This window comes from Apteryx mantelli, chromosome 3, assembly GCF_036417845.1.
Source record: "Apteryx mantelli isolate bAptMan1 chromosome 3, bAptMan1.hap1, whole genome shotgun sequence".
NCBI lineage: Eukaryota > Metazoa > Chordata > Aves > Apterygiformes > Apterygidae > Apteryx > Apteryx mantelli.
The window spans coordinates 12,816,136-12,960,314 of NC_089980.1; the positions used below are offsets into that span (position 1 = coordinate 12,816,136).

Sequence of the window (144,179 nt, forward strand, 5' to 3'; positions counted from 1 at the left end):
TGTGAGGAGAGGCTGCAGGAGCTGAGCTTGTTCAGCCTGGAGAAGCGCTGGCTTCGGGGGAACCCAATGGCCACCCCCCAGTGCCTGCAGGGAGGTGACCAAGATGATGGAGGCAGGTTCTTCACAGTGGCGCGCTGCTGGAAAACAAAGAGACAACAATCATAAACTGAAATGGGAGCTTCTGACTGGATATAAGGAAAACTTTTTACTGTACGGATGATTAAGCACTTGGACAGATGGCCCAGGGAGATACTGTGGGACCTCAATCCATGAGGTTTTCAAGACCCAACCAGACAAAACCCTGAGCTTCCTGCCCTGCATTCGGAGTGACACTGCTTCGAGCAGGAGGTTGGATTAGAGATTGCCCGCAGGCCTTTCCAGCCCATGACTGAGGGAAGAGCTGCTGCTATACAGCTTTTTTACACTACCCAGTGCTGCTATATCCAGCTGTACTTATTGCAATCTCCGCCTCATCACCACTCAAGTCATTATTCCCTTATGGCTGGGGGACTTCAAATACACAAGAAGGAATAACAGCTTATTTGCTACTTCTACACATATTTCACTGTGTTTTGAAAACGGCTGCAGCTACGACAGCAGCGCTGCCAGCAGAGACCGCGCCGCCGATCTGCAAGAACGCCCGGCTCGGCCGTGCGGTTGTGCCGTTACCCCCGATTCCTGAGGCCGCTAGCCCGCGGCAGGCGCAATTCGCGAGCCCCCGCGCAGGACGGCAGCAGCCGCGCCCCGCCCGGCAACAGGGGCGGCGCGAGGGCGGCCGCGCCCCAATGGCTCCCGCCCAACGGCTCCCGCCCAACGGCCGCGCCGCGCCCGCCCGCCCTCAGAGGCCAGGCCACGCCCCGCCGCTGGCGGTGTCCGTTACTCGGCGCCCGCCCCGCCCCTTCGCCCCGGTTGGGCGGGGGGAGCCCGCGCGCTCGCGGCTTCACTTCCTGGGCCGGGCTCGTTTAACATGGCGGCGGGCCGCGGAGGCGGGCTGCCGTGGTGGCGGCTCCGCGCCAGTGTCGCGGTGGCAGTGCTGCTTCTCGCCTCGGCGGGGGGCAGCGCCGGCGAGCCGCGGAGCCGCGTGCAGGTGCTGGGCGGCTCCAACTGGAGCCTGGTGCTGCAGGGCCAGTGGATGGTGGAGTTGTGAGTAACGGCCCTCTCCTCTCCGCGCCCGTTCCGTCCCGGGCGAGGCTTGGGGCGGGCTTGTCCCGCGTGGGGCGGCGGGGGCCGGGGCAGCTCGCCTCCGTGCGCCCCGGCCTACCTCGTCCGGGCGCCCCCTCATCCTGCGTGCCCCGGTGGGGGAAGAGACGGGGCCGGGCCGGGCCTGCCCGTCCCGTCTCGGCCAGCATCGCCCCCCCCCCCCCCCCCCCGAGGAGAGGGACGAGGTGCCAGAGCAGCCGAGCACCTTCCCCTCCAGCCCGGGGCTCGCCCACGGAGGGGGCGGCAGGAAGTGGCAGTGTAATGTCCACAGAGGGCAACGCAGCGCCAATGCTCTTGTGCCTTCCTTCTTCCACCACCAGTATTGTTGGCTCTGAGCCTGCAGGCACGCACTTGAGCTTATTTTAGTGAATGTGATAGGGGTATTTTTCTTCAGATTTTTGTCTAGAGGTTTGGGAGGGCAGAGAGTATCTGAGTGTCACCAGGTTAAAACATAAAAGGTCTAGTAGACAGCGGCTTTACTGATCACATTTCAGTGGTCCTATTCAATAGTTACTTGCTGGGGAATTATGTTGGGCGACGTACCTTGCCATTCTTACACATTTGGGACTTTCACTAGATTTTGTACAAGTTAGGAAAGCTGAATTTGGTAGATACATTTAGCATGAATAGCTTTCCAAAGTGATAGATGTTACCTACTATCCTGATGTGCCATCAGTTCCAGGTGCCCCACTCTAGAATTTTCTTTGTTTCTTTGTCTTATTGACAGCTAGAGAGGGTTTCCTGTTGACTTCTAGGGATTTGAGTGCTGTTAACTAATTTCACTTGTGGCATGATACTGTTCTTGAAGCACATTTTGTACTTGAAAGCAGCTCACTTCTTTGTATTCAGAAGGAGAAAAGAAACCTGAGATGTTTTTGATAGAGCAGTTAAAAAATAGTAATTTAAACGGGTTATGTTCACATGGTATTTGTGTGCTGTGCAGCTGTGAAATAAGATTTTTTTTTTTTTTGTGGCATGTAGGCTACTTCTTTGGAAGTGTTTTGACGCTTTTAAACAGATTAGATAGTCAAACTAACAAAATTATGATACAATCCCATGTGGTCATGTTATAAGAGAAAGGAGGAAAAATTTCTGAAAGGACGTTTGTCATAGTAAAGTCAGGCTTCTTATTCTTTAGGTGCTGCCCTGAGTTACAGCAGATAGTCAAATTGTATGTATCACTTAACTGATATCCTCCTGACTTCCTAGAAGATGTGTGAGCTAAGTAGCCTGCTTGGAGGCTTAGTAATTGAGTGGGTGTTAAATCTTGATAAAATATTAGATTAAACACAGGATGCAAGCAGGGAGCCTGTGAAAGAGGATATGCACCATCAACATCTGAACTCATGCTCCCTCATAAATGTTTCCATGGCTTCTTTAAGGGTTGTTGTTGTTCTGTTTTAGTATTGCATTTGAGTTATCTTGAGTTGAGCTTCTGATTAGGGGAAGGGGCTATCACTTCACCTACGACTTTACTGCTCTGGATCCTATTGCAGACCTAATGTTGTTAGCAAATAGAGAGGGACAATCCTGTAATAGCTGATTGAAAGACTTGGGGATGGTGTTATTGTGACTAGGTTTTTGGTTTTGACAGTCTTTTATTCTGCTTTTCCACCTAAAAGGTGGGAGAAGAGAGGATCTTGGGGAGGGGGAGAAAATAGTTTATTTTCTCAAATTCTCAGAATTAAAAATTTTGCCTCTTTTGGCATCTTAGTTCTATACAGAAGCCATTGTATGAAGTTACCTATTAATACACAAGTCAGAGAATCTTGCATGAGAAAAAGGTCATTTAGTCATTTGTGGTGGCTCAGTGCTTTCTGCTTCTTCTAAGAGAAAGTATTTAAATACCTAGTGAGGCAGACCTCGGGGGAAGAAAGAAGAGAGGAAGTGACAGATGAAATCTGAAGTGTTTGGGATAGCGAACACTTAAATTGCTTTGGGTGTCTTTGCTCATACTTCACTTGAAACGTTGTCCTCTGGTTTGTAGTGCCAGAGTAGCTGACAATAGCAGTGGTGGGAAAGTTAGCATTAATGCTAGCTGAATGTGGTAGATGGTGCTACGTTGCCTAAACTAGACTTACTTTGTGTACTATATTTGATGTGCAAAAGATACTTGATTCTTCATGCTACTTTCTGTGATGGGTTTCGTGATGTTTTCCTCTCCTCTTTGAGAAAACAGTCCTAAATGAAAAAGAACTTCTGTCTCCGTTGAGAATGCTGACTTAATGCTGCTGATTCTGAATTTATGATCATTTGAAATTCTCAGTCACAACTGAACAATAGCTTGAGATCCAGTATTGATATTTTTTCTTTTTTTTCCCCGTGATTCTTACAGCAGTTCTCACATTGACAATTTTTGTCTTCTACTGATTTTGTCTGGTTTTGAGCTGGTGATCTGGACAGAAATCCTGCACATCAGTTGACTGATTTTATTCTTTCCGTGCTGTGTGGTTGGTCTTTTGACAAGACTGCAGTATCTTTCATCAAAACCTCATTTGCTCAGAGAACCTTCTGGGGTTTGGTTTGTTTGTTTGTTTTTAAGACCTTTTGTTTTCCAAGCAGTATTTCATGTTGTAATAGGATCACTACAAAAATATTTTTATTGGTTGTCTGCTTTAAATTCCTCATTTGAAGCCTTCTGTCCCAGTGGAAGTGACTGCTACTACTTCTGCATAAGCTCAGTTTTTCCAACTGTGAAAACAGTGTATGCCAATTACTGTATGCTACCACTTTGTTATTAGTTGCTTTTGGGTGAACAAAAGAAAAAACTTCAAGTCAGAAATGACTTGTGTGCAGCATTAGTAGTGGAAATAAGACTTTTTTCATACCTCCTAACTCTAATGTACTTGACTGGCTTTTGGTAAATATTCATAGCTGGCAAAATTGCGGACACTGGATGCATTGCTGGATTTCATTGATAAAAATGTTCTGGATAACTTTGTGTCTCTGAAAGACATTACAGCATTTTTTTCCTTATTGTTATTATCACAGCATGCAAATCCTCACTGAACTGCTGATAGTATGAGAATGGAACAAAATGCTTTGAAAGGCTTCTTTATTGACTTATTTCTAATCTGTAGTTGCAAGATAATGCTTCATTGATATGAGGTGTTTCCGTTTGTGTGCATCAGGCATTTATAGAAAACTAATTCTTGATCTGTTTCTTTAAAAGTGCATTTTGCATTTATAAACATGGCTTGTTCCAAGCTTGACAGATCTTATCTTAGTATCTTCTCCTTTTTGAAGGAGATAAACATTTAAGGGTATTCTTTATGCCACTGGCTATAAATGAAACCAAGTACTTCATATGTTCATGTTGACTCTGAAGTACTGCAGGTGCTTGCCCATCAGGAAAATCTTTAGTTTTGTTCCCACCTAGGATGTTAAGCATCTTGGCTCCCTTTATTTTCAGCGGAGACTTAGCACTGTGTGCTTCTGAAGAAGTGTTGTCTTAGTTTTCTATTTTAATTCTATCCAAGGTGACAATCAGGTGGATAGTGAAGTAATAATCATGTTTTCAAGGCTATCTTATAATATAGGCCTGCACTTTTTTTTTACTCATTAGCATTTATAGGTGAAAACATTCCCCTGCTATCTAGTAGGCCAGACTTATCACAATGGTTCAGTGCTTGATAGCTCCCACTAGCACGTTTGTCTTGAGGTTTCAAAGGAGTATGCTAAAAATCTAGCCATATGTTTCGGGGTCTACATGGGATTAGTGCTTTTAAGCACTTTGGCTTTAAACAATTTGTATAAATAAACTTGTGAAGAATTCTTTAAGTTATTTAACCTTTACTGTAACTTAGATTCAGAACTCAGTAAGGTTGGGGAATCTTCTGACTGTAGTTTGTAAGTGTATAGTCCTCATTTCCATCTTGATTTGTTAGTATCCAGGTTTTTCTTTGTCCAATTAATTAAAAAAAAAAAAAGGGGGGGGGAGAGTGAAATTCAAGTTGCTAAAACTCTGGTCTGGTTGCAAAGCTTCTGTAGACCTCCTCACTGAGTTCAGAGGAAGTGGACAAATAAAGTGTGAACTCTTGTTATTTAGTAACTGAACATATGGCTGATTACTGTGCCACACATTGGCTGAGCAGAAAATGACAAAATGTGAAACTGAAATATCCTTTTTAGCAGATGCTTTACTATTGTAGAAGGGACAAAAGTATATAGAATGATGGAACTTAATTTGCTGAAGTCCTGGAACATCTTAAATCATTTTAAAGTGATTGATTGGCTTTCCATCTTAAAAATCAGTATTCAATCTTAAAACTCCTTTGGTAGTGAATGGAAAGGTTTTCTGAATTGCATATGGTAGTTTTATCCTCTTGTTTGTTTTTGAAACTAGGAAGCTGAATAATTACTTCTTCCTTTGTTTTACATCTTGTTCTTGGAAGGTTAAAATGTTTCATTACTGATTTGTAAAAGAAGTAGAAAGTAGTATTCCAAATGTTATCTTAAAGAATGCAATTTAATTGGATTATAGAGCATCACACCACAATGGTATGCAGTTACTTTTCCCTTGACTCAGGCGCTATAGGAAAATGTATGTATATTAAGCTATTGAAGTAAAAATGACAGAATGAGAATTCGTAAAATTACAGGTCAAGCTGGCAGCCCTAGAAAAAGTTTTCTAGAACGTGCCTCACTATCGTCAGCCCAGTCAACCTACAGCAGCGGTTAGTTTTAGTTGTTTGAACTTCTGCGATAGCTTGTGCAAATTGGCTTTGGATTATGCCTTGATTTGGGCTACTGCTGGTTAAAGTATTAATAGTGGTTGTGACTCTAAAATAATTTCTTGGTAGACTTTTGTGAGCTTTTATTAATGCTTTGACATAGTATGGCAATTGATTAATGAAATGTTGGTCCTCAGAAATCGGTTTGTAGAAGGAATATAAGTTATTCAGTCTCTCAAGTATCCTCATGCATACTGCAGGCAAGCCTGTGGTTTTGAGGCACTTGTGTGGAGCTTGGCAGGAGAATCCAGAAGAAAACCGAAAACCTTTGTTCCCTCTTTGATGTTTGAGATAGCTAGGGTTTTAGCAAATTCTTGAATTTATCTGTTGTGGAGCATCCACTGGGAATTTGCCCATCTGTTTTGGAGGGGTTTTGGCTCACTGGAAGAAACTTCCTGTGTCAGCCTTCCAAGTCTGTTCTGTTGTGATATGGGTATTGGTAGATTACAGGGGCTAAATTGTATATCTTTGACTAGCACCTGCTCACTTAAAAAAAGGAGACCAGAACTATATAATTGACTTTCTGAAACTTACCTTTTCTTGAAGTCATAATACTACCAGTCCTGCCTCTAGACCTGTGTTGTAAGAACAAGAATGAATCAGATGATAGTCTGAAGATAACACCCAAAAAATCAGGCACTGCCTTTGTTTTGTTGTGTGTTTGTTGGGGAAAAAAATTATTTCATTTCATAACACATGTAACGACCAGGAACAGTATACCTCCTCCTGTTTCATCAGTCTAGAGCACCCAGGCTGCTGGTCTTTCTGTTAATACAGTGAAGTTCAGTGTGATGGGTACCACTTGGTAGTGTTCGCTGCTTCAGGAGCAGAAAAGAAAATTAAGGCATAATAGCTGCTTAAGGAAGGAAAGTACCATATATTAACACCACTTATCAGCAGCTTTTTTGCATAGATGGCTTGAATATACCGTGTGCTAAAGACTTGTATGTTTCAGCACAAAATGCTAATGTGTGTCTCTTCATGCTATTTGGTGCTTTTTTTGTTTGTTTTGAACTAAAATGATGCCATACTTTACAGAGAGGCTAATGGAAGGAGGCGGATCGCAGAGAAACAGTCAGGAAGCCATTACTTGAAAGAGTAGAGGAGGGGGAGTGCAGAGGATAGTGAGAGGGCAAGGCATCCGGAAGAAGTAAAACAGAGAAGCTAGCCCAAAGAAGGAGGACTTGTGTTGCAGCATCTCAGGACATGGTTTGAATGTGTAAAGGTGTACAGGATTTAATAAGTGGAAGTTCTAAGGAGCAAATAATGTAATATAGTGCAGTTGTCTTTTGCTTCCTGGTATTATTAGCACCTTTTCAAAAGCAGATTGAAATACTGTGTGGGTTTTTTCTTTCTTTTTTTTTTTTGAAACACTTCAAAGGAGCTAAAAGGGCCTGAGAATTACAGTTCTAAATGTTTCTGGGCTAGTATATTGAAGCTTTAAGACCACCGTCACTCAGATTAAATGAAATTTTCCTATGGCAGTTATTAGTCATCTGTGGTTCACTTCCCTTTTTTAAGAAGGTTTGGGGCAGCTTGGCCTTTCCCTTTCAAATTTGTTTATACTCTTTTATAGAGCTAATTCTTACTGGACATCTGAAAGCATCATTCTGTTTTACGGTTTTGTAAGTGACATAGGTGACTGAGCATTTAATAAATTCCTGTGTTGGGATGTTACAGATACAAAATTAGTATTTAGAAAAAGTAAATATTTTATGTTTTAGTAGTGTCCAGAATTTCTGGCTTCTGTTAGGCAAATCTAACATGTTTATGAATCTGTAGCAGTAGGATTAAAAAAAAAAATCTTGATAGAACAAAAGTAGTAATTTCATTCTGATATTGCCATTCCCCTTCTATTGGGTATTGTTGAAACAATTGCACCTCTTAATATTACTCCAAACTGAAATTCAATAGACAGCTTTGGTTACTGTAAACAGTACCTTTCATAAAAGGGACAGAGTTGTGTGCTCTGAGAATAGAGGTAAAAATGGCTAGCAAAAATTGGAATGTAATTCAGGAACATAAAGCCAATATGATAAGTCAGACTGTACGTGCCAATGTTCAGCTGGAGTAACTGGATCTTGTAGTTCCATCCTACCTCTGATATTAGTATAAAAACTAGGAAGCCAAATTATGTTCTGTCACTACCAAACTGTGGTATAGGTGGAGTTTAACATGTCTTTGGGCTAAAGAAAAGATGGTTCTAATTGTTGATATTATCTCAGCCATGTGTGTATTCCATATCCCACTTAATTTCATTTAGAAGGAATTCTCATGAATATCGAATTAAAACATGAATGTTGATATGGGCCAAATTTGCATTTTAAGGTCGGATGATACCTTAAATAGGCTGAAGGATACTTTAATCTTGGGAATCTCATGACATGAATGTAACACATGTAGAGAAGCTGGATTTAGAATACATTCCTAATTCTGTGTTTATTAGAGTAACATCAGCAGCAGCATTATCTGACGGTCATGCAGTTTTTTAACTATCAGTCAAGCTATTGTAATAAACTGTAGTTTCTGTTTTAATGTATAGATTCTGTCAAGCTATTATTAAAAGCACTCTGTAGGCAGTACAATAAAAAACAGCAGTTCTGCATATGAGATTTCTAATATCTTTCCAGTATCTTTTAGAAAGATACTGAAGATCTGTTTCCTGGCAGGATAAGGCTCATACTTTTTTCCAGATGCTCTCATATGGAATGATGCTGCTTCACAAACCACTGTGTTAACTTTCATTCCAAAATCATACATCTGTAGCACAACAAAAATACAATGCTTGTTTTCAACTTGTATCCTTTTAACTTTTAAATTACAAGATTCTCATGTTGAAATACTTACTTAGGTTTCAAAATTACCATTAAAAATTTACGAAGCACTCGGAGTAAATCTGATTCTGCCTCTTCTATGAGAAATTGCCTGTTTCAGTTCAGTCTGATTTACGTGAAACATCTATAGGTGACTGGAGAAATATCTCTCCCCAGCCAGTAAGAATGTAAGCATTCATCATCGGAAGACCAATGGACAATATTTAGTGCCACTGTTCAAGTCAGATTGTAATACTGGCAGATAATCCAGAGGGGTAGGGCAGCTCTTCGCTGAGGCTTCCAGTTAGAGTCTGGTGGATATGTAGGCTGTTGAGGATGCCAGATTCTGTCCATGAAGGAATTTCTCTTTCTCACAGGCTATTATCTGCCTCTGTAGATGGTAGACTCAGTTGCATCCTGCTGCAGCAGAACTGAAGATACCAACTTATTTTATGTGAAGTTCTTAACTTGTTCTTCACAAGGGAAACTGAAAAATGTGGTAGCCTGCACCACAGGCTGTATTCTAGCCTGAGATATTAGTTCTCACTTATTTTTGCCCAGGTTGGGTGCTGGGTATAGATGTTGCAAGTGCCAGAAAGCCACTGAGGGGTGCCTCTGGGACCATGGTTCTTCCCTCCTGCTCCTAACTCTGCAAAAGCACCCCCCTGATGCTTTCTTCTCAAAATCTGTTATCTCTGACTTGATTAAGTCTACCCCAATCCATGAGATTCCATGTAATAGCATATTTTCTGGGTGGTCACCATAAGCACTCATGGTATTTCTTATGTCACCAGGACATTAAGCCTAGCATCTTTGAGAATAGGAGACTTGATCACAATGACTATTCCTAGCACAATCTCTAAGTCTTAGTCTGTGTGTTTTTTTTTTTTTTTTTTTAGCAGGATTGCAGTGAAACTCATGGGAAAGAAATAGAACTTTTTACTCATCTTATGCATAGTAAATAGTGGTTAATTGTGTGTCTAGTTCTCCTATCTTATCTTTGACTGAAACATAGCTAAATGCAGTAAGATCAGGGTACAGTTGTGCTTACACAGAAATGTGTGTGAAGGAAACATTCATGTTTGAGATGGATTTAGAGACTAAAATGGGCTATTAGACAACCCGGTGATCTTTGAGGCTGAGTATCTACACTTAAGTGGTTGGCAGCTGCCTCAAAATGTGTGCTGTATATTATGCTTCATTGTACTTGAAGTCTAATAGACTTCAGATGTGGTGCTGCAGTTATAAAGGGAAAACCAGTGGGAAGACAGAGTTCTAGCTCTCATTGCCATTGCCCTTGAGAATAAGATAGGATATAAATTTGGGGCTTTTGTTCCTAGTTTATTCAGGTTTCTTTGCTTTGTTTCTCTTGTTCTTTTTCTGTTAGCCACGGATGAAGAGCATGGTAGTACATATGAAATGCTATGAGAAATAGGATGCCTGTAGACCTGCTACTTTTGCTTCTTTCATTTTAAGACAACAAACACAGGTGCTTAAACCTTCCCCCATAAATTAGGGTAAACCGCCTAAATGCCTCTTATTTTTCATTTGCAAAATGTCAAGTGTGTGTATGGGTGATTGCCACAGCTCAGTTATGTACTATACTTAGATAAATAATATTATCTTTTAGTTATATATGTACATGTGTGCGTTATCTTAATTGCACGTATGGCAAACCATTGCAAGCTGCAGAAGTTTGGCATAGGCTTTGTAAACCAGGCTAGGGTAAAGTAAGTAAAGATGGCAGATGGGGTTCTATCAGCATTTAAGCAGTATCTATCTGAGATTATGGATCTGATCATGCTCTCTGATATTATCCTTTCCAAATTAGCAATTCTTTCCTTCATGTTTATGCTATCAGTAATAATTGCAACCTTGGTTTGGATAGTCTGGTTGTTAGTATAGGAAACTCAACTTTTAAAACATGCTGCACTTTTTTTTTTTTTTTTCCCTTCCCTGAAACTAATCCTGAGAGGGGGAAAAAAAAGCTTGAAAAAGACGTAGGATGAGCACAAGGAATTTGATTTGAACTGCTTCTAAATCTCTAAAGAGTGCAATCACAAGGGGCATGCTTTGATGTATTGAGTAGTGAGCTAAAGCAAATGTAATTTCCAGAAGTTCTGAGGTGTGTGAAACCAATACAAAATGTTACATTGAGGGATGCCGCTTCAGAGGACAGCCTGGCTTCGGTAATTCAGAGAGCTGCTGTGTAGATGGATGCATTTTTATATGTAAATAGAATGAATCATACAAGCCGAGTAGTGAGGGATTTGGATATGAATTTCTCAAGTATGGGGATTTGTTTTTAATAACATGAGGAGGAACGTATGGATTGACAGAAAACTATTTGACTGTCTTATTCAATAGACTTGATTAAGAACTGCAGTTTTTCTGTGACTGATGCTTTTGTATTTTCTCTGTACAGTAAATCAATTTGAATGTGTATAAGGATAAGAATACTAAAATATTTAACCCGTTTCCTCCATTAGCTATGCTCCTTGGTGTCCAGCTTGTCAACAAATTGAATTGACATGGGAGAGTTTTGCAAAGGAAAGTGAACATCTAGATATCACTGTGGGAAAGGTGGATATCACTCAAGAGCCAGGTATGGTGTGAAATAGACTGTATTTTAATAAAAGAAATTATTCAATATAAGTAGTTCTTAGCATCTGGGAGTGTGCTGCATTCTATTTTGATTTAAAAAGCTCTTTTCTGGTTTGACTGGTATCCCAGGCACTCCAATAATGATTATCCACATTTCATTTCACATAGTTCACATCTGTGAGACTAGGAGTTTATAAACTTAATTGGGAAGTTTAAAAAAAAAAAATCAGGTGAGTGATCCAACATAATACTGTGTTAAAAGGGACTTATTTTTTATTTTAATCTGCTTCACTGAAAGCTGTTGTCTGTCTCATTCCGTTCTCTCCCCACAGCTATATCCAGTTTATAGCTTCCGATTGCTGAGACTTTCAGGGTGTGGTAGTAATACCACAGTGCGAGTCTGCTTTAATAAGTTCATTTCACTTAATTGTTTCCACTGTGGTGCTGTTTGTCTTGTTTAATTGTAATAGTGCTTTTAATGGATAGATTTTTATTGTTGGAGAAGCACATACGCAGAAATGTCTGCAAACACCGTATTTGTGCTTATGTGGATAGGTAGGAAACAGCCTTATCTGTGTCTGCTTTAGTGATTCCTTTCAAAGTCTTGAATGTGTGTTTGTTTAAGCAATACTAAGATTGTTTAAACCTCTACATGTCTTGGGAATGCTTCATGCTTATTTTGGCTTTGAGGGGATGAAAGGCTGTTTCAACGATCTTCGACAGAATTAGGAAGAGATGTTACTAGAATAAAAAGGCTGAACTTGGGAGGGTTTTTTTTTTTTTTACCTTTCAAAGTATGTGCAAATCTTGTTCCTTTACTATTCAAAAACGTGATATGCCAAGCAAGTTAGCTTTATCAAGTTAATAGCAGGGAGATGACTTAAATTTCTGTGCCTGAGACGACAGCTTAAGTTCATGAGAAATACCGATTGTTCTAGACCTAATGTTGATTCATGTTTTGTTAAATGTCTACAGGTATACAAGAACTCTCATGCCAAAAAGCTCTTGGTGTGGGGCTCTTCTTTAGTGCTTATATTAATCATTAACAATTTAATAAACAGAGGATTCTGAACATTGGGGCTTTTTGCACAAAATAAGCTTAATCAAAGTGAGCTTCTGCTTCTTCATGTTAACAAAATAGGGGTGCTTATTGTGGTGTTCTTGACTGCTAGTTAAGGCTACAGTTGGGGATACATTATAAACCTATTCCATTACCTTGTCTTAGTTATTAGGTAGGGACTCTTTTTGCTTATGTGGTGTTGAAACAATAGGATTTCAGTCTTGATTGCTGCATTTGGGTGTGACTAACTTAGAAATGCTCTATCAGCAATGAGGCTGTAAAAACAGAATATTAGAGGTCTTGAAGAAGTTATTCTTTCTGGTAAAGACCTCGAATACAAGTACTGGGACCTGAAGGGGTCGGGAACTGATTTTTTTGTTTGTTTCTTTGTTTTTTATCTAAATACTTCCGACTGCTGAGTTACACTAGATACTTAGGATCACTTAAATATCTCTTTTAACTAGAAGTCTCTTAGATGTTTTAAATTCTAATATTGATGAGAGTTTGACCTCTAAGGATGTTTGACTTCTGCAAGTCAAAGGACTGACCAAAATGTTGATTCATAGCTGTAACAAAGCATGCTTAATATACCTACAGTATCTAGTTCAGTGTGAAGTGTGGCAACTGTAGCCGCTTGTGAAACTAGTGAAGGATCAAACTGGAAAGCAAGTATTTATTACAGATTTAACCTTTTGATGTAACTTTTAAGGTGTATGAGCTCTTTTGGAAGCGTTTCAAAGTTTTGAGGTGTTTTTCTTACTATAGGCCTATGCTTCAGCCTTCTCTTTGGTGTGCTTAAGTGCTCTGTCCCCTATTTTTTGCCTACCTGATGGTGTCTTAATTAGCTTTGGTTATGTAAACAACTTCATCAAATTGAAAGTGGTCAAATTGCAGCAAATCAGGGAAAAACACGTTGGATGTGTGTATGGTTGCATGAAATTGCACTTCCAAAACCTGGAGGAAAAAGTAGCCATTCATGGTTCCTAATTACAGCACATGCCAAAGACTGGAGGCTATGGATTACAGGACTGCCAGAGCCTTGGTAGAATTACAGCATATCCCAATCACTTTACTTGCCTGCCTTAAAGTGTTTATACTTTCTTTTTTTCTTTTTTTTTTTTTCCTTCTGTTGAAACATTCAGCATTTTGAGACCAAGTAATGGGGAAGTTTCTGGATCTTGAAGTTCTCTCTATTTGTGGCACCTTTTCTTAAGTTCCCAATCACAGCACTTAGTTGTGCTTTAAAATAAAACTTCTTGGATCTTCTGTAATCTTCCTTGAGTACTTGCGCGATTAAAAGCAGCTATGTTTTTTAGATGGCTTCTGTATGCTGTGAGTATTTAAGGTGCATATGCCAAAGGCTTCTTCCTGTTCTTGGTTACCTGTTGACTTTGTAATGGGCATATATCAGTTTTTGTTTTGGCATGCTTTTAACAAGAGCTTTCTCTAACTGGCTAATAGTTTAAATGTGGTAATGAAAAGCAGAAAGACAAAAAATTGAAGTGAAAGAAACTTTCTTTCTGGAACCTTAAAGAATCTTGTGCTTGATTTGATTTGAACATATATTTAAAAAAAAAAAATTTTTTTTGTTGTTTTTTTGGTGTATTCTACAGGGAGATTCACACTAAGAAATACACTACTGCTGGAAATTCTTAAAATACCTGGATTGATTCAGTCTGGCATGTCTTTGTCACTAAAAGCAGAAACTCCTTTGCTCTAGTACTCCTTCCTGACTAACTTCCTGGTGCAGAATGCTGCTGCTTTGTCGTGAAAGTTAGATAAAGACTTAGCTCCCCAAAACACTTTCAGAGCTTTATAAAAAGAAAAGTTAAATAACTGATTCCCACTCCTTACATTGGCCCTTTTTGTGAATCAGTATTGCTGGCTAGAGGAACCATAGCCCTTACTAAGGGAGTTAGGCTACATGTCTAAGGGCTGATAACCTCTGAAGTCTGCTGTATTTCTTTCCCAAAATACACTGCATTAGTGCATGTGCATTAGTAGCACATTTTTCTCTTTTGCAGTGTCTTCAAGTTGAACGTGTTAAATTTCAAAGCAGCATTGCTAAGTGCTAAGGTGGGATTCTCCCCTCACTTGTAGGGTGTGTATGGGGGCGTGGGGGGTGTTATGGTGTTTTTTTGTTCCCTCTCCATAACTGTCAGGAGGTAGTGTCAGGTAGCCCTGACAGACCTCAGATTTGGGAATAGGAAGTGAGTGGTGTTTTCAACTGACAGCTTGGCTGAGTCTTATGGACAGACTGCTTATGAGATGTTTGAGACCTTTCTGCTTCACACCTGACTCCTTTTTGACATGAATCCATACACGAGAAGATCTTCCTTGCTGTACTGAACATAGCAGTGATGCTGGAAGCACTTGCATTTGTTACTCTGTAGCAGAACTGAATGGAAGGCCGGAGAATTTCAAACACCTTCTCCCCCCCATCTCTAATCTGCTTTATGATTTAGAGAACTTCCCTGCCCTGTGAGTTGATTTACATTGTCACTCTCTAGGTTGATACTTGTGAAAAGATTAACCTTTATTTGCCAGTCAGTGAAACAGCATGCTTCCAATGCAGGGATCGCTTCCAGTGCGGGGATCGCTTCCAGTCAGCCTCATGAAGCCCTGCTTCAGCTTTCTTTGTCCTTTCTGCCACCTTCTGTCTAATGCTCAAAATGCTGACATGACCCAACCTTTTGGATGATGTAAAAACTGAATCTCATGGCTTATTTGCAATATTTTACAGAACGGAACGCTAAGACTTCCCAAGCTTTACTACCAAGCTGTTGGCATTCCATTTTTGTTTACCTAGAGGGAAATGAGATATGGGAATGAAGGATGAGAACATAGAATCATCCACAACATTGTTGTCTTGCCATAGTCATGTTTGAGAGGAGAGATTGTGTTTTTCTAGAGCATATCAGACAGACTGGTTGTGTGGTATACTGGAATTATTTGGCAGAAACAAACAAGCAAATATGGAGATGAGTTTTCTCTCTCCTTTTTATGCCTTCAAAGTGCCTGAAATCTGAAATACACACCTCTGGCTGATCTGAAACTATTCAGAGGATGAGTTAAAATCAGGGACCAGATGCTGTAAGCCACTGTTAAAATCACTGTTGTTAGTGGCCCAACTTTCTAGATCAAACGGTGGCCGTCTAGATGAGATTGTGCACTGATACAAGTACACAGGTCCTTAACAATTGGTTCTTCAAGATGGTACCTGAATAGATTTCAGTCTTGTGCTGTTCTGAGGGGGAGATTACAAACTGCCAAGATAACTGGAATATGGGTGCATTTGTGTGACCCTCCTTTTGATTGGAGGGACACGCTGTAGAGCTAGTCAAAGACTCAGCTGTGTGCAAATATGCATCACGAGTGAAATCCATGTAGAAAAATCATTCTGTAGTAAACATTTTTCAAGGTAAGCATTTTTCCTTAACATGGCAGCAGTATTTAGTATCTGTTACTGTTTGTAGCGTTTTTGAAGACAAACTGTAAGCAGGTTTATATAAAATAAAGGTAAGAACTATGTAGACTGTCTAGTCTACAGATACAGTATTTAGTAGGTATTTACTGATAATTCAGAATGCTGAGAAATTTCAGTTTTACTTAATTTGTTTAAATTAAAATTGTGGGTTTTTTCCTTTCTTTCTAGGCTTGAGTGGTCGTTTCTTTGTCACAACACTTCCTACAATTTACCAGTAAGTTTGTAATCCTGGAAACAGTTGTCTGTTTCTGTACATATTTATTTCCTGTGTTGTTTGCTGAATGATGGCATGGTAAATGTAATGGAGAACTGGCTTATTTCAGTTTTGTCAATCTTTGAAACATTTCTCAGGTGCTCAGTACACTTATGAACATAAAGTATGTATTTTTTTAAATTATGGTGGATAGTTTTCCTACAAACTTCTGTATCCAGATATGTGATGCTTTTTCAGTTTAAAAACTGTTTAATAACACTTGTAACAACTGATACAAGTTTGCAGTAAGGGCTTCTAGAAACCTGAGCATATGAGGGCAGAGACATTTGACCGTATGAAAGTTTCTCACTTAAATTTGTCATTTGAATAATTGATTATCTAGAGAATATGTAAGACAGTGCAGAAGCCTTTCACTACATATGTAGTAATGCTTCCATTACTGCTGGAATTCTTAATATATTGACATACAGTACCAATGTGCACTTATACTTGTCACCTTAAAACTGTAACTACAAAATGTAGGTGAAAATGAAGAAACGCTCTGGCTTCTAATATGACCTCAGGCTATTGCTTAGAGCGCTGATTATATTGGTGAAGTTCTAATCTGCATCTTTTCTATGGCGTAAATGGCTTTACTAAATTTCTTTGTTATGAATATTGTTTAAAAACAAATCATGTAAGATGTTTGCTGTATCTTTTCTCTAACAGAAGATATTGTCCTTTGAATACACTCAATACCATAACTTCTTACAGAGTCCTGTAAGACTTTTTGAGTCTTTATTTATTTGCGTGTGTGTGTGGGCATACTTTTAATTCTAAGATGTGCCTATAAACTGATTTGGTAGATAATCTCATGCGCTTTGTATTTGCTGTACAAGTGTGAGTGAATTTTTATCTAAGAAAATACCAGTTTTAATAGATAATAAAAACTCATGCTGTTTAAAAAATTGGGACTGTACATCATGGATACAGTTTCAAAACATTGGAAATGTTAGGTGTTCAAGTTTCTGAGCAATATCAAATGTGTAATGTAAGTGTTATAATATTTTTTACCACATAGAGTTATGGGGTATCTGTGTTTTAATATGTATTTATGCTTTTTAGTGCAAAAGATGGAGTATTTCGCAGATATCGAGGCTCACGGACACTGGAGGATCTTCAAGGTTATGTTTCAGAGAGAAAATGGGAAGCTGTGGAGCCTGTAGCAGGATGGAAGTCTCCATCTTCTATAATGTAACGCTTTGTTTTTATTAACAGCAAATATATGCTTTATAACTCATTAGTCATTAAAGGTGCTATATTGGCAGCTTAAAGACAAAAGGCCTCTATTCCCTAGACGTGTAGGCTTTGCAGAAGCAATCTGTATTGGCAGTCTGCTTTGCACCTTCTCACCTTTAAAAGCAGTTTATTATCTGCACTCAATTTTGTTCATGCCTGCTGAGTATTGTTTATATCACCTTTGAAGATTTAAAAAAAAAGCAAGGTATAGCTGCTGATTGTTATACAAGTGTCAGTTTTAATATCTGCTAAATATTGGAATGGAATGCTTATTTATGCAGATCATTACTTCATGACTTCTGGCCACTTGGGACAGGCAGACTTTAGCTTTAAAGTTTTGAGGGTTTTTTGTTTGGTTGTTTTTTTGTTTAGCTGTTTACAAGGAACGCTTGTGTCCTTATTTGGGATAGGAGACAATGTAGTGCTTGCACACTGAATTAGTGTTTGTACTTCCACAGGGTTGAGTTTGCTTTGAAATAACAAAATGCTTGCATGATTTAAAAGGTGAATCAAAGACACAAATACTCTGCATTTCATTCTGGCTCAAGGTATTCTGTATAATGTGTATGAAATGTAGAGATTCAGGGATATCCTTATTTTTCCTCTGAGAATGAGGGAGGGCTGTTTGTTTAGTAGATTTATTTAGTAGTGGGGAGAGCAGCTACAGGAGTCTATGCTGCTATGAAATGGGAAAAGATAGTAATGGTTGCACAGGGGTATGCTGTGGAATTCATATTTCTTGATTACGCCCAAATGTCATCTCTAAAGTCGCTATTTTGTGTTGAGCTGTCTTAAGTGAACATAATATGGAGAAAATGTATTTGCAGTAGTTCTCTTGTGACAACTGCTAGTGTCTGAATTGTATTGGAAATCATAGATGTAGTCTTTTATGGTTACTGTGTGCTGCGTATTTTAACTCTTACCTGGCTTAGAATCTGTCCCTCCCCTTTTTTTGTTTTCTAGGATGCACGGCATGGCAGGGCTCTTCCACCTCTCTGGGTGGATCAGGGTAAGTAACAATGTGGTAGTGTTTTCTTTACCCCACCTTTTTAGACTTAGAATAACATTCTGTTTAGATATCAAACCCTATTTGTGACTTTTATGTGACTTAAGTTTTCCTTATGTTTCACTGTTTATTGGATATAGAATTACTTTGCACTAGAAATTCTGCAGGTGTAATAGACTCTATGCCAACGATGGCATTTTGTGATTGTAAAGATGGTTATCGTCAATATTGAAAATACTTGCTGTTCATTATTATCTTAATATAGTTAAAATATTCTATCAAAGTATGCTGACATGAAATGGACAAAATTTATTTTGGGAACTGCTGCAAAAATGACTGCAAGTGTCAGGAATACATTTTGTATCCACAAGCTTCTCTCGCTTAATACTAGTCTTAAAGACTATATGCAGGTTCATTTTTTAGTTTTAAATTATATTTTTCTGCAGTTCATCTACACCTCATGTATCCTACAGAAGAACAAAGAATAATGGTCTTAAGAATTTTTGCATCTGGGTTTCAAACACAATTCACATAGAAGCGTGACACATTTGGGCAGTAGAATAATTCAGGATTTTCCCTTTACTACTTACAGTGAACACTTAAAGATGTTTTCAGTTGAAAAGTATTTCGAGACTTTTTCTTCTGGGAGCTATCAAAAGTCCGTCTTTCAGCATTCAGATGCTTAGAACTTTCAGACTTGTCCAACTTTGGTCAGGAATCATGTACTTTCTTAAAATCACCAAGTGTAGCCAAGATTGGAAGACTCTTAAGGCTAGTGTTAGTTTTAATTGTGATGTGTTGAAGGAAAAGGTCTTAAGACTGTAACACAGTACAAAAAATAAGTTTAGTAGTGTGAACAAGTTATAGCGCTTCAAGTGAGCATCTGACTATCCCAGAATTAAATAAAACTTTTTCAGTTGTTAGAACTTCTGTGCAAGCCATGTTTGAGTCTGTCTTTCATTGGAGGGTATAACTTTATTTATAGCCTTCTGGCTTTTCTCCTTCGTTGCTGCTGTGTAATAATGTCTTTGTCTAGTTTCCTTCCTGAAAGATTAAATGCTCTGAGAAGGGCTTTCTTTTACTTGCTACCACCTTGATGAATATTTCAGCTGTGTGTTTCCTCACTCTTTTGCTGTGCTATCCTTGCATATGCTTTAAAAAATGTTAGAAAGTATTGTGACACTAAAAAATCAGAATAACCTGGAATTTCAATGCACTTTCATAAATATTGGTTGTAGTTTGTTTTCTAATGGTATAATCTTGGAAGAGATCTAATGTCATAACTTATCTCTGGCTAGACTATCTGACTTCATCTGATGGCTGGTTTAGTCAAATGTCATATTTAAGTTTGAATAATGAGGTTCAGTTTAAAAGGAATCTTGCTGTTGTATTCATATTGGTCTCTTAAATTTATAACCTAAGTCACTTATTCAGTATCTGTTTAGAATTGGTGGCTCATTTTAAGAACTGAAGAACCTGAGTAAAAACTAAATGGCTTAATTTTAGTTAATGAATGAATTCCCAAATTTAAGTATTTATTTTGATCTTGTGCACCTTAAGTGTTTACTACTTTACTTTCCAGGTGTAATTACTGGGGTAAAGCTCCATACGAGATTACTCCCCCCCCCCCCCCCACACACACTTGTTTGTTTGCTTCATAACTGGGTATCAAATGGCACTTGCTTTCAATATAACTTGGTTGCTTTTTGCCTCTGTAGTGTTTAAATTCTAAATTACCTGTCTGCTTCAAAGACTTCTGTTGGTGCTGTGACTCTCATCAGCAGGGATGCTCACACTGTGGTCTCCTTTCTACAGCAGAGGCCGTAAGAACAGATGTACAGGTTCACACCGCTCATTCGTCTGTCCCTTTTTTCTGTCTCCAACAGCTGCCGCATTCTTACAGAATATAAGAATTAAGAATGTTGTGATACTTTCTTGTATACTTTGAGCCTCTGGCAAGCTGAAGTGCTAAGCCTTCCTCATACATTTCCCTTCAGTAAGATTGCATATGGTACCTCTAATGCTGAATATCTTAATTGTGCATTCCTTGCCTAAAAAGCTTTTTAAGATGAACAATTCAGTAAAGAAAAGGTTTAATGGCATAAAAAGAATTTGAGATTTAAGGATGATTAGGGTGTGAGAGGGAAGACTTTGGTATAAATACTGTTGAATGAAAGATCTCTATTAGATGTCAATTTATTTATGGTGGTATAAGTTATTTTATATGCAGTCTTTGATATGAATATATTAAGTCTGTCTTCTCATCTGCAGCAAATTCATAGCTACCTCACTGGCACTCTTGGAATTCACGTTTGGATTTCCTATGCAGTCTTCGTCTTAGCAACCTTATTGATTGGCCTAATCTTGGGTTTGGTAAGAAAGCTTATTACTTTCTTAATTACTTAGAACTTTTGCTTTGCTGTAATTGAAAAAAGAATAAGCTTCAGTGATAACCTATGCTGAAGTGACTTATTTTAAACTGCTTTTTAAGTATGCGTTCAACTAAAATTCTTATCTTAGGTACTTGGTACTGCAGATCCACCTTCCAGTGTTGGTACCTAATTTTGGTAGAGATTAAGGCTGACTCACTCAGAAAAATTAACCTTTTTCTTGATTTTTTTTTTCCCTTTTTTTTTCTGCCTCAGTCTAGATTACGTTAGTCCGTACACTAAATAACTGACATCAGTATTGACCTTTATATTAAAGGCTTTTGTACTTAGATTGATGTGATCAGGATTGTGTATGCAGCTTTTAACTTTTTTAAACACAGGTTTTGTAGAGAGATTTGTATTAGGTGAAATGAGGCTGTGTATTTGTGAGGATTAGTAATACAAGCACGTTTCTGCATGTTGCCGCACTGTTACTCAACATGAAAGGAACAAGATCTTTTTCTGAAAATTTTGGTGAAGATTCAGTTTTTAAATTCTTGATTTATTCTGTTTCAAGGCATAACTTTGGTTACAGCTTGGTCATATTAAATCTGACTTTACCCCTTTCACCTCATGTAATCTTGTGGTTTGAGTCCTCATCAGTAATCAAAAATCTGACAGGTCTTATTAATAACCAGAGTTGATGCATTCATATGTTAGTCTCCAAAGCAGCAGAAAGGTTCTTTGAACAAACATTTGTACACAGTTAATTACATATGTGAATGTTAAGGACCGTATACTGAGCTGTACGTGTTCCATCACTGGAAAAAGTTCAAAGTTGCTTTACCTATGGAGCTGAGATCATTTCCTCTCAGAAGCCTTCAGTGATGTGACTTTGACCTCTCTAATATCAATATCCAGGAGATATAGATGAGAATAAGAGTTCTTATGAGCTAGTTGTTTGGTCCACACGCCTGTTCTGCAACTGCAAAGACACAGTTTAAAACAGTTAGGCTGATATCCTGGATGTTAGAACAGATGCGTCTCCATCGTTTTCATGGCTGGCCGAAGACAATCATAACTGTCCTTGTTGTGAGCTGGTGTTAGGGAAAGCTTTCCATAATACACATGAATCATGAGATCACTTTTGCTAAACTTAGTTTAACAAAAGTTTAACAAACTAAACTATTCCTTTGGTCAATGAGGATCTGAATTTTAGAAGGTGACTGGAAAGACTTGTTAGATTATATGCGGATACTGTGTTCTTGTCAGTGGAAATCTGGATTAATTTTAGAAAGATCTTTTTTCCTGAGACTGCAGGGGAAGGATGATAGTTTTGTTTTGTTTTTGTTCTTCTCTGGAGAATGCTTTAAATTTTTCTGCAAATTTTTAGATGCTTCAGCTCTTCCTTGTAAGTGTATTGAATCACCATTATGTTTTCCTGAAGTGATATTTGAACAATGGTAACTGAGCACCTGGCCCACTGGCATGTTGGGCTAGACTCAAAACTTGGCTCTGTATTGGAAATGCAAATCAATTTGGACTCTAGCATTAGCAAATCTTAACTCTTGGAAAATTACTTTGTAATTAATTACTAGGTTTTGCCTACTCTCCAGTTCAGGATTAAAGAGGGAGGGTGTTGTCTACTCAACATTTTGCCTTCAACTGGATAAGAAGCCAGCTTTCTGCAAAGTTTTTTCATACCATGTCTTCCCAAAGCCCCTGCTTGTTTGCTGTGTCAGTGTGCTGTTTTCTGCCTGCCTTGTTTATGGGTTTTGTATGGGGGAGGGAAGGAAGAGGAGACTGATAATTTTTGGCAGTTATTCAGTGGCTAGAATGGCAACAAGAGAAATGTTAGTCCTTTTCATTCTGTTCTAGATGCTCTTGTAGAAGAACCTTTTTAAAAAGATGCAAATCAAAAGTTGATGGAACTTGTCATTCTTGGCCAAATCCTCTTCATTAAAGTATAAATCTCTTCCTTATTCCTGTCCTCCCTTGTCCTTTAGGAGCTAGCTTTGTTTAGAGTTTTTGCTGCCCTTTAGGGTCAGGTTGAGTGTTTTGTCTGGTCTACTTATTTCACCTTCTCATAACTTCCAGTAGAGTATACAATAATGGAGAGTCTTAATAGCTCTCAGTTTTAATATGTCAATTTAGTGCATTTAGTACTAAAGTTGTTTTACCCAGAGTTGGGTTGTTAAATACACACAGAGGACACAATGGGAATCTTATGCTGTCAGTCATTGGTAGATCCTTGGCTACAGCATGTGACAAGGGAACATGTTCACTGGAGGAAGAAAATAATCCATAGTTCTGTTTGTGAGATGCTCTCTGAAAACTGTGCAGTTCTTAAGTTGGAGTACTTTCCTTACTTTAAAGGAGGTTAATGTTCCTTGCTCTTTGACCTGTGTAAGCTTCCTAGCTTTAGGAGCTGCATACCGGAATACTAACAGTCTTCATGCTGTCTTTAGCAACGTTAGGCACAACCGAGTGAGCATTTGGGAGGTTCGTAAGAAAGGGGATGACAGTAGCTTCATGATGATCCCACAGGTTGGGACTGGACTGCATGTGCACAGCTCAGGTCACACAGCAATCGCGACATCAGCCGAAGTGGCCCGGGTCACTTGCCTCTTACTCCATTTGCGTGTTTGGTTACCAGCCTGTTCTCTGCTGGTAGCCAAATGCCATAGCACAGCAGAGGAGTAGTGCTTGAGCTACAAGTTTGCTGTTCTTCATATGATAAAATCTGAGTTTTCTGATTCAGCAATTTAGCTCTCTAATGCTGAAATGCTCTAATGCTCTCATAAATATATCCTTAACAACAGTTGCTACAAGCTTGTGAGTCTCAGTATGTATTAAATCATCAGTACGAGGTGTCATGAATAGTTTATAATCAACTGGTGCCTTGTTCTAGTGTGTACTTCACTTAATGGCTAGTTAGTCTAGATTGTTAGATTCTTTATCTCTTTTTAACATGCTTTTTTATTAAAACTACTCCTCTTGTATGGGAGGGGGGGGATAAAACTGAAAAATGCACAGTGATGAATTAACCCAAGTCACAGTATTTCTTTCTTCTCATCACCAGCTTGCTAACTAAACTTATACCTATGGTACAAATCCTGATAGTGCAGGCACTGCTGGGATGAAATGCATATTTGTTAATAATTTTTTTTTTTCCCTTTACTCAGATACTGGTTTTGATTTCAGACTGCCTTTGCCCATCCAAGTCAAGATACAGAGTTGAAACATCTGGTAAGAATTTTAAGTGGGTGAGATACTGTGTGTTTTAAATGTGCACTTGTGGGAGGGAGAGCAATAAACTGTCAAGAATTTATTTGTGAACCAATAATCAAGATATTCATTTTAGTCACACTGTGAAAAGGATTAATATGTCAAACTCTAAAGTATTTTTAATATCAAACCTTCTACCTGGAGGATAGTAAAGCAGCCTTCCATCAGACAAAAATTTATTACTTTGTTCCAGCTTCCATAATTGTAAAGAGGCTAAATGCGTTCAAAATAAGGAAGTCTTTTGAAGAAAGATGCTGGGTTTTGTGTATTTTGTGCAGCTGCTTATCCACTAGATATATTATTTAAATACACAAAGAATCTGCTTTGGCTGGACATTTCCACATCCTAAACCATCCTCTGTATGTTGCACTGGGAGATGCAACGTTCTGGATCTATATAGTTCTCTAACTTGTGGTTGAGGGATGAAGGAGGTAGAAGGAATCAAATGAATCTAGAGTCTGCGAGATATAATAAACTAGTATAATAAAAGTAACTATAAAAATTCTGTATCTGTGCGAGTGCCAGGTGGGCAGACTTCAGCTGTGTTGTATCACTAGCTGTAGATTAGACGGGGTTGCAGTACTGAGCCTTTGAGAGTCCCTATGTGATCTTTGTGTGGGGAAAGAATAGAACCAAAGGCTTTCTAGCTCCAGGTTCATGAGAATTTTTAAAAAAACTACGTATCCTAGGTGATTAGAGGTTTGGGGTGTGTATGTGTGTCTTTTTTTTTTTTTTCCTTAACCATATAAAACCATACTTCCCTCTGAAATATTTGTTATTTCCTAAGCTTTAAAGGAAGTAACACGGGGAAACATATGTGGGGGTCTGTTTCCATATTGTCCTTCCCATGTGAAGGAGATGTGCCTTCCTGATCCTCAGCAAGACAGTTTTGGAATAATGTTCTGTTCCCTCTATGTATGGGAGGCAAAAATTTGCACACAAATAGTGTCTTATTTACTTAGTCTCTTATAAACACAAGATGTGTGTTAGTTTCCAGAACACCTTGTGGCATGGTTGTGCTATCAAGTGGAAGCAAAACTTACCTTTAATTTAAAAATTGATTTTGTAGTTCAGTACGTGTGCTATGTTTTGGTTTGAAAATAAGATGCATCTGTGACGCTTGCCAGTAAGACATTGGCCAAATCTAAAATTCTTAAGTATGCAAAATTGTCATCTTCAGCTTCTTAGCTATTCATCACTGTAAGGAGAAAAACCAAAACCCATTGCATACATGTGCAGCTGGTTGACTTGAAAGCAGATATTAACTGACAAAGCCTACCAGTATCTTACTGCTTTCTCACCGATTTGTTTGATAATGATACCCCTTCAAAGAGTCAAGTAAAATTGATCTATCTTTATTTTGTAACCTGGTAGAACAAAATGAAAGCAAAATTCTTTGATAACCGAGAAAAACAAATGAAAATGGAGAAATACTATTGAAGATCTACCTGAAACAATGGGAAAATAAGGAAAATAATGCTATACGGAGCTTTTCAACAATAATCATGAATACTTCAGAATACCTACCTAGTGATGTAACTTTAAAAGACATGTTATTTTGAGATTCAGTGTGACCTTAGTATTTGCAACTCTTATTTTGTTTAGAAGAAGTGATTGAAAAGGAGAATGTGGAGAATGCAGCATTAGAAGAACCAGAGGAGGCTGCAGAGCTTTCAGCAGATGATGTAGAGGAGACTGCAGAGGTAAAGGACCTCTCAGATGGAGAAGATGCAGCAAATTCAAGTGCTGATGACTTGGAAGAAGATTTGGCACTTGCTAAAGAATCAGAGGAAGAAGAAGAAACAGAAGACTTAAGTGAACAACCTTTAGCTGATTCAGAGATTGAAAGCTCAGTAAGACAGCGTAAAAGTCGGGTGGCTGATAATGGACTATAGTTGTTTTGGTGGCGTATTTTGTACACTTGGACCAAAGAAGTATCAGAACCTGGGTCTGAAGCTGAAGCTTACACTTGACTTGTCACTTGCGTTTACGCAGAATCTCTGCTGCTCTGTCAGCAGGCTTTTTTTTTTTTCTTTTTTGCTAATACTTACTCATTGACTTCATTTTATAAGCACACATGCTGTGTATATAACTTCTGCCATGACAATCAAAATGAGTATATTTTATCTGTTTGAAGATGTCTTAAGAGAAAGGAGATGTAACCAACTCTCAGTCCAGTTGCTACGACATGGTCATCTGTGCTTGTAATCCTTTGTAAATATTGACTTAAACAAGGCCAGGATTTCTAACTCTAGTTTAGCTGTGACTTTTCTGTCAGAATGCTTATTTTTTCCAAATGCCAGAGAAGCATCAAACGTGGTACAGTAGTGAAAGAAGACGCCTTACTAGTCTTCTATTTAAAAAGAAAAAAAAAAAAAAAACACCTTTGTGCATGATGGTTTATTTTTATCACTTTCAACTGAAGCACCTTTATGTTTGTTTGGTTGGGTTTTTTTTCCTCCAGTGTTTGTTTTGAAAGTATATCATAAGAGTGAGCTTTGTGCTCTGATTAGTGTGGCTCCAAAATTTTTCAGTTTTTGGTAATTCAGAAAGCATTCAAAACAAAAAAATTTGGTAAATTCAGCTTGTTAGCTGGGTGGGTTGTTGTTGTTGTTGTTTTAATCCCAAGGAGTTTGAATCATTGAAAACCTCAGGCCAAGAAAGAGTGGCAGCTAGATGCTTAAAATATGTTTGAACCTCAGAGGTTTAATGGAAGTCATTTTAGTGCGTGGGGGGGACTTTTGCCAAAGCATGACTTTTTTTGTCTGTCTTTAAGAGATTGTAGCAAGAAGTATTCATTTTGCAGCCAGTAAGTTGTGTATTTCTTGCCAATACAAGCTAGTCATATGCAGTGCAGTTCTGTTATTTCTAGCTCAGAATAGTTTTGGCAGAACTTGAACTGCTTTAATAATATTAACTGAAAAGGCACTTAAGGTTTTGTGCCTTTGTGTTTTCCTTTCTGCCATTAGAATCGGCCTGTTAGGAAATGGGAGGGGTAGGGGTAGTAAGAAGGGAGAAGCTTTTGGTTATGCTACTTTTATCTACTTAAACATGTATCTGTTGAACTGCATAAAGTGAAAATAGCTTGTCAGACAGCAGTAGGCATGGTTAGAAGGTGATGTCATTAAAGATACCAGTATTTCCCTCCAAGTCATTAAAGATATCAGTATTTCCCTCCTTTGGTTGAATTGGTTAACATTAAAGGCTTCTTGTTGTTGTTTATAACCACATCCCTTTAAGGTAAAGAATACCTACAGTGAAATCCTGTATGTTTCTGCTTTGTCAGTGTGTGTTCATGTGAATAAGATGTGTCTTAATGGTGACTTTTATATTGCATAACTTTGCTAGTAAGCATGAACTTCATCTTGTTCTCCAAGAATAAAGAGTAATTGGAGATGAAATCATATTTTTTTTATTAGAAGAGACAAGTTACAAGTGGAAAAAAAAAAAAGTTTCCTGCCTGACTAATAGGGCCAGTTTGTTTTAAATTGTTTAAATGCTCATAAAGAGCTTATTTACTAGGGAAACTTGCATTTTCCTGTCTGTGTCCTGTTGCATATTATGTCTTGGAACTATATGGTGCAAACTTTGCATTTGTCTGTTACAGCTGTGTAAAGAAAAAATTACACTGCATATGTTGAATATGAATATTCTTTAAGGAGTGTTCTCAGTCCTGAAGTTTAATTTCATTCTAGAGTAATGGAGATTTGTAACTATGTTTTTACAACTGTGAAAGGATACAGTTGATAATATATGCACATTGCACTCTAATGAAAACAGCTTGTCTTGTGTTACCTGGGTGTAGTCCCCTGTAAGTGAGCGATTCTAGAAGCTTATGAACAGTGGGACTCTGCAGCCATTGAGGTAGGCAGCAGGTTGTTTTGTTTTTGTTTGTTTTTTTTAACAAAGGAAAACTAAGCATGTATTTGCAAAAATTCAAGAAAACCTGGCTGCTCCACACTGGAGGGAAACATTGTGCACACCTTGGAGTATAGTTTTGCTGTTTCCCTGATGTATTTGCTTTTTTCATTGTTTCATAAAATTCTGAAAGGAAAACAAGACTTTAACTAAGCTACGTGAGACATGCAGGAGCCAGGCATGTATCTTCGATTACTTGCACTCATGTAGGATAAAACCTGACATATCCCCTCAGTCATGGATCTAAAACTACCAGGTTCTGAAAAATATGGAGGACTGTATCCAGCACAGACTGAGGGCGGTGATGACTTTGGTTGTATACCAAAGAGGATATTTTATACTGCATGGGGTCTTGTGATACTCCAGAAAAGTGTGTAAGGTGGAACGTGTCAATATTCAGTTTTGATTCAATTTATTTCCACTTTTGTAATAGCATGAAGCCAGTCCTCTAAAACCTCTCTAGCTGTTTAAAGAGGTTTTTTAAAAGGTAAAGAACATCCTTATACCTCACAGTGCTTTATACATTCACATTATGTTATACATTCATATGCCCAACAGCGTATAATGTTAAATGTTTAAAAAGTCAAGTTGCCTGTTTTCAGAGCTCAAGATCAGGCATTTGGGCTTTTTTGAATGCTTAGACAAAGGATGTTGTGCTCTTCCAAGAGTTGGATTTCATGACAGTGGCTTTAAATTAAAAATTAGCAATTTGCCCTTCTTGTTATGCAAGATGCAGGTTGTTTTGAGATGCTATGAGAAGGATTAGAAGATGCTATGTGTGATGACTCTTTGGAGTCTCTGCTCACAGTTCTTCTGTGTCATTTTCTTGAATGTCACTGTTAAGTTTGGATTATTTAAAATGAAAATATTAAGCATTTCCCATCGTAATAGAGCTAACTTTGTATCTGATGTACAGATTACAAAAGCATGTAGTAAATGGCAGCAGTTCACCTCTTCATAGATCTCTTGTGAATCTCACAGTGAGCAGTACTAGACTTCTAAGGTTTCTCAAACAATGTAATATGTATGTCATCGCTCCTGTATTTTCATGCATAAAATGGGGAATATTAAAGTTAACTTGGGTCTGACTGATCTTGTGTATTGGGAGTATCTGACTACAGAATTCACTAAATTGTACTTAAGGCTTTAGAAGAGTAAGTGCTGTGCAACCATTAGTATCTCCAACTTTGGTTTAATATTAATAGGAAGAATATTGTAGCAAAATATGGGAGATATTCAACTTTGAAGAATATTTTGTCTGGCTTAAGTAGTAATTAAATGTCTTAAAGGCTAAATTTCTCTTTAACAGAAAGACCACTGCCTATGCCATAAAAGTGAGAGTCAGCTTGTCCTCCAGAATCACTTCCCCCTCCCCCCCCCCCCAAAAAAAACCCCACATCTTAAATGAATCATGTGAGAATAGGTGATTAATTAGGTGATCTAATTAGGTGAACACAACAATATTAAATTTGGTGTGTTTCCAAAAATGTCAGTACGTACCTTTTGTGCAATCTGAGTTATCTGTCTGTCCCTGTCCTCTGTTATGATTCGTTTTCAAAAGTGGAACTTGCTTTTGCAATCTCAGTTTTGACAAAATGTCCTTGGAGAAGCTGCTGCTGGCACTGTTCAGAATGTTTTGATTAAGTATAGGGCTGTTAACTGTAAGGCTTATAAACTAGAGCTATATGTCAAAAATGACTAAAAGTTTTTGAGAACCGATCTAAATTTAAAATGGGATGCATACCACTTTGAAAATCAGCCTCTGATGGCTCTGAGTGTGAATGCTGAAGTCATTCAAAAAATCCAATATGTGGCTTTTAAAGAGGGCATAAATGCGGCCTTCAAATCTCCTGTTCTCAAGGTATGAGTCTTGGAATACTCTGTATAGGCTAGACCCGTGCTGGATAGCACTTGTTCTATAGGCTGTCTTCACTGAAATGTTATACAGGATTGTCTTTTTATATGAAAGTGTTGCAAATTTATACTATGAGTATTTGTACTGGAATTCTATATAAACTTTGTATTGATGAACTTGTAGTTAGTCTTCATTTCTAAGTGTGTAGATTGCTCATCTGTGTATTTAACAAAAGATTTTTAACATTGTTTTCCAGCTGATACTAGAGGTGATAGCTTGCTTGCAAAGATTCCTTAAATGCTTTAAAACAAATCTTTATATTAATGAATTGCCTCCTTTTACATTAATGACAAAATACCTGGAAATACATGCAGACTGAGATTTTCATTGTAGTAACTCAGAGCTGGGAAGTATGGTTTTGAAGGTATAAGATGCAGCTGGGACTAGACTGTTGCCAAAATAGTACAACCTTGAATCCTTGAGGATTGACACTTCTGTTTTGTGTGTGTGTGTGTGTGTGTGTGTGTGTGTGTGTTGGGAAGGGGGAGTGTTTGTGTGCCCATTCCCTGCTCCCCCAAAGTAATCCACAGTCTGTGCAAATCTTAAGGTTTTTTGTGTCTGTGTTTGAGAGGCTTTTAACATAAAACTAAAGATTTCAGGCCTTTAATTTACATGAAGATACAGTTATTCATTTTGAGTAGGGTTTCTTAAAAAGAAAAGTGACATGATTTCTAGGTGGATCTGTGACCTTGCACCTTAGTCTTTCTCAAGGTGCCTAAAATCACCAGGCCACGTTATCTTGTTTTGTTTTTCTACTTGAATAGGCATGGAAATGCAGCATTACTGCTGTTCTCCTTAAGGATGTTTCCAGCAACTGAGGACTTCATCCTGCAGTTTGAATTGTCAGATGGATTAGGTAGGTAGCTGTTAGGCAGAAGGCTTCCTTAGCCAGTTTACTTGCTGATGTGATACCATGACTTCACTTTCTTTCCTAGTAGGATGTTTTATCAGGAATGTGCTAACTCTGTCTGGGACTTTGAGGACAGCAGTACATTTCTCCCTACTGATGTGGTCACCAAGAAGCGTACAGACCTAAATGGTATGATATCTGATAGTAGCTCACAGCAAGCAGTCTTTGCTAAATAAACTGGCCTTAAGGCCAGGTGTGCTGAGTATGGAGGGAGAGGTGGGACCTTGTGACTATTAGGAACCATTATCGCAACATATTTGGATGATGCAAACAACAGTAGTGGATCCAGTACAAAGTTGGATTCTTTCTTGTTGCACGAGTCTTCTGGACCACCTTTCACTAATGAATGCAGTGGGAACATAACTGCTGCGTGGGGTTGGGTGGTCTGCATTTCCTCTTGTTTTCTCTTCTATTGCATCAATTTCCTGATGTAAAATTAAGAGGGAATGGTATCAAATGAAAACGTGATAAGCATTTGTTTTATTATTTTACTGTTTAATCAGCTGCATCTTGTTCTGTCTCCTGATGTGAGAATATGAAATGTTCTCCATGAAAACTCACAGGTGGAGTATTTACTACAGACAAAATCCAACCAGATTCTGAAAATTACTTTGTTTAAGCAATCAGACAAGCATAGGCTCTCTTCTTATAGAGGAAGTATGAAGATAACTTTCTGATGAACACAGCTGGAACATGCACAACTGGAGCCGTAGAAAAGTTTGAAATTTTGCTGTGGAATTTATACCTTTGAAATGTATTTGTCTTGAATCACTGTGAAAGCTAAATACAAAAAAAGGGAGGTGGGGGGAGGGTGACTTCGCTGAAAGTTTTAGCTGTCAGGGTTGCCTTTGCTTCCCCTGTTCTATCTTTAATGTTTTACTTTATTTGCCAGTCATTTACCTTTTGTGTTCAATGGGCAAAAACATCCTTGGTTGTTCCAGTAACAGGGCTGCTGAGTAGCGTGTGCCTCCTCTTAGAAGTTAATGATATATTCAAAATGAAAAATTGAATGGCTGTTGCTGGCATCTTTGCAGGCAGTCTTTTGACTGCAATATGATAGTGGGAAGGAGATAGACCCTCTCCCTTTCCTTTTTCTGAGTGTTAAAAAACACATGTGTGCACACAAAACCCAGGATATCTTAAAGGAAAGGGCAGCCCAGGGGAAAACAGTCCGTGCCCCTTGTGGCACTTCTGCAGTCCTTTCTAGGAGCTAGCTGTCTTTCTGTCTAACTTATCTGCTTATCCTTTCATTCCTAACCAGTCATGCACCACTGATTTATTTGTAAGCTGATTTGCCAGGGAACCAAGTCTGCCGATACCTTTCTTCCCTTTTCTTCCTTAGAGGGGGGAAAAAGGTTGGTTGTTTTTTTTTTTCCTGAGTATAGAAACACCTTAAAAATTCTTTGTACTGTCCTTTTTACTTTCACTTTCTCCTTTCCCCAAAGAGAAAGGAAAGCCCTATATTTAAATATACAGGGGATGAATGGGGATTTAGTAATCGAATATTTTCATTAAAATCTTTGTTTTATATGGAAATGCCATTTTTCTTTGGTCATTAGAATTTCTCAGAGCCTGCTATTACTTCTGTACTCTTACATCTGTTCTGGATTTGTTTGGTGTGAGAACTGAATCTAGACACTGCTAACTGTCTTTGTACGTGCTGTACCAGTAGCTTTTGCACGTGCAGAGGGTGCACAAATGACAGTGGTCATTTACAGTATTTGAACTTCTGTCTCACATAAAGGATGGGGAAAGATCATGCTTGATAAGAGCATTTTTAATGATAAAGCAACAGATTGAGCATGTTAACTTTAAAATAAGTGTTACATAGTTAGGGTTCTGTGAAGTTACACAAACAAGTGATTCTGTGGGAGTTTCCAGTGTTTGAAATGGAAATTTGCGCACTGACCACAGAACAGATCCACCAGGCAGCCCTGAAACATATGAACAAGAACTGTCAGCTGTGTTGCAGGAAGTAGATGGCGGCACAGATATGGTCATCAAGAAATCTCATCTACTACTCATGCTGCTACTTCCAAGTAGCAAACTACTGCACTGAATTGAATTCCTGGCAAGGAGAAGGTCTCTAGAATCCATACAGTGCTGCTGTACGAGATCCACAGTGGAAACCTTTCAAGGTGAACATGGGAAGGGAAGCTAATGTCTCTGCTTTATTGTAGTCTAATGACACATTTAAGTTTTAGGTCAGTCACTCTCAGCCTTGTGCACAGCTTAGATCTTTGGTCAAGCCTGCGATCTTCACTGCAACACTATTGTTTTAGGCCACCCCTTGTCCTGCCTCCCTAAGGGCTTCTCAGGGCTACATCCATTTATTGCTCTGTGTGTGTGTAAGACCAATGATGAGAATGTTTTTCATAAGTCTCTCCTGAATTGTTTTCCTTCTGTTCAAAGTTGTATGGATCCTCCTCGGATAACAGTTCTTCCAGCTGATGCTCCAGCCTCTTTCCATCCCAGCAGTCACTAGACTCCCCAGCTTCACAAAACAGACATTCCTGAGGGCTTATGAAGGCACCTTACCTGCTATGCTGAGTGGCCATGGATCTCTTTTCATTCCTACAATACCTCATCGTTTTCAACACTGTCTCATGCTGAAGTCACAAATGGCTGAAAAACTGTAAACGTTTTTCTATTGATCCGTCACTTTTTTTATCAGTGGCTGCCATTGGGGAAGAATTTTCAACATCAGGCCTAGTCTCTCTTCTGTCTCTGTTTGTATATCCGTAAAGGAAAGCTATTTCCTTTCACCAAAATAGAAGGGAGGATCTGGGGGCCATACTGATAAATAAGTAAAAGGAGTTGTATCTTACTGGATTCAGTGTAGCTGAGGAAAAAGGAACCCCTCTGCAACACTTGCCTCTGGTTTTGTTCTCCAGGCTAGTTTATGTGAATGGTTGATTTAAAAACATAGAGTAGGAACTCAGAATACCTCTTCTTATCTCCTTTCCCTGGGACACAGTGACTTGGAGGGGCTAAAATAAACTGGTTCAGCTCTGATTGATGCCAAATACTCATGAAAACACTTTACCTTAGGGTGTTCATAATCTGTAAAGAGGCAGAAAGAGGTAGTTTCTGACTTCTCAAATGTTCGTGGGGTTTGGGAAGTTAAAACAGAGCATGGTTTTTTTTTGTGTGTGTATGTTTAAAATGTCACTTGATGAAACAGCTTTGCATGACACTCAAGAAATATTGAGATAACCACTGGAACACTGATATATTTTAGTCACATATTGCAGCTAACTTCAGGGGTTAACTGAAAAAGCTAACTGAAGAAAGATCCCAGCTGATGTATCCTTCACTTAAAGGATTCTTATTTGTTCACAAAAGACCATCAATGTTGTCTCTGATTCTGTAGTAGGAGCACAGTGGTTCAAACTAAATGTGCATGCAGCTCTTTTTTCTGTCTCTGACTGTCTTTTAGGGCAAGCATGTAGTAACATTTCCTAGAACACTCTTCTGGCCTCTGATTGAGGGGCTTCCTGAGCCAGAAGTCATATCTCCATATTTAATAACAGTTGGTAAATTTTTCTTCCCTGAATTTGTGATACCCCTTTTTTGAACCAAAGTAAGAAAAGATTTCTTCACAGGGCCTGGTGGAGCTGAGCTTTAATTACATGATGCTACTTTCCATTGTAATTGTCTAGTGACCTGCCAGGGGAACAAATGAGAAAGAGTAGGCAGAAGATAGTAGGAGAAGATGTTACTGTTACCTTGATTTTGTTTTTCTTTGCCCTAATCACATCTGAACATTTCAACTGAGCTGTGCATTAACTTTCATCAGTGAGGTTTGCCTTTGTTACTTGGGCAAACTCTTTGCTGTTAAGTAAGATGTTTTCTCTTGCTTTTAAGGTTAAAGTTAAGATAGCTGATGTCTCATTAAGCAGACAGAGGTAGCACCCAGAGAGGTAGCAACCAGACAGATTCATTAAAATAAAGGAGCCAATTACCTGGAAGGGAGCTGGATCAGAATGATTCTGTGTATCGCTATGAGATGTGCCAGGGATCACACATGTGCTACCAGTAAGAGGCCAAATACTCATAGCTTAGCAGCAAGCTACTGCTTATTTTGCTTTGTTTTATGATGTTGGCAGCCTCTTCCCCACCCCAGCTCATAAACTGGCCAGAGGTGGGAAGGGGTGTGTGCCTCTGCTGGAGCAGAGGGATCTCCAGCTCCTGGTGGCCTTTGGGGGCTGCAGTTTCTTGGGGCCCGGTGGCTTAGCCAGAGCTGTAAGCCAATGCCGCCTTGGCCTAACTCGCCTTTGGCACTTATTTCCCATTTTTGTGGGGGGAACTCAAGAGGTTGGCATGAAGATACGCATGTTGATGTATGTGAGCAAGTTAGGGAGGGTGATAGGGAAGGGAAGAAGAACTTTTAACCTGAGTGACAAATAATGACCAATAAAGTAAAGGTAGTCTGATTTTTGTACAAATATGGCAAATCTATATAAGTAGAGAGAGAGATCAACATGGGCAATGTTATAAAGGCCTTAAAAAGCATGTTTTTGTTGTTGGAGTTTTTTTTTTGGGGGGGTGAATATAGACATAGTAAAAGTGGTGATCAGTGGTGAAAAGGTGTAGTTACCTTCAGCAATTTTTGTGCAGATTATCCAACATTACAAGCTGTACCACAAAATATTGGTGTTGAATTCGGTTGTGCATATTAAAATATTTAGCTCTCACAGAATGTTTAGTCTCATATGCTCTAGGATAAATGCCTGTTTTTAGCATAAGCAATGCAAGTTTTAAATGAAAAAAGACCTATTCCCAGTTTGTGCTGGGAGCACAGAGAAATATCAATTAAGCCATTTTGGATTTGAATTGAATTTGACATTGTGTGATAAATGCCCCATGGTGTAATTTTATGTATGTATATTGATGATAATCTTCAGCAATTCCTCCCATGAAAATTCTGAACACCTGTAAGAATGATCACCCCCCCCCCCCCCCCCGCGTGTGTTAAATTAAGATGCTCTCATCTGGGGAAAGCAATTGGAGAAATAGCTGCAAGTGTCTAAGAGCCATAGTTTTCTTTAAATGATTCCCAGTACTGACCTTACAGTTGGCACCATCCTTCCCGTTTCAATCCGTGAGATATTCTTCGAAAGATGTTTCAAAATCTCCTTTGAATCTTAAGCAGTTTTCTCACTCTCTGCAGAATATTATGTTCCTGGCTGTTATTTATAAACCAACAGCAAGGAAGATGGCTGTGGTTTTGACAGAGGTATATGTGTATTTAACTTGACATTGTGTGAATTCCTCAGCCTTGTTGAGGGAAAAATCAAGTCATTTAAAGCCCTATATTGTTGGAGGGAGTGAGGCATGGCTGTATTTATATTGCGTTGCATTTCTTCATCTCTGAATGCACCACAAATAACTAGCACTGAATCAACAACAGGCTAGTTGCCTGTTTGCTTACAAGACGGTCAGAAATTGAGGTCTGTGCTGGGCTGCAGCGACCGCAGTGCGTGCTGCTTTGTTTGTGTGTGCTCGGCAAAGGTCTGCTGCACCTCGACCTTTGCTTTGGAGGGTTTGATTCCAACTGAAGTATTGAATGCTCCCTTCTCCCCAAACTCTGCTTTAAAAAAAAAAAAAAGGCATTGAAAGTAATTGAAATGTGCACAGCAGGAAAACTGAATATATACAGCTATGATACACTTGTGACTTCTCCCCGTCAAGATTAAAAAAGTATCTCTATATATAATTTCTTATGAGTTCTTGTTTGAATCTTGACTTTACAAAAATCTTGCATTCTGGATGAATGTCATCTGTTTGATAAGCTAATTTTGTTTCCAGCTAGCGAATGCATCTGACTTCATAACATGAGATCTCTGGGTTGTGGAGGGGGAATTGGCTTGAAAAGAGGGACTTGTTTGCCCGAGGACGTATTGGATGCTCTAGCCAGCTGGGGGCCAGGTCTGTGCAACTTGACACAGAATCTGGATCTGTAATGGAAACAACTGGAAACTCACCTGTGTTAACTGGAGTTTTAAATGCCAGTCCAGACTTGGATCTGCTTTTATAAATTGTCCATAGAACAAAATTCTGATTTAGACATAAGCAATATCTTTCTCTTCCCTTTTCCAGCATCCTGCATATTTTCAATGATAAAAGCATACCCAAGAGACAGGACATTCCTCTTGCTGCAGGTTTCAGCCATCCATGCTGCACCAATATACTTTGCTTGCTGATGCATTTTCTTTCTTTCCCCATGTCTTACTCCTCTAGGTTTGCTTTGACATCATGAAATAGAACAGTGCTGAAGTCCAGAGTGACACAAGAAGTTTGTGTGTGTTTGCGTGTGTGTAGATATGCGAATCAGATCCTGATGAAGTCCTAAATTAATGATTTACAGAGAAAAATACAAAGCTTAAAACAGAGGGAAGCAGGAATGAACTTACCCTGCGAGATCTGCAGACATGTCTGGAAAACCAGTTTGTGTTGCTGATTATGAAGAGTATGCTAAAAAAGTTCTTCCAAAATCAGTGTATGATTATTACCAATCAGGAGCAGATGACCAAGAAACATTAGCAGATAATGTAGCAGCATTTTCAAGGTAGGAGGATGACTTAAGGTTGTAATACATATGCATATATATGTACTTGTGTGTGTGTGTATAAATTCTGCTTTATTAGTAGATGTGGGTGCACAATTGACTCTTGTTCACACAGAAAAATCTTCTGAAAAACTTTAAGCAAAAAAAATTTTCTGTTTCTTCTTTTCAGGACAACCTAGCAGCTCTTTCCTTTCGCCTCTCCAACTAATATTTTCTATCAAATGCAGCCCCAAAAATACACTAGAATGTTTTCTAGCTTTACCTGAGTTTTGTTTCTTTTCTGTTGCAGTTAGCATAAAGTCTGCGTTCTTTTGGCCCTGACATAACCAACATCCAATCAGCTGATGAAACTTTAGTTTCTATGTTTAGGTTATAAGTACAGGATTCTTCTGTTTTCATTTTTTTAGCTCCTGAATTGGTTCCAGCTCTCACCTGTTCCTCCTAAACTGCATTAATTATGCAGCCTCCCATAATGAGTGTTTCTGCGACACTGCTAAATCAAAGTTAAATATCCTAGCAGCGTGCTCTGGAATGAGCAACGAAAGCCAGTGCTTGGTACCGAGTGGCCAAGCTGTGGTCAGGAGATCTCCAGTAGCGGGGTCAGTGCTTCAGCATGAAATACTGTAAGTAATGGTTGCTATTATAAACCAGTTCTAATCTACATTATCTGGCCCCTTGTCCTGTTCTCAAAACCTGAACTCCCTGAACCCTTTGGTTCAGAAGCACAAGATCACCACAGTTTAAAGTAGCTTTTGCTGTTAAATTCTATGGAGGAGTGTCAAAGCACGCTTCAAGCCACTTTCCCTGTGTTGTGGTGGTTCTCCCTCCCCTGAATCTCAGTTTTTCCTCTGCCACCAGAGCGTTAGCCCACGCACTGCAGAAAAGAAAGGCAGGCTAATCACATCATCCTAGTTAAGCCTAGTCAAACAGTTTAAACAAACAGCTGTTAGCTTCCATTTTTCCCTTTGGTTCTTGGGTTTTGTTGGTGCAGACATTTAACCCTCCTGCACTTGTTTTTGTTAATCTCTAAAACCCTTATCTTTAATCCCATGTGTGTTCTGTGTGTCTAGCAAACCAAACAAAAATTTCTGATTTATTTTTAGTTTTTCACCCTCCCCACTTTATTTTTCTTCCTTAGAGGTCAAATATCCTGGCCAAATGACAAATAGCTTGTCTTGCATGCCAAGAAAAGTGTCAGATATGCATAGGTGCTACATGTTTGATTATAGGCTAGGTTGAAATCATTGAGCACATTTTTCTCTGTTAACTATGGAGTAGGGTAGAAGTTGAAGGATGGTGCTGCTGAAGAGACATTGAGGGGGATGGTTCTAAATCTTTATTAGCCTCCAGGTTTATTGACATTCCCACTTGTGTAGATGGGTCTGCTGGCCTGGATTCTCACCTACTTGCAGGGTACGACTGAATTTGCGGTAATACCTTGCTCTTCTATAGCACTTGTCATTAGCTAGGCTTAACTCATTTTGCTGAGGTGCTAGATATCGCTTGCCTCATTTTATGGATTAGAAATGAAACGCAGACAAAGGGTTAGAGGAAAGGGCAGACAGTAATTTCATGGCTAACTTTTAGACAGCTTGTTGAGTTAGGATCTGTGTGCCCAGGGCAAGCTGGGTGCCTGCGAATGGAAACCAATAGTGCTAGTGGACTGAAAAGACTGGTTGCTCAGCTAACCAGATCCCCGAGATCCCTAAGGTTTTGGAGATTCTGCAGTTCAGTTCTCTTCTCTCTTTCTGAACCTATTGCAGTCTGTAATCTTGTGGAAGACGAAAAGAATAATTTTGCCAAAGAAAACAATTGGTTGGGAACACTTCTGAATCAAAACAAAAAACAACAACAAAAAAAACAGTTTTAAAGGTTCAAGTCTTTGAATTCAGGCTCCTTGAGAGGTAAGTGGTCACCTTTATCTTCTTGTGTACCCAGTACTAAGCGATTTGTCCAGACTTGCGCAGGAGGCTTGTGGCAGAGCAGAGTGTGGCAGCCGCAGACTAGCAAGCCCTGTGACTGCTCCAGGTGCCTTTCCACAGGAGACGAGCAGTTTCCCTGGAAATCACGTGCAGCTTCTTAAAGACTCTAGAAAACCGTGGCAAGTCCTTTGGCTGGATCTCAAAGGTCAGAGCTCGGAAATTAACTCAGAAGCCTGATATTAGGGACTTGTATAGAAAAGCTGGCAGGAGAATTATGTTCAAGAAGAAAACTAACCCGCGCTGCAGTTGGTTATTCCAGGCCTCTTGGCTAGACACAAGCACCTGCTGAAACCCCGTTTGCGCTTGGCGCCGTTCAGACACAGAACCAAAGGGCTGTTCCTATGCCAAGGGGTGAACAGGAGCAGGAGGGGATGTAGTAATGCTCACCTATTTTTTTTTGAATGCTTCCAGATGCTTTATAAAGGTTATCTACCTTGATAACAAAATGAGATGTTAAGGAAAGGAGATCGAAAGGAAGTGCTTAGAGGCAATCAACAGTAGAAGTAGCAAATTTTTTTACTGCTAACCATGATAACTAATCATGATTTAAACAGAAATTGGATCTAATCTGCCCGGAGACATATTAACAAAGGTAGGTAAATCTGCTTGCCAGACTTGTATTTTCTTAGCACATGGGATGCTGTGATTAACAGTTTATCTGACCGTGTTTGCAGTGGCTTCCTGGTAGCATATCTAGAAGGGATGGGGTAGAAAACTTGTGTAAAGACTTCTCAGTATTTTGGAGTATAAAACTTACTTGGAGTGAGTAAGTATCCTTAAAATCTTTAATAATTCTTTTTCGATGCTGATAGGAGAAGCATGGTCTAATCACTAAGGCAGGATTGCCACTGAATCTGGGTTCAGTCCCTGGTCTCTCAAAGTCTTTGTGTCTTTGAGCATGTTATCGGTTATTTCTCTGTTCCTGAGTGCAGCTCGCGGGTTAATGTAAAGTAAGATATACTTTATGCCTCCTGCTCACAAAGATCATAAAGTCAGATATCTTTCCGAAAGAAATCAGTATGTTCAGCTTTATTTCTGATGGCCTCAGACTCCCATTGATTTCTACTGGCAAAGGCTCAGTTGCTTGCAGTTTTAGGACACAGGATTCAGCCTGATTATATAAATTTACAATTTATTTAAATTTTTAGAATATGTATTTATAAATTTTTATATTTAAATGGAAAAGAAGAAAGCACAAAACTGAATCAAAAGCATGAATTCTTAACCCATACCTTTGTACAAAATTATTTAGGTGAGTAATACTGACAGGAGGGGTTCTGTTAGGGAAAAATTATGATGTCAGGTTTGTCTGTGAGGTTTTTTCTTTTTTTTTTTTTTTTTTTTTGCAAGTTAATGGTTGCATTTAAAGACAAATAGACTGCTATTATGGAATGATCTAGCAAGTGAATGAACCTGTTGATAGGTAATGCAATGTCTTCAGAAAGACCCATGCTATTTCTAGAAAAGTGAAATTCAAATCCATTTGATTATAAAATGAATATCTTGGCCTTTTGAAAATGTGGAGAATTCATAGGAGCTTAAAGTACTTTGGTACTATAATCAGATACTAGATTATAAAGTGCCTCCAAAAGACCATTGGTAAGGATGGGGTTAACACCAGACACAGTAACTTTTCTGTTTTCCATTTTTCCTGGGATTGATGTTGGAGTGAGGAAGCAGAGCTCTTATTTCAACATTAGTGTTACTGCTAAGGCCAGATAACATTTTCCTCAATTTTCAAATAATGTGGAGACAGCTGTTGTATAAATGAAGCATTTTGGCCAGAGAAGTTTTTCAGATGTCAGTGCACACATTATTCCTTAGGGAGTCTGACTATTCACCTTGCATTTATTCTGTGTCCCAAAAAACCATGTGTCCTTCCAATACTGTGCTTGTCTGATTAAATTCAGTCTCAAGTTGGCAAGGAGGCAATCGGGCTGAACAGAAAATAGATTTTATGGCAAGGTTGGGGTGCCTTAAGCTTGATGGCACTCGAAGTGATCTGAAGTCTCCTCTTTCAGCATTTTAATGAAGGTAGATGTATGTGTGTATAGGAATACATTTCTGATAATCCGTTGTGACACGCTCTGCCACTGACTTCCCAGTGGCATTTGGAGAAGATACATTATGTTGCCATATACATGGAACAGCAATAGCTTGTTTATCAGTGACAGCACTGATGCGTGTTTGCTGCAAATGTATCGTTGTCTTGTAGCTAAGTATTAAGGGCATTAAAATAGCTGGGCATTTAAATAATGCAAATATTGGTTAAAAAAGCAAGATGGAGAATCTGATCAGGGTCAAGCAGGCCTGAAAAGCTGTAGGGGGAAGAAAGAGGGGAACGCTTGTAGTAAGTTAATTACACCTCTGCAATGTCCTTCACCTCAGATGCACAGAGTGCTCTAAAAAGAATCACCGCTTGGATTGCGAGATACCCTGTGAAACAAAATATATTTTCCTGCAGCTGTTGCTTAAGAGTGCACAGCAACAGCACCTCAGTTTATGATGGGAGGTAGAGGCTGCAGGGGAGACTAAGGTAGCAAAGGGGGTTTGAACTGGGACAGGGACTTTGCCCAAACAGTGCGTTGTCTCCAGACCACGCCGCTAGCAGTGCAGTGCCAAGGGGTTGTTTAGTACTGACTCGGAAGGCAAGCAAGAAGAGCTGCTGCAAATGTGTTACATCCTGAAAACTTCAGCAACATTTCACAGCTGAAAATGAGTAGGAAAATAGTGAATGCTTTCCTCTTTTATCTTAACCAACTGTATGATAATTTACATTTTGAAAGTTTTGAACATGGAGGGAAGACAGAATTTCCCCTTCCCTTTCATCCTTCTTTAAAAACAACTTTTAGCTGAAGTTGCCTGCCAGATTGTGAATGCTTACTGCCTTCCGCAGTGTAGCAGTTCCCCAGCTACCGGCTGAGATGAGATAAAAGCTTGCAATTGCTGATTATTGCACATGAGTGTGGACTTCACTCAGGAAAAAAAAAATGTGGATGACAAGGAGAAGATGAGTAAAAAATACACAAGATCTTTATAAAATGTCCAGGAAATTTTTTTTTTACCCAGAGACTGGGGGGAAGCAGGTGTTGTGTGGCAATAGAGTGAGTGCATGCTCGGGTTACTGAGAACTACCAGCCTTGCTTTTGCTTACGGCTGTTGAGGGCATTTCCCTATGGCTTTTTCAGAAAGTACTTCGCTTCAGGTGTCTGGCTCGCTAACAGCCAGAAAAATCCCCACTAAGAAAGCCACATTGGCAGGGTGGTGTGTGGGGTTTCTTTTTGCTTGTTTGTTTTTCTTTGAGTAAGCCTGAGATGGTGATCCCTTAGGTGTTTTTCATGGAACTCGGTAAATTCTCTGTTATGCCTGTTGATTTGATGTTGGTCAAGAACATGCAGCCCAGTAAGGTGCAAGGGGCAGAGGAGCCACAAAGGGGATCAAAAGGGATGATTCAGTTTTAAAGTCTGGGGTTAATGAATCTGATGGTCCAAGAAGGTCATTGATGGAGTCCCTTGGTGGTACATAAAGGGGAGGAGGATGTTTATCACCACTTGTAGTGGCATCACATTTCTTGTATACACTGTTGGGAGCTGGTGGGGGCTTTTGGTCTTTCTACTTCTTTTCCCAGCTAAAAGCACTACAGAAATTTTGGTGCTTCAGGACTGATCCTTAGATGTGTGCTGTGATGAAATGGCAGTGGTTTATACTAGTTAAAAATCTCACAGGTCAGAAGCAGCAGAGAAACTAGGAGATTGGAGAAGAAGAAAATATTTCAGATCCTTGTGCTTTTATTTTGAGTTTGATTCTAAAACTGAGCAAAGATGTTATTTTCTGTTTGCTGGGAAATGATGTCTCGGAATTGGGAGAAAGGTTTTGGAATGAAGATTAGGAAGAAGAAAAAGAAAAGTCCATGTTTTCTTTTGTCCCACCCTCAGCCCATCCTCCCCTGAAAAATAACAATCTGATACAATAGCATGAAAACAAGCCTAAGGATACATACTTGCCGTGTGTGTCTTGGCATCAAATAGTACAGCTGACTCCCACAACATCATCTCTTCTTCCAAGCATCATAACCATCTTTCTCCTCCCTGGGGAGCATGTTCTGGAGAGCTAGCACAGCCTGGTGCTCTAGGGTTTAAGAAATTTGGGTCTCATTCTGACTCTGTCCCAGGTTTCTTTTGGAAATATCTCTTGATCTTCTGTAGAGTGAAGAGATTGCTTCTGGGTGGGGGAGTTATTTTTTTGTTTTTTCTCCTAATCTGTTAGCTTAGTATGTGAGCTCAAGCTGACCACTAGCAACTGTCAGAGTATAGTCTCAGGATAATAGTAGCTGCAGTTGTTATCTTAATGCTAATAATAATATTGGAGAACCCAGGCACTCTAGCACAGAGCAGGTAACCAGATTCAGCAGTATTAGAGAATAAGCTTTTAATTATTTCCTTTAATTAAAATTCAATAGCTATCATCTGAAAGTGCAGAGTCCTTTCCAAGGGAAGGATGCACGAGCGAGACATTGATGCCTGTTCTGTTAGGGCTCGCACAGAGCGCATGGTCCTTCTTCCGTGGCTCTTGGCCCTCGGCACAGCCCCTGCTAACGCGTAGCCTCTGGTGGCTCCTAGTAACAGTGGCTATGCTATGACTCCACCTGGTTGGCGAGGGAGTGCAATTTCACAGGTGTCCCCCCGTGAATGTAACCGTATTAATATATGTTGGGATACTGCAGAGTTGCCCACCTCTCTGAGAGAGGAATCATAGTCCTATTGTGCTAGCTCTTGAACAAAAAGATAATTTCTGTGTCCAAGCATGCGATGTCTTGCCTGACTGCAATAAACTGCAATTTCAGGTAAGTGGTTTTTCTTGCAGTTTGCTCTGCTTTGAAATCAACTTTCACTTGTACTCTGGGATGAAGCCCCTAAATGGCGAATAAAGTCCTGCTCTGGGTTGATGTAGTTTCTGGTGGATATATTAAAGGCCAAAGCAAGGTCTGGAATGGGTGAGCAGATACTGGGCCAAGTCATTCAAGGACTAGATTGTAATTTGCTTTATTGGGAAAGTAATTGTGCTACTCAGTCTTTTCCTGTACCAAATTACAGTTGCTGCATTTAGTCTTTTCCTGGAAGTCTCAAATCCTTGTGGTACAACAGGCTGTCTCTGGGGTTGCAGTCATTTTAGAACTAAGCTCGTATTGCACCGTGGTCTGCAACTGCGGGGGAACGGGCCTCTCTGAGCAAAGCAGCTCTATTGAGGTGCCAGGAGAGATGTAGAGCAGTGAATTTCCCCACTCCCCTGGCTTGGCTTTTCTCAGTTTGGAGAGCCTGCCCACTTCTTTTCCAGGGGAAGAAGAGTGGCAGCTCATTTTTCACTGCAGAGACCCATGACACAGGCAACCTGTACCTTGTACGCCTCTTGTTTGCTTGCAGAGGAGTGCAGAGAGGAAGGCATCCAGCCTAAGGAGAGCAGATAACGCAGCAAAGTGTGACAGGGAGGCCCTTAGATAGGGACAAGGAGGGTTAAGAGCACTGACCAGGCCAGTTTTATCCAAAAATCCTTGTTTCCTGTGGCTCCCAGGTCCATAGGAGACGTAACTGAAGGAGGTCAGACAGGGATTAGTAGCTTCTGCTGTCCTCTGACACCCTCTGTCATCCAGTTCTGCCCAAGGCTTTCAGGGAACCTGAGACTCATTTTAAATGTTACCGTTTGCAGCTGTTGTCTTTTCTCTCTAATGATAGAGGTCAATAATGCTGTAAGGCACTTTGCCTCTTTGGCCCTCTGCTGATCTCGCCCTCTGCCCGCTCTCTCCTGGCTTTGTGCGTTTCAGCGGTCAACTGCAGCTCCAGGTAATTCAAGGAATATCTGTTTCAGCTCTAACACCCCTCTTCCAAGTGCCTCTTGCAGCTTCCTTCCCTCCAGCTTTCACAGTCTTTCTCCTGACAACATAAAAATCTGCTCTTGGCCATTAGGAACTGTAAATAACCGAAATGAGGCATGCTTTTCAAAATTTATCCATTTGTCTCTGTGTCAGATGGAAGCTGTACCCCCGGATGCTCAGGGACGTGTCTGTTATGGACCTGTCAACCTCTGTCTTAGGGCAGAAAATCAGCATGCCGGTCTGTGTTGGAGCAACTGCTATGCAGCGCATGGCTCATGTTGAGGGAGAGATGGCCACCGCTAAAGGTAAGCGGTGCGAAGAGAGAGGTCCCTGCAGCGAATCGAGCAGAGGAACAAAATACTACTGCGCCTGCTGTTTGTGCAGTCCAGCTTTGTTTCTTGCTTGTGGTGCTGTGGCCCTGATGGGGTTGAGCTGTTGCTCAGACTAATTGGTTTTATTTATTTATTTTTATTGCTTTCCTTCGTTCTGTGCATGTGTTCTCCCCTGGCATGAAAGAGTGATGAGAAATGCAGTATGCAATGGGGAAATGGTTGGGGAGCTGAGGCAGAGAGCCCATGCATCATTTCTGAAAACAAGTGCATAAAATCATATCAAAGTTTGAGAAGCCAATGATAAGGCTGACTCCCCTGCAAGTGGGTGTTGGTCCTTTCTCCTTTGGGTTCTCCAGCCATTTTGAAAGGCTGGCCCCTGGCTAGTGTAATCAGCATAACTCCTTAATGGAGCTGTGCTGCTTTACATGAGCTGAAAATCTGGCCTTGGGATGGAAAGGAGCTGACCTACTAATATTAGAAAGCGTCCTGGCTCCTGCTGTCTCATTTAAAGTCGGTGAGATATAACAGGGCCACTAGAATTTCCTTTCCCAGGAAATGTGATGTTCACAAAATCCTGGCTTTGGGGTCTCCAGGTTTTCAAAATAACTTGCAGCATTCATATTACTTTATTTTCAAATGTAGTCTCCATGCTATTCCCGCACAAGAGGCGCTGTAGGCTCAGACGTGCTCCTTCACTGCAAGTAGTTCCCCATTCCACCTCATCCCCTCAGAGGTGGGACTCCTCCAAAAGCCCCTGGAAAGGGAGGATTTGCTCTAAAGTGGCCTTGGCACCTTTTCCAGTAGAACGAGGGTCAGCAAACAGCCCAGGTGTCCCCCTTGCATCCATTACCAGCAGGGAGAGGGCAGGGGATGGTGCTGCAGTCCTTCCTCCACCGTTCTGGCTGCAGTTTCTGCAGTGCAGCTCAAGTCGCACCAGCTGCAAGTGCCCTGTCTGGAAGGCTGCACAGTCTTATTACAAAAGGTGTCTGGTTTCTCTGCAGGCAGAACAGGACACGGGAAGCAGAGGTAGGGTTTCCTCCTGGCTCCTACCCCCGCCAAGCCACGGAGGCAGAGGGAGGGCTGAGCCTTGCTCCCAGCACATGGACCAGAGGGCCCCGTGATGCCAGAATAGCTGCTCTCCTGGGGGGCTTGTGCCAGTGTAATCAGAAACGTGTCCAGGTCCGGCTTCCTGGCTGAGCTGAATGCTCCAGGGGTACGATGATTACTGCACAAAAGGGAACAGGGTCAAAGTATCTGGTTCATTTTGGAATCTCAGAACCAATTTTCTACTGCTTGCCCTTCAGAGCAGCGGTCAAACACTGAATGAAGGCCCTTTCCATAAAGCAGAATGGGAAATAAAATCCTGCACATCACTATGGAAATGGTGGTGCAGTTTTTGTTGTTTCTCTACCCTGGGAAATGTTGCAGACTTGGAATATGCATGCTGAAGATGGTTTTCTGAAGATGTGTGTTTTTGTGTGTGTTTTTTGTTTTTTGTTTGGTTGTTTTTTTTTTAAGTGGGAGATATTTCTCTTACTCCCATCATTGAATAAATCCTTGGAGAGGAAACAACAAAAATGAAGCTTGGCAGAAAGGGGGTGAGTGGGCACTTGCTTCTCTGACTTCAGGTGAAAAAGGCAGATGCCCGAGAGTTGAGAAAAGGAAACTACTTTGATCTGGGTGCCGGACTTGAGGCACTTTGAAGACATTCAGGCAAAGACCAATGATGTTTGCAATTTAATGCCATGAGAGGGTAGTAATAATACATTTGTGAAAGTGAAAATGGAAAAAGTGCTGTCAGCTTTCATCTCTGTCACCCAACAAATAGATTAAAAAGTGGGTATCTGGATGTGCAGGAGCTACAAAGAGCAGCTGGTGGTATGACAGACGTGCAGAGTGCGAGGAGAGCGCGTGGCAGCTCTCTGCGTGTGATCTGGGGCTGAGCAATGACCCTGGCAGTCGTGCCTTTGGCCCTCCGTCTGTGCGTCTCTCTTGTAAACATTGTGTGATGAAGATTGGGTCTTTCTGGAAAATCATCAAGGAGGCTTTGTAATCTGCTATAATACAGATGAATAGATTCATAGTGTGGTGGGTTTTTTTTGTTTTTAAGGCAAGAAAAAATTGTAATGCTTATCCGGTATGAGTTCCTGCATAATGGTAGTCAAGGCTGGCAGGGATTTATGCACGACCTCAGCAATGTCTCTTTTAGGAAAGCCATTCAGTCTTGATTTGGGAATGAAATGACAGAGGAGTCACCTGTTTCTTGCCTCTTCTGATATCAAAACGCAGCCTGATTCCTGGTTTGAATCTGTTTGTTTGTAGTTTTCAACAAGTGGCTCTCTTAACCCTTTTGGCTAGGCTGAAGAGCCATCTGTTGTCAGAAAGCTCTTCTTGAGCTGCCCATTGCCCACTGAGTTACTTGCACCATTACAGCTGCTCTGTTTTCTCATAACACGGCATATTTTTCAGGCTTCCAGGCATTCTTATCATCACTTGAACAAATAAAAATGAAAACTATATATATTTCTATATACCTTCTATAAATATAAATGTGTATATTTCGTGACAATATATGCTTCCAATCACAAAGCTGTTTCTGAACACCAGTGATAATCCATGTCTTTGTCTCCAGAAATTCAGAAGCCTTTGCTCGTCTGTGAAAGGCATTCGCTTTGAACATAGCTCTTTGAGTGCATCCCAGGGAGTCAGCAAGATAAGGGCCCTCTGGGCTAGATGGTGTGCAAAGATGTCAATGAGGAGCTTACAGACTAAAAGACTGAGAAATAGGATATTAGCCCAACTTCAGATGTGAAGCTTCCTTATCCTGAGCTGCAGAGTGACACAAAATCTTAAAAAGAGGTCACACAGTACCTGTTGCATACAAATAGCTTTGGGCAGTCATTGCAATGCTCCAGCACAGGTAGAATGAACAAGGACATAAAACCTAAGCAGGCAAAATAAAAAAGCCTCAGTCCTGTGCATGGATGAGCTATTCATTTAATAGCATCTCCATAACCAATGCAGCAAGCACTAGTGTGAAGTGAATCTAATTACATGCCCTGCAGTGAGAGCTGGTCTCAATTCTCTTTAAAAAGCAGTGTAGTTGTGAGAGGCTGCCATGGTGAATTGCAGCACAACTTCAGTATTGTAGTCCAAGGATTTAATCAAATGTAGCCCTTCTGTTAGGTTTAGACTTCAGTCTTCAGTCACAGATAGACAGAATCATATTTTCTGTAAAAGCAGGTTTCTTTGATTTATAGTATGTTTGGAGATGTATCTTTTTTCCCCCAAAGAGATTTATTTGGAAGCCAAGGATTTTATGCATATTGTATGTACAGCCCCATTCCACACGATGGAGCTCAAATACCTTGAATTGATTTGAGAAGAGGTGTCCTACCACAGTCAGTCCTGTTAGTGCTGTCCTGTCATTTGGCAACTTTTGCAGATATTTCTGGCCCAGGTTATGCTGATTTCACTTTGCAGAGGAAACTCTGAAGCATAATGCTGTTAAATGCAAACATATTAATGCAATGTTAAAAGGGAGATTTGAAATGCACAAAATTCAGAACATTCCATAGCCCAGACTCCCACCCATACTATGGCCTGGCCCCGTTTTAAGGCATAAATCTTTAACTGCGTATACAGTCAAGTGATACAATAAGCTAACTACCAGGCCTGAGTTATGGTTGTGGTAGATAACTTAATTTTGGAATTTCCTGGCTTTTGTGCACTTATAGTTTCGAACTTTAACATGATTATTGCATTTAATTTTCTTGGATTTTAAATCAAAACTAGAAGAGCTTGGTGTACTGGCACAATTTGAATATGTGGTCAGATAAACATGTCTTTGAGAGTCAGTAAGTTTTTCATCACTTTCAAAGGAGAGGCTAATTAAAATCACACCCTCTGTACTGCATTAACTTTTCTTGTAGAAAAAATATGACTTCAGTTTTGTGCTCTGTTAGAGGTGGAGTGGGGCATTCAGTGCCAAGCTTTTGGTTTGACCTTATAAGATGACAGGGATTAGCTGTGAAGTACACATTTGGCTTAGAGCTTCCCTTAAATTTGGGACATTGAGGATCAGGGCTTTTGCTGCATCCAACTTCTCCTAAACTCTTAGAGATACCTCTGAAACACACAGAGCAGACTGTTGGTTGCTTTAAATCAGCTTTGCTTCAACTACACCAACTTACACAAGCCAAGAAAATCTGATACATAATCTTGTGGCTTTTGGAAAACACAATGTACTTTGTAAGCTTGAATTTTGGCTCAGGTGTGTAGAAAGCAATGTACCATGTGCCCCTGCTATTGTGAGGGCCTTGTGAGGGTTTACATCTGAGAAGTGATGGCCCAGGTGTCGTGCATCCTAGCTTGAGTCTCGATGCACAGCAGCTTTCCTACTGAGCTTAATGAGCAATGGCACTGTGCGTGCCTGGGCGCTGTTCGGCAGGTGTAGCAAACAACAGGTCTGTGTTATTGGGATTAAACTCCAAGAGACAAAACCTTGGGCTGGCACCATCCTTGCCAGCAGAGCAGGTGGTACAGTGAGCAGGAAGAGCAAGCCTTTTCCTCCCTCCTCGTATTTTAAGAATGATAGCTAAGCCTCTCGGTGAACTCCCTTAAACAGTGAGACAGCATTTTGCTTTGAATTGCTATCTGTTCTTCCAGTGGGCCTGCCTGCACTCTGTAAAATAAATACAGGTGTATTCTTGTTGCGGACACACCTTTATTGGCCATTCTGTTTTATTAGTAAGGCACATGTTCTGGGGAAAACATTCAATTTTGATTTTAAAAACTCCCTGTGATGGGCAATCCAGCACAACAATCATTAAGTTATTCTGAAAGCTAACTCCACTCTTAGCAGTATAACCATAATCATTGTCCAAATCTGTATAGCTTCAGCTTCCAGATGTTGGATCTTACTAATACTTTTGTTAGCTAGACTTTAAAAAAGCAAAAAAATCTATTCTCCACATAGGTTCTAATAGATTATAATAAAGTCATTCCTTAGTTTTATTTCACGTGTCTAAATGGACCTGAAGTCTTTCCTTACAGAGAATATTTCCTCATCCTTTAAACAATTTTGTGAACCCTGTCTCATGGACCTGGTTAGAAATTGTTCCAGTTTTTGAAGATCTTTCCTCAAGTATTTTCCATAGTATTTTAGTGGCAGTTCATCAGTGTGTATTTGACAATTTTGTAAATAATAGATTTTTTTTGTTCATTAGTAACTGAAAGTTGGGAGGGAAATTGTTTTGGATCAACTGAAATGTTTAATTTGATCCAAAACACAATGTTTTATTTCATTTTCCTACTAGCTATGCTTTTAACCATAGTTCTGTTTTGAAACAAAAGTGTTAGTTCAGAAGAAAACATTTCCATTTTGAAAATATCAACGCATGACATTTCGACTTCTGTGAATTTTTCTTTTCCTTCCTACTCTCATCTCAACAACTTTAACTAAAAATATTTGCCAAATTTGATGAATAATCTTAGCAACCATTAGAGAGCAAAGGGCTGGTCGCGAAACACTTTTTAACCAAACTGAACAGAACTTTTCTGGTTCTGCATGATTTTTCTGTTCATCCACTGGAAGATTCAGTATCCCTTCAGGCAAAGACATTCCCTTGTCATGCTGATTTCATGCTTTGCTCACAAACCAGTGTGATCCCCATGTCATCCTCGGAGTTTGCACTCCCTTAGAAAGTGCAATAGTATTTATGGTCCTCTAGATAGGACTCATGATCAAGTACACCGAAACAAAATCTTGTTCGCCCACCAGCTGCTTACCAAGGAATAGCAGTTTTTTGAAATCCCAGTCTATTATAAACAGATATGTAGCATTATTTTGATAAGATTTGTGGTCTGTTAGTGTTGATGTTAATTGTTTTAATGCTCTCGATTCTCACTAACTGATTCCCATGTCTAATATTCTGTTTAGTCCAGAAGCAGTATTACAATACCTGACTTCTCTAGACTTACTGAAAATCAGCCTGCGTATCTCGACCATTTTCTTGGCCAGATCTTTTGAAAATTTTGAATGCTAGTTATTCAGACCTCATGATTTTAGTTTACCTTCTGCAGTTGCTCTCAAACAACTTTCTGAGTTACTGCTGATGCAAGAACTGTTTCATCATCACCTGTGATGTGACTGCATTATTTGCTTTGCCAAATAGAGACTAGGAATATTGACTAAAAACTCTCCCACTGCCCCTCATTTTGTTACTGAAAAGTGCATTATTTCCAGCTAGTGAGGGACAAATACTATTGTTCCTTTGGCTCTTGAGAGACTTTTAATATCCTCTTTGATATTCAAAAGAGATTCATCTTTTGCCTTTTACCTGTGTGGCATTCCAAAAAAAGTTAGTGTCTTGACAGCCCCTCTAAAACTAGGCTCCCAGGAGTCTCAACAGAGTCGCTGAGAGGACAATGTTCGCGTGGGGCAATACGGGCTGGACTGACCTGGCCCTGGCTTCCCCCAGAGACAGCAGAGACTGGCACGTCTGGGGGACTTCCTGCTGCAACGTTCTGATATACAAGCCCTGGTTTCTAGACCAGCCACATCTGTTTTGTTCGCTCATACTTTCTCTGCGGCTTATCGCCTTCCTGCACAGCTGACAAAATGCACTGCATCAACAAAATGATTACAGACGCAACTAGCATGCAGTGTTTTGTAAGGAGTAAGTGGGGTAAGGCTGGGCAGGGGATTTCTCAGCCAACTGTGTTTCGTCAAGAAAGTAATGTTAAGTGCTTTAAACAATTTTGTTTCTTAGGAGATGCGACTCTAAAAACATAGCTACTTCTCAAAAAATACCACCATGCCAAAAGGCCACCGTGTTGATCCCAAATAACGTACTCTGTCCCCTAACTTAGGGACCATATATTTACTGGTGGATTCAGGTTAGAATGACCACACTGGCAAAGCTTTGACTGCCCCTCTTCAGAGATTCCCCTAAAAGGGAAATGATGAGAATTTGCACAGCAAGAGAAAAATAGCCAAGTTCCCATTAGGTATACAAGGTAACCCTGGCAAAACATGCAAGCTTAAACCAAGCTCTTCTTTGGTGTCATCCCTGAAATATATTGCATCTGTATCCTTTTCATAACTGCTGATGGAGTGATGTCCTATCAGAAGTTGCTTAAGTAGGAAGGAGAACTTGAGGTTTCAGGATGAAAAAAGGGCTGAAAGATGTTGTTACCTCTCTATTGTTCTTCTCTGGACTTCTCAAGTGGGTCCTATCCGATGGTTGATCTTGATTTGTTGCTGTGTAAAATATTTCAATTGAATTTCTCAGGAACATTTTATTGTGATTTATCTTCCCTGGTGAGAGTTTCTCTCCCACCTCTCGGGCACAGAAGAGTCAGCTGGCCCAGCGCTTCACTGGACCAAGTGCAGACATGTAGCCGTGGGTTGGAGCAGAGTGTCCATCCATTGGCATGGGCCCACGCAGCCCGTGCACTCCGGGTAATGGCCACGTAGGTCCCCCTTCCTCAAGCACTCCACCACCATCCTGATTATGGCAGCATTTGTTCCTGACAAAAGACAAAGTATAAAGAGCTTAAAGTTTTATCATGCTGATATTTAAAACTCCTCCCAACCTCCTGTGTGTGCCTAGTGCTATGCTTTCAGCGCTGTCGGTGACCTCAGTGGAAGTCCTCATTGTGTACAAAGGTGAACATATGCTTTGGGCAATGCTCTGTATCTGAACTTAAAAGATGATCAAAAAAACCCCTAAAAGCAAACTGAAACAGGCTGAGGAAAGGCTGATTTACAAAAATCTGATGTTTAAACTCTGGCAAATGTCACAGTGCTGCAAGAGTGTCCCATGGGTATATGGATCCAGTACTGATTCTTAATAATAATTTAAAATATTTGTAGCACCCCAAACTTGGAGTGTTAAAGGTAGCTGTTAGAAGAAATGAATTGCTTCTGTTTTCTTAAACTGCAGCTAAAATATCCGAGAAGTGGGAGCACATTTTTAGCAAAGCTTGATTCCAGAAAAAAGAACCTGGCAACACTTCAAGAGTATATATCATACATTTTTGAAAGTCAACAAAATTGTTAAAATAAGCTTAAAATGATCAAGATAAATAAAGCATAGATCAGCTAAAACTGGAACCTGGAATCTCTACAAGTTCGAATAAATTTTTGTGTGTGTAGACTTTGAATTTGATCATGCAGATCCAAAGTACGAATCTTGAGTTGATTCCTTACCAAAGACTGGTTAATTTTACAGGATACACAACAGGAGTTTCGTGAATATACTTTTGTGAAAACTCTATAACCCAGTTTGTGGTGGTTGAACCCTGATTGAACCAAACTACTTTAATCTGGAATAGGATGTAAATGTTGTCTTCTCTATCTCCACGTATACAAATAAATTGAAAGGATATGGTGTTATTTTGTGTGTTTAAAAACTTCCATTCACTGAATAGGTTTTAGTGCAGTTTTTATTTTTGCTTATACATTTGCAACTATTCTTGTGCCCTTAGGGCTATACAAGTGGAGTTGAGAAAAATAAAGAGTAGAAATAAAGATACCTAAAGACAGATTGAACCATAACATTTACATTTTTTCCGTTATCTGATCTGAAGGTTTTGCAATTACTGGGTTAGCAACCCTCCCCCTCATTCATGAACATGTATTTGATGGAGGACAAGAATGCTGATCCCTTGCTTCTTAGCATCACTTAAGGGACTTGATTCAGCAAATCGCTTATTATGGGATTTGCAACAACCCACCACAGGGAACTCCCAGCTATTGCTGTTTTATTTAGGCATTCAGTATACATGGGCTCTTCAGAAGAAATTTATTTCTAGGTACTTAATCTGAGAGAGAGAGAAACATTTTCTGTAACTTCAAGGGGACTAATCAAATGGCTAAAATTTTAAAGTTTTCAGTTCTTTGATAGATCTGTGCATGTGCTACCATGGAAAATTCATGTTCCCTGGCAGAGAGGGTCCCAGATGTGTAGAAATCTTTTTTTTTTTTTTTTTTGATTTATTACTAGTGTCAACTCAGCCTGGGCTTTTAAACTGGTCTGAACTGTTCCCTTTTTTGTCACTGAATCAGATCACACTTTGAGTCAGTTAATACCTGTACCTTATTTTATCCCAATTTTTGTTCCCATATATTGTAATCAAGTAAACATGTCAGCAGCAATAGTTGTTGAAAATGAGTTTAAAAATGCACTGATTCAAGTGGGTGGCTAAGGTGCAATTCATCTCATCTAACTTTAGTCGTTTACATGGGATCTATTCACTTGAGGCACCAATCATAGTCAGGGGGAGAACTGTGCCCTGGAAATGCCTGTTGCACTTCACTGACTTTAGAATGGAGTATAGCAGAATACATCATGCGCAGATGCTCGTATTTGGTTGGGCACATCCGAGCTATTCTTATTTAATCCAACAACAGATGCATTTCCTGTCAGATTGGTAGATTATTTAATAGTGTTCAATAACAAATCAGTGAGGATTCTTCAGCAAACAACCTGGCAACCAATTTGACCTGTTTAGCCTTTTGATTAAATTGCAGTCTGCTTGCAAATGATTAGTGAAGAAGATAAAATACAAATCAGTGATTTTTAATTCACCTTTTCTGGGGTAGGCAGGAGAGTGAAAACTTTACCTTAACTTCATTTCCCACTAGGATAGTGTAGATGCAAGAGATTCATCCATATTGGTTCATGTTATAAGCTGCCTTTTTGTAACGTATGCCATATTTTGAAGCAGAGGCTGAACCTAATTAGAAGTAGACAGCATTTTCTGAAGTTTATTAGATGTTTGTTCAGGCTTCTGCTTGAAATTTATTGATTTTGCAGTTTACAGTTCTTCATGAGGTAGCAAAATCTGCAAGACAGAAGAGCAAAGCATGGTTATTTTCACTGATTGAAAGCTGCCTAGTGGTTGTGAGAGGGTGTAGCCAATTTGTTTGAATAAGCTGTTCATAAGTTTCCACTCTAAGAGATTTGTAATCCTTATTTAATAGAATGCTACTTTTTAATACCTCTATAGGATGGAGATGAGGTTTTGAAACAGAGGTCTATTTACATTAAAAGTATGCATACTGCGGTAGAGCAAGAAAAATAAGGCTTTATGTAATATTTTTGCTTTTTACAGTATGTTTTCCTTTATATTAAGCAATAGATTACTCAGAAAAGAATAAGTGATAGATTCATAAAATCTAATTGTATGAGGTTAGCTAGCTTGTAGTGCAGCCCAGGGTGGAATTCACCCCTGCGGAGGCAGCCAGCACAGCTCTAGGGGCTTACAAACAGGCTCCCTATGGGAGGAGGAATTGGTAATATGGGATAAGGCTCAATCTGAGTATAACATCCTTTATTTCCAGGATTGGTGCAGGGATCATCATAACCAGCATGTAGACAACTAAGCACAGAGAATAAGCTAGAGGGCTTACACAGCAGCCTAGTGCTTTTAATAACAGAGCTACTAATAATCTAGTGTTCCCTGAAAGACTGAAAACATGCTTATACACTGAGGAAAGGAAGCGTGAAATTACGTGCACCGACTCTGTCTCATGATTCACACCAAGTGCTCCTGTTTAGAGGAGCCTCCATGCTTTGGAAAGACTCTAATATAACTCTGTGTTCCTCCAGCTTGCCAGGCAATGGGGACAGGGATGATGCTGAGCTCCTGGGCCACCTCCTCCATCGAAGAGGTTGCTGAGGCAGCTCCCACTGGCCTTTACTGGCTGCAGCTTTACATATACAAGGACCGGGAGGTTACCAAATCCCTAGTGAAGCGTGCGGAGAGAGCAGGCTACAAAGGGATCTTCGTGACAGTGGACACGCCTTTCCTTGGCAGGCGCTTCGACGACGTGCGCAACAAGTTCCAGCTTCCTCCACACCTCAGGTATTCACTTGCCAGTGGCACAGGGCCACGGTCATCACCACTGCTGCCTGTGATGCTGCTGGTGGATTCATTTCTGCTGGCGTGACAAACTTCTTCTAGGTGACATACACCACTCTCGACTTTACAGCTAGGGAACTGAGCAAGTGTTGCTTGCTTTACTCCAGCTATGGTCCACCTGAGGACAAAAGTAAGCTTTCTTGGCTGTTTGTACACTGTAAAAGATGCATAGTGTGCTGGGCAGCCTGAGGCTGCAGACTGTTGAAGTTAGAGGGTGATGGGACATTTCTTTATATATCCTTGGAGACATTCAAAATTCAGCTGGACATGGCCCTGAACAACCTGATCTAACTTTGAGTTGCAAAGTCGACCGTGATCTGAGTGGTGGGGTTGGACTAGATGATCATGAGAGGTCCCTTCTAACCTATATTATTTTATGATTCTGCAGTAGGTCCGGGGCTATATTACTACCAGTCACTGAGTCCCCTTCCAAGCAGCTTCAATTCTTGTTTTAGTCAAACACAGAAATACGTGGGGGTCAAACTTTCTAAACGATCCGTGAGGGCAGTTTCCACCCCCACATGTCTTTTGAGACTTTTTCTTTTACCTCAACAGAATTAGTGGCATTGTAAGCGACTTCAGCACTGCTCCTAGATCCTAACTATTGCTGGGGCTATGCAGCATTTAACTTAAATAGAGTTCTCTAGGGGTGCTCTAAGTGCACTGATGCCAGACTGATTTCACCTGCCTTTTGCAGACATTAATTGCTGTGCTGTACTTTACAGAGCACCCTTATTAACATTTGATAAAGTTGTGGCACAGTGTTAGCAGCTAAGGAAGAATACTTAATGAATGGATTATCCAGTACTTGAGTTTGCAAAACAGAGCTAAAATCTTATAAGAACAGGATTTCTCCTTTGCATGTAGGTCCTGGTATTGACTGTAGTCTACAATGGCATATATTAAGCCTAGTGTGTTCGCTCTTATCCAGAGCCTGCAATGCAAAGGAACACAAAAATGGAAGGGGTGGGGGTGGAAAGGTATTTTGAAGCAGATTAACTTTGATTTGAGTTCTGGGTGAAAGTTAGTATGGAATCTTTTTAATGGATCTGAAGTGCTATGTCTCCCAAGAATGTTATGCTATGTACATGCTCTATGTAACATGAACATAACAAGAAATTGAAAATCATATCCTGAAGTCTTTAGTCATTTTGGCAGTATTCAATTCAATTATAAGCCATGCAACTGTATAATGAAACTGACTGTTTTCCTCCCTGGTGCAGAGCTCTAGAGGTTGGAGTGTGAGATCTTCCTCCCTGGGCCTGTACGTGAAACTAATAAACGATATGGTGAAACTTGACAGCACGGCCTTAGCTCTGCCTATGATTTTTTCCTTATTACAGTAGAATCTCATGAGGAAAGCACTGGAAGGCATGAAACCCCTGACAAATCTGGCATTAAAATGTATGCTGATATGCATATGCCCTGTGTTTTCATCCTGCCATGGATCTGCAAAACAATTATTGACAAAACGTTATTGATGCACACTGTCCTTTTACCTAAGGAAACTGTGTTTTGGGGGGTGGAATAGCTTTTCTTAGGGGCAATATTATTTTAAGAACTAGGGTTAAAGTTAAACAGTGTGAACATGAGACGAATAATCCAAAAATATTTGGGAAAAGCAATAGAGCATTTCTGAAATGCTCACTTTGACCCCTCCTAACACAATCATAACAAGTTTTGTTTAATTGAGTGAAACATATGAAATAATATAGAGCCGGAGTAATCTTTAAAGGCTCAAATTCATCACTTCAGATTTCAAAATGACATTTGGACAGTGTTTTGTTGCAGAGTCAGAGGTGAAATTCTCTAGTGTAGGGCTCTGCACAGTTATATGATAACTTTTTCTTGGCTTTAGACTTTCAACAAAGTTTTGAAGTAACAACAAGGTGCCATTGTGCTCGGAAATGTATGTAAGGCAACATTCATTCAAGTGTTGATCTGCATTTCGCAGTCCAAGAAAAACAACAGTTATTTATATAATCTTATCCATGGTTCTGTTTTTCTCCGCGTACCCCACCCTCCCCAAGCCAACAGCTGAAAAGCTGGATCTTGCTGAGAGCCTGCTCCTTTCTCATTTTCTCCTATGCCCGGAGCTGGATAGGAAAGCCGTGTGAAATGCTACTTGTTGCAGGCATGAAATCAGAAGTGAAACCGCTCAGTTTCCGTGCAAAAACATTGTGTATTCCCAAAATGTGGAATATGAGAGTAAAATAGTCCAATATGGAATGAGAGACAGTTTCCAAAAAACAGCAATCATCCGATTAGGGTTAGGACCTGAAAGACTGTAGACTTGCGCTCCACTCATGCTTCTGTTCCTGACTTGACACATGATTTTGGATAATTTGACTGTCATCTACTGGTAAATTAAAGGTGCCTGGAAAGATTCCCAGTGCTGGGACTGATGGTGTCCTTGGTGGTACTGGTGTCACTGATGGTGTTTTAGTGCTTATGAACCTTGGGGGCTACTTCAGCTTTTCGATATAGGCACAGCCTTAGTTTTTTGATATGCTCTCATTTGCCCTGCTCTTGTTTTGTCTAGTAAGACTGTAAACTCTCTGGTATGGGGACTGTCATTTACGATTCAGTTCCTAGAACTGAAAATTTCCTTCCCATCTTATCCCCTCCCACTTAGCCAATCCCCTGTTTCCTACACTAGTCAAATCCCACAGATAAAAATCTTGCTGCATGAAAGCCAAGGGGATTTTTGCTACCTAGTGCTGATAAGTAGAGATGGACCTCTAATGCATTTATCATCACAGTGATCTTGTGAGATACCGCTACAGGCAGGGAAACTGTAGCAAAAGCAGTGGGTAAGTGTCATGCCCAAAGTTGCACAGGAAGTATGTGGCAGGACAGACACCTGAACCCAAATCCCCAATTAACTCTCTCACTGCTGGATGCTGCCTCCTGACGGTGGGTTTGATCCTGAACCCTTAGATTCTGGGTTGGCCCTGTCTCTTTTGAAAACAATAGGAGTGTTGCCTTGGGCAAGAGCCCTTTGCACCAGTTATCAAATACTTCACCAGCCAAATGGTTTTGGCTTAATAAGGAATGTGATCTGGCATGCAGGTGCAGGCACTTTTGCTCCCATCCTGTAATGCAACTCAGGTTGAACAGAGGTGTGTTAAAGGCTGGTGTTAGGGACTGATGCTATTAATACTACAACGAATGTTTCTCAGACTATTGTGAGTATTTCTCAGACTGTTTTTCTATGTCTTTGTCATTTTAGGTTAAAAAATTTTTCAAGTGATGATTTGGCCTTCTCTTCTGGGAAAGACTTTGGAGAAAATAGCGGACTGGCTGCGTATGTAGCCGAGGCGATTGATGCAAGCGTCAAGTGGGAGGACGTTAAATGGCTTCGAGGTCTGACTTCGCTGCCCATCGTTGCAAAAGGAATCCTCAGAGGTGCGTAGCACTGCTGCTTGCCATGAAGGGGGCAAGGGGTTGCTTCTAGCGTAGGCACCAGGGAAGGAAATGTGCTCGTGCTGCCGAAGTTTCTGTAGAACTGCATTGCAAGCAGTCTTTCATAACTGCAAGCACCCGTTTCACCCACGTTAAATATGTTGGGATGCATGTTCATATTTGTGTGCCCTGCTGAATAGGGAAGATTTGCCAGAACAAAGCCAAAAATAATCAAAGAGAAAACCTTTTTCTTCCTGATGCATGGTGAGGATTTGCAAGGTGACAGACTTCACCAAATGCCTGTCAGTTCCAGTTAGGTTCAGTTCAGTGGGAACTGGGGAGGGTGCCTGTTATGTTGGCTCTGTATACAAGCTCCTCTTATGGAAGATGGTCTTTGAAGCAGACAGATTTTTCTTCCTCTTGACCAGCAGGGACTGAATTGTTATTTCCTTGGCTAAGGAAAAGTCAAAGAAGTAGGTTTTGTGTTTAGCTGGTTGAAGGTACAGGTCAATGTTTGTGACTTATCTGGCTAGGATGTGCTTGTTACCCTTCCTGACTGGACCGTAGAGAGCACAGGAATGAACATGAATGCAGCAGCTGAGACACTGGCAAAAGTAGCTGCTTAAATAAGTACCTGGAGTTGTCAGATGGCTTGTATGGCCATGCTATGGGTGTTTTTATGTCAGTAGGTGGGGACTGGAGCTCCATACTTTGGAAGGACGAAGCCTCAAGTGGCCTCCCATTAGCTGACAATATATATGTATTTTTAGTGATGCCATAATTTCCCTCATGGAAGTGTCAATGAGTTGCCAGTTCTGGAAGGCTCTATCTTGTTTTCTTTTTCAGCTGATGATGCTAAAGAAGCTGTGAAGAATGGGGTAAATGGGATCCTGGTGTCAAATCATGGAGCACGACAGCTGGATGGGGTCCCTGCAACTGTAAGTACTGGTGCTAGTATGTGCCAGGAGTCTCTGATTCACTCCACCTTTGACTTCTTGTTTTTTTTCTCAATACATCATAGCTGGAAGGAAAACCTCTAGATCTATATGCTGTACACTTAATCCATATGATGTACACCTTAATCCATGAGCAGCAGTCTCTCTTCATCTCTCCTTTTCTCTCTCCTTGGTCTTCAGTATGTCACAACATGTTCTGAGGTAGACCCAGCCTCCCTTTGGTCAGATCAAATTAAAAATGACAGAAGGGTTTGTGTGGCTGTTTCTTCATGCTACCTGGGCACCTTATTCTGGCTGCAGCATCCTGCAAAGTAATCCAGAGGAGCAATTTCAGATTAGCTCATTTAAGAGCCTAGTAAAAGGACAAGAGCAGTCCTTGGCATTTGAGACACTATAGATAACTCAAAGCTTTAGCTGTCCGAGGAATTTGGGCACGTGTCCTCCATCAGACTGATATGATGTGACCTCCATCTTGCTGGCAGACATGAAGGCAATGTGCTGGAGTATAGAGTAAAGACTCTGGAGGCAGCAGGTCACATCTGAAGAGGAAAGTTGTTATGGTTGCATGAACTAGCCATGGGGACAAGCTGAACGAAGCTGCATTGGCTGAGATACCTCAGTATTACAATAAGCAGAGAGTCCTCTTTTCATCAGGGGTCGAATATAGCAAACTGATCCCTCTGTTCCCTGCTCAGAGTCCCACACAGGCCCAGTCCTTGGTGTTCTCCTACTTTTTACATCAAGACAGGCACGATCTGAACTGCATTTAAAGGAAGCAGAGCTGCCCATGGGGACAATCCTGAGTTCGGTTCATTCTCGCTGAGTACTGCAAGGGTTTCTGCCAAAGGAGCAGGGAACTTCAGAGTCTGCAAAACCCACCTCCCAGCCTGGGGATACCCTCTACTGAACTAGTGACACTTGACTGTCACCAAGTTTGTCCACACACAAGGTTCAGTCTCACCTTTTACTGCAGTATAGATATCCCTGGGAGTGACTGGGTCTTTCCCATATTGGTCCTGAGAAGGCCTGGCAACCTGTGAAGGATAAATATATTTTGCTTTACACAAAATGAATACATATGCATGCTCTTATCAGAGACTGAGAGAGGAAGGTTCCATACATGGAACCAGGCAGGAAATAATATATTTGATTGAACAAGTTGGTGAAGCAATTATGAACCATTTCACAGCTATTTTTCAGAGGTGGACCCATGGAACCAAATTTTAGTTTTTCCTCCCAGTATTTTTATGGCATGTTATCTTCAGTTAAATTTTTAGAAAGTGGAAACTGTTTAAATTATTTTTTCCAGTCTTCTTTTTTTATTTGTCCTTTCCCATCCCTTCCCTTTGCTGCAGTTTGCAAAACACTGAAGGTTGTGCTGGAGTTGTTTTCCACTTCCAATATTCTCCAGAGACTTCTGAAAAAATTAGAGTTATAGAACAGGTAAAGGAAATATGAAACTCTCCTTTTTCTCCTTTCAAGCATTTTTGCCTTTGGAAAAGGTACGGTGTGGTTAAATTACAGTCTTTTTCCTTTTTCCTTTTCCTTGTCGTGCTACTCTGCACCTTTTCCAAAGGTGAAAAGGGATTTGAGAAGTTCTCAACTGGCAAAGAGAAAGAAGTAAAGGAAAATGAAAAAGTATGTGTTCAGGCTGCAGGAAAAAAGCAAAAATTCCAGTCATCACTCATCCTGCTTCATTTGGTGTGAGAAAACTGTGCAAGAAAAAAAGAGAATGAAAGGGAGGAGAATCAAAGCCCAGTTGTGACTGTTTCAGTGTTCCTAATATGCCTTTGATGAAAAACCTGTTTTCTATGATGACTTTCTGAAAGGGGAGGAGGACAGGTAAGCTCTTTTTCATTCAAAAGTGTTTTGAATGTCAAGTCTTATTCACTTAACTCAGCAAGCTTGCCTTGCACATCCCTTCCTCCCCAGGACCACTTCTGCTCTCTGCTTCTCTCCTTGGGGGCAGCCCTGTTGATTCCTCCATCCTCCGCTTCATGGAGGTCCTTATGCAGACCCATCAAGCTCTTGAACGTGCTTGCCGCTTCTCCTGGCAAGCAAACGTACAAAGCCCTACATCAGGGAGTCAAACGCCAGGCACAGATGGTTTTCTAAATGGCTAATGAAGAGGAGGGTTGTCCTTGGAGAAGCTTTTGCCTAACTGGATTTCCAGGGACTGCTGGTGATCAGTAGGAGAGAGACCACAGATGTCAAGACTCATCTTCCAGTTTCAAAAGAGACAGCCTGAGATTTTTCAAACATGTTGTGATTTTGGTGCTATTGGAGAGTTGGCAGCTATTCAGGTTTAGACACCTGGAGAGGAACTGGATTTTCAGAGGGTGGGTCCTAATATTTCTGAAAATGAAGTAGGGTGTGTGTGTGGCTTTTTTTTTCTTTTTTTACATCTGTTGTCTTCATCTCTTCATCTTCTCATTCTCTTTTGTGAGTGTATGCCCCAAGTTCACTAACTGTATTTGATAATCTCGGACATGTCTGCGTGAGGTAATCCTATGGGAAAAATGTAGGAGGATATTAACAAATTGTTTTGAAAAATGAGAAAACTCAAGAAATGTCTGGTTTTTTTCTGATTGCAATAGAACAGAAATTAAACTTGCAAACTAATTGTTATGAGTTATTTTTTGCAACACTACAGTGCAGAGAAGGCACTATTAAAGCTGTGTTCACTGAATTTTGTCTTGTAGAGAGACCTATATTTCATGATACAGTTTTCATAATGTAAATATCTGTATCAGATCATGCTTAAGTGTTTCTGTTTTTGAAACATAATGATTTGCTTTAATTTCATGGGTTTTCAGAACGTGAGTTGAACCCAAGCTGGTTAATATTTCTAGTGTCTAGTTACGCATTGAGGAAATATATGTTTTAATTATGGTTTGCATCATGCTTTAGTTATTACAGCTCTTTAATGTTGGTGCAGTTTGTCAGGATGTAAAAAGTGGTCTATGTATATGGAAATAGATCCAAAATATGTTTGGCAAGAGAGCAAAACCAAAGGGAGGGGAAAAAAATCACAGCAAGTGCCAAACTTCAAGAAAATTTTAATCCAAATCTAAAAACAAACTCTACTTTCAAGTTTTTTTTCTCCCATCTCCTAGTCATTTTTTATCCATTAGAAAGGAAATGAATTACATCCGTTTTTGAAAGACATGAATTTGTGTGCCTTTTGTCTTACTACCACACGCTGTTTCCACTGTTTCCAGTCTCCTTAATACTTGGCTTCCAGTCTTGTCTTTCCTGATTTTCATGAATAGGAACCATTTAGGCATTATAGGAATGATTGGTGTGTAATTAATACTTGAGTCTTGAAATCAGGAGGCTTTTCTCTTCTTGGGACCTCTTGTCTGTTGTGGACATGTTGCTTAACTCCTTGGTTACTCACCTGTAACTTGGGAATGATAACCATTCTTTCCCCCTTGCCTTTCCTATTGGTAGGGTGTAAGCAGAGCTTGGTGAAAGCAACATAAGATGAAAACATTTCCTACCTTTTTCATGTTAAAATGGAAAAACTGCAAAAGTGCTTGGAGAAAGCCAAATTTTTCCTATATAAAGAAGTTCCCTCTACAACTATTGCTTTGATCAAGATGTGTTCTCAAATGGAAAAACTCATTCATGAAAACTTGGGTACATCCTTCTCTTACTCTATGTCTATCAGTACAATGCATGCCTTGGGCTTGATATTAGGTGGTCCTTAATGCAAATGAATGATGAATTTAAGCAAGAAAGTGAAGATGGTTATTTAAAAAGAAATTCGCAGAAATTCAGTTTCATCCCCAGACTAGTGAACTCTGGAAGTTTAGGGGGTAATACCAGGGAAAAGCCTCCTCTGTGCTCACTATTTCTTTTATTCTTCAGAAGTATCTGATACTGGCCTGTGTCGGATGCATGTCATAGGATCAGATGGAAATTCTGTGTGACCCTCATGATTCTCATTTTATTTGATTGTCCAGATAAATTTGACTTTTGTATATATCTGCTAACATGCTAAATCACTTTCACTTTTGAACACAGAACTGTATTATTTGTGCATGTGATTAGGCATACGGTTGCTTATGCAATTGCTTCTTGTCCAGCTTATCCAGCTTGGATCCTGGACATGAGAATTTGTTTTTAAAAAAACAAACAGGATTGCAGAAATGGACAAGTTGTATTCCTGTTTTTTCTTTTCTAGATTGATGTCTTGCCTGAAATCGTTGAGGCTGTAGAGGGGAAGGTGGAGGTGTTCCTAGACGGTGGTATAAGAAAAGGCACGGATGTTCTCAAAGCATTAGCTCTTGGAGCCAAAGCGGTATTCATTGGAAGGCCTCTCATCTGGGGCTTGGTTTATCAAGTAAGGCAGGAAAAGCTCAAATTTACATTTTTAGATACCTGGACTGGCTGTTTTGGCTCAGTGTATGCATGTATGTGTACATGTGTGCACATACATGTGTGAGTGTGTGTGCGAGGGTATCAGAGTGTGTCTCTGCGGACCCAGACCATCTAATAATCTAAAACTTGTGATGGCAAGTACTTACATGTTAAGAGTTTGGACTGTCCATGAAACTTTTTGGATACATGTACACATGTGTATATACACACACACACATGCCCTATGTACACGTAATAGTACACATTGTCTTCTAATCTGCTAGGGGACAGAAGGAGCAAAGGAAGTTCTCCAGATGCTGAAGGAAGAGTTTCGCCTGGCAATGGCACTGACGGGTGAGACATCTACACTTCTTCTCAGTAATAACCATATCTGACTTGCATTTCCTCATAGCTTTCATCTTTGAGAATCCCAAAGATCTTTAGAAAACTGTGGCCAAAATCCTCCCTTTCTTTCATGTATGAGGCAGCAGAGGGAAATGACAGACAAGCTAGCTCCCTTCCTCTTTTGGTACCAGCTCGGCAGTGATTGCAGAGTAGCGCCTCATGCTGCCACCTTGGATCGTACCCTTCTGGGGAAGCTGAGCCCTGCGGAAATGTGTGTGGCCTGCCAGTGTGGGAGCATGGCTGTTTGTGCTGATCCTCAAACTTGGGTGTGGGGTTCCTGTTCAGACTTGCTTGTGGTGTTTTTTGTCTGGAGCTACACCACTTTTGGGGCAAATGGGAGTCTGGCTTCTGTCTTTCCCTTGGAGTGTCACTCCTAAGCTCATGCTCTGCAGAAAAGGATAACTCCCTCTCATCTTCTTCCTTTTCTTATAATGGTCTTTGTAGACTCTTGCTTCTGGCTCTGATATGCTTTAAAAGGAGGAGGAAGATTAGACCCTTTCTCCCTCCACATCAGACGGTCTTTCTAAATTATTTTTCCTCTTAAAGAGGACTTTATTCTTCAAGGAGAACTTTATTATTGTAAATCTGATAGCAGTGCTTCAACACCCCACCCAAAGTCAGGATCTCAGTGCTGAGTCTTCAGAACCACTGCACCAAAGTCTTTATTGATTTATTCTGTTTGTTATGGGAAACCAGGTGAGAGGCCCCTTGAGCCTCTCTAACTAGCCTCTAGCACTGTACTAACCTATACAAGGGAAACGGAACAGTTTGCAATATAAATAGACAAGGATGAGGAGAGGTGGGAAAAGAAAGTGCTGTTATTCCTGTCTTACAGATGGGGAACTGAGTTGCAGATAGATTAAATAAAAACACGTACAAAAATTTAACAAGCAGAGCAATAACTCATTTTATAAGTAGTGGCAAATCCTCAGTCATAAGGGTTTTGTCATCTGACAAACATAGGTTTCTATGGGAAGAGATGTTCATGTTGGAGCTAGGTTGCCTGGTTCTCCAGGGCACAGTTCACTTAGGCACTTTCTGACCTGGTTTACCCATCTACTTTAGGACTATTTCACTCACTAAAACAAGAGTCTGGAGTGACTAGCTCATATGTAGCACTGGTGTGGTTAGAGGCCCAGTGTCAGGGGAGAGAAACCCCGCTCTGGGAGCTCTGAATTAGGCATGTTATAATGGCTGAGACAAGCTTGGTGCAGCCACCTGTGCTGCGACATATTTGCAGACAGTGCCCATAGACAGCATCTGCAGCCAGTCCCCTGGTCAGTGCTATGCAGAAGGCCTCTGCTTAGGATGTTGTAAGCTCCTGGAGCTGAGACCTGTGAAGGGCCACATGGACAATCTGTTGTGGAGTACTGGACTCTGCAGAGCTGGTATATGGGCCCCAACTATGAAACTTCTTTCTTAGTAATTTACATTCACTTTTTCAGAAACGTGGGGCTTTCAACTTACCTATGATTTCTCCTCCAGGATGCCGGCGTGTAGAAGAAATTGACAGGACACTGATACGAAGAGATCAAGTATTGGTTTCCAAGATTTAGGACTGAAGACCATCACTTCAGCTGTTGCCTCTTGTATAGAAAGTGTGTCACTGGACAAAAAGCAACTGTATTCACTCTCTGGGCCTCATCCTGCAATCCTTACTGAGAAGGGCTGGCCTGTTGTTCTGTATGAGATAATTTGTTCAAGTAGTACTTGAAGCACATTTTACAGGTCTTCCCATATACTGCTAGGCTCTTCTGGAAAGCTGCCCTGTACTGGGAATTATGATTAGAGAGATGGACCCTTATATTAGACCAATACAGAAACTCGAAGGTGTTTAACTAACCATGTGTATATGAATGTTAATATTAACTTGCATGCCTTGAAGTAACTTTCCTGTTAAAATGAAACTATAAACAGAAATGTTTAGATAGCAAACAACTATCAAAATGCAGAACTTCAAAATGCAAGGGATACTTCTTGTTCACTGTTTAGAGAAACTACACTTTAGATCATAGAGATTTAAATATTGCTTTCCTGTGAACCTGGTATCATTTCCCTGCTGACTATATATACTACTCCTTTATACAGTGTAGTCTTGTAGCCAGGTAAGGAGCTCAGAGGACGTTCAGCTGTAAAGAACTGAACAACAAAGCAAAACTGGGGAAGTTCTGCTGTTTAAGTGACACAGCCCCTTGCAATCAAATGACCATTACATATGTGTACCAGATACAAGTCAGATCCTTGGCTGGTGCAAATCCTTAGAGTCTGATCGCCTTCAACAAACTGCGCTGACTGCACCCAGCTGCAGTCCTGAGTCCCATTTTTCACTCATTTTTTGGACTCGTTTGTTGACAGTGCTTTAGATTATTTCTTGGATAAGTCTGTGGTGTAACAATGGGCACTTACTGCATCTCTGTCCTCGTCCTGAGTTTATAGGTAGAGGTTGGTTATAGATCCCTACACTTCAAAAGAAGGAAGCGTGTTTCTTGCTTCCTGCTTTCTATGGATAGAGAAATTCAGGTGCCAAAAGGTCACAAGTGATGTGTTACGAATGTAAGTATAATGGAGTTTGTGCCATTCCTGCCCTCTGCCCCTCTCTTTCTGATGTACAAAGAAAGCTTAAAATGTCTAGTTTCTCCTTGAGGTTGGTTTTTGTTTTTGGAATACTAGAAATGATAAAAGATGCATGTTGGAAATACCTCCAACTGATTAGAATTTGGTTCTGATATCAAACACCCACACGGACTCTGTGCAGTGCCTCAAATGCTGTTATGGGTCTATAAGTAAATCCTCAGAGGCACCAGGCCCTTTTTGGGCCCTTGCTGGTGTGCATCCTGAATCTCACAGGCCAGAGCTCCTTCTGGGAGCAAAGCAAGCAGCATCTGGCTAGCTGGTGGCTTGAATCTTTGAAATGAGGGATTCTTTCTATGGACCATGCATCTTAACAGAGCCTCATATGATTAACCCATTCTCACACAGAAAGCACCATGTTCATGAGGAGACACTATGAAGCAAGCTGTGGTGCAGTTTTGCAGTACTTCAGTTGCCTCATAGTAACTGCCTGCATGTTTTCTCAGTGACGTTTTATTTGAGGGATAACAGCACTTTTACTTTGGGGCAGGCATGGCAGAGCAGCTGATGAACTGTAAGTTTATGCCTGTCATCCTTTTGTTTTTGTAGCCACAAGCTCAAGGAGATCGTTTGGTCCTTCAGAACTGCAGCCAGCTCTCCATTTCTGTGGTGACGAGAGCCTAAATAAACTTCAGGAGGGAAAAACCTAGATAACAGAAGGACCATCAGGTGCTGTGGGGTGTGAAGCGCAGAGACACTGTAATGGCTCAAGGATCAGTGCAGCCCCAGCAAGGCCTACAGGCATCATATCCTTAGCCAGGGCCAGCAAGTCCTGTTGGATATGTGGAGCTACTTACAGACCAATGAGAGTGCTCTTGACTCCAGAAATACAGTGCAGAGGTGCTCCAGTAGTTCCTGTATACAGCTCGCCTGAGTCCGGCAGGGATATTTGGACAGAGTGCAGAAGCATGTAAGTGCATCTCTAGCTTTTCCGGACCAGGACTGGCAGCAGAAGCAGTAACTGCATATGAGCAGTGCTGTGCCCTAAGGCCTGCCAGATCCTGTGACTTGCCAGGGACTTGCCATGCAGCTATGGCACAGCACATGTGCAACTGGATTATCTGCTCAGAGGCAACTGAAGACTGACTCTGTGGGAGAGTTTGTAGGATCTGCAGCCACAGACAAAAGAGAAACTTGAATAATTGAGGTATTAACCCATGACTTGAGAAGGCAGTGCTAAAAACATCTTAGTGGCTCCATGCAGTTTCCTGAACACCATTTAGACAGATAAAGCTTAGTATTAATCACTCTGTTTATGATGAGGATACGGAGATGTACAGGATTTGCTCCTCTCCTCTGAACGATCCAAACGCCCATTGAATCCAGGAGAACTTTTGCAACTGTAAAGAATATGGGAATAGCTTTATACTGCTAAGTGACCTGTCCCAGAGTGAGCAGGCAGAGGAGGTAAGACTCTACTAATTTAATCCTGGGTGGCTCTTCATCATCTCACTTCTATTGCAGTTATAGTAATGTCACTGGGAGCAGGGAGAAGCCACTGCAGAAATCTTTTGAAAATGTTGTTCTGAAAATTTAGTGTTCATTTTTAAGGAAGATTAAAAAAAAAAGTCTTAATTTCACTGTTCTACCGTTGACATCGCAGGGAGTTTTACTGTTGATAGAAACTGGGACAGGTTCAAGCCCTCTACCATTTGTTTCCCATCAGTGTCAAAAGGACTCATGCATCCTGATTATCCCTTTTTGCTCTGTTTGAGGTATCCCTTACTGAGCTTTAGAGGCAGCTTTGTAATAAAATGATTGAATATTACAATGTGAACTAAAGCTGGGCCTGGAACTCAAAACAGGGAGAAAACTCAAAAGGCCAAATGCTTGCCCTTTGGTTGTAAAATTTGTACTCTTATTTACTGCAGAATGTAGCGTGTTGTGTGAGGGTTGCATAGCAACAAAATAAAGTTTATCTGTGTAAGGAAATATGAATGTTTCTCAGAGCATAGAGAAGCATAATTTCTACTGTTTACTGCACTTATCGTATCTGTTGCAATGTGGACTGTGTCAGATGTCAATTACAGACTAACTTCAGAAAGACTGTTTATTTTAGATAATATAAATGTTACTTAAAAGATAGGGGCATAATATCTTATGTTTACATGTTTAAGATCTATTTCTAAAGTTTAGAAGATGCAGTTTCCTGTCCTTGCCCCAACCTAATTCAAGGAAAGTTCCGTAACTCTGTGGTCCAGGATAAATTCTGATGGTGAGGAAACGGGCTTTGTTACTTGTGCCTAGTTAACTATTTCTAGTTCCTTTGGGATAATGGAGTTGTGTTGTTTTTCCTGCTTAGCATCTGAGAATTGTCTGACTGCCTTACAGTTCAAACCTAGTAAGAATACAGATGCATTAAAAACCAAAATTACAGCCAAATATTAAAAGGCTGTGAGATGGAGTTAACAGAAGTGAAATTCATTTGCTGGGTAGATTTCTGTTTTTAAAATATTCCACAGTCAAGAGAATTTCCCTAGGTTTTGACGCTATCCAACTGCTTCTGGAAATGAATAACAAAAAGTAGGGATTTTGCTTGGTTTTGATTTGAGTTATGAAATGGGAAGACCGATGAGGGCCCTCAACAATTTAAAAAGCTGAACAATGCCCAGCCTAAGTGAAACTCTGCCTCACACAGCTTTTTCCCTGACAGAATTTGAGAAGAAAACACTGCACACAACAAGTGCTTGTGAGGAGAATATAAGCAATATAACAGGAAAAAGAAAAAAAGAAAAAAGAACTGGTCTTTGTGGAGTATGTTAAGTAGAGAAAATATATTATTTGCCTCTACAGTAACAAGTTAACCCCACAAACTCTTAGGAACAATAAGTCACAATCCTCAGATCATGGCACAGAAGTAGGGGAAGAAGAGAAGGTGTATTTCGTATTTATGATGCTTTAGTATGCCTAAGTGTATGCTGAATAACAAACACAGTATCTAAGATATAGATATCAAGAGAAAATCTTTACATAGCAAAATTCTAGTAAGGGAGCAGCATTGCACGGTATTTATCCACCTAGAAAGACTGCTCAGTTTATGCGCTGACTGCCTAGAAAAACAACCCATTTGGGAGGGCAGTAACCAAACAATTAGTCAGTGGGGTCTCTAACCATCTTTGAGGCAGACCAAGAACATTCCCTGAAAAGGGGGACTGCAGTTCTAATGAGGGAAGATTTATCAGATGTTTTGTGGAGAGAGAAAAGACCAGAAGTAAAACCTGAGTGTGTGAAAGAGGAGGAGGATCCTGGACTTTTTAGGAGAAAATGATATCTCCCAAGAGACTAAGGTGTGAGTTTCTTTATGTGGATTTCTCTGGTGCTGTCTGAAGAACACTGTGATCAGCCTGAAAGCCTCCCTGCAATGTCTGTCTCCTCGGCCCTCGAGAACCCATAGAGGGCTAAACCCACTGAAGAGAATACAGAGTGCAGTGCTCTAGGGAGGATTTGTAGAAACCAGTGGGAAGATTTGGAGCTGTTTCAGCCCTGGTTTGGGATCTGGACCACTGGACTGCAGAGTCCCATTTCCAGCAAGAAGTTCTAGGGAGTACTAGTGACAAGATCAGTGCCAAGAGCCCGTGATGTTCTCTGGACATCCGGTAGAGCACGTCAAGGCTGAACACACAGGGAGCAGGGCCCTCCTAAGCAAACCCATGTGCTTCTGCAAAAAAGGCTCTGAGCTGCAACACAAAGGCAGCTAGCGCGTGGAGGACAGGTTTGGCAGCATTGAGAATGTGTTTGCCATGAGGGCTTGGTGGTTACCTACGGCAGAGGAGAGTGCTGAAACGCACAGGTCTTCATGCACGACAGCCTGGTGAGCAGGGGACAGCAGAAGCCAGCTGAGGGTTGTGAGAGCATCTGGCCTTTTCAGATGTAAAGTGGACAAGGAAGTTAGTTAAACAGGAGGACAAGTTTTACTTTCTCACTTAGTCTGTCAGTTCTTTGAGGCAGAGACCTGCGGTTTTTTTTGAATGGTTGGAGCCTGCACATGGAGTGGGGAATCCAGAAATAAATAATAGGTGTTGTAATTCAGGGAGCTGAAGCTGAAGAGCTGTGAAAGACATGATCTATTTTCTTGTGACCTCCACCTCTCACTGTGGCTCTGGGACACTTGATTGTATTTTATTTTTATTGGTGGCCAAACCAAACAAATAGCTCTGGATCTGATAAGAACTCCACCTCCACCCCCAATTTTTCAGGTTGAGCATGAAACTTGTCTGTCTTACTGAGAATTTCTGAACATAATAAACAGACACTTAGAGTAACTCACTTTGATAAATGGGCAGTGTAGGTCGGGGCCTGTTGGATATGCAGTAGATTCAAAGAAGAAGCAGAGCTGGGGAAGTAGGAAGGAATGGCTCTGCTTTTCTTGGCATCTCAAATGGTTTTCAGGCTGAAATCAAATACTGAAAGCACGAGAAAAGCTGGCTTCTGAAGTCATGATTTTGCACTGAACCTCACTGTAAGGATATCTCTTATAAAGCTACTTTTGATGTGGAAATTTGGCTCCAAACCACACTGAAGGCCATTATAAATAACCACTTCATCACAGGACACACAGAAGCTGGCTTCCTTGAACAGTCCTAGAAAGCAAGTCTAACGTTATTGAGCCGTAACCTCAGCTAGTGTAAATCAGAGAAGCTCCATTGACTTCATCAGTTTACACTGATTTACACCAGCTGTGGCTGTGGACCATGATACTGCAAGATATGTCAGCTTTTAAATTCTATCACTGAGTGTTGAACAAAACTGTTTTAAAAACAAGATTGCCAATCCCAAATTTAGATGCTAATGAGACACAGCACTATAATTGTTTCACGATGCCTATATGCTCCATTTTGTTTTCATTTTGCCTTGCTTCTGTTTTTCTTATCTCCTGCCAAACAGAGGGAGAGTACCACATATGTTACATTCATAACAAAGATGTCTTGCTGCTTTGAGAACATGTCCTCCAGATGCAAAATGCTGTTGTGTTGTAGTTCAGCTTCCTTCTGTGCATACGTAGATTGGTTTTATGCCAATGTAAGGATGCCCTTGAGGGGCAGTCCAATGTTTCTCCAGGCCCTGGCGTTCTCTAAGGCATAGCTGGAGACTGTCCCAGCTGGACTTCCAAGAGCTGATTTCTCTTTAAGGATTTCTAGCTCCTAAGTCATCATTTCAGACAGGCAGCATGAGTTTTGTCCAGGAGCACCCTGACAGGGATGTCCTGAGACCACCAATACATATCCTCTATAATGATCCTGCAGGATGCTTGTGTAGTTATCACAGGAACCATGTCCCTTAAATTTTCATTCCACTGCCTTAATTCTAAATCACACTGTTCTCTCTAATGCAAATAACTCTGTGAGGTGGACATCACATATCACAAACACCCGACAACCATCGTAAGGGTCCAGAGATGAGCTGCAGAGCAGAGGTAGACCTGGGCCACAGCAGAGCCCTTAACTTTTGTACCTTCCCTTGCAGAAGCTGGTGCTCCAGAGGCAACTAGGACTATATCTTATGCTCTGCTAGTTTGCCAAGCAAAATCTGATTATGGTGGTTTTGCAGTAGGGAGGCCATTACTTTTTAAGGACGTTTCTATTGTGAAGGGACAAACCCGGTAATCTCTTTACCTTTCAAAACACTCAGTAATGGGGGAATGGCAGAAGTCCTTGTTTTGCCAAGTCAGAGACAGTTCTCCCACACCTCTGCTCTGTGACTGGGGCTTTTTGCCGTACTTACAATTTTGGACCTCAGCAGAATTAGTGGACTGAGGCTATGTTTGACTTAGATATCTTCAGTTATACTTTCAAGTCCATATTTTCTCTGTTTATTCTTCTGAATTACAAGACAGGAGTGAAAACAATTTACTCTGTGAATGGTCTAGGATTTTTTATATTGGATGATCATCTGTGCCTGAATCTCAAAGCCCATAATCCTGTGAAGCAGCAGTGTGTGTGTGTTTGTGTGTGTGTGTTTGTGTGTGTGTGTTTGTGTGTGTGTAGCTCATGCTTTTTCACTCATGCACAAAGATTTATGACAGTGAGCAAGTACTCATGATTCCTTTTGGGGGCCTTCCATCTCATTGACTTATTCTGAGGAGCCTTCTTTGCAGTTGTTAGATAGGTTAGTGCTTGGCTGATTTCATGTCTACTGGGCCCAAGTAGTATCCCAGTATTGTCCCTTCATGCTAGCAATACATCCAGGCATGTAAGTTTTCATAAAAACAATTAGTATAATAGTGTTACCACATGATAAAGTTCTTTAGCTGAGATTTGATATTGCAAACTGGCAGTCTAGTCTCAGTTGGTCTTGACACACTTATGAGCCCAGTATTTGGGTTTCTCCTTTTCCTTGTCAAACAGAAAATATGTCTCTCAGTTCTAGCACCATTCTGCCATGTGTCATCTGAACTGAAGGGGTTTTTTTGTTCTATATGTTCTCTTTTTTGTTATCTATAATTCAATAACTCAACACGATTTTTCTTTTTCTACCCTTCCCCTCCCCCCGGTATACTAATCTCTTTAATTCTGTACAATGATGTGTTTTATTACATTTTCCTGTTAGGAAGAATCAAAGTAGTGGATTTAAAGCACTTAATAATTTTCATTACAAATATATCGAAATTTGAACAGCAAGATCACCTCACACATGCAAGTGTTCCTCTGAGTCTGTACACATGCTCTGTCAAACTTAAGACAGCCTGGTGTGTTGAGGAGTGTAAATGGGGTCTCTATTGTAAGTCTAATACAAGCTGTCACTGACTCCAGAATTATATGCCTGCAGCCTTCCCATCAGGTGATTAGAAGCAGCAAAAAATACTGAATTCGGTATAAGTAAACTCCCTTTGACAAGCTTGCGTCTCCACCCAGGAACCTGGAAAAACTAAAAATGTGCCCTTCATACAAGAAACTCTACTGACAAGCTTTTTGAAAGAGTTACAAACAGAGTAATTTATATTAGGAAAAGAGAACTCAGTCATAGTCTTAGGAAAACACAACAACAGAATATATATGCAAATAAAGAATAAGAACTGGCAATAACCCACCTTGTTTCCCTCCTGCCTACTGGTGAGTTTGTTCCACAGCTTCTAATCTGTGGCCACATGTCTGGGGGTACCAGGAGTGCTTGATCCAGCTCAGGTATTCCGCTTTGTTGTGACATTGCGTCTCATCGTATCCCACCTACTGCTGCCGTGTCTGCATCCGCCTTTGCTGCAAAGTCCTCAATTTTCATCTCTCACAGTGAAGCTGGAATTGGGGGGATGCTTGGGACCCTTGGGCAGAGTCCTTGCCATTTGGAAATACTTGCAAATGAGATGTGGACACGTGTGCTGGTGAATGGCTTTTGGCCAGAAGGTAAGATCCCTTTTCCTTTGTCAAGCATTCAAGTTGAAGTCTAGTTATAGTGGCTTGCCAGATGGGGCAAGGGAATCTGCACAGGTGGGATTTTGGCATAAGCCATAGGTGGCCTATGCTGCTTTGGCAGTGCTTTGCATCAACAGAGCGAGCACAGAGCACCTTGTCCCTTAGAGCAGAGGATCCCAGCCCCTGGTTGCCAGGCTATGCACTGCTTATGGCTGTGGTAAAGACATTACAAAGGAGGCCAGCAAAGGCCATAAAGTGCTGTTGCCTACATCTGGTGCTCACCCAACAATGTTGTTGTGGGACCAGTGAAGTTAGGCCTTGCTGTTCCAGAACTTCTGCTGTAAGGGTCACGCATTTGAGTAAATAAAGAAGCCCACCGCCATTACAACATTTATTCCACTTCATCTGTTTAGATGCTGATATGATCTTTGTCCAAAATGTTCAGGGCCAAATCTTGAACTAGCATAGCTCTGTTGCAATCTGTGGATTGCATAGATCAGTCAGTGGATTGATCTATGTTGTCTGAGAATCTGAACCTACAGGCTCCCCTCTCCCTACCCTCCCAAGAGATACCAAAGTTTTCATCAGTTTCACTGAAAGTTTTGAGTGCATCACATCAGGCCCATAATACTTGACTTTGTGGAACTTGCAGTTGTCATGCTAGATGCCCCATTGTCACTTTTATCAGGAATTTTGAGACAACAGCTGGAAGAAAGTAGCAAGTTCTGTGCTGAGGCCATGACAAATGTTCTTAGTTTGGCAAGGCTTATACAGTTGCATTCTTAATATTGCTGATATTTCCCAACCAGAAGTGGCTTTTTTACAGAGCTGATACTGAACATCAGACCTTCCTCTCGTGTATACGTGCACAGCCCTGGTACATGACATATATGCTGTAACATATGAATAAACAAGTATCTTACGACTTCTGAACTTCACTCTGCATACTGTCTGCCTATAAACTATACCTTATCTGGATCCAGTCTCTCAACCTTTGCATTTTATCTGCTCACTGTTAACCTGGAAGTTCGCCAAAGCTAAACAGCATGCCTAAAAGACACCTCGGATAGTTCTAGCCCCAGCTGATTTTCCGGTTTCTCAGTGATGCCAGGGAAACTCAGAAGACCTCATGGTGCCTCATTAACAGTGTCTCCTCAAGTTAGTGTATGGAGTGTCAGTCACAGAATAGTTACATATAAGTTCGTAACTGCTGGTGTAACAGACTACAAAACCACTAAATAATTTGCTGGAAGCTAATGAATAGTTAACCCAGACAATTTAACCATCTGCATGCTCTGCGTTTTATCAGTTCAAGTGTGCTGGGTTTGGATTTTTTTTTTCCCCCCAGAAACATAAAAACACACTTTTGATCTATTACAGAAAGGCCCTTTCACCATAAAGATAAAAACATAAAAAAGTATTCCTTTTGATTCTCAATCCTTTTTCCATTATTGCTCTGATATGGATGGTAGTTGTACTATCAGTATTATGGAAGATGTAGAGTGCATTCAAAAAATAAGCAGCTGTAAAGTACATCCAGCCCATAAGCCTATTTATTAATGTTACTGTTTATTGATGTGATTGGAAATCTTCAGTCCTACAAGATGAACAAAGATTTTGGCTGCAGTGTAAAGCATTCAGAAACCAACACTGCATGCTGGAGCCGTGATCTCTAGAGCTATAATTGCAGCAGTCATGGAGAAAGTCTCTGTTCTGACTGAATCTTCCCTGTGATGGACTGAATAATTTATCTTGGAGGATTTTTTTTGGCCTCTATCAGAACTTTCTGGTTATTAATACAGAAAGAGCAATGGGCACCCAACAAAGAATATCTCAAGCTTTATTGCTTTTGATGGTTAGAAAGTGCAGTGACTAATGGACATTTTCAAAAGAGTTTGAAATCTTAATAAAAGCAAAACGTCTGCATATCATGTGACATGATGCATCACAATCGAGATTTTGTCTGCACAGGGATCAGCCCTATTAAGTAATATTCCCTTCTCTACAGCTAGCCTTCTTAAGTCTTGAGGAAAAGGCTACAGGATAAGTTTCCCCGAAGTTTCTCTTTCCTTTGCTACTCAGAATTAGTGGAGACTTCCTTCCCCACTGCCTGATTGGCTGTAGGAAGGTGGTGTTGTGATTTATTTTGGTTTATTTTTTTATTTCTTTGCTTTAGTTTTTAATGCTGGCAATAGTTAGACTGTCCTGTAATGCAGCAGCATCATAGTAAATGGTAAGTAATTGTTACAAATGCCAGAACAGCTCATCTCACTGTCGGTACATTCGGTGAAGTTTGTCAATTAATTACTGTTCACTTACGCTGTCACAAAGACGCTTCCATTACTCCAACAAGATACTTTTAAGCAGCATGCTAGTATGTAAACAGCTGATAAAAATGGGGTCAGCAACATGGTAAGAACTTTGGATTTTGGATACAGTGTAATTTACTGCAAGATAACAGCATGTAACTCCAAGGGGGTGTTGCTGTCAAGAGCAACAATTTCTGAAACATTATTTTCTCTTTGGGGATTAAAATCTTCCACGTTCGGTGATCCTATGTATATTCCAACAGGTGAGAGAAGTTTGAAAAACAAAGCCTCACATGTTCTGTCTGGCAAGGGGGCTGCCTTTTCAACTTATGTATGTATAAATACATCCCAGGTATATGCACACACAAAGCAGTTACTTGCATATAGCAGTAGAAAAGCCATGCGAAGGCACATATCTAACATTTGCCTTGGAATTTTTCCTGCCCTGATCATAACTTTTTGGAATTTAGCTATGTCCATAGCTAAGTGATTCTAAAGAATAAAGCTCTAGTCAATGTGTAGCTCCCTGGGCTTATTGGCTTTATTAAGCTTGAGGCAGGACTGCTGAAAGGCTGCCTAAGGTCTGCTGTGAACCTACTGGATGAACTTGAGTCTGATTTCACAGAGACAAAGCTTGTTTTTTGGCTGTAGGTAGAAATCATGGAGGACCCAATGCATTTTCAGGCTGTGTTTCAGTGCAAATATACTGAGAAATGTATATAGCTGATTGTTAAGAAGGTTAAGAGAGGACTTGATCCTGGTATGGAGGTGCCAAAGAGAAGATTTTGAACGCAGGGGGTTTCTTTCATCTCGGAAAACAAAGACATACAGGATTGAGCTGTTGGAAGCTGAAGGTATTAAAAACAAAATGTGGGGCTTTTTTAGCAGCAATGGTAATTAGTGTTGAAATATTCTGCAGGGATATGGTAAATTGTCCAACCTTTGGAGTATTTAAAAGTAGATGATTTTCTAGAAGATACTCTACTGCAGCCTCAAAATGGTGGTGACTACACAGGGCTTGTTAGGTGAAATTTTCTGGATTTCTCACGATGGAAATTGAATTAGACGATTACAGCATCTTTAAAACCTACCTAGCCTATCACTCTCCCTTTGGCATTTGTGGATAAACCTGTGTGAATCAGGCAGAATAAGACAGTTTTCATGATTAATTTGTGCAACCCAAGCTACGAAGAGGTGTACCTGTTCCTTGGTCTTGAAAGGTGCTGACCCTCTAGCAGCACTTCCCTAGAGCAGTAGGCACTTAGGATTTTTAAGCCTCCAGGAGCCAGTGCTGCCCCAGTTTATGGTACTAATCTGGGTCTGTCAGTATAGCTCTGTTGGCTGGATGGTGCCTTGGTGCATGGCACTGATTAAGAATCTGAGCTGCTGTCTTGTTTCTCTGACTTTGCTGGTATGACTATGTCAGATATTCCACCTTCTTACTAAACCATGGAAGGTTTGCAAGCATAATTCCAGGCCTTGTGAGAAGGGAACATTTGTGAAGCAGCAACCCCTCACTCATCTGCACAGGGAAAACACGTATGTCAGGCAGTGGGGATTCCATTTTCAGGATCCAGAGTTTAGGACAGGCTTAAAGGAGTCTTATTAAAAGTGTTTTCCAATGCATGTGGCTCCTTCAGACAGCACCCAGGTGGTTAAGAAACCGGCATTAGGAATAAAAGCTGTTTCTCTTTTCTGCACAACAAATGGTTCAAGTGTCTGGTATTTGATTCAGAAAGGAAACCTGCAGCAGTCATGTCCACTGAAATAAACCAACCAGCATTTTGAGCTGCCAACACTTCTGTCTATTACGTCAAGGCATCACAAAGTTTAAAGTGTAGCAAAGTAATATATATTTTTTTTCTGTAATCCCAGGGTAAATATTAGGTAGACAGCATTTCTGCTTTGCACATTAAAAACCCGACTGAATTTGAAAAGCCTGCAAGTGCACTTTGGGGATTTCGGAAAGTGTCATTTGGCCATGAGCTAAGACCAGAAGCTGCCATTTTGCAGATGGGGCAGCAGGGAAAGGCGTTTGGCCTCATTCATAACTTCACAGCTACTGCAAATATCAGCTGATGAATATTTATGTTATGCCTGGCAGAGGCCCGAAAGGCAAACGGGAGGAGGAGCGGAGGGGGAAGCTTAAGTTAGGAAAATGGTCATCTGAACTCTGTGGGATTTCTTTACCAACACTTTCCATGCTTGAACAGTAGCTGCTGAATGAAATCATTATGTACCGAGCCCCTGTGCAGGAAAACAAGGTTTGTCAAGACTCTGTTCGTTAGCACCTCGTACTTTGTTTGAACCTTGGACATTTGCTGGGCCCTGTAAAGGGAAACTATTTTTTTCTCAGATCAAATGTGCTATAGAGCTAGCCTGTTTTCTTTTGTTTAGTCATTACTACAGCGGTGATTGCGCTAATTGTAAAACAGCGTCCATCATTAGGACAGGAAAGGGGGAGTCAGACAGGATTGTGAAATGCTATGGGACGGCATGGGTAGTGAGGAGGTACAGCAGCAACGCAGGCTGAGAGCAGATATCAAAAGGGTTCAGAGGGTCAGAGGTGCCATTATTGAACGGTCCTGGAATATTGACAGTGTTCGGCTGTGGTGTTTGGTGTCCATAGGCTCATCACCTCTGCAGGAACCCGCTCGAAACCAGGTCTCTGTTGTGCAAGTTGCTGCACAGATATTGATAATCAGGGGGCATAAGGGGAAATGCAAACTGAATGATTCGGGCACAGAGCTGGGAGATACTAAAAGCCAGCTACTCTTTCTTCTCTGCTCTTTACTTAAAAGCAGCACAAACACTGTGTTATGTTTAACTGCCGCAGGCAGTAAATGTTCAGTTAAAATTACACTATGCTTTTCACTAAGCAGTAGCTCTGCAATAATCCTTGCATGTATCAGTAGTCTTCAGTGTTACTGGATTAGTCAGTATTGCAGCTGGATTTTAAGGAAGCAAAATAGGTGAGTGTCCTTCACCTCTCAAGTATACTGTAATTTGAAAGTAATGTGTTTCTTCATTAAGATTTTCTCAAGTCACCCACTGAGGAAAAAAATCCAAAACAAATTAAAAAAAAAAGGGAGAATCTGCAAAAGTTCACATTGACTCTGTATTCCTCAGCTGGCTTGTTTAAGAAATATCAATTAAAAAATACATACATTTCCTAGGCCTGGCAGATGTGCCTGGTAAATGCTGTAAATGTATTTAACTGTGTGTGTCTACTCTGACAGCTACACCATGTTTCCTTCTTAGGGTTTTAGCCATTCTCCAGGGTGTGCAAGGCTTCCCCCCCAAAAGCCCTCACCTTTCGGAGGATCTCGGGCCGAGCACAGCCATGCGGAGGGGCTGCGATCACACCTCTTCCCTGCGCCTTCACCAGGCTGTAAGTGGACAACAAGGAGCAACTTTTAATAATGCTCATGAACATGACTTAACTCTTCTGGTGAATCAAGCCCGGGAAGGAAACTGGCTGAAATAAGTAATTGCTGAAAGTCAGCTAGGATTTACTAAAGTAACAGTTGGCTGCGGGTGGCCAGTCTGAGACACCTTCAAGGGACGAGAGGGTCAGAAAGCAGCAACCCAGCACTTTATGAAATGCAAGTGCCTTTGAAGGCAGGCAGCTCGAGTCGTATATGCTGAAAAAATAGGAGTTCCCAGAATCAGCTGATCGCTTCAGAAAATCATTCCACAAAAATTCTGCTCCAAAGGAGTGAGAAAAGTCGTGGATTTTGTTCATTATACTTCAGCATAGAAGTATACTTGTCGTGAACGCTGTAAACATGGGACTATTTTGTTCATGCGTATTCTGGGAGTCTTCCTTTCTTAGAGATGATTCTTACTGGGAAGTATTTTAACTCCTTTAAAAGGAATTCCCCAGTTATTTAGGGAACGTGTGTGTGTGGGGGGGGTGGGCATGCCACCGCGCTCCCGCACCTCGCGAAGAGCTGCGCAAGCCTGAACCCCTCCGCTTGCTGCTCAGCCCGGAGATGTCCGTCCGTTCAGCGTCTAGGAACCGGTAGATGGTGCTGCAACACACCAGGTGCCCGAGCGGGCAGCGGGGCCTCCTCCCGCAGCCGGCGGCTGCCCCCGGACCCCCCCGCCCTCGGCGCACACCACGCGCGACGCGGCTTGCGCGCTGCCCCGCGGGTTTTCCTCTTCTTTGCCAAGCCGCGGGGCCCGTCGAGCGAGGGGGGCGGTTTCCAACCCGCCCCCACCTCCTGGGGCTATTTCGACGGGGCCCGGCGGCAGCAGGCGGCGGTCCTGGGGGCGGCAAGGCGCGCGTCGTTCCCCCCCCCCGCCGCCGAGCGCACCGGCAAAGCCCTCGCGTTGCGGGCGCGGGGCCTCGCTGCGCCCATGGCGCCTCCCTCCCGCCCGCTCCGGCAGGCCCCGCCCCCTCCCCAACGGCCACTTGCTCTGCGCTGCCCCAGAACTTTCCAGAAGCTCCTGGAGGGTTGCGGGAGGCCGCTGCCGCGCGCTTCCAGCCTTGGCGCTGCGAACCATAAAACCGCCCCCGAAAGGAGGGGTCGAGGAGCAGGGCAGGGTTTGGGGTGAAACGCACGGCATGCTGTGAGCTGTCGGGGCGGGGGCCTCTGTGAAACATGGTGGTGTAAATTGGGACAGGAATTGATGCAGAATTTCTCCTCCATTGTGGAAAAAGGGAAAGAAAAACCCTCAAAACATTTGTCATTGATTTGTGAGGCCCTGCCCGTCTGCCAGCCAGCGCTGGCACGCTGTGAGCTGACAATGTGCTGCGAGGGGAAGCGGCTGCGAAGCGGCTCGCTGAGGGGCAGCAGCGAGGACAGTGAGAAATATGCACGGGGAGGAACTGAAACAACGCCGAGCAGCTGTTTTTGTTATACCAGCGAGCTGCGAAGTTGAAAAATGATTCGAAAAGCGAGGGATGTGCAGGGAGTACTGGCACGTCCTGCTTATGGGCGCTTGGGGCATTCTGTGTAAATTGAACTTTTTTTCCCCTATTTTTTTGGATGGCTTAATATCACGGCAGTGGAAGGGAACAGAAACAACATACTTGGAGCCCAGAGTTTCTTCCCGGATTCCTCTGAAACCTAACTACAGCAGAGTGAGTTAAGGACAGAGGTGAAGCCTGGCTGTTCGCTGTCTTTTCATTGGTGTAGCCCGAGACTTGAAGATTATTTCAGTGTCGAGGTTGCATGTGAGAAGGCCCTCAGAGTTTTTTTTTGCAAAAGAAAAAAAAAAAAAAGGATAAGAATGAGAGAAGAGGACCCTTTTGCTAACTCACGCATGTTTTAGCAGATGGTCGTGGTGCAAACAGATGGACCTGGCAGAAACTGGAGGAGCCCCCTTGGAGCGAGGTTGATTTTCACTGGGGGGACGCCCGGCTCATCAGCTCTACCCAGGAAACTTTTACGCTGATGCTGGGCGCTCTGCGGAAATAGCAAGCACCTGCGATGGAGAATAACCGCTTCCCCTTCTCCAGTGGACGGCAGTATGCGAGCTTGCAAAACGCTGCAGGATTAATTCAATGATTATGAGTCGGGGGTGTGCGGAGGCTTCCAGTGGTCTGCTAGGGAGTCTAGTCAGAAGGTGACCCATTTGTTTCCTATTGAAAGCACCTAGGAAAACCTGCCTCCTGAGAGGAGTTATTCATCTTAGTGAGGGAAAAGGGATGGAAAGACAAATATTGTGTCTTGTGACTAACGCCATGCGTGACTCAGTGTTAAGCAGTAGTGCTGACGCGATAGACTCTTTCCCACATATTGAGTTTAGTGTGAGAGACGTCAAATTGTACCCTCACACCCCTAAAATGTGAAGTAGATCCCCTGAAGCCAAATTGTTTGTAGAGGTACAAAAACCGGAACCATTTAACAGATTTATTCCTATTGCATTCATAAAATTTAGCAGTCCCTGTTGTAATCTTTGTGGTTTGATTTAGCAGATAAAAAGTGCATTTCATGTAGGAATGCAAGGGGGAGCACCAGGCCTGGAAGCCTCCGGGAGGATCCTATCATGGCTTGGGCAAAATCTGGGAAGTAACTTCATCTTTTTCTCCTCACTAGTCTCTCTATCTTTCTTGGACTCTTTTTATCATGCAGATTTGAGTTTTGTCTTGGTGCTGGAAGTGGTGATGATGTTCCTATCTGAGGATAAGATTGTTGGGAGCTGTTTTTTTCTGCCCTTTTCTAATGGGCCTGTCTGTGCTGTTTCTCCAAATGGTTTGAAGGGCTTTGAATGAGACTGAGAAAGGATGGATCCTTGCAGGGACTCCTCATGTGAGGAGTCTAGAGACGCTGAGCTCTGCGCAGAGGACAAATAAACTGTTTTGCCCGGGGTTTTTAGGTTTCAGAATATGGCTTCAGTTCCAAATCTGAGTGACAATCAAACAAATTGGTACTCTCCCACAAAAATAGGACAGTTATGGGAATTCAGCATGTCCCCCAGAAAACTGAAGTTTGTTCTGACAAAATGGAACATTTACATTTGTGCAGCATCTTCACATTTGTGTTGCATTCATAAAAAAAAAAAAAAAAACAAAAAGTTGCTATGACTTTTTGATTCTTGAATGAAATGTGTTTTCCTTTGGGAAGTACCGACATAGAGAATTTTTATGCTGATAGGGGAATCTTACCTGTCTGCTCTGTACCTAAGTAAAATCTTTATTAAGCTGGCCTGTTCTGTTAGGATATTCTGCTATTAGTATTTCTCCCGAAGAACAATTGCCCGATCTTGTTTGAGGGGTACTTCTTGAGGGGAAGAGTGATGCTGTAATCCCACTGCTTCCTGAGCAGGGACCTATCACTGCATGAATATTGTGCTAACAATAATGCATTGGAAAAGGATGTTCATTAAGAAAAGAAAATTCACCAATACTGTCATTAATAGCTCAAGTTTGAATTATTGCTCACGAGTGGCTTAGTCGGTACTGGGATCTTTTAATAAACCATTGTTACTAATTTCATTGGCAGTAGTGGGGTGATCTTGCTCCTGGAACTGTCTGCACGTGCTTGGTTTTTCTTTTGCATGCAATGATGCACTGATCTGCGGTAATGGATCCTGATACTTTGTGTGTAAAAAGCATAGCTGTTGCAAATGCCTGCTGCAACACGAATAGTTTTTCAAAAATACAGGTTGCAAATTTAGTTTTTAAAAGAGGCAAGAAAATTCATACTTACAAAGGATTTAAATACAGAAATTTCAATCCATGTCATTGGATTGGTCCCTAGCCTTATTTCTTCTTCCCTTTCAGGCAAAAGCTGAGGCACTTCACTGTTGGTTAGTGGACTTACACTGGGTTTGAAACAACAGGCGTAGCTTCTGCTGCTTTTCTTAAGAGGCCAGAAGCCATCCATTTATGGTTTCTGAGCTTGAGCACAGAGTTGTTTTCATTTCTTCAGGTAGAAGGTATGGGAGGAAGTGAAGTTTTTGGTAGATAAGTATTCATTTTGTAGTGGAAACCATGTGCTGCCCTGTGGCAGCGCACTGTGAAAAATATATTCAAAGGGTGTTGGCTAGATCATCCTGCCTGCGGGAGAATTGCTGAGCAGCTGAGCTTCTCAGTGTGTGGGTTAACAGGACCACGGCGTGAGTCAGGGCAAACCAAAGGTGAGCAAGCCCATCCGTGAGCTGATGTCCCATAGAAAGGAGTGTGCTTCCTCCTGCCTAAATATGTTTTGTGACTGTTTCCAGACTTGCTTCAGAGCCAAACACAGGATGTAGCGCATAAGTGCAACTCATATTGTATTGTTCTAGACAATGTTTTTGTTTTGTTTATGAAGAATCATTTCCTAAAATGCATTGTACTGTGTTTTGCAATAGGGTGGCAAGTATTGCTTTGTCTGTCAACTGTACGATGTACTGTGGATGGCAAATGATTCATTGTCTAACTGGCAGGATTTTCATTTGTAAGAAATGTTTTTAGTATTGCTGTAAGAAATCTGTGGGTTTTGTGCAGAAGTCTTGTGAGAATGATAGCAGTTGAGGATTTGGATCAACTCTCAAGAAGGTAGTTAGGGTCAGTGGGAGATAAGGCATCTAAACCTTGGCAGATTTGGCCAAAATTTTATGCAGTTGCTTTTTAAAACTTTCAGCCATGATTTTAGTTTTGACTTCAAAGAAACTTAATTTTATAGCTGGCTTTGGGGCATGAGATGCACAGTTGGTATCCCTGAAATCAGACAAAAAGAAACTAAACAAATCAGGTCTGTTTTGGAAAGGATTTCAGTTTTTTTTTTTTACAGAAGCCCATGAACCTTAGCAGGTTACAATATACCTCCCATCCAGGAAAATGTTGTGTGGTTTGAGGGTTTTATTATCAACATTTTCAACAGTTCCACTCAGGATAGATCTATACTTAAGTGGGAGTCCAGCAAGGAAAAAGCCAGGTGTTTAGCAAGTGGCATTGGTGACTCAGGAGGTGGTACACTTCCTTGTCTGACAACATTAAACAAGTACCCTTGTGTGGTAACAGGGATGGGTTATTTCGTGGATGACACGAAAAAACCCAGGGTCACTACCAAAACTTTGGGGATCATACAGGAAGGTCTTCTGTTTTCTGTAGTGAATGGGAAATAAGCCTCAGGATCACTTAAATTGAAAAATGGGCACCTTTTTAAAATTAAAACTGTGAAGGTTGTTTTGCAATAGAACCAAGAAGCCCCAGCTTCGGGGTCCCACTGTGCCTCACATAGAAATAAGAACAGTTAAATGGAGAATTCTGTCTCCTGTTGTTCAAATGGGAAGTGAGACAACAAGAGATTGAGTGAGTCCACCAAGTTACCTGGAAAGAGTATGGACGAGCTTGCAGCCACGATCTCAACATAGTGCCTTAGCAGAACATTGTCCTTCCTGTCTGAACAGGTATATGAACAGTATGGTCAGTACAGTTACCCGTCAGTTGCACATTTGATGTTGAATTCATTGTGCGCAATGTTGCCTCTGGCAATTTGCTATTGCTACTGATTTTGGAGTTGATTTGCTTGCCAAAAGGCTAAGGGAAGGATAGATATTCTGACTGTTCAGCTGTGACATGGCTGGCCTGTGTGTGTATGGGAAGAAGTGAGGGAGTGGTTTTGAACTGGATTTGACTGTACCTATAAGCTTAGTGCTAAAAGGGCCAGTGTGGGAGTTCTTGCCAGTGCTGCTCTTTGAAGTCCCCCTGGTGCTCCAGTCCTTGCACCCCAGGAAGGGCACGGGAGAGGGCCACCAGCTCAGAGAGCTCCCTGCAGCAGATCTGCAGACGCAGGAGGACAAGTGCGTCTCCCACAGCTTCAAACCTCTCTAAAACCTGACAGGGCTCACAAATGAACAGAGCATAGGACTCTCGTTCTGCTTAAAAAAGATTAAACCCCACATACTAGAACACTAAAAATGTTTTGTCACCTTAAAGTCTGTTGTTTTAAAGGATATTTTCTCAGTGATTGAAAAAGAAGTTGGAAATCCTGTATTTTCTCTCCTTCCCTCCCTCAGCCAGGTCCTTTCTGCACCCTAAAATATATTTAAATGTGAACAAAAGGTTTCTTGATTGACCTTGAAATGTTTGAAGCCTGGTCCTTCAGATGCAGAGCATTTAGGAGGTGTTTACCACTTGGGCTGAGAGTAGCTGTCATACTTTGTGTGCTGGCCATCAGGGAGGAGGGTGTCCCTGAAACTGTGCCAGGACCTGCAGGGATTTGCCAGCAGTGGGGAATGGCTGGTGATGAGGGACCTGGGGCCCCGTCCTTGGTGGGGAGGTGGGTGTGTGGCTTGATGGCTAGTGCAGTGATTGGTTAGACACAAGATGGCATATTCATTGCAGAAGGCACAGCTAGATCTGCCCTGCTAGGGACTGAGATTTCTTTTGCAAGCTCTGCTTAAAGGACTGTGGGCATGTTCCTTGTGACTTCAATTGTAAAATAGAGAAAATGGTACTTCTGAAGTAAGCACAAAAGATTTAGAAAAATACAAAGATCACCTGGGTTCTTAGCTCACTGCTCTGTGCATCTTCCCACAGATACTAAGATAGAACGTTCTTTCTCTTCAGTTACAGCTGGACCTAGACCCTAGAATTAAACGGCAAAATTTGGAGTCCTGAGAAAATGTAAAACTTTTTCTGAGCTCGGGTCACGTATAAAATCTGCTTTATTGTGGGGGTTTTTTTGTGCCCACAGAAACTAAAAAACATTGTTATCGTACACAAAAACTCAGATTCTAAAGCAGTATTTTGCAGCAAATGGCACCTTTTGTATCTCCAGAGTTATAAAAAATATAGGGTCTTAGTCTTGTTTGAAACGCCACAGTACATCTTTTAAATGTAAAGATTTGAGCCTCATTGCATTGTCAAGATTAGTTATGTGTCTCTTCTTCCTGTAAAAATATCATCTACATTAGTTCTTTTACTACATTAAATTATTACATGAGATTATGTTGTATTATCGTAAGAAGTTTTAGGGGAAGGTATAGGTCTTTCTGAATGCTTTCATGGTCTTACTGCTGTTTAAGCAGAAACCTAGACATCCTAAACATCTGAGTTATAATCAGTGGGAGTTAGATCCTTAACCACTATAAGCACTTTTGAAAACCCTGTTAAGTGCTTATCTGTGCTTAAACAGTTTTGAAAAGCTGGTCCTCTGTCTTTCTCCACCTCATTTTCATTTTTATATAGCAGTATAAAGAAATACCTGGGCTGATTATATTCTATTCTTACTTGAAAAGTTGGTCATCTTGAAAACAGTGAAACTGCCTACAGAGCAAGATTTGCTGCTCGGTGGAAATAAACTTTGCACTTTCCACCCATGTTTTGTAAAGTAGTTTATGATACTCAAAAATAAGATGCAATAGCAATGCAGCATAGAAGTATTTATAAATACATGAAAGACCTTTTTCCTGCTTTCAGACAGCTAGATAAGAAGCAATAGTATCAGTGACACATTGCAGGTGAGTATTGTGTGGCTAACTTTTAAGAAAGAGGAGTGGCAAATCTTGTGGGTTTTTTTTTTTGTTTTTGTTTTTTTTTATTGCTATCCCAGGTGGTGGGAGTTAAAAGGTGATAATCTGATTTACTGGGACATGAAAACCTGTGCCCTGTTTCATGGTGCATACAGAAGCAAGACTCATTTGAAAGGCAGACCAGAAAAACAGGGCATGGGAGAATTACCAGTTTCAAAATACAGAAGTTATTCTTGGTACACTCTTGATTATGTAAGACTAGTTACTCCTGGTATATTTTTAATGTAGTACAAAATTAGGAGACAGTGGTTGTGATGATACTTTTATGAGCTGTTGGCTCATAGCTGGATGCAGCTTTTCTGTAAGCACTAAATTAGTGGCGCCTGCTTGAAAACGAACTGTTACAGTCAGGATAAATAGGAGGAGAGGAGCATTGCGTAGGATAGTTGTTGGAGTAACATGTCCATGGTAAGGAAACTGCGTGTACTGTTTACACTTAAAAGATAGGAAGAATACCTTGAGTTAGATCCTGATTAGTCATGTGGAAAGGAACAAATGATAGGAGGGTTTTTACTAGACTATAATACTTACTCATGCTGGGTGTTAGGTTGTAATTTCTGAGCTGGAGGCTCAGCTGGGGATCAGTGCTACAGAGAGACACCTAGGAAATGACTGCAGAAGGAAACAGTGGCTTTGCCCAATTCATTTTGGGCTTCTGGCAAGTTGCATGTGGTGCTAGTGCTGGAAAATTTTTATTTTTCTAGGCAACTTTTGCCTTTTTGAAAAGCTGAAGAAACTGTTTGCTAGGTGGATTTTAGCTTTTTTGATAAGAAGTTGCAGTTTTCTATGGAAAACAGAGCCTCCCTCTGGAGAGGACTCTTCTGGTGAAAATCCAGTTTGCTTTAGATAGCCAATATGATGTAAAAATTTCCTACAGCTCCATGTGTTCAAAAGGAACTGTTTCTGAATGAGCTTCCCCTAGTGACAATGAAGCTATTCCAGTAAGTCTTACGCAGGTAGAACCTCCTGAGGTTGTCATAAGGCTATGCTCATTGCAAGTTGTCCAACTTTAAATGGAATTTCCCTTTTAAGGCAAGTAATATGCATTCCAAGACTCTTCACGTTGCACAGGAGCAACCACAGCAACACCTTACTTGCAATAACAAATTTGCTGTTATCTATAATAACTCCTGTAATATGAGGCTTTATATTGAGCTATGTGATGCAACAGCTGTGATTGCTAAGATCTGCGGTAAACAAAGAGCTAGTGTTTTTCTAGAGAAAGGGACAGATTCATAACAAAACTGCATGAGTTTCTGCATGCTCTAGTGGTGATGGTTTGACGATATTTTGGGGGATTTGAATCCCACTCAAATTTAAATGGTTCCTGAAATTTCCAGAAGAATCATTTTTTATGTCTGAGTTCTGATAAGGACATAGCTCTTAAAGCTTACAGGAGCTGAGTAGTTTGAGTGACAGCTGAGCCTCTTTTCAACCTAGAAAGGGGAAGGTGAACTATGATGGATGTGAAAAGTAATGTGAGCAAGATACTAGAAAGCAGTACATGGTAAAAAAATTTTCTTATGGGCTGGTCTGGCTACTCTGGGAAGTGGTGGAGTACAAATGATGAAAGATGTGAAGATCTTGAAACATTTGTTTCTTCAGGAAAGAAAAGCCTGGAAGATGAGAGGCAGGGAAGAAGTCAGTCCATCTGGGAAGTGTGACTGTCTTCTCTTTATCCTCTTTCCTTACAGTCACTCAAAGCAGGTGTGGCTTTTTCTCCTGGCCTACTGTCTTTTTCTCCTGAAACTGCCAGCATCACTGGCAGTCAGTGCCATTAAAGTGCTCTTCCAGTTATGGCTATTGCTCAGGATGTGCTGTTTGTAGTGGGCTCTAATCCCAAACTCTTTACGGTGACAAAGAGACCCATGGCCATCACAGTTATGTCACCATCTGTGGAGAGAGCAGAGGTCAAGCAAATGCTGGTAGGAACCCTAAAGAATCTAGCAGAGAAGCAGCAAGAAGGGTGTCCTGGCGTGTTGTGAATCTGGACATGATTTACTCTGAAGTTTGCTAATACTGTATTAGCTTAACATGAGATAGGCTTCACCTCCCAGTGCACAGTAAGTCAAAGCAGCTGAAGTGAGGAGTGTTGGGGTGGAGGTGGACAGGGGGCGAAGGAAAGGGAGCCAGTAGTCCACAGATCCAGTCCGGCTGGAGGCTGGATATCTTTGTCTAAATCATCTGTTTGTGGTGGTGATTCCCATGACCTTGGGATTTCACTGTGAAAGGAAAGTTTTAAAAATTACTATCACTTATTTATAATTATAAATAGTAATAAAAACAGAGATGGTTTCTGGACTCAGTAAATCCCTCCCAGCAGGATTCCCCCTTGACACCGATCTCTGTTCCAGGCCACCCTCCACTCTCTTTTATGCGCTGAACTTTCCTTCCTGCTAACAGTAACCCTGTGTTGCTCCCACTAGCTTAGTTGCACCAGTGAGTCTCCAGTGGTCATGGTGATGATCCCAAATGTCTTTCCCATCCCAAGGCCTCCAGCGCTATTGCTCTGCTGTGATGGGGAAAGATTTTAAGCAAGAAAAAGAGCAGAATAGTTAAATTAGTCTATAAATTAGCTTCAGAGAAGTGGTACCCAAGTATACTATTTCTATGTGTTTCCAAAGAAACTTTATATCTTCTCGGAGATTTTAAAGCAAGCTTTGTAGGTTGAGTTTAGCAAAAATCACTGGAATCAGCAAATACTAACCTTTATGGTAGATCAGGATATTAACTTTAGTAATTGTGGCCCAGGTCGGGTGATCTAGATCTGGGCAGAAAATAAAGTTAATTTGTCTGTTAATGTGATCTGGTATTTGTTAACATCCGATTTCTAGGAATAAATGCAATGTCATGAAACCATGAAGTAGTGACCAGAAAAATAGCGTGGAGGTTTTTTAAAAAAAAAAAAAAATTTTTTTTTACTTGGGCCAAAATCTTGTGATATTTTTTAAATTAAAAAATATTGTTATAAATTTGTAGTGATATGGATCTAATAACTGCCTGGGAAAATGCTTTATTCTCTGGAAAAATTAAGAAATCAGATCTCAAATACCTGCTACCTGAGTTCTTGTTGTTTTAAAAAGCATACAGTTGATGCATATATTTGAGCTATGCTGAGTCACGCCAGTAGAGAATCTGGCCATATAGTGGTTTGGAATTTTTGGACAAGTTTTGCTGTGAGTGTGAAAGTTAAATAAAAACACAGACTCAGTCAAGGCATTCCATAAACATTTTTCCCCTTCCCCAGGTCCCCCAAATTTGCTAGTACGTGTTAGTTCGGACTTGCTGGGAGTGACTGAAATTTCCTCTTCTGATATTCTTCTAAATTTATATAGGTCTAGACTCCTTGACTTCAAGGGTCTTATTTCTGCCTTACAGCGAGAACCAGTGTCCTTGCATCATTGTCATTAGAAGCTTCGCCAGTGTAAGTGTACCAGTGACCAAGGCAGGTTAACCCAAAACAGAATGGCTGGGGAGGACTCTGCTTTCTGAAACGGAGGTATCTTGAGCTCTATCAGCTTTCCCTTTTAATATTTTTTCCTTTAGCCTGAACACCCTCGATATTAATTTAAATTAACATCTTTTTAAACATCAGACAAGTCTGTCAGCATGACAGGGTGCCTCTAGGAAGATTTCGACCTTAAGCATGTCATCAAGTTACCAGTGATCAGCTGAGCTATAACAATTGATCACACATGTTTTCTTAGACTGATACCTACAATTAATATGAATGGGAACTGTATGTACAGCTTCCCTAGTGAGATTTGGATTTTTTGGCCAATTTTTAAGTATTTTTTATTTTGTTCATTTTACTCTAGAGACATCTGTTTGCTTTTATTCCAATGGAAATTAAAGAGCTAACCTCGGTCAAAGTTTAAATTTGTTATTAATGTTACTTTATATTTTCAGAAATTTAATCAAGCCTAAGTTCACTCGAGGAATTCAGCTCCCCTTATTAACCTAGCCTTTTTTTTCCTCCAAGTTCATCGTTGACAAGTTGTGTTGCATTTTAGTGAAAAAACATGGGCAGGATTAAAATTAACCTCATATTCATCTGAATCCAAGATAACACTGAACCTAAGACAACACAGCCTCATACATTCTTAGAACTGGCTTTGGGAATACACATTTCCAAGCCATTTTGTTTATTGCCCCTTACTATGTATACAGTAGAGATTAAAGCTCACCCTTATATGTGAAGTTTGAATTTTAAGGGATCACCATTAATAGGGAATTAAGAGGAAATAGGGAAAATGTTGGATTGGATTGGATTAATTTTAATTCTACTGAAATACTTTGCCATTTTTTAATTGTTACTGTTTGTATGTCTCTGGAAAAATCACTGGTGCAAAAGGACTTCTTTCCATAGCTGTACAGGAAGAATGATTCTGACAGAGGACTAAACTGAATTGTCTAATATTGTACTCCCAAGGCCTTACAGAAAGTCCATTAAATTATCAGGGCATGGAATAATATTGTTTTTTGAAGCTAAGTCAGTCAGTTAGTGGAGCCTGTGAATGGAAGAAAGGGAAGTCACTCTGTGTAGCTGTGTAAACATGGATCCTGCTGTATATAACTCAAAATAAGACTGTGCAGCTTAGCATATTCATCTCTGAATTCCTACATCATAAACCCTTCAGTGTTTCCTCTATTAAAGGAACAAAAAGTTCTGTAAAAAGTGTTTGCTTGAAATAAGTTGTTCAGTACTGTATTCATCTAATCCAAAGCTATTCCATTAACAATAGACAGAGTTTCCTGTTCTTTGGTTTTCTGTGGTCTGCCTCTTACTCACCATAACCTCTTGACTACCAGCTCATCCATGACTTGTAAGTTCAGACCTGTGTTTGATTATAATATGAGCTCCTAGAGCCCTTAAATTGGTTATTAATTCCAATGTGAAAGACTGAAATATGAGTTTAAAACCAACATATTATCTATTAAAAAAAACAAACAGCAGTTTACTACTATGTAAAAAATGTTCAGTTCCATCTAAAACCCAGCTTTTTTTATCTTATGATATAACATCCTGGTGACATCAGAGACACACTTACTATATTATTCTTGGCCCATTCACAATGGTTTTAACTCTCTGACTTGTCTCAGCCAAAATTATGTCAAGGGGTCAAAAAAGGCGGATATAGTAGCCACACTTAAGAAAGTCATTTTTGCTTAATATGTTGGGTGTGCTCAGTTAAACCCTGGGGCTTAGTATCTAAAGAACATTTGATTAGCTTGGATCAAGTACAAGCACTTCTATACTGGAAACTAATCCTGATAGATTTTACAGGATGTTTCAAGTTACTAAAGCGTAAAACTCTGGAGGTCAGCAAGTCAGAGGGAAGGAGGACCCTGCTGGGCTTGCCTCTGGAAGAAACGTCAGAAGCATAACAACTCATTTACCTTGAAGAGGATGAGCGAGAGGGTGTTGGGACACTGACTAAGGCTGATGGACCTTTGACATTTGGGGAGATGGGAGTTACACACCGTTTCCATTATGGTAATTTCAGTTTAGGAACACAAATGTCAACCTTTGCAACTCTCTGCTCCCCATAGCCTTCTAGCAGCTAAACCCAAGTAATAAGCTCACTGCTGCTTTCCACCTCCCCAAGCTCTATGTGGCACCCTGCTCTCATTTACATCTCTTAAGGTGAGTGCGTGTCCATGGACAGTAGTGAACGTTATGGGCCCAAAGGCACATATTCTTCATGCAGAATGATGCGAAATAGAGCAGAGGCTGTGAAAAGGTTCCTCTCTTCTGCTGTGGCAGGAAACCTGAGGATGGGGAGAAAGATTCATTTGCAGTGACAAGCTGGGTTGTTGGCAAAGTGCTGTGGGGATTGAGAGTTCCTCGGGACTGGAAGTGATTGCTGTAGGGGAGACATTCGAAACTGTGTGATTGAGGTGGTAGAGTATTTTGGTTATGAGAGGAGAAAGAGAACTGGATGAGGGACGCATGGTCACATAGCACCAGGGATGGAGTGAGAAAAAGCCCTGTGTAGACGTGTAGCATCCCACTGTAGAGGTGCTTCTCAAGCTGTATTTCCTCCAGCTGGTTCTTTTTGGGGAGCCCACGTGTCACTCTGATGGCTGCCTCTGGGAAGCAGAAAAGGCAGAAAGATGTTGCTGTGCCTTGAAGAACACATGCTGCTTGCTGAAAAAGCAGTGTGGCAAAGATACTCTTTCTGTTTTTAAATATGATCAGTGATGAAGACCACAATGCACTTGCACTTGCTTTGGCATGACCTTTGAGGAAATGGGGTAACTCTGCTTGTTAAGCCAGTCTTAGGTACAGCAGAGAGTCCAAGGAGAGTAAGAGTAGTAGTATGTTCCTATCAAGGGCTGCTGAAGGGATTGGTTAAAATCTTAGCTATTCAAAACATTTACTTTAAGCATGATTTAAATCAGCAAAAAGTAAGTCCTGTTGAATAATCCGTTTCGGTTTTCTTTTATATCTACTTTAAAATCTTCCCGAAAGATTTGATTTCTATTGGTATATGTCAGCTAAAATTTTTGTTGCTTTCTGCTATGCTGTTATCTCTGTATATATATTTCAGAAATTATATAACAAAACATTAAGACTTTTAATTATCAACATTTTCTAGAATTTGAATTATGCTAGAAAAGTAATATATTTCATTTTACCAGCTCTTTACTAACTTTTTGCTTGTTGATGGTGCCAGAGTCTGTTTAGATAAAAGTTGGAATGAAATTATAATGCCCCCAAGCCCCACCAACATGTTTTGTTAGTTATGTAAAAATATCTTAATCTTCCGGAGGATATAAGACAAATGTTTATATAAAGATATTTTGCATGTAAAACTAACCTGTTAGGCACAAAAGTAAAGAAATTAAATGGTTAGCTTCTTGTTATCACATCCTTCAACATTTGAGAGTTATTAAGCATCCTCCTTATATAAGTAGCTTTTATTTATAGAATATAAGAGGAAAACAGATTTTTCTGTTCATGTATGGATTATAAGAGGAAAGGAGGTTTTCCCTCTTTTTCAAATCCCAATCTCTTTACCAATTCTGAAAGAACTGGTCATTTTATGGAACTGAATAAGTGAAGAATAATTAAGAAAATATTTCAGCTGTTCTTATAGAAGAGGTACTGATATCAGAAGCTAGGTATCAGTTTGATAAGTACTGATTACAGTGATATCTGTCCACTCGGCTTTAGCTTTCTTTATGAGTTTGACTGTAAATATATGTATAGCTTAATATTATTTAAAAATGCAGTTTAAAATATTTTAATTATTTTTAGGTTTAGGCTTTAGCATGAACTTGTCATTATTGAAAAAATATTTCTTTTTAATCAGGAAAAACATGTAACTGGCATTTTAATAGAATTTATTTTATTTTATTTTTAAATGATTATTGAGACCTAAAGGAAAGAGTCAAAACCAGATTTAGTGCTGATGTAGGCCACGTCACCCTACAGGGGATACAGGCTTTTCCTGACAGTCTGAATGTCCAACATAGCAGTCTGTGGTGATTCTGATATTTGTGCAATGCCCTTTTCACTAGGGCTCCTCTGAATCTGCTCTGGAGTTCATGGCTGTTGTCATAAGTCTTGAGGGCCCTCCAATACGTGTGTACCTTTGATATGAGAATAGAGACTTGGGATGCTGTGGATCTTGGAGCAGGAACTTCAGATCTTATTTCTCTGAACAAGGTTGGCCCACCTAAGAAAGCTGAAGCAAGTAGGCAGGTTTTTGAAAACTTTGAGAAGTGCAAAATTTCTTTTCTGCTTAGCTGTTGTATCAGTAATTGGTGTTTTCAACGCTATCCCAATAATTTAAGGAGCCCTCTTATAAACGGTTATTGATGCACTGTTTGCCAAATTGTTAATTTTAGATGCCATTTTATTTATAATAATTCATCATTAAAAATAATTTGTCTCGTTGTCTCCAGACAGTGTAGAACTAAATGCTTGTTCATAGCCTTTTTCCAAAGTTTATACTGCTACTTCTCTTTCTGTGCTAGTGCCTCAGCTAAACAAGTATAAGAAGCATGAATTTTTAAAATGGTACAAGTCAAATGGAAGTAAATATAGGCAGATTCCTAATTCTGATAATCCTAGGTGTGAAAAGAGGAAGAGCAAATCTCTCCTATCAGATCTGTATCCTGTGAATCAATGAAACTGAAACCTTGTATGAAAGACTATGTTCGTGTTACAGACTTGAAAAAACCTTTAACAACCCACTCCCCTGAAAACTCTGATCTGATTTCTATGGCTTTTTGCAATAAAACAGTTATGTCTAAGATCTTATACTGAATTAATTCAAGTTGGTTTCAAGTCTTCCACTGATCTCACTTGAAGGATCAGGCCACAGTGAGATTAGCGGTGTAAACAATGTCTCTAGGAATAAATGCTAAGGAAACAGGAAGAATGGTCTAAATTTCTATGCCTTTATTTTAGGTCAGGAAGAAAAAAACCAACAGGGACAGTGTTCTTTTCACAGCAAAATGGACAGGAAACACAAAGTGGGAAATAAATCAATCATTTCCACTGATGTTTATTGGAAAGCAGTGAGAACCTTATCCTTCCTGATTCACCATGGGGAAGGAAGGGCTGAACTAAAAAAATTTGGGTTTAACTTCCAGCTTTTCTACAGACCTTTTGTGTGACCTCTAGCAAATAACTTTGACCATTCTTTACCCTCATTTGTTGTCATTCGCAAAATGAGGATAGGATGCCTTTTTTGTTAGCCTTAACCATGGTATTCACCTTATCTAATTCTCGTTATCACTAAAAAATGTTAACCTTTTTGTCTAACTTACTCTCTTCCTAGAGTGGAGAGGGATGGTCACCTACAGAGAGAAATCCATACCATGTATCTAAGACACTCAGGATGGGATGATTTGTCATTTGAATGTGCCCATCTCTCTCCTTTGACTGTAAAAGGAGGCTTTATGACTAGTTCTGAGTTGTTGTCCCATTTTTACACAGTGGACTGTAAGCATGGACTGCCTCTGTACAACACCTAGCACATCTGGGGTCTAGTTGTTTTTCTTTGTACTAATAAATATGAACTGAAAGCAATGATATTATGACGATATTATGAGAGGGGTAGAAGTCCCTATTTTGGCGAGCTCCAAAGACTCTTGTGGCTTTCCAGATGATTCAAATATCCACCCATAGCATTGGAAGACAGACAGAGGTTAATAAAAAACATCACTGGCAACAGGCTTGTTCTCAAAGTGGGTAACAGTTTGGCAATTTGTTTTCATACCTTATAGATTTATTCAACAAGAAATGAATAGACTTGCTCTTTTCAGAGGGACTGCTTCTCTGAAGCGAGCGCATGTGCAAGAGTTTTGGTGAAGGAGAAACAAGGTTTAAGCCCCTAGTGTTATATGAAATAATAGGAATTAGGCCCTACAGTCACCACCAGAAACTTTATCAACCAGGAATGCTGGGTGATGCGGTAGGCCTGCAAAAGTCCAATTCCTGTGCATTCAGTGGGCCAGGATTTTGCCCATCTCAGACTGCTTAGCTGCAGTGTTGAAGCAGCTTCTGTTGTCCTGAGAATATTTATGATTGGGAGAGCAGAATTCTTAAAAACAACAAAAAAAACCCCAAAACCCAAGCTGGGATTTTCTTTCGTGCATGTGTATGTGTATTATTTCTGGCTACCATGGCATTTTTCCTATGAAATTTGGCTTTGTTCAGTTGATAGTATTGCTTTGGTCAAACCAACTACATTTCCAGACCTGGGCTGAAGAGACCATTACTGAGGTGAACAGAGGAGTTATTAACAAATAACTTCATTAACCTGTTAGGCTTTCTGCTCAGCCAAAAAATGCTGTATGTGCAGTGTCACAGTTCTCTGGAGTCCTCAGAGTGAGTGGAATTTGCTCACCTTTTCATGAGCTGCTTTTCTCTCTTGTCACAGGGCTGTTCTGTACTGTTTACCACACGTGGGTTACAGATGGTAATTTTAATTTAAAAATCCAAATGTAATAAATTCAGCAGATTAGTATTTGGCCAGGATTGACTGCTGAGATTGTTCAGTTGACTATTATGGAAAACACATCAGCCAACCTCATCTCTGACCAAAGAGCAGTGGTTCCATCCCCTTACAAACAGAGCCTTTGTTATATCTTCCTTGTGCTGTGACTCTAGTCTCTACTGTGCATTTGTTTCCAAAGCAAAACAAAGAATTCATAATCCTTGGCAGTTTGGATGATTCAACTTGGATTTTCCTGTAATACAATTTACCTACTAGCTGATCGAGTGTAAGAGATGACCTCACTGCAGTGGAACTGTGTGTTTTCAGATGCATTCATCCCTATTTATTTCTAGGGCACCTTTAACCAAGAATGAACTCTAAATCAAAGTTTAAGGATCACGGCTTTAGTAATGCTACCCCACACTTTACACTAGCGAAGGACTCTGCCTGCTCATTTGGATCTGTTTTTCAAGAGACTCTAGAGCTTGGCACTTTGTGGTTAAGGTATTGGTTGTATCATTGTTACACACCAGAGAAAACAAAGTCTTCTTTTTTCATGGGAGAATTGGAAAAATTTACCGTTTATTTTTCATTTGGAGTTTTCAAACATAACCAGGATAAAATGTGTATTCACAAACACTTATTACGAGATACATTATAGTGTGCATTATTTCATTATAGGAAAAATCTTCCAGTCTTGCACACATGAACATACACATATGTACTATTTATGTTCCCTGTGAAAAACTGCAGAGGGACAGCGATAATCAGCATCTATCATACAGCTTTTGACTGTTTTACCTGTATTCCGTCTATTGCTCTCTTACAGGTTATTTATAACATGTTCAGACTTCTAGCTGATTTAATGAAAAAATAATAATGGCAACAGAGCTTTCTGTTTTCCTCCAAATGTGCAGATTTTTCACCAAAAAGACACTGGCTTGGAGCGCAGGATAAATACCTTTTCTTCCTGCAGTGGACACAGTTTGGACGTCCTGTCATGCTGTAAGGTACGTATGGGGGAGAGACTTACAGTGCATAGGGAGAGGCTTTACAGTGTAACCTTCACAAAACTTCATTTTCTAATCAGGTGATATCTCTTCCTTGTAATTTTGACCATTTTGTTTAGACAGATTCTAAGTGTTTTACTTTTTATTCCCAGGAATTGAAAACAAGATCCAAAGAAACAGAGGAATGCAGAAGAGTGGATGCAAAGCTGTAAGGTACCGGGCTGCTGCTCTCTGTTTGCTTTTTGTCCTTTAGCAGTTTAAACTGCATGATCTGTCAACCATTGATCCAGCTGGGGCTTCAGAAAAGCAGCTGTTAATTTAAAAAGTGGGTACTTGGCCTGGGCAGAGACTGCAGCACTATTAGGCCTGAAAGATGAGCAGTGAATGAAACTTACTTTTTGGATGAATGTTTGTAGGATTAACATACAAAGTTGAAAGTTGAATGAGAGAGAGGAAGTGGCAATGGAAAGAATGACACTTTGGTACAGGCTTCTGTGCCAGCCACTTGGTTTCTCTGAGAGTGCATTTAATTTGGATATTTAATAACAATTATTGATTTAATTTTAGTATTTGAGCATGTCAAGGCCCTGGCCAAGATAAGGAATTTGTTGTGCCTTGCACCCTGCACACATAGGGACAGCTCTGCTCACAGGACTTGCAAAGAGTAGGAACAGAAGTAAAGACACACAGAGGTGCTATTTGTTTCCACAGGATGACAGAAAAGGTCAAACAGCAGGTCAATGGCACAGCCAAGAGTAAAGCCCAAGTGTGTTGACTCCTGGTCTTCTGTCCTGCTTACTAAACTTTGCCTCCTTTAACAGGAAAATGGAGCCAAAATGCTGCAATAGTCTGGGGTGGGAACAGGGGTGGGAAAGATGTGGAGAAGAAAATACATTCAGCTTTTTATGAAACTGACATAATCACGATTTGTCACTAGCTTGCTGGCCTGTGCAGTTTTTGTCTGTTGAGTTTTGCTCTTCACCCAAATTTGTCAGTGTGTCTTGACTTCTGACCCTCCCTCTATTTCAACATTTCTCTCTGCCTAGTGACTATGCAGTCAGATACTTCATTTAATTGTTTTATAACCTTCCACTGATGAATAACCTATATACCCAATAGCAATATATCAAATTAGGTAACTTCAGCATCTTGTGCATCTTTAAGAGGTGAAGTGATGGAAGTTTAAAGCTTGATAAATTATCTTTTCAGGAAGAGTTGGACAAATGTTCTGTCCATTCTTAAGCCTTTACACACTAGCACGTATACAGTGGTTGCCATAAGCTTTTATTAGAACTCTTTTTTAAATTCTGACAGTGAACAATACCATGGCGTCCTCGGCATTCATTGTGCTTTGCCATAGGACATGGGTAAAGCACACTAGGCCTATGATAATAGAGCTAAATGCCTGCCAACTGCAAAGACATATTTGATAAACACTGCATAGGTAACAATTAATATGCTTAGAATATGATAGAAGTGTTGGACTAGGACTCATTCTCCTAAACAGTGAGTTAATTTAACCGTTACCATTTACCACAGAGACCTAGATTTATGTGTTTATAATCATTTCTATGTCAATACGTCAGTGCTTAACAGAGATCAGTTCCCTCTGAAGTATACAGGAATGATCAGATTTCCTCTTCGCTTTATGATGGGTGAACTGGAGCCACAAAAAGACTTCATGATTTGTTCACACAGCCAGCCAAGATGAGGCAAGGGATTCCCAATTCCCAGTTTGTTGTTCTAGTGATTGGTGGAGGCTGTTTCCATTCCTAAGTAGTAATGTCTGTCCTAAACCCATTAAGAACACTGCTTCCTATTCCATATTCCAAACTAGAACAAACTGTGCTGATCTGACCTCAATTGTGAAGCTATAAATTTAATTTACAAGGCCATTTATATGGGAGGAGAAGTAGTGTCAAAATACAAGACTCTGTGCAAGGAGAAAACAGAAGAGGCATAGATAACATAACCCCTATAAAATGTCTCCACATGTGATTTGTGTGGAAACAGTTGCTCTGAGATCAGAAGGAAATCTGTTGCTTTTGGCAAGATAGTAATTGTACAGTTCAGTAGTTATTAGGGCCTCTGTGTGATACTTTCTGAGCTATGGACTTATCTTAAAGACTTCCTGTTTTGCAGTTTTCAATACTAATCAAGCTCTATGCCTTAGTGTGTTCAGTTCTGTTGTTGCAATATTATCGAGATTTACAATAAATAGTAAAAGATTAAAAGATAGTACAACAACAAACATGAATATGATGTAGTCTGGAATGGAAAGCGGAAGAGTACAGAAGCAAATTTCAGACTGGTTGCTGATTTGGCAGTATTTTAGACACTCCGTGGTTTCTGTAACTCTGTCAGCCTAGCCCCCCTATAACACTTGTAAGCAATAAAACACTTGTTTCTTCTTCTACCAGCTAGCTGTTGCAGACCAGCATGGTCTAAAATAATTGCAGAAAGAGGTGGAAATCACCAAGATAAATTTCTCAGATATGAAAAATATTAACACTGTTATTAAAAAAATACGTAGAGGATATGACTAATGGCGAAAGTCCCTCTGTGCTGGTGTAGTACACATCTAAGCATGCACATGGAGATGGTCTGTTTGCTGGTAGTGACTCTAAATGATGTCAATCACAACTGGGAAAAACCATCCCTGTTTTAAGTCATGGACCCATAGGGCTCATTTGGAGGCTAAAAAGACAATTATATCTGCATTCCTGTGGGACTATGCGGAGAGAGAGCTGAAAATAAGCTAGGATATCCAACCATGCAAGGGTCTCCCAAAGGCAGTAAAGGCTCTGACCATCAGTGGGAAACCCCACAAAATCATTTTCTTTGAAAAGGTCATGAGAACAATGCAACACTGACAGTGTCCTCCTATCTCAAGGCTCTCCAACTCTGCAAAACCCAATCTGCCTCTTACCAAATAAACAACAACAAGAAGCCATGAAATTGATCTTAAAGTAGTAAGTTGGTAACTTGGAAAAAATTGATGCCAAAGCAGAACTCTCAACCCCCAGAGACAGGGCAGATAGAAACCCATGGGATGCTCTGTAAACATTATGAGTGTTCTCAATTTCTGTCAGTTTTATGCAGCAGGTACTCAGGTGCTACTGTGATATGGCACTGTAAAATGGAGAGATCAAGCGAATAACATAAAGGAGTACAGCAGAACCAGGTATTTTACCAGTAACGCTTGAGATGTGGGACAGTGCTTTGTCTACAGGTTCAGCTTTCTTTCCTGAGTGATTTAATATGCATCACAAGGAAGTAAGTCTAGGCATGATTAGAGCTCTTCTCATCTGAGGTTTATCCATACTCTAAGGAAAATATTAGCAAGCTAGGGAGAGAACAAGAAATTCTCATCAGTTAGCAAGTCAAAATAGGAAGCAGGAGGAATGGGTATGTTGCACTTGTACAAGTTCTGTGTTGGAACTAATAGAAATAGAAAATAAAAATAGAAAAACATGAAATTTTTTTCTGGTGAAATTCATGCACACAGAACATCCAAAACAAGAAAATCGGAGGGGATCTGCCCTTCCATACAGCATCACACTCCATAGTTAACTCACAATGCAACAGAACTCTATCACTGACTTAGACAGCATTCGGGCAACTATTTTCCCAAAAGTCCCAAGTGATGACTAGAACAGTTAATCTAAATTCAGGACTTACTGTTCCTTGTTAGGCTACAGCTTCCAGTCTGTCTCACTACGTTTTTGGTAAAAGAGGCAGGGTCCAAAATTAAGACTTCTAATATTTCTAAGTGACAACTGTTATATGGTCCTACCCGTTTGTGGAAAGGAAAAATAGCCTAGAACTGCTGCTTTTCTAGACTCTCCTGATCTTAGCTAGGACAATCCAGAAACTGGACACATGAAGGTAGAAACCTTGGTTCTAATGAAATTAGTGGGAATTTTTCTTTTGTCTTCCAAGGGGCCAAGATTTTACCCAGGCCTCAGCAGCAGTTGAGTCTAAAAGAGAGAGATAGACTGCCTCTTGGTAAACATTGAAGGCAAATGCCATGAGCTAGCCTGGGTAATCTGTGCATGCTTCAGGATTTCTCTCTGGCCGCTGCAAAGACAAGGGAGCTGCAGGCTGTTTTGGAAAGCAGATTTTGGACTGAAATGCTCTAAAATTAAATATGAAGGAATGAATGAATGGAATGAAATGATGGGCTAGCTCATATACTTGCAATTACTTGCCTGGTCTCCTCCACTATAAAGCCACTTCCCTCCTTTCAGTGGCAGGTTTTCTTGTCACATGTAGACTAATTATATAAACATAGATTTAACATGAAATTTGTGCTGACCTCCCTCTTGCATTCATGAAATAAGTGAAAAGCTAGATCCTAGGCGCTAGCCTAGGACTTGACCCTCCAATACATGGGGCCAATCAGTCAAAGAGTTTGTTTTATAAAAGAATTATTTAGATAGCAATTCACAAGATATACACAGGAGATTAATTAGACTGAGCTACAAACCACACCATCTCCTGTGCTTGTCTTAAGGTAAAAAGGGGAAAAAACATTGTCTAACAGGTAGAACACCAGACAGGAGCTGAGTTCTCACTGCCACTCTGCCACGGAGGTAAATGTATGCATAGCTGTTGTAGGTTACATTTGCTTGTATGGCAATCTGGTACTTCTGGTTATGCAGCTAAATTTGATGCAAGCATGGGCACACAAGAAGGTGCTGATTTAATAACTCTTAAACTCTGTAGAGGTTCTTCAAGGGATGTTGAAGCAGCTTTGGAAAAACAGCTTTACTTCTGTTGTTTTTGGGAGAAGAGAGCTTCAGTGGCAGCAAACATACTTAATACACTCTGGATTTTTGTATTGTATTTAAAAAAGAGAAAAATCTCTGTTTTGAGCTGTTATTAGTTGTCACTGTGCAATTGAAAGGTCAGACCTGATGTTCTTGCTCAAGCAAAACCCTTCTCAAAGCCAATGGAGTTTTGCCTGAGAAAATACTGGATGGAAGCATGCACAAATGTCAGCTTTGGGAGTGAAGTTGAACTGTATTCAGGCACTGGTTAGTAGAGTTCCAGAAAAAGCTCTAAATGTAAAAAGAATGCTATCTTTAAAGGGTACTTTTGCGTAAGAAGTACAGGGCAATATCCTCATTTTACAAACTCTTGGTGAGCAAAAGCCAGTGGCTGTAATTCATGGCTATGTTCCCTTGGTCCTAGAGGTGCCAGTTATCAAAGTGTTATTAAATAAGACTTAGGCCGTCTAAATGCTGCTCCAAGGTGCCAGCTGGTTGTCCATATCCTGACCCCACTCTCCACTGCTGAGCAGGTGGTATAAAGCTGACTGCCATTTCAGGCCTATTCACAATGCCTTTGCAGCTGTGTTTCCTGAATATAGATGAAGCAGCATCAGTATTTATAGTTTAATTAGCAATATATGATGCAGCAACCAGGGGGTGCTGGAAAAAATCAGGATTTCATTTATTTAGCAGCTACATCGAGGCTCTACTGCTTGTCTCTGTTCATCCTGAACTGCACCAAAACATATGCCTCCTGCAGCCTCATCTCTTTTCTTCTGTAGTACCTGTTCTAATACATTCACAAGAAGACCATTTTATGTGCAAGTGCTCAAACACTGGCCGAAATACTTCTTATTTCTTAGTAAAGTTCCCAATTTGACCTTTGCAGATTTAGTCTAAGCATCTAGTCATGGGACAGAAAAGATAATGACAGATTTTTGTGTACAACCTACACAATGCAGTGTACTAAATTAAAGAGTAAAATATTTACAACAAACTTCTCATAAGTTATTTTGGGAGGGAAATGGCAAAGAAATTCACAAGTCCTTTCAAATAAATCTGAGAATATCTCAAGCTACTCAAAACAAAAGAAAAGAGATGGAGATTTTCCGAGAAAATTGTTTTATTGCTCGGTTCTGTTCTTGCCCAAAAGGTTGGGAAAATGAATAGTCCCTTACTTTTGCAATCTTAGTTTCTAAACAGGGCAGGATGCAGAGTGGTGAGTAGTTTGTTGGTACTACAGCATAAAATGATGTCTCCTGGAGGTAGGATCAAATGTTTACAAGTGTCTACAGAGAGTCAGACCTTTTGGTATCAGTGAACAAGACCTTCATATTGACTGTTCGTATTTGTATTTTATCTGTTCCAGTTACGTTGGAAAGCATGAAGGAGGGAGGTGAGGGCATATGGAGGGATTCTTGACTCTTAAAATAGTATTAGTAGTGATGATAATATTAAAGGCTGGAGAGACTAAACCAGATATCAGCTGTCCTTGTGGCAAAGCACTACATACTCTCTATACACTGACTACTTAAAGGGCAAGATAAGGAGTATTACCTATTTTCTCTACTTTTACATGAAAAGACATGAGAAAGTCAGACTTCAGTGAATTGTTCACAGAGTACAGTTTTCTACATGGGCAAAAGATTATAACTGTGGAGTTTGCTCTGCTCTGACAAAGATGTAACAAGAGCCAATGCCTGGAATAAGCAGGATCTGTTCAAAGTAGAAGTAAGTCTGCATTTATAACAGTAAGGGTATTTAACAACTTTGGAAAAATCTATCCAGGGACATGGTGGATCTCCATTACTGGAAGTCTTTAAATCATGAATGGATATCTTTCTGATGACCGTGCTTTCTGATGTCTCCTGCTGTAGCAGGAGTTATAGGCTTGATGCACGAATTACTGGGTGAAATTCCATGGCTTGAGTCATCCAGGAGGCCAGAGCATCTGATTGCATTTGGTCTCTAGTGACCTTCCAGTCCCCACAAAGCATTCAGCTGGATTGCTACTTGCAGCATGTGTAGAAGAGGAAAAATAACATTTCTCATATCTGGACAATGGATGACAAGTGATTTCCACTGGAGCTACAGATCAGGTTTCCTTTTATTTTCCAGGCAATGCACTAATTTGTCAGGGAATAAGGGAACTGCCAAAGGACCTTTTGGTTATTTTAGATTTCATTATAGCAGCCTTTCTCCTCCTCCCACTTGCCTTCCCCTCCAAACTCAGTGCAGAAGTAAACAATGCATAAAGGTGGTGTACTGGTCCAAATATGAAAATACTGGCACTGAATAAATGTGTTAGCACTGGGTGTCCTTTAAATTACATTAATAAAAAGTTGACTGAATTTCTGTGAGTACTCTGAAATGAGTTTTGAAAGAAAACAGCTTTCAGCAATTTGAAAAAAAATATATTTCATTTGCAAATGGCATATATTGACTGAGGTTGGCCATAATATTTATGAATAACCATAGAAACATGACGAACAGGATCTACACAGTAACTTCCAAACTTCATTGCCAGAATCAGTATATTCATATAACACTCCTAATCTGATATACCAGGTAATGGCAAATATTACGTACATGAAGAAGAAGAAACAAACACAGGCATTCCTTAGTGGTGTTCTTCTGCAAATAGACCAACATTATGCACACTTTTGAGCAGACCGTAGCCAACTAATTAAACCACAGAATATCTGCAAATATTTACTTGATGGCTGTGGTTTGAAAAAGTTATAACAGTACATAAAATAGATTTGCTTTACATTTCAACAGACTTGTTGGCGAGAGTAAGTGATAGAAAAAAGGAAAAAATGAAAAGGAAAACAAATAGATTATATTTCCAAAATCCCACCAAATATGTGATCCACTGAAATTATCAGACTGTTAACTGCTTGTAAATCTGCCTAGACTGGGGAAGTGAAATTATTTTTAGTGTGACAGCAGAAATCTTTCTAATGCTACCATTGTGGTACTGTGTCAGCTGATAAGAAACAGTAGGAATGGCATTGGAGTCAACTGAGCAACCTGAGAACAAGGCAGTGTAGCAATATACAATTTTCTTTCCTAATGGAGGAAGAAGTATACTGATGTAATTATATTGTGTGAACTCCTGAAATCCTAGGGAAGGTACATCTGAGGACAATGCTGTGGCCCTAAATAATTCAACTAGTAGCTACATAATTTTTTGAAGAAGAGCATCCATAAGACAGCACCCCGAGTAGTCTTACTCAGCTGCTTAATAGAGTGTGTAGAGCTCTACTGTCTTTAGTGGAAGTGATACCTTCCCAGCATAACAGTTTTGCATCCATTATTCCCAACCACAGTTCCCCCCTGCCCTCCCCCAAAATCATATCTTGCACTTCCCATAAACTGCAAACTTGGTCCAAAATTCATGAGCTTGAAATAAATGCCTTTTGAGTTCTTTTTACTTGCTTTCCAGTTTGAGACATTAATATTACTAGAGAATGAGTTTTCATTTGTAAGAGTCAAGATTGTCATGTATTCACAAGATCTCAGGAGCTATGGTTTGAAGAACAACATGAAATACTGTGAGACTCCCTGTAAGGTTCTGTGACATGGTGAGACTGTGTACACAGAAATACACATAACCAGGACTGCTCTGAGACCTGAATAAACATTATGGTCTCATGAAGCGTACTTTCTCCTGTAGGACCTTTTGCATAGCCAGTGCATCAGGCTAGGGCATGATGGCAGCAAGGAGGACTTTCTCTTTAGAAGAGGAAGAAAGTGGAGGACAATGCTGTTATGGAAGTGTTCTGGAGATAAGAGAGATTTCCATGAGTGGCAGCCCCACTGAGATCTACAGGAACAGTGTACGTTGCTTGGTGTGTATTATGTGCCCTTCTCTGTCCTGTTCCCACAGGGGAAGTGAAATGGCTCAAGCTAGGGACCTGCTTGGAAGAATCCCATGGGATAGGGTCCAGGAGTGAAGAGGGATCCAAGATAGCCGGTTGATATTCAAAGATCACTTCCTCCAAGCTCGAGCACGATCCATCCCAATAAGCAAGAAGACAAGCAAAGGGGGCAGGAGGCCTGCATGGATGAACAAGGAGCTCCTAGCAAAACTCAAACAGAAGAAGGAAAGTGTAAGCATGGACAGATAAACTGGGAGGAACACAGGGGTGTTGTCTGAGTATGCAGGGATGGGGCAAGGCAAGGCCAAGGCCCATCTGGAGCTTTATCTGGCGAGGGATCTCAAGGCCAGCAACAAGGGCTTCTTTAAATACATCAGTAACCAAAGGAAGACTAGGGGAAATGTGGTCCGGCTGCTGAATGGGGCAGGGGCCCTGGTGACAACAGATACAGAGAAGGCAGAGACACTGAATGCCTCCGTCTTTGCTGGTAAGACCGGCCCTCAGGAATCGCAGGAATCCCAGGCCCTGGAACCAGGGAGAAAGTGTGGAGAAAGGAAGACTGCCTTGGTGGAGGAGGCTTGGGTTAGGGATCACTTAAGCAAGCTGGACATACACAAGTCCATGGGCCCTGATGGGATACAACCACGAGTGCTGAGGGACGTCATTGCTAGAGGGCACTCTCAATCATCTTTGAAAGGTCATGGTGATCAGGAGAGGTACGTGAGGACTGGAAGAAAGCACATGTCCCTCCAGTCTTGCAAAAGGGGCAAGAAGGAGAAGCTACGGAACTACAGGCCAGTCAGCCTCACCTCGATCTCTGGAAAGGTGATGGAACAGCTAATCCTGGATCGCATTTCCAAGCGTATGAAGGACAAGAAGGTGATGGGGAGTAGTCAGCATGGATTCCCAAAGAGGAAATCATTCTTAAGCAACCTGCTAGCCTTCTATGATGGAATGAGTGGCTGGCTGGGTGAGTGAGGAGAGAGCAGTGGATGTTGTCTGCCTTGACTTCAGTAAGGCTTTCGACGCTGTCTCACACAGCATCCTCATAGGCAAGCTCAGGAAGTGCGGGCTAGCTGAGCAGACAGTGAGGTGGACTGAAAACTGGCTGGGTGGCAGAGCTCGGAGGGTTGTGCCGAGTGGCGCAAAGTCTAGTTGGAAGCCTGTAGCTAGCAGTGTGCCCCAGGGGTCGATACTGGGTCCGGTATTGTTCAATTTACTGATCAGTGACCTGGATGAAGGGACAGAGTGCCCCCTCAGCAAGTTTGCTGACACGCCAGAAGGCTGTGCTGCTGTTTGGAGGGACCTTGAGAGGCTGGAGAGCTGGGCAGGGAGGAACCTCATGAAGTTCAACAAAGGGAAGTGCAGAGTCCTGCAGCCAGGGAGGAATAACCCCATGCCCCAGTAGAGGCTTGGGGCTGACCTGCTGGAGACAGCTCTGCAGAGAAGGACCTGGGAGTGCTGGTGGACATGAAGTTGAGAGAGAGAGAGCGACTGGGGCAAGTCCAGCGAAGGGCTGCTAAGATGATGAAGGGAGTGGAGCATCTCTCATCTGAGGAGAGGCTGCGAGAGCTGGGTGTGTTCAGCCTGGAGAAGACTGAGGCGGGGGTCTTACCAATGCATTCAAATATCTGAAGGGAGGGTGGTAGAGAGGATGGGGCCAGAGTCTTTTTCAGTGGTGCCCAGTGACAGGGTGAGAGGCAGTAGGCACAAACTGAAACACAGGAAGTTTGGTCTGTACGTAAGGAAAGATTACTGTGAACTGGAGCACTGGAACAGGTTGCTCAGAGAGGTTGTGGAGTTTCCATCCTTGGAGATATCCCAACCCCCCCCGAACGCGATCCTGTGCAATGTGCTTTAGGTCACCCTCCTTGAGCAGGGGGGTTGGGCTAGATGATCTTCAGAGGTCCCTTCCAACCTCAACCATTCTGTGATTCTGTGAAGTTGTGAAAGTCCTGGTTTTCATTTCTTGTTCCCTCAGCTCATTAGAGAGTATTGGCTAGCACAGGATACAATTTCCATGACAAGTACTCAGCTGAAAGTAACATGCTAGACAAAACTCAGAGACAAAGATTTCTCCTCCCAACTTCTCTAGCCATGGTGAAGGAGACTGGATGTTCTGCAGCATCTTGTGTGTGATGTAGTGCCATTTCTAGTACCCCACAGTCAGCAGGACTCCTTGCAAGAGCCCTTTCAGGGCTGAGCTCTGCTAGACTCAGCTGCTCTCTGTGTTCAGTTCTCATTGCGCTACAAATTGTTGTATGAACAACTCTACTGTTTCACCCAGGCAGATGCTGGGTACATGGTAGGATTTTAGGGTTTGTTTTATGGCACTGAGAAAAAAAATGGAAGACTGCTGAAGTTGAATGTTTCCTCTGACATCCTTAGCAATGGAAGAGTTAACAGTGTTGACACAGACTGTCATCTTCTGGTTTCAGATTTACTCTGCTAGGATGAAAGAGACAGGAGTTCACATCCCTCAGACATATTGTTTCCAGCTATCTACAGACAAGGGAAGATAACACTGCATCAGCTTACATTTTTATGATTTTGCTTGTAATCGTAGAAAAGGAAGATTGAATTTCTAAGCATTGATTTCAGTGGGAGCAGAAATGCAGAGGCACTTTTGAAAGTCTTGTCTGCAATTTATTTTAAAAATGAAACTTTAGATTTTTAATCTTAGTTTTGTGAAGAATGTCAAAGATGAAAAAGCATTGGGCCCTGCATATGTCCAGAAAAAGATAGACAGTTTTACCTCATTAATTCTGAAGAAAAACAGCATAGCTTTATGCACATGAAATTGCTCAGAAGTGTGAAAGCGTGAAAAATCAAACTAAGGGAGATGGAAACGGGCTTTTGAACATCAAGCTAGAAGCAACTTGTTACTTAAGTTTGTAAATCATAACAGTTCCATTTCTCCAAGTTACTCAAACAAATTGAGCTTTGTCTTTCAGGCCAATGGAAATATATTATACAGTGCCATTGTATGCAATGTAAAATGGCTTCAGCAACTTTATGGAAAGGGAGAAATGTTCCCCGGCTTTCTGTTTCCAATCCAGTTTATTTCACGTCTCATGCTCAGTTTCACTTTCAGAGTGCCCTAAGAGAAAATGTAATTTAGACTAGAGCTGCATTCACAAGTTAATGGCACTGACTGTAATCCTTCAAAATGATGGATACTTGAATTTTCTCCCTCTACAGGAGGAATTGCATTTCTCAATGTCACATGAGGAAAAGAAACAAACATGCAGAAACAGCAACTGGCCCTCAAATCTTTCAAGATACATTTGTGTTTCCAAAGCTGAAGTAATTTCCCTGCTGGAAATCAGTGTGACCTAAAGTTAGAACTCCTCTATCTGTGACCTTTGTACAGTATTGACCTTGTTAAAGATACAGTTTTATGTATTATAGCAAAAATGGGAATGGAGGTGGGAAAAGAGATCGCCAGACAGACTAGGGGTTTGTCTCTTGAGGTAAAGAAAAGTTTAGACACAAAGCCTAGCTTCTGCTGTTTGTCTCTTGAGCCTTGTGTTCTATATGTCGCTAGCTATCAGGAAATGTTTAAACACAAGTATCTGTTGCTTTTGACTGATTTTGAAGTATTGTTTCTACTTTTGCCTTGTTTGGATGTGTTGATTCACTGCCTCTGCTTTGCTGCACTTTAACAGCTATGCTGTGCACATGAAGAGGGACCTTGCTGAAACACAGTCTCCTCAAAACATTGATTTTTAAGAACCTTTGAGATAAGAAACTGATGTTTTTGACAATCACTTGGAGGCATGTAGATACTCTCTGGAACCAGTACTAGAACCTGACCTCGTGACTCATATAGAAACCATTGGATTCTCCCTTATCGGTCACTTACTTACACACAGAACAGGCTGTGAGAACTGGGTCAGACTTCCCTCGTTCAGCTCTTCAAGTTGAGCACTGCAACCTCCAGGCAGAAACCAGAGCTTTTTCCTTGATCCCTTCAGGGTATTGAGCAAGGAAAGATGAACTGCCCTCTTAGTTTTCCACCTCCCCTTGGAGAGCAAGTTATGAAAATAACAGATCAAGATAATGATGACTTAGAGCAAGTAAGTTGACTTAGTGCAACTGTCTGTCCCCCCACCTTGCTGATTACGGTGACATGTCGTGTTTGAAGACATATGACTGAAAGGGGCAAGTTGAAGGATGATATAGAGTAATTCTGAATCTCTCCTTCCAGTAGCACTAACACTAGCAGCAAGAAAGGAAGCATAAAAGGGATATGCTCTCTGCAGTCTATACAGTGAAGGTTATCTCAGTTAGATTAATCATCAAATTTCAGACCGAACCTCAGCTTCTGTGCAGAACTGTCTACATCCTCCACTGGAGCTAAATGGGAAAGGTGATTCTGTCACCCTGAGATGCGCGCAGTCCTCACACTTCAAGCACAGCACCATCCAACAAAGGTCAAAACCCCCTGAAAACATTGAACGCAACAGCTGGTGGAATGATGTACTGTCTGTCCTGTCTAATAAAAGCAGGTGAAAGCTTGTTATTATAGAACTACTCAGTGTGTCATTCGAAGAAGGTGCCTATTAAACTCATGGAGAAATGTAACAGTTTAGCCACTCAGACAATCAGCACTCAACCCTCAGGAAATAAGAATCATTAAGTCTCTGCACCACAGAGCATAACTCAGCATTGGCTGGATGCATGTTGAGCTGAGAGCTAGCTGTCAGAGTCTTCACCAGTTTATTTCTCTTCCAGATGACAGCTATCCATTCAGTGTTAATGGAAGCAGCAGGCACAGAGATGGTTTTATGTCACTGTACAGTGTCTTACAGCCGTGGACAGAGTTAAAACCTCCATTCTAATATTGCTGGACTTCATTGCAGTTTTGTCAAAGGTACAACGTATTACTAATATGATAGAGTAGGAGGAGGCAACCCAGCATGATAGTGGCTTGGTGGTTATTGCTGCCTGGTGATGGTGGACTGTTTCTCTTCCCCCAAGATCCTTTCCCACGGTCACCATGGTATTCTCCCTGCTTTTGAAGCTCTGTAAGACACCCTTAGTTAGGAGGACTAGGTGAGTTGCACAGGCCCAGCTCCAGACAGTAGACTGATAACAAGATATCGGTGCATCAATAGAGTGATATGCAAGGTGCCTCTGCCAAGTACCAGCAACAGTTTAACAGTGCCAACATGATGCTCTGCTCAGGCTAGTGACTTTGCTGAGGAGCTAGTGACTAAGCTGAGGAGGTTTAGCTTGGTGTTTTGTGCATTGCACTTCACTAGGCTGACATAATGTCACCAAAAATGGTAACTCAGATAGACATCTCATCAGTCTCTCAGCACCTGTGCAAGACTATCTATACATTTACTTATTTTCCCTACTGTTGTCAGATATCAGGTAAGAACAAAGTGACCCTACTTCAGTCATAACAAAGCCATTCATGTAGCCCACTATTTAGTGCCTCTCTAAAATGCATCACAACCTGTGCATTTGGTAGCTAAATCCTACCAGAGCATCAGTAGTGCAAGACCATTAGCAACTCCACAGCCCATAGAGACTTTAGTCCTGAGGGGTGGCTGCCCTGAGCTGCAGATTCCTCAGAAAGAGCTGCTTTTGCTCTCATTTATACAGCATATCTGGAAGAATGCCCCTGGCTTTCAGGAGGCATTGTAGCTTTGCCTTGGCTCTGTGCTTACTGCAGCTATACTCTCCTAGACCATACAGCCTGGGTGAAGCATCTCTGTAAACATGTCTCCTTTTTTTAAGTGAAGCTCATATGTGGAGTGCTACTTTGCAATTTCAGCTTGCACTCTTACGTGTTGGGTAAATACAGCATTCTCCCTGGAGACACTTCTCAAGCATAAGCTATACTTAATATTGCTGTATTGGGGATGTTATTCCTCTTTTTTTTCCCTTAGGATTTGACTTGTTGGAGGGGACTGGAGGTGTCACATGCCTGTACAAGACAGGTACTGGTATGATTTATTCAAGAGGGTGGCAGATTCTCACTGTGCCTTTGTCCAGGTGCTCATGTTGGTAGCATTTCACTTGGATGTTGTGAGCCTACACTGGAGATAAAAAAACATGTCTTTATCTTCCCCAACCCATGGCATTGAAACAAACGATGGCAGAATTTAGCATGCAAGATGCTTAAAAGCTGCAAAATCCTACCCTTGTTCCAGTACTGCTTGAGTCTTTTGACTGATCAACTGGATATCAGTCAGTGAATTTATGTTGGTATTCCCTGAGGTGCAGTTCAGAGCTGGGCACAGTCCCTGGTATTTGACTGTATCTGCCATGGTATGGGATCCGTCCTACCTGTTCTCACTGTTTGACCCAGGTTCTGTGCTCTGCTCTGCTCTGCTCTGCTCTGCTAGAGATGCTGCACAGGGAAGGTGCTGGAGGAGGGAGCCAGATTGGGAGGTTCATGTCCTTTTAGTATTCCCAAGAATCTGGACTGCTAAAGGAGCTCAGACAGCTGTAGTTTAAGAGTAGTCCTCTGGGGATGTGTACAGAACACACAGTAATGCTCAGCAGTAATAACAGTGTCGGTGTACCCAGTCTGAGGCACATCCCCTTGCGCTAGGGTCTGTCAGGATTTTCAGTGTTGGATGGAGGTCTGGGGTTGTCCATGTGTTTCCTAGGAGTCCATTATATTTGACTGCAGTGATGTGGAGGGGACAGAATGCATTTAGTACACATGGGAGGTGATTTTCCTCGGTGCTAGCAAGCATATCTTTGTCTTGTCAATATTTATGTATTCTGCTCAGTCTTTGCTCAGGTATGCTCCTCTAGAAATCTTCCCCTGGCTGGGGGTTTGCTCCTTTTATACAGGCAGGGAATAATACTAGAAAAGAAATAATAAAAGGAAAGCTACTTCTTTTTGTTGGTGTTTTGGGGAACGTTTTTGCACAAAGATTTAGCACTTGATTTTAACAAAGAAATATTTACCTTAAAACACAGACAATTGACAAACAAGCTGCAATATGTTACTGGATTGTATCAACACTGCTTGGTGATGCTTTGATGTTTGGTGTCATGACTTCATTAATCAAAAACATTTTGGAGGAAATCCTTCCTGGTTCATGCATTCACAAATAATTTACACTGGGAGCAGTGGGTCTAAACCTCTTTGGCAGATTGAAATCAAGGAGCATGATGAACAGCTAGCCTGGCTCCTGAGCGACCAGACATCCAGTGCTTACCAGGGGTCTCATTTTTTTTCAGGCATGCAGTTAGTCTGTTGTGCCTAGAGGGTTTTTTTGAGAGCTCACAGAAGATATTTGTGAATGATAAAATAAAAAGGGGCTGAGGGCCCAGGGACTCAACACAGGATCTTAGGTGAAAGAAAGCACAGTTGTTAACCTTCCTGTGCCTGATATGTGGTTTGTCAATTAGGCAGCAGAAACTGAATTGGTTGTATATTGACCTACAAGCATTAAACAACTGGCTGGGAGCCATATCCTGTGAAGACTGCACTGTCCTTTTGATTTGAAAAGCAGCACCGCAGTTGTGGTTCCACTTAAGGGGATTTTTTTTTTAACTGCTTTTTTTGAAACACAGGCTTTAATAAAAAAAAAGAAAGAAAAGTATCTTTCACCAGGTGTGCTTGGACTATTTATTTGAAAAAAAAAAAGAATTTTGCACAGAAGTATCCATAGTTTTCCAAAGGTTATTAACATGCATAGCTGTGCCTGCCTTGACCATGCAGTATGCTCCTAGACAGGATGACAAAGCTGGAAAAATGAAGTCAAGGAAATATGAGCTGATTTATTTTTTATGTGTAACAAGCTAAGCCTTGATCCAGTGCATCTGTGCAGCAAAGGAATATTTATTCATTTCGACCATCAAAAACACTGAGAAACACATGAGGTGAGTGTGAATTGTCTCAGCTGAACTCTTGTGTTCTCCAGACATAATTAAACACTGGCCCAATTTTTAATGTGGGCTACTTAATTGGATGTCAGAAATTCCACATTTGGAGGTTCAGTTTAACCTTTAGCTACATAAAAGAAGCATTTAAGAGCTTCCAGTGAGTGTCAGTATCTAAATGCAGATGCCCTATTTGAAAACCGTGCTCCTTTACAATGATGCATTCCAGGAGGAGAAAGCCCTGATCCTGCAGTTTGAAGCAGGCTTCAGCTTGGTGCCACTGACAGCAGTCTGCTGGAATCCACTCATTCCAGTCAACGGTACGCTAATGAAGACAAGCACATGTGGAAGCAGTTGCAGAGTTCGAGTCTAAATTAGCATGAGAATTTCGTCCCATCTAAATATACTATAAATTTGAAAATATACCTTAATATAAAAGTAGATTCAAAAATGAAAGAGAAAGTGCTCAGATAACCATCTTTCTCAAATGCGTGTGAAATTAAAGAGGAAGAAAACCCATATAATTACAGTGAGACCTTCAGTAAATGGTGGTACTTGTTAAAGCTGTTGTGACCAGGTGAAAATGGGACTTTGATATAAACACAGGGTCCCTTTTAATCCAGCCGGTCTGAAGGAGATGATTAATAGCAGAGATTAATAGCAGTGAAACCTGGCAAGACCACCTGCAGCTCACACTATCCACATAAGAAAGAAGCAAAGCATGTAGACATATATCCTTGCTCCTACCTGTCTGGAGCAGTAAAAAGGGTTCTCAACATCTCACACCTTTGGCAGGTGGAGGTGACTTCCCCCAAAGAAAATCAAGAGCAAAGAGTATGTGAGCCCTGCATAGTCCTTGAAAGTTCAAAGGAAGTCAGTCTAAGTCCAGTCGCCTCCATCAGTGGCTGAAACTGAGGCAACTGATTTTGTGCTGAAGCAGATGAGGAGCTCGTGCATTTCTGCTCCACTCTGCCTGCAATGAAGTCAGTAATCTCTAGTGAAGGGACCATAAGGAACGCTTACAGAGCAATGAAGTCTTAAACATCTGAACCTGTTTGCTAAATGAACCTTTATCTGTGCCCCAAGACCTGGGTAGGCTCATGCAATCTCAAGCTTGACTCCTGCCAGTACATTGCACAACAGGGTTAAAGCTAGGTGAAGTAAATTATCTGCACTGCAAACGCTGATCCAGTAGATAGGCTCATGTAGGCTGTGACTTACATCAGCTAACTTTGCATACAGTCTATGATTCCCTTTAAGTTAAAAAATTGTCTTAGAACAACAGAAAAAAAATAACTCATAATGGGAAATGGTTTGCTGACTAGTTTTTAAATCCTTTGAATTGTTTATGAGATTGACAAATGAGGTGAGAATCTTCAAACTCAGGTTTGGTTTCTAATAGTGTTTGGATCTGTATGTGCAGATTCCCATTTACTCTGATGCTACACTGACATATGCAAACCGATGTTCTTGTCCCAGTATTGATTTGTTTGGTCAATTAAATTAACAAAAATGTAGCTTCAGGGTAGAGATGTCATCAGTAAAAGCTATTGCTTTCTGAAGTGTATTCCTCACTTGTCAACTACTACTTGGCAGGGATGAATAGACAGGGAAATTAGTTTCGTACTTCTTGGAGAGGGACCCAGTATACCCTACCCAAACTGCAAAATCCAGGGGGATGCCATGCTAATAGTGTAGATCTATTTTGTTTGCTGAGCCACAGGACAGGTTAAAAATCTCTAGATAATTCTTCTACGTTAAATAAATATTCTTGTTGTGTATGGCTTACAATTCATGCTGGGCGCTTATTCATGATAAAACAAAACTGGGTGAAAACTGGGCTGTCTGTGACTGTGCTCCTCTAACTTCAGTTACATCCACAGTACTTGCTAATGTAAGTGTATATATGTAAGATAGTTTGAATTAGCTAGCAGACAAGGAATTCCCCAAGAGAGTTATGTTTGTCTTTAAAAGTAATTTTTTAATTGAACTTGAAAAAAAAAGTTTAACATATAAAGAAAGGGAATTTTTTTCCAGGCAAGAAAAATATTGCATAATAATTAATGTGTCAGTTGGATAATTCTAGTAATGTGCATCATAACCTATGGAATATACAGGAGTGCTACCAACAGTCTTGTTATTTCTAATGGTTCTTAAATCAGGAATAAAACCTTGTAATATTATGACCAAGGCTTAAAAGTAAAGGAATGTTTAAAGTAAGTTATATTTTTCAGGGTTCACATTTTCAGGTTTTTCACTGTAACTCTGTGCACTAGAAACTTAAAGAGAAAAAACACAGCAATTCTCAGAAATTCAAAGATACCAGGAGCTGGGGTTGTCTGTTTTTAAATAAAGGCTCACCCAGGGTCAGAATAAGTATCAAAATCATAAGTGTGGAAATCCTCTTGTCACACTGAATTTCCTGCACTTTTTTTTTTCACAGATGATGGCCCTGGTGAGAGGGTGAGACTGTGTACAAATGTTTGTGGTTTAGAGCCCAGTTTTCCAAAGAGAAGTCCAGAATACACAATACGTCACCTGTTTGTACTCCAGCTCCATGAGGCAACTAAGACAGAATTATACAGCGTTTCCAGATCAGCTATCCCATGGGGCTTCAAAGCTGAGTTTTGGTCTTCGCAACACACAAAAATGTTTCCCCACATGAATTCAAACATTACTTCTTGGCTGTACAGCGTGCTACAGGCTTTATCCACTGGTGTTACACTTTTAAACTGTTTTAACCGTTCCCAAACTAAGGTGGGGAGCGTGTGTTTGCCAGTATAGTATTAGTCTGCATTTGGCTAAGGAAGTATTTGTATTTCTTGCTATTATTGCTAAGCAGATTATTCACTGCATATGTGAAGCAAACTTACAATGTCTTGCAAGGTTGTAATATACCTAATGAGAATCACAGTGGCTATTTTGCCAAGTGAGGCTCCTCTACCTCTTGTTTGATTCATTTTTGTGACTGGCTTTGGGAGCAGCAGAATTCAGGCCTAGTGTGTACGTTTTTATTTGATGTTACATGAGTTTAGAGTCCTGCGTGTGTCAAAAGCAAGATTGCCATTGGCTTCGGTAGTTTTGGAGGATATCCTTAAGTTCAGCAAAACACAAAAGACTTTCCTAATATTAGGACTGATGCTGGCAGGTAGCTCTTCCTCCATGCCTTTCTCCTAGTACTTAGTTCGAGGCTGTGAAGGGTAAAACATGCCCTGCATGAATTACCCATTTTATAACAGTACACAGACTCTCTGTGCTGATAGTCAGCAGGAGGGTCAGCCAGTATTTAAAGTCCCATTAGGCATGTTTATACTTGCCCATGATCATCCATATTGGGGCGTCTACTGGTTTGCACTGTGGCTTCTGTCCTGCTCATGCTCCCTTGGCCCTGCTCTAAAGACATATGAGACACGTAGGCCACGTGCTGACTGTCAGTACATGAGTAAGTCCAGCAAAGATGGACTCTAGCAATCCTTCTCCCGTGTCAGATTTCTGAATACAAACACAGAAGCAAACTAGAGCGTGGCTCTTGCATACAGAAATAAAGAAGCTGGCTATAGAAGATGGCTCAGTTTTTCTTTGCAATTTTTATTCACTCCCATATCATGCAGTTCCATTGATTATTATTACACTTTTTATTTTTTACGACTAGTTCTAGTTGTTTAGTTGTGAAAGCCTTTTGATCAGGTGGCTTTCATCTCTCAAGTGATATTTGTATTAGAGACAAGCTGTGTTTCATATTTTCAGACAGATAGTGGTTATATTTTCAGTCAGGAATTAGTGCAAGAATAAGAGCATTCTTCTCCCCTCTCTAGTTAGAAATGTTGGACCGAGGCATATTTCTGGTGTCATTTCATGTTTGTTCATTTTGGTGTGGACAATGGATGGTGTCAATCATGCTACTGTGTCAGTAGAGCAGAAAGACGAGACAAGGAGGGGAATTGATGTGCGTGCTTTGAGTAAATGCAGTGCAAATAAATGGAGACGTAAGGCTATTCTGAATCACTGAATGTTCCCCTTGTACATCACATTGTGATTTTTGGCTTTTGAAGGCAAGTAGATGGGCAAAATAAAGCAGAGGAGAGATTTTTCACTAGCCAGCTCCAAGCTTCCATTTGCCAAGAAAATAACTTTAGGTATAAATGGAAATCCGGTCATATACAACTGCATGTTGAATTTCAAGGGATAGAAGTGTTGTGTGAGAGTCAGAGTCCATGTTTGCTTTCTTGGTGTTTTTTTCCTTCTATTCAAGAGGCAAATGGGATGTGGAGTGGGAGAAGGGAGTAAAGAAAGAGCTGGCAGAATTGATAAAGGAAATTATATGTTGACGCTACCTGACAATAGCATGCATTTAACTCCCAACAAAGGGAATGCTAAATAAATAGGGAGATCTAGCCAAATGCTACTGACTAGTTTTATTTTGTTTTTGTGTTTTTTTCCACCCTCAGTGTTTTTATTATTTATAAACTGCAGCACCAATAATATTTAATTTTTTTGAAAGGATATGTAGTTTTCTTGGTGATGGGAGTAAAGTAGCCAGGCGTGTTACAGAGGTGAAGTGTCCTAAAGTATAAGTGTTAAAGTATTTCCTCTCCATCTAAGCAATGGCCTTGTGGTGTTGGGACTTTATGTATAGCTTTACCACTGAGGCCAGCTTTAGGGTATCCTCTGCATATGCTGTTATAGTTTCAGTATAACTTCTAGTTCAGCAAGCACTTACACCAGGATAAATGTGCTTATGCCTATTAAATTTATTGTACTAATATAGCTTTACTGATTTTAAAACCTTGCTCTCTAAACACGGAATGCAAATCATAATGGTATGAAAGCTAGTTACCCTTGTGCAAAAGCTGCGGAGGCTGGGCCACTGTTTCGTTAACTGTCTTTATTCCTATTGTTCTACATTATGGTTACATCTAGTTGCTTCTGGGGGCAACTGCTGTAACCTAGAGGAATTTACTGGTGTAAATGGGGGGCATCAGCTCTTCTATCAACTCCTTTTGGAGCTACAAATATTTGTTAGAATAGAGAGTGAAGGAGAAAGCTGGGGCACTACTGAGTTTTCAGCAGTTGTTGAAGGCATAAGATGTATGGAGCCCTAGACACCTGACCTGCTTTCACATCCTTCGTACTCTTCTCAAGACTGGGGCAGGCGCTGGATGGGGATAATGCTCTAAGAACCTGAACTGCCCCCTTTTTTCTGCACGTCCACCTGGGACACCAACTGCGAGTCTCCCTGAAAAAACATAAAGCCCATAGCAAAATAAGTAAGTCTTAATTCATTCAGCTCATTCCACTATAGCCAGCAGAACCACTGTGAAAACAGGACCTGAAACTAGTTGCATGGGTACAGATCTCTTGTAAAGCGCTGAGAGAAAAGGCCCCAAATTTGTACTCTTTGTTTTTCACATGGAAATTCTTCTGAAAACTTAATTTCAGAAACAAACTCTTATCCTATCAAAGCTAAAAAATATCTATTTATGACTCCTTAGAGTTTACACAGAGCTTATCTTTTGGCAGGAACCAAGACAGAAGGGCCTCAGTCTGACTATTTTCATTCTTGTTTTATTTGGGGGGAGGTGGCTACAAGAAAGTAATGCAGCTTCAGCAATGAAGATGTGTGCTTTGGCATTGTCTTCAGGAGTTCCATTAGTTGGTCAAATTAAAGATTAGAGTGTCTTATTAGGAACAGCTGTTCTTCTTAAACTCATCCATTTAAGGTATAAACAAATAGGCCTTTTATCTCATCTGCTGATCAGTGATAAGTCAAAAAGTTCATTGCAGGTATTACCAGCTGAGATGGAATGTGTGTTTGCTGCACGCCGCTTTGTTGTCTGAGTCAAAATAGAGCTTTTTCTTCACTGCCTTTGAAATATTCCCCAAACCCTGAAATGGATCCTGCGCCAGGCTCCTTTTGAGTCTCGTATATTGTATATGTGAAGAAAATGTTATAGGTTGCAGGTGGCAATTTTACTACTGCTTATCAATAACCTGTACTTGTTTCAGTTGGATTGTTGGGGCTGGGATTTAGGCGTGTCAGACCAGGAGAGGGTTCAGGGTTCATGATATGTGGGAATTACAGTACTCTCACAGTGTCAGAAGTGCTGACACAATGCTCTTTTTTTAATTTAAGTCTTTCCATGGACTTGCCATCTAATTCTTGTAGGCTTCAGAAGTACAAGAGCTGAAGAGCAAATCAGACAGAGAAACTTCCATTGAAATATTCTGGCAGAGAATATTTATATTGTAGAACTAATTGCATTTCTCTTGTAACTGTGTATGTATAGATGATCATCTGCTGATAGTGAGCAGTCATTTACAACTGTAAGGCTAACTGAACCAGCTGAGCTAGGATCCAAATAGTCCAAGACTCCTTTTGTGATCATAGAGACTGGTATCTCCAGAGAATATCTCAGACTTTAGATGTTGCCTGTCTTCTTGTTGACTACAGAGGGAGAGGATGCTCCAAACCTAGGCATCTCCTTTAAGTCTTTAACTGTAGATAGCATGAATTTGGAACTAGGGACTTGTGTGATCTTTCTTTCTTTTTTCCTGACTTTAATCTAAAAAGGGTAAAAAAAAAAAGGTATTTTTACAAATAGTAACCAAATTATAATAGCGTTTTCCTCTTTCTTCTGCTACCATTATCCATGAAGAATAGCATAGCATCTTTCACTTGGAACTCGACTTGAAGCTGAAACAAACATATTAAGAATAGAGTAACTATGGCTGGAAGATGTAAGAACCAAACTGACACTGGTCTTTGGGATGCAGGTCTTGAGGAAAAAAAGTGATGACACTAGTCACAGTGTCAGCTTTTCAGACTCACAGCTGTGAGCTTTTATAGTTGTGTCTGCTCAAATGATCTTCAGCAAGCAGGTTAACAGTGGTGGTGTTTGTATTTCCCAGGCTGGTTCTGGTTGAGGTAAGGTGAAACCTTTTTCTCTTGTCTTTGGTCTGTTTCTCCCTGTATGTACAATCCCCAAAAGACGCCACTGCATCACTTCAGATTTGGTGAGCTTCCTTTGGGATGGAAAGAAGAAATACTTTAAACAACCTAATAGTTCAAATCTAGCACAAATAGATACCAAACCAAATAAATGCTCTGAGACATGTACCTCTCCATATACTGATGTCTTTGAAGAGTAGTGCAAAGGGCCAGAATAGCTTAGATAAAATAATCCTTGTTTGTGGGCTATGCAGCACAGAGCAACAGAAAAGAAAATACAATGAGTCTGTTGTATCTAGCTAGGTTTTTATAGGATTGACCAGTTTCAAGGTGTCTTGGTGCCTGTTCAGTTCATGTAGATCTGCTTAAAGTTAAGATTTGTGTTTTAAAAATATAGATACTGATCTGTCAATGCACAGTACAGTCTTTATTCTGTCAGCATTTTGTCAGCATAAAAAGCTCCCCAAAATAGTAGGCCAGAAGATAGATACTTCTTTGGTCTTACGGCAGCTGGGTGGCCTGACTATAGAGCATTTGTTACCCATTATGGAAGACCATTTTATAAAGGTGAATGTCCACAAAAATGAAGTAATAGAGGTTGTACTTCCTTACATAGAAACAAGACACTCATTTTTACACTTTGTAGATTCCCTACATAGTTAATAGTAGTTCCCATATATAGTGAGCCATCATTTATTTAAGTACATCTCTTGTCTTCCAGTTAACTGATTTGTATTCCTGTCATGTATTTTTTTTTCCTTTTCTGTACTTCTTGCGATTCCTGAGCTGAGTCACGGAAGCAAATAGGTAAACACTTTGTATTTTTATTCCTGAAAAAAATTAGAATACTTCAATCTACATCCTAGGAAAAGTTTCAAGCAAACCTGGTCTAAGTTAGAAATTATGAAAATTGAAAATAGGCAAAATTTAATGGTTTGAGCTGCTGGAGGTCCACTGAAACCAGGTCTTCAAGTTGAAAGCAAAGGGCTACAGCAGAGCTGGTACATTATTATTATTGCAATGTGAGCATTAAAGGGTGCTGTCATCACTTTTATGGCTGAAAACTTTGTTTTATATGGGTGCAAAGACTCTGCACATAGAGTTGGTCAAAGAAATGGGAGAATACTTTTGTGAAGTGCTTTGAAATTCCAGCAGCGAAGAGTGGTGTCTTTGCAGGGTTTTAAGTGGAGCTGTTCGCTTGCTCTTCCCCCCCACCGCCGAGTTCATGGGGAGGGGAACGAGAGAAATGCAGGCGAGAAAAGGCCAGTAAGGAAAAAAGTGAAAAAAAGGAGAGGGAAGAAAAGTGTCACATACCAAATATGTTGACAAAACGCTAAAATAAAAAAGCTTGACTAAAATGTTAAAAACATTTTGAAAGAATAATTTAATAAAACCCCTAAATTATTCAATTTCAAAACAATGTTTTACAGCATGGTTGTTTTCAGGCCAGAACTGTTGGCTGGCAGCACCCTAGTTACGTAAACTAGAAGGGGTTTAGATAGCCTGGACGGGTGGTACGGCATGAACAGGCACTGTGAGCTGAACAATTCATCTTGCCATATCTTTTATTTATAGCTGCATTGGAATTATATACTTTATTTCTTTACTTCAGTTATTTCATGAAGAAGTAGAGTTTCTAGAGTTACAGGATAAAGTTTACAAAGGCATTTAGGCACTTTAAGATATCAACAAACACCAAATAAGTTGTACAAAAGCATCTGAGTTAGGTACCTAATAGAATTTAGATATTGAACCAGCCTAAAGTTTTCACAGCTCCAATAATCCCCCAAACTGGGTAATGTTAGACATATTTTTGTCAAATACATGTGTTTGTACTGACAAAAATCCTGCCAATTTTTTATTTATGTAATTTGATACATACGTGCACCATGTTTGCATAGAGATCGATGCATAAAGGCACTTTTGGAACCATATTTGTTATTCTAGTAATGTGGATAGTAGACCTACTTCTGAGAGTCAAGTCTGAAGAGATAACCATAGTGTCACAATCAGAGGTTATCACTATCACTGTGTTCTGCAGCACTAAGCCGTAGTGGGAGAAGTGAGTTTGTGTGCAGTCTGTATATGTTATATACAGAAACATATTCCTGCCAAAACCGATTATTCTTAAGGACTGAAAGTCATCTAAAGTAGGAATGGGCAGGGATACGCTTTCCAAAAAAGGTCTTTTGAAGATTTTCTTGACGCAGTTGTCATGACAATAGGTGGCACCCTTATGCCAATAAACATCGTCTTTGTTTAACTTAAAGAGGCTTCCTTGGACTTTTCTACTCAAATTACTTTAACCAGAATTATTGGAATTAAAAGTAAAAGCAAGTCATCAAAGCAGAATATTCAATAGGGAGATAGGGGAGGTGCCTGGAAAACAAAAATGTCAGCTCCACTCTAACTGTTGATTTTAACACATGACTTAAGTATTAGTATTGATCTGCTGAGGAGGAATTGGAGAATTTTAAGTAAGGGCATGTATTGAGTGATGCATAGAAACCATGTAAATGTCTGTCTCATAACTGAGGATTTTGACTCCTTTAGGATTACTTAAGTGTGCAAGAGAAACAAGGTATGTCCTATTTTATTTGCCCTGTTACACAAAGATCTGGGTGCATGGGATATCTAGATGATCTGAAACTCATAGCTGCGCAAAATCAGAAAGGGAAATCTCATGAGAGTGGAAGTAAAAGTGACAAAAACTCTACTGAGAAAAACCCAGTGTGAGCCAAAACCTGGGAAAAAAAGTGTTAACCAAACTTTGTCAAACCACAAGCGTTTTGGCTTGTGGTTTGGATAAAGGTTTAGGTCACTTCTTCTTGTACCCTGAAAGGACCTTACTCACCACTACTCTGCTGAGATTGAAAGGAGGTCAGAAAAAGGCAGAAGGGAGAACATTTAAAAGGCCTAAATTCATTGTAGGAACATGGAAGAACCCCCCATATCAGGAAGTGTGAAAAGACATCAGCTTTTATTGTATACTGATTTCACTGATAGAATTGGGTTGTAAGAAGGTAGGTTTTTCCCACTTTTTTTTTTATTTTAGTGAAAATAGGCTTTAAAGATCTGATGTAATACTGAGGACATAAATTGTCTTAGGCCTGCAGATGGCCCATAAAATTTGCAAAGCCTCGGCCATTTATAAGCTGGAATTGAATCAGAAAAAGCTTAAAGATTCATTGAACTTTGCTGGTCTTGGCAATGTCTAGGTTACTCTTTTGCTGCCATACTGTTTCATCCTTACATTGCAAAAGTGACATTTTACGGTGGTAACGCAAAACTGAAGGGGAAAAAGAATTTTGAAAAAATTGATGGAACTAATGAGGTACCTTTTTAATTTATGGGACATACTTAACACAGCTGTTCTCTTAGCTAAAGTTTTGCTGAAATAGCCATGATGCTATAGGCAAAATTAAAATTTCCAGTGTTCCATGAAATGTTATTTATTTGGATCTCTCTTCATTTCCCTTCCGTCATCTCCTCATGCTGATTTTTGCAAAGCTTGTATGAACAGTGTACTACCTGGGCAAATCACAGTCAGTGGAATGAAGTCTGCCTCCAGGCTGTGGTGCCAAAATGAGGATCGTGATTTCTGCCTAGTATTTGCTCCTTTGCAGTAATGGATCTGGTTTTGGACAGGTGGTCACAGAGCTGATAGTACCAAGAGGCTTGTGCAAGTTGGTTAAGTCTATCATGCTGCATTTAAACTATATTACATGAAGAGGCTTTACTGAACACTCTCATCTTAGGCAGACAGACATCCGCTTGCCCCTGATAAGTGGCATTCTACTACTTGAATTTCACAGTTGGGAAAACTCCTGGGTAGAAAATGAATTTGTAATACTGCTTCCTTTTTTAAAAAATACAAATTTTAAGCCTGATTGTACGTTCAGTTTTTGGTTTTTTTTTTATATCCACAGATTCTATTCTTTATAGCATATGCAACTTAGAGAGCTGCACCGCTCACCAACCATTTTATGTGTGCAAGTGTTCACCTTGCAGAAGAGATGCACATTTCCTGATAAACAGTGGTAATGCACTTTTGGGCCTTTGGTATTAAGCTTGTTAGATAATCTCTTCAGTATCAGAGAGAAAGAAGGTAGAACTTGTAGATAGGAGGTCTGTGTCATAGTTGCTGTTTCTGCTCTAACCTATTTGGAGACCTGTGTGATGGTTTTGGAGCAGTAAAGAAAAAATTCCTTTTTTTTTCATTACAGCACTTTTACAGTAGACAAAAGCCATTTTGTTATAATATTTATCTGTGGAAAAATGTCTTGTCAATCCAAAAGTCTTCCAGTGAAGCTGTCATTTGATAGAAATAGGTCCTGCTTTTCATGGGAAAGTAATTGAAACTGGAAAAGAAAAATTCAATTATCTTTTCATCTTTCATGAACTAACTGGGGCTGAACGCAACTCTCCCCCCCTCAATCTCAGGCCCAAAGTGTGGTGGAGCACAACTATCCCCCCCCCCTCCATCTCGGGCCCCAGCTGACCACAAATAACTGACAGCGCCCAGTGCTGACCAAGAGGAACTAGATGATACTGGTTGCAGCTGGTAAGGCCAGAAACAGGCATGAGATCAGCAAAAAGGGGTATATTTTCCCCAACTCGGCATGAGGTCAGCAAAAAGGTATTTTTTCCCCAATACAGCATGAGGTCAGCAAAATAGGTATATCTCCACACCAAATATTGTATGACCATGAGTCAAACTCCGTGCCCATAAATAGCGCTGCAGCCTAGAGCCCATTGAGCTCTCCTGCATGGCAGCGGGCTGCACAGCGGTGAATCTCCCCTTGAGTTGGGACGCCTCTCAAAGTTACTCTCTGGGAGTTAAGAGAACATCTGACAAGAAACCGTTGGAGAGAGAAGAAACTGAGACTTGGGCAATAACAAACGTGCAGTAAAATTCTCTTGCTATCATTACACTGTATTGCCATCTTCAATAAATCTGTTTGCAGTAAACCCCACCCCGTGACACTAACTTTTGATTTTTTTTTTGAGAGCATAAGATGTTACTCACCCACAGTTTCTGAAATAAAAAAGAAAAAAAGGTAATGTATGTTTTGAGGGAACTGTGCAGTGGGACAGTATGGAAGACCCCTTCCTTATTGCATTTGCTTTCATGTCTACAGAATCCCATTTATCTGGCTATAATTATTTCCCCTAGTATCTTACATATCATGTCACTCATATCTAACATAAGCAGTCAGACTCTAAAATAGCAGTGATAAAAACTAAGCATCGATTTTTTGGCCAGGATGATGCTTGAGGAGCATTGAGATGAAGAGATTCACATTTGGGCCTGCTTGCATGATTCAGAAGCACTGAATATTCCATATATGAAGAATGACAGTAGGTTGCTTAAAGAATAGAATGTATCATCTGTCTTTTAATAAGACTTTTCCTAAACAAACTGTCTCTTCGTACTGATGCATGACCAAAATTTAAATTGCCTGAAGTTTCTTGGTGGTAGAAAGACTGCCAAAGTGTTGGTGACAGTCATCAACATGTGGAATACTTAAAGCTTTTGGTCCTGGTGAATTGCTTACTGTGTGGTCCAGTAACTTGTCCTATTTTCACTGAAAAATGAGCTTCTCCTGGCAGCGGATGGCAATTGAAAGGCAGTGTTATTTCTGGTCTGCCAACTGTTGACAATGAGGTGTAGGTTTAAGTTTAGACCTCTGTGGTCCTTAGTAAGTGGACGGTAGAGTCTGGCTTTGTTTTTTTTTAATTTGGAGAGGTCCCTGAGGCTATTACTAAGACGTAGCTAATGTGTCTTGGGAACGCTCTGATGGAGGTACTGTAATATCCTGCTGGGAACTGAACTATGTTTCAGCTCGCTTAGCTCTCAAATATTATTAGTATAACTTGTTTACATGGTGTGCCCAAAGTTAAATAGAAATATATTTAAAAAACAGGGTTCTAACTCAGGTTTCATGTCTTCCAATCCTATGTTCAGTTCCTAAGGGTGCAGTTGCTGCCTTGAAAAATCAAAAGAATTTGGACCTTTTTTGTCCAGTGTCTAAGTATTAGACTGTGACAGTGAACTGAAGTACTTCACAGCAGCAGGATCATACTTAATTGTCCCACTAGCAGTGAGGAGGAGTATTCTGGTTCGTCATGTACTTTCTCTATCCTGGACTGGAGACAGATTGCAAAAAAGGAATTATGAAAATGCAGCCAACCATCCTTTCCTGTGAGAAGCAGGCCTCCTAGGGAAGTAACTAAGAGTAGAGGAATACATTTGATTTTTAGGGGTGAGAGGGAATACTGTCTCAGTCCTATTCCTGGTCTCCCCTTGTGTAAAGACCAAATTATATGATGAGATCTCTGTGCTCTCTAAATGACTCTCACTGTTATATCCAAGCAAAATAGACTTGGGGAACAATATTAGTGGGAAACTCATCTGATGTGATAAAGAGATCAAGCAATTCAGGCATTTTCTGTATCTCAAATAGAACCAAAGGTCAGTCTGTCTGTCTTCTGTCTGTCTCTCTCTTATCCCTGGCAGAAGAATAGAGGGATAGAAAACCCTTCTGATTTAATCTAGTTGTCGAATGATTATGTAGGATTCTTCTTCCATTTCTTCACTTTATATTTTACGAAGATGTGTAAATGCATCAACAGTTGTGGGTATTATTAATGCATCCTATTATTTGCACTTTAGCTTAACCTGGCTTCAATTAATGAGCGATTTCAAGATTACAGTATTGAATCCTTAAATACATGTTTGTGTGTATGTTTGTGTGGTGTGTGTGCGTGTGTGTGTGTGTAAATAATATCTTTATACCTATTTAAATATATCCCCAGGGAACCATTCCCTGGGGTACATCATTATAGGATGACCTGTGTGCACATTGATTTGGGTAGCTGCGTGAGGACCTGACTTGCCATGTTCACCTCACATATCACTTGGTCCTGGGCTTCATTTTGTCCCATGGTCCAAAGACATTGTAATTACTTGGTGGTTTTATAGCTCAAAAATGTCTTAAATATTGTGTCTTAAATATGTACTGCAGCCTAGCAGAGTGAGGTTCTTAAAGCATGAAATTGTCATTTGTCCTGGGGCATGTGGGGTTGCCCAAGGGTGGAAATCCTGCTGAGATAATGGAGGACTGCTGAGGGAGGAGTGAGCCAAAAATGGCGCAGTTTCATTCACTGTGTCTTTTGAGAGCATTCCTCTAAGTTAACTGTAGCCAAAGTTGCACCTGGATTTTGTTTTAAAAGGAATTCATAAGCTCACTCCAAAAGACAGCCTGGTAGAAAACTGATGTTTATATAATATGTGTGATTGGGGAACAGGACTTTAGACTAAACTGGGAAGTTTTTATTTTAAAGTGTGCATGTACCCAGTGAAAGCAGACGAGAAGCTACGTGAAGCAGTGGAGAAGTGGTATTGCAAGGGGCAGGAGAAAGGAAGAAATGTCTTCTCATTACAAGTGGTAATAAAGGAAAGATCTTTTGCCTTAAGCAAGATGTTGCTAAATCACAGAACAAGCTCAAGGAGAAAAGAAGGCCAAAGGCTCTTAAGGTCTGATTTTTCTACATGGATACAGAAGCACTCTTTGCAGTCCTCCTGATTTTAAGGGTTTTAAATTGGAGTCTACTATGACTTGAATCCAGAAATGTACATAATTATTTTTATTCACAGATATAGTCACTTTTTCAGATTTTTTTTTCCAATTCTGAACATAAAATAAGTAATTTTACATTAATATTTACTGGTTCTTTTCAGAAGATTGTCATTAACTTACAGAGCCCAAAGTGTCAGTGTCAAAAATCCATTAATAAATAAGTGCCATGGTGTATCAAGCACTTGAAGAATCCTTCTTCATAAGAAAGAAAGGTCCTACTTACAGCTCTTTTGTGCATATGCAATGTATGAAGTATTCTGGCTTATTGACCATCTGGACAAATTAAAAAGAAAAAATCCTCAGAAAATAAAAATACAGATTATGTGGTTTGCAGGGAGTTTCATAACTAAATGAAGTACATTAAAAATACATTTCTGGTCTAGAAACTTATTAAGTGTTCCATTTTCCAAATCCACATATAAAACATAAATATTATAGCCTAGGTTTCAAAACCAACAACATTCTCTTTAGATCATGGAACTCATCATCTTTGTTTTTAGTGTTAGGCGTTTCCATGAGTTATACTGTACTCATAACACACAGGCCTGGATGTGGTATTAGAACACTTGCCTTCATGGAGACTTTGAGGGCCTGTGAAATACTGAGCAATATCAAGGTTCAAGTTAACATCCACACTTGCAAACTTCATTACAAGCTTCTTAAGGTTTTGAGTTTCTAAGTTTGAGGCTTTGGATTTGAGTTTGGATTTAAATTCCCACCTGCGCTTGAAGGTTGTAAGTACTTTTGTGGAAATGGGTCTCAACCTCTCTGTGGTTCAGCTTTCTATTTTCTGCTTGTGGGCTGTGCCCCTTGCCTGTTTAGACTGTCAGTTCTTGAGGGCACAGTCTCTTTCTGTGGCTATGTTCAGATTCCTGTGCAGAGGGACTCTGAGCTCATGGGGATGTTCAATTTTTTCTCTCTCGTTGAACAAGACTTGGTGAGAAAAGGATGGAGAGAGGATGCAAGGAAGACAATGACATTGTTTCGATGATGCAGTATGCTTTGTGATGCATGCACATCTCCCCTTCATTGTAGTACCCTCACTGCAAGGCAATGTCACAACCCTTCTTTGTGTCCTAAGGGCAGGACATGGCTGCCTGCCTTCCTGCAGGTGATGCAGACCATTCTCATCTGGCAGATGGGGTCATGGAGCAGGAGAGAGACCACCCCCTGCACTGCATTGCATGTAAGAGAGGGTCCTAACTGGGAGAATAGAGATGGAAGTCAACTAAATGAATCTTGGCCTCATTATGCAGCCTGGGACCTGAAGCATTGCAGCAATATGAATAAATAGTAATAGAATGTGCCTAAATACCCAGTGAAGTAGCTGTGGTAGCGCAGTATGCTTAGCCTTTTGTAGTAGTGTACTGCTTTTGACTCAGGCTCAGTCAAATTATTGACCTTCCCTCATTTTATTTCCAGCAGCACAATAGAGATGCTAAGTGCTTTCTTTATGCCACAGTACAGGTCGCTTCCTAATATTGCCCCTTTCTGTTACCTCCATGTTTACCAGCAGTTAAATAAGGCATGATAGACTCACTAAGCTTCGGACAATCTAAGCGCCTTCATGCATCAGACTTTTCCACAGGACCTGTGGGGGAGACAACAGTAGGGTTGACCACTAAAATGTGCTATTTTATTGGACATGGGCAAACAAACAAGATTGTGATGGTTTTGGTCAAAGTGGTTAACAAAGACCAAACTGGCATGCTACTCTTACTTTTCTCGAAGTTGTGTATGGACTAAGTAGCTCTGGGCCTGGCTGGAAACCTTGGATGTTGTTAATGGGCGCTACTTATGAGCCTTTGGTGTGAGGTTAGAACAAAAGAAATCCCAGACCTGCACATGAGGCTGCACAGATCACTGGAGAGTTCTCCAAACAAGCTGACACTAACACCAACAGCCAGATGTGAAACTCAGATCAGAGCAACAATGAAAATAGACTGTGGTTTACAACTACTTACAACAATAAACGAAGCATATCAAAGGATCCCCCAAAACACACTTTCTCTGTAGAAGCCTACATGTTTTTATTATTCCAGTCTCTAACTTTAAAGCATTTTTGTCATTTTTTAGAAGAAGAATTAAATAGCTGCAGATTCCTACCAGTGACAATTGTGAGGGACTGAACTGGACTTGCTGGTGAACCACATCCACCCTAAGGAGATTGCCTGCACAGTCAGCAAAAGCTTCTCCAGGAAGATTCTACTCTCCAAATTCTTTCTTAAATTTATGATGCATTTTCACAGGGACCTTACTTGTATAAGGATCTCTGAATGCTCTTCCCACCGCCCCATGCAAATAGTCACAAACATCATATTCTGTTTCTGCAGTTGGACTGTACAGTGTTCATTCCTTCACTTAACTGATGGTAAGTTCATTTATCTGGATAACAGGATGAAACGAGAGTGTCCAACCTCTCTGATCAGATGTTAATTGCTTTTTATGTGTAGACATGAACATCACAAAATGGCATGACAAAATGTCTAAAAAGACTTTGAAACGTGCTTCAGTATGTAAGCCTTTGAAATGTGTAAGGTGTAAATTAGAAGTGTTGGCTTGTAGAAAAATTATATCAGCTATGCAAGCTCTTCAAGAACTAACCTGTGAACAGGAAAGCGACAAAAGCAGCATTAATACAAAAACAGGTAAAGTCTCTGTTTCAGCTTGCTTTTTTCATGAATCTATTTTAATTGTTAGCATTCTTCTAGCTTCCAAATTTCAATAAAGTTGAAAGATGCCTTGTTCTCCAAGGCTCATATCACCTTACTATAAAAGCCAGGGAGGTGGACTCATAATGTCTGCAATTACACAGCTATACCTTCACTTAAGGTTGACATTAAATTCTTTGCTAAAGCTCTGGCAACAAAATTGGAGAAACTTATTCCCTAAATTGTTTCAGCTGACCAAGCAAAATTTGGAATTTTCTCTATGTCCTGAAACTTCAGAAAGTTAATAGTCTGTGTTATCCAGGCTCAGTCAAACTCCTGTCACTTTCCTGCAATCTTTGTGGGCTGATATATTTGGGTGTTTTTACTTTGCAGACATCTGCAATCTGCCATGGAATTAAATGTGAGAAAATTTTAGTTGTATTTATTGCTTCAAAATGGTTCCCTGTAAGGCAGTCTAGGTGGAAGAGACCATAGACAAAATAATTGTTCTTGGATTAATTCCTTTTATGCTGGCCTTCCCCCTTTTACCTTGATGCATTACTGCAAGGTTCTGGATTTTCCTGAATCAAGCTAGGAATAATCATCGGGCAACAAAATATTTAGCTGATAATTTCACCAATGCATGCTAGATCTTCCAGACATATAGGTTCCTTTAGGCAAATTTCAAATGACCGTACAGGATGTTATCATATCCTTGTTTCTCAGAGGTCCTGATTTAGGAAGCCAGTTGTTTAAGGATATTAGAAACAGAAAGCCTGCAAAGAAATTGGTGAGTTTTCTGAATCGCAAGAGAATGAGAGGGAGGACTGGCGAGAAGCTAAATGATACCCTTCATAGCAGCCTTTGTCTCAGGTGGATGTTAACTGGTGATATCTAATTGGAACATGCTCTATTCTAGAACTGAAGATGAAGCACTCTAAGGAGATGAGATGCTGGAAAAAGTGGTAGAAGGAAGAAAGCAATCAAGGCTTCTGCCTGTACAAGCTGGTGGCTATGAAACCACAATGGCTGTGGGCAATTGTGGTCTCTTGAGTTTTAAGAAGCTCAGATTAAAATGTTCTGAAAGTAGAAGCAGGACTGAGTGCCCTCATCTCTAGGCTGCACAGACTCTTCTGCTTAGTGTTCTGAAGACCCAAAGAGCTCGACAGTCTCTGCTGCGCAGTGGCATGGCTACAGGAAGGAAGAGGTCTAGTCTTGGCTGCGAAGTGGGAATACAAGCTTGAACATGAGACTGAGGAGGACCTAGAGTCTGTGCCCCTTACTTTCTGGGCACATACTGTGAGAAGGGCAGATAGTATTTGCCGAGAGCTTCTGTCATCATAAAACATTGTAAGTGTCAGCAAAATAATCCACAGGTGCATGATGTGCAGCAGTATCCAGGCGTGCAGCTTTGTGAAAAAACCTCTGGGGCTTAACTCCTTCTGGCTTGGGTTCTTGAAGATAACATAGATAGGGCTGTTATGTTTTGATTTCTCATCTGTAATAACACTTTCTTGTCAAGTGTTGCCTATTCAGTCACAAGCTTGTTGGCGATGGAGACTGTTACTATGTTTTTGTTAAGCGCTTAGCACAGAGATCTGGGCTTTAGGCTTAGTAATATTGCTTTTAGCAGGATTGAAAAATGTTGTCTGGAGGAAGAACTCATGTGTATTGGTTCTGTAGACAAGATTTCATTTTCCATTGCTAACAGGAGCATTAAGGGAACACTTTTAAAAACCCTTCTGCAAATGTACTATGTTCCATAACAGGAATACAGAAACTCCCCCCATTAAAGCATATGCATAATTGTTATTAGTGCTATAGATAAGCCAATAGCTGTTCTGCTTTGGCCCTCTTTTCCCAGTATTCCTGATAAACTACAGTTTTGTCAATGAGCGGAAGTAGAGTGGAAGCTGGAATATTTTCCTAACTCATTGGATAGTCTTTACATGCTACAACAGACAAGCTCTTGTGGTCATGGGATTAAAATATTACAAGCTTTATTTTGAAACAATGACACAAGGAATGTTTGCAAGACTGTGCAGCGGTTTGTGATTTAGTTCATGTCTGGAAACCACAGTTTCTAGATTGCAGGACAGCTCATAGCTTGGGAATTTCCAAAGTGACTGTTAACTGGAATGTCAGTTTATATAGCTGTGTCTATATGAGTTAAAGTTTTGTTCTCTTACAGGTGGCACTGGTGCTGAGGAGAGGGAGGGAGAATAAGAGAAAACGTACAGTTCATTTTGGGTGGGTGCAGTGGAAATTCAAACATTGTCTCTCACCCACTATGTCTGGAATTAATCTATCTGGCAAACCAAGTATAATCATGGCAAGAAATTATATTTGCTACACTGAAGTATTTCCTAAGGGGCTGCTCTAGTTCCTTAGGAGGTCAATGGCAAAGTCTTCATAGGCCTCAGTGGGAGTCAGAGCAGGTACTAAGGGGACCATGTAGGTGCTTCAAATCTTAAATGGATGGAAGAACCTCCATTCCAGAGATCACTGTAGGGGAGCTCTATTAAGGTGCTTATGTACCTGAGACACTCAAAGAGCCTAAGCAGCTTCCTGGGTCTCTGCTTCAAGTACAGCTCAGTATTCTGTGGCCACACTTTCACACTGAGGCTGCTCTGAACTCAGCCTGAATTGATGGGTCTGTTAGTTCATCTTTTGCATGTTGTTTTGTGCAAGAACTTTCTCCACTCTGAAGCCAGATGCTGCAAAATTGATGGGATCAGAAAGCAGATAAGAGGGTATTTGGGACCCTCTGCTAAGAATGAATTAACTCTCCAATTAACTGGTTTTTGATGCTTGCACAGTGGTTGCTATGGATCTTGGGCTTTGATCTCTGTTTTTTCCCCTTCATTTGTATGAAACTTAGGTGCAAACTCAGCACCATAAATGTTAACTTTGCCACGGTGATGCCTAGCTCTGCTATGTTTCCATGTTGAATACCTGGTGAAGCAAAACCACGCAACTTAACTTCTGCAGAACAAGACAGCTTCTTAACATGGGACTGCGTAAGGTCAAAGAAGATTGTGAATGAGACTATTATTTGCAGGAAAAAAAACATGCTGCTAGAAAATGTGTGCACTCCCCAAAACTCTCATCCAAATTCAGAGCATGTCTGAGCTTACTGTCCAGACAGTGATGAGTAAGAAAAATATAAGGAAGGAAATAGAGGCAGGAGACTGTGTTTAGAGTATACTATTTTTTTTGCCTTTATTGGTATATCTTTAAGATGAAGACAAAAGATTATTAAGACACTCAAAGCTAAATGCTTTTCTGCTTTCACTGCCACTTTTTCCTGATGGGAGTGGAGCCTGTTGCTTCATGTCCATGAACAACAGATTCGGTGCCTAGGGAATGCAATAGAGAAGCCAATAAAAGACACGATATTGCAGCACACTCAGGTCAGTGGAACATGACGAGCTCATGGAGGAGGCTCTGTGTTCAAGGACCGAACACACTAACCTGGTGTGGACCTAGTTGCGGGCAGACACACCAGGATAAGAATTGGCAAACTGAAGTTTTCCAAAATTGGCTTCCTAGTTTCTCAAAATAATAACTCTAGTCTAAATTTTGGAAGATAAAAAGCATACTCTTACCACTGAGTTCTTTTTATTTGCTTTCTCATCTCTTCACTTGAATGAGACTAATTATTTGTTGTCTAACCATTTTGGAACTGAATGTTCTTAGACTCCCACATATAAGGAACGCCTAGCTTTCTCCAGTGCCTAATTAGTGCCTTTTTATTTAGTCACCAATGATTCTTTGAACTTTTTCTCATGTCTATCATGACTAGAAATCTGTGCTTTTAAGGTGAAAGCTATTATTCAGTTTAGTGTCTTTGGCAAAGGCAAATCTTTTCAATAGGAACCACAAATATTGAATGACTCTAAACACAGTGTGGAAAAAGTTAGCAGTACAGACATCTTTACTGAAAAGTGGTGCAAATACAGTAAAAATGAGTGGTGAAAACTTACGAACTCCGCTCTAGAAAATTAAAAGCCCCATTCATAGCTGAGACCTCCGTGTCAGGCGATGTGGCGATATGCTTACTTTTACCAGTTAGCAGAATTTACAGGAACATACTTCTGAAGCTGGCATAGATATTTTCCAGAGAAATACTGCTGCTCAGACCCTGTGAATATGAAGATTATTGGACAAAGTAGAACAACAATCCTTTCTCCTGAGAAGATCTCAGATTATCTTGTAAAACACAGACCTTGTGCTAATACCTTACATGTAAAAAACAAAATGAATGAAAGCATTCTAAGAGGGATTTTACCTCAGCAAGTGAGTGATGCATTTTAATGCACCATAAACACATTATCCTCACCTCTTCTGCATTACAAGGTAACATATTGTTTTGTTTTCAGTTTACCTCCCACCCTCTAACTGTTGCTCTGTTTTCCATTACTGCAACTTGCAGTGTAACAACAGAATTGTTGAATCATATGAGAAGGGTCCAACAAATCTTATTTGTTCCACCAAAATTCTTTCCATGTGTTCAAGTTTCCTTTTTTTCTTTTGCTAATTTTTGTCATGTGCTTCGTTTTAGTCATTTCTCCCACACATTGGAGGCCAGCATCCTTCCCTTACCACTGACAGGTTCAGAGGCCTTACAAGGAGTAACCAAAGCCTGTTGGACTTACCACATCCTTAGAAGAACATCGTCACTGGATATAACCAAAAACTGCTCTTGAAAAGAGTGGAAAGGAGAGGAGCAAAATAAAGAGTGAAAAAAGAAGGCTTGGGCTGAAGAATGTGATCCGTGATTTAAATTAAAGATGCTAAATGGGAAGAGAAGAGAGCTAGACTTCTCACTAATGTTGGAGCAAAAGAACTTTTGATTTCAAAATGGCTGATTAGGCATAAAACCAATTAGCTAAATTCAAACAAAGGAATACACTATGCCTCCAGGATAAACTGAGCAAACTCATATGGCAAAGTGCAAGGTAGTGTGGGATTTTGAGCGTATTTTTGCAGTAGGCCCTTTGAAGTCTCTCAGCTAAAGCTCAAAATCATTCAGAATTTCATCAGTACTACTGTACACTTCATTTGCTCAACAGTGCATTTGTGCATATATGTTTGGGGGCAGGTTTCCAGACATTTAATGTCTCTTTCCTTCCTTTGGGAAAGGATAATTTCGGTCATTGGTCTCTAAAGAACTTTTTCCAACAACGGTTTTGATTTGCTCAAGGAAAGGGAATGGGAATTCTATTAGAAGCAAATGCATAGCAGAGACATCTACTACTGCCCTTTAACTGCTTGAGACTTTGCTCTTGTGTGTTTTATTCACCTCATAAAAAAAGCTTAGAACCTTGTAAAAAATATATATCACAGAAAAGATGTGAGAGTTAGCACAAATATATACCACACACATAGGGTGGTCTTTTCTTTGCATGTATTCAATAAACTTTGTTGTTGTTGTTGTTGTTGTTGTTGTTGTTGTTTTTGCGAACTTCTCATTGTTTCCTCATATTTGAATTTGATTTAGCTTGGACCACGCTACCTCCATTGTTGTAGGTTTTTTCTGTCTTTACAAATCTGTAGCTACCCAATAAGGAAAAGAGAGCAAAAGATATAGACTTCATTATCAGAGCCAAAGTATGTAAATGCTTAAGAAGTAATGTTCACATTAATCTTAAATAAACTGTAAGAACATATAAAACTTAATACTTTCTGGACAGTGATTTTTGGTACAGGACTGGAACTTTTGCTAGCCAAAATATTATGGATTAGAGGACTGGAACTGATACCCAGCACTGTCCTGTATACGTTTTGAATCTGGAAGGTTCTGAAAACAGTGTTTGAAACTCGTATTTGAAAATATTTGGGTAATATTCATAGTCAGGCCCCAAAGGGATTTTTGCATTCTTTCATTAGGTCAAAGGCCTATATTAAATGAGGTGGAGGACACAGCAGGCTTCCTAGTGGCCAGTCATCTGTCAGTAAAATTACTGTCTTCATTGCTTCTGCAGTTGCTGTTCTTCATTCACATTCTCACTGGAGAAGCCAAGGGCTGTGTGGAATGTGGATGCTGAAGCATGGTCTAAATTATCTCTCTTTTGCAAGGCAGAAGTTTACTTTTCAGCACAGTCTTTAATTGCACAGAAGTAGTTAGGCAGAGTATTTGCACCAGCATGCTACTTACTATCAACATGGTTTTCATTTGAGAATTGTTTTTATAAAAATCTAGTTGAGATTACTCTCCTTTTTTGACATGTTGGACTTTATTTTTCTTAATCTTAGGATCACTCAAGCTTCCTGGAGAGGAATAATTCATCCATGACACTCGCCTATTTATTTTAGTGTGCTGTTTCTCATCTGAGAGGGATTTGTAGTGCTACCTTTTAGTATAGACTTAAGCTTTCAAGGGTCAGAAAAGCCCATGAAAGTCACTGTTTTGACCTACTGCGTATTATTAGCAATTGCAAATCATGCCTGTAACCTAATCTGGGACCAGTAGCTGCAGTTAAACTGAACCTTTTTGTAGAAGATAGTTTGACCAATAAGACTGAATTACCATTCTTATGAAGCACTGCAGCTTTTCTTTTTTAAAAAGGATATTTTTTTTGTTAGGGGAAAGCTTCAGATGAAAGTTATTACTTTTTGTTTTTTAGTTCTGTTGCAATTTTCTGTGTGTGTGTGGAGGGGAACCATTCTTTGGCCTCTCCAGTTAGATGTCCTTTGCATAGCAGAGGTTTGAAGAAACAGAGCATTTTCCAAATGAAGGTTTCCGCAGTTTCTGTTTCATATCAGAGCATTTGGAATTCTGTGTCTACATTTAGAAATGGATACCTAACAAAAAGTGTGTTTATTCCTCCCTCCCTCCCTTCCTTCCTTCTTTCTCACCTGACTCAATATGACAGTGAATATTGCACTAAAATGCAAGTTGAGTTTTTGAAAGAAGTTGGTAGATTTTGCTTTTTCAAAAGTAAGTGGTATTTAGTGTAGCCATTTCTAAAGTCCTAATTTCTGTAGAAATTTCACAGGGATTTGGAGCACATTGCTGTTGATGTGGGAGATCTTTAAAAATGTTAAGGAGCTGAATAAGCTTTAACAATGTGCTGGGCCAAATATACGCAATGCAAAGTGACCTCAAACAGAACATAAGGCATATGGAAGTAGAATACTTACATGGACAGTATAAACCAGTGGGGTGAAGCATTGCTATCCTAGTGCCCAACGTTCTGTAAAGCTGTCTGGGACTTGGTGCTCCTGGAAGTAGCCTGCTTCCATGAGACCTCCTCACAGGGCTGTAGCTAAGTACTGTAGCTGTGCCCTCAGGAGTTACTTCTTATTTGTCCCAGCAATGGCAATTCCATCCTATGACAATTTTCAGGTGTCTAAAATTTCTTTTTATTCTGCCTTGGAATGAAGAGAATTCAACCCAAACCAAAGGCCCTTTCAAACGCTTTCACAAAAAAAGAAACAATGCCTCCTGTTTTTGAATCAAAAACAAGCTTTTGACCAAGCTTTTGACCTTCTTTTTTCTGGAAGTGACCAGAAAGCCCTCCTGAATGTCAGGAACGTTATTGTAAAAAATCTGTTTCCACGAAACACTTTAAGAGAACTGTATTCTTTTATGAAGAAAAGTTCTGTCAAAAATACTCTGACCACCTCTTATAAATGTTTCAAGGGCATTCTTTAGCCATCTTACTCTGATTTGCACTTTCTTCTGGCATGAACATGCCTTTGAAATGTGCTACTACTCCTGTGGGCAGTAACCATTTCTGTATTGAGACAGTCTTTTAAAGACTAAAATGATACTGAGTCTCTTTTGCGTCTCTTCTTTCTATCTCTTTCCATCTAAGCGTTTCTTCTTTGCCACCAAGGAAGTTTCCCTGATGAAGCTCCTGTACATCTCTATCCATGGGAATGTACTTTCCATGAGGTCTGTACTCCTGCGTCAAATTCAATTGAAATTGGCCAGTAGGTTCAGAAGCTCTTGGGTGGGAGAACACACCCACACCCACAAACACAACATACTCACACAAGCTTCATTTCCTTCAGAAACCAGCTAAAAACCACAGAAGTGTAAATTACTGCACATGGTGAAAGGCCTTGGTGAAAGAGGCCTCATGGTCCAGTCTGTGCTCTGAATCACATCAACATAAATGCAGACTAGCTGCAGAGAAGTCAGGCCAAGTTCAGGTCCCATAGCCCTAGCAGTAAAGCTGTGGCCTGGGTGGTTAAGATTATGACAAAGGTCATGAGGACTCCCAGACACAGTCCACCCTTCTCTGGCCTTACTGGTCATTTATGCTAGTCCCAGTGCAATATATTAACTAGAATTAACCTTGCTTGTTGTAGAAACACTGTTAACGCTTAAACAACCTACTGACTGTTCCTTACTTGGCTCTTGATGTTCCCGTCTCTGGTAAATGGAAACAGAGAAAAAGATGTTTTTACTGGAACAGAACTTTGCAACCTTCATTACTTAAGCAGGTTTGAAATTAGCTGTACATACAGACTAAAAAAGAATTCACAGATGTCCACTAAGAATATTTCCTTTTCATTCTCCTCAAGCTGTAGTTGTGTCTCTTTTACAGCCTGTTTTCTCTTTGGTGGTCTTAAACCCAGAAGACTCCTTCCAGAGTTCTGCTACTCATGCCAGATGCCTGCAGTGAAATTCAAGGGTGGTAGGAATGGGCTCCAGCCATTATAAGGCCACAAAAATCTCCGAATGATTCAGAAATTTCGTCTAAACAATAAAAAGCAGGGTACAGATAACAAAGAAAAGACGAACAAAAATAAGATGCAAGCATGTCTCTCCTTTACATTTCATAGGCTACATCTGTTGTAGCTAAAGATTTCATTAGTGCAGCTGTTGTCTTGCACTCTGTACTTCATACTTAGTTCTTCCTATGAAAATATAACACACTAAATCTGGACTTACTATATTAGAAATACTGTTCTTAAGATATTTGGGTGACTAGTGGATGTTTCTCTTACTTTATAGATTGAGCTATTATCTATGCAGAGCTCTATGGGATATCTAGCAAAAAAAGTGGTGGTGGAAGGAAGTTACTTGAGTCAACTGCTGTGGGAAAAAAGGAATAAAATATTGGAACATTTCTTTTTATATGCTTGGCAATAAAATTGAGACCAAAGGCCAAACTAGCAGCTGCTTATTCTCACTGAGATGTAGATATTTGTTGGGGGGGTCCTGAGTCACATTTTCCCCTTGTGACAACCATTCGAAACCAGTGGTTTCAACTGAGGAGGGATCTGACCTCATGGCTTTTCATTAGTGGTGTTATTGCCATAGAACTACAAAAATTACTCCTCTAGTGCAGGAATTCTCCCTGGAGTGTTTCTGATGTACACAATTTCTTTGCTAATGCCTGTGATAACTTGCTCTGTCATTTGTAAGCCAGACAGTTAGTGGAAATGGAAGAAATAGCATTAATCAGATTTACAGCTGCTGAGTCAGCAGTTTACCTGAGGGTCTAGGTTCACTATACAAACTAGTGGACTGAAGACAACCAACTCTAAGTTTTTTCTCATTCTAGCTTTTCTTGTAGACATCTGTTGACATGAATGAGAATCTTCGTGATGAGAAAGGGAAATCAGAATGCAGGAAATCCTCAGAATTTTAAACCACTGACTGGCTGATGCTGGGCAATACTTTATTTCACAAATAGTCTTAGCAAAGGTGACAGGTCTGATGATATGACTAATCAGCTTTTTCTGAGTTAGTAGAATATCTTTGGTCATCCTAGTCTTACAGCAGCTGTGCCCCTTTGATATTCCTGTTTCAGGTGTGGCTATTAGAACCTCTCTGGCTGCATTTTGCAGTGAGAAGGAATTAGCTCAGTATGTGCCTCGGTGTCAGCTGTGAGCAAGATGTTGGTAGTCATTGCCATGACTCTGTTCACTGTTGGCAAAAAATATTTAGCTATATAGAGAAGCTGATGATGGAATTTTATAAACCTGCAGAATCAGCTGTCATCAGGCCACAAGTTTTGACAAACCCAAATTTTAGATCATATGAAAGTTAGTTTTCTACATCCTTTCTCTGGATCTAGGATCTGGTTCCCCAGTTCCAACTAAATTGGAGGTAGGTGTCTGCTCAGTTCCTTTGTGTTCCTTTGAAAACCCAAACTGCTAACTAACTGTTAAAAGTCAAGTCCTGCCTAAGCAGGAAAAATATTCTGAATCCTAACTTTGAGCTTTGTGTAGTGTGATCAAGAATGTTATCACATAATAATTCAGGCAAATGATCTCCGCTCAAAGCATCTTCGAGTGACCACAGATATGTTCTATCACATTCTTTGCTACATCTTTAATGTGTTAGTGGACTTTTATATTCTATTCCATTTGTGCCTTTCCCCTTGGCCTGTCACGAGATTTTTTTTTTTTGTCTTCAGCTAGCAAACAAGATTACAAGAACAAGATTTAAAAAACTATCTGCTTTTCAGAAGTAACTTTTAATCAATGAAATACCTTACATTTATGACAACTGTTTTAAAGCAAACAAAAAATATGTGGAAAAATCCACACACAAATAATGTTGGGCTTTAGCTTACATTCCTTATTTAAGTGAAAATACAATTGAAGTCATTCAGATTTT

The 144,179-nt window shown here is 40.5% G+C and overlaps 2 protein-coding genes across 2 annotated transcripts; both read left to right on the forward strand.

Annotated features, from left to right (window-relative positions):
• Positions 1–963: 963 nt before the first annotated feature.
• Positions 964–30,001, forward strand: TMX4 (thioredoxin related transmembrane protein 4). Its single transcript, XM_067292709.1, has 8 exons — positions 964–1,143; positions 11,236–11,351; positions 16,066–16,111; positions 17,216–17,344; positions 18,353–18,398; positions 20,667–20,768; positions 23,950–24,013; positions 25,658–30,001. The coding sequence occupies exons 1-8, from the start codon at positions 968–970 to the stop codon at positions 25,945–25,947; spliced, it is 969 nt and encodes a 322-aa protein (XP_067148810.1). The 5' UTR covers positions 964–967; the 3' UTR covers positions 25,948–30,001.
• A 659-nt stretch (positions 30,002–30,660) lies between these two features.
• On the forward strand, positions 30,661–70,236 carry HAO1 (hydroxyacid oxidase 1). The gene is made up of 10 exons (XM_013949804.2): positions 30,661–30,741; positions 30,824–30,924; positions 37,039–37,366; positions 45,371–45,522; positions 56,169–56,424; positions 59,714–59,889; positions 60,733–60,824; positions 65,032–65,190; positions 65,492–65,561; positions 67,098–70,236. The coding sequence occupies exons 3-10, from the start codon at positions 37,230–37,232 to the stop codon at positions 67,166–67,168; spliced, it is 1,113 nt and encodes a 370-aa protein (XP_013805258.1). The 5' UTR covers positions 30,661–30,741; positions 30,824–30,924; positions 37,039–37,229; the 3' UTR covers positions 67,169–70,236.
• The last annotated feature ends 73,943 nt before the right edge of the window (positions 70,237–144,179 follow it).

Coding starts and splice junctions, on each gene's coding strand:
- TMX4 (XM_067292709.1), top strand. CDS start 968: ATGGCGGCGGGCCGCGGAGGCGGGCTGCCGTGGTGGCGGCTCCGCGCC. Junction 1,144..11,235: donor GGCCAGTGGATGGTGGAGTT/GTGAGTAACGGC, acceptor TTCCTCCATTAG/CTATGCTCCTTGGTGTCCAG. Junction 16,112..17,215: donor ACACTTCCTACAATTTACCA/GTAAGTTTGTAA, acceptor TATGCTTTTTAG/TGCAAAAGATGGAGTATTTC.
- HAO1 (XM_013949804.2), top strand. CDS start 37,230: ATGTCTGGAAAACCAGTTTGTGTTGCTGATTATGAAGAGTATGCTAAA. Junction 45,523..56,168: donor AGAGATGGCCACCGCTAAAG/GTAAGCGGTGCG, acceptor GTGTTCCTCCAG/CTTGCCAGGCAATGGGGACA. Junction 59,890..60,732: donor TGCAAAAGGAATCCTCAGAG/GTGCGTAGCACT, acceptor TTTCTTTTTCAG/CTGATGATGCTAAAGAAGCT.